The 142,944-nt window shown below is 45.4% G+C and overlaps 7 protein-coding genes and 1 long non-coding RNA gene across 19 annotated transcripts; 6 read left to right on the top strand and 2 right to left on the bottom strand.

Annotated features, from left to right (window-relative positions):
* Positions 1–50,293: 50,293 nt before the first annotated feature.
* On the top strand, positions 50,294–54,892 carry LOC136509931 (flavanone 3-dioxygenase 2-like). The gene is made up of 4 exons (XM_066504522.1): positions 50,294–50,565; positions 50,691–50,938; positions 53,800–54,124; positions 54,245–54,892. The coding sequence occupies exons 1-4, from the start codon at positions 50,371–50,373 to the stop codon at positions 54,485–54,487; spliced, it is 1,011 nt and encodes a 336-aa protein (XP_066360619.1). The 5' UTR covers positions 50,294–50,370; the 3' UTR covers positions 54,488–54,892.
* A 3,732-nt stretch (positions 54,893–58,624) lies between these two features.
* Positions 58,625–62,446, top strand: LOC136509906 (psbP-like protein 1, chloroplastic). Of its 2 annotated transcripts, none has more exons than XM_066504507.1 (7): positions 58,625–58,878; positions 58,991–59,071; positions 59,249–59,325; positions 59,466–59,588; positions 59,690–59,761; positions 61,801–61,897; positions 62,061–62,446. In XM_066504507.1, exons 1-7 carry the CDS (start codon positions 58,713–58,715, stop codon positions 62,165–62,167), a joined length of 723 nt encoding a protein of 240 aa, XP_066360604.1. In that variant the 5' UTR covers positions 58,625–58,712; the 3' UTR covers positions 62,168–62,446. The 2 variants fall into 2 exon arrangements, with proteins under 2 accessions (XP_066360604.1, XP_066360596.1); XM_066504499.1 differs by having other exon boundaries at positions 58,627–58,878; positions 59,243–59,325.
* A 1,449-nt stretch (positions 62,447–63,895) lies between these two features.
* On the top strand, positions 63,896–92,483 carry LOC136451080 (uncharacterized). 10 transcript variants are annotated; one of them, XR_010758526.1, is made up of 16 exons: positions 63,898–64,118; positions 64,403–64,442; positions 65,907–65,978; positions 66,067–66,186; positions 66,343–66,520; positions 83,663–84,619; positions 84,791–84,856; positions 85,268–85,335; positions 85,434–85,577; positions 85,664–85,740; positions 85,812–85,872; positions 86,249–86,328; positions 87,003–87,234; positions 88,072–88,264; positions 89,488–91,618; positions 91,722–92,483. XR_010758526.1 is itself a non-coding variant. In XM_066451827.1 (15 exons), exons 4-12 carry the CDS (start codon positions 66,176–66,178, stop codon positions 87,045–87,047), a joined length of 489 nt encoding a protein of 162 aa, XP_066307924.1. In that variant the 5' UTR covers positions 63,901–64,118; positions 64,403–64,442; positions 65,907–65,978; positions 66,067–66,175; the 3' UTR covers positions 87,048–87,234; positions 88,072–88,264; positions 89,488–91,618; positions 91,722–92,483. The 10 variants fall into 10 exon arrangements, 1 of the variants encoding a protein (XP_066307924.1); XR_010758525.1 differs by having other exon boundaries at positions 63,899–64,118; positions 83,663–84,454; XR_010758527.1 differs by having other exon boundaries at positions 63,896–64,118; positions 83,663–84,856; positions 85,431–85,577.
* A 137-nt stretch (positions 92,484–92,620) lies between these two features.
* LOC136451113 (uncharacterized) lies at positions 92,621–95,050 on the bottom strand. Its single transcript, XR_010758540.1, has 3 exons — positions 94,937–95,050; positions 93,978–94,232; positions 92,621–93,631 (listed from the first exon to the last, which is right to left on the bottom strand). It is a non-coding gene; the product is annotated as an uncharacterized lncRNA (long non-coding RNA).
* Positions 95,051–97,556: 2,506 nt separating this feature from the next.
* On the top strand, positions 97,557–99,158 carry LOC136470436 (DEAD-box ATP-dependent RNA helicase 10-like). Its single transcript, XM_066468288.1, has 8 exons — positions 97,557–97,586; positions 97,711–97,857; positions 98,010–98,022; positions 98,064–98,131; positions 98,247–98,358; positions 98,468–98,556; positions 98,683–98,838; positions 99,141–99,158. The coding sequence occupies exons 1-8, from the start codon at positions 97,557–97,559 to the stop codon at positions 99,156–99,158; spliced, it is 633 nt and encodes a 210-aa protein (XP_066324385.1).
* Positions 99,159–109,621: 10,463 nt separating this feature from the next.
* On the bottom strand, positions 109,622–120,318 carry LOC136451071 (uncharacterized). Of its 2 annotated transcripts, XM_066451811.1 has the most exons (10): positions 120,187–120,318; positions 118,484–118,671; positions 117,308–117,697; positions 116,940–117,135; positions 113,592–113,799; positions 112,765–112,805; positions 112,048–112,243; positions 110,881–111,010; positions 109,899–110,739; positions 109,622–109,797 (listed from the first exon to the last, which is right to left on the bottom strand). In XM_066451811.1, the coding sequence occupies exons 5-9, from the start codon at positions 113,610–113,612 to the stop codon at positions 110,579–110,581; spliced, it is 549 nt and encodes a 182-aa protein (XP_066307908.1). In that variant the 5' UTR covers positions 113,613–113,799; positions 116,940–117,135; positions 117,308–117,697; positions 118,484–118,671; positions 120,187–120,318; the 3' UTR covers positions 109,622–109,797; positions 109,899–110,578. The 2 variants fall into 2 exon arrangements, 1 of the variants encoding a protein (XP_066307908.1); XR_010758515.1 differs by lacking the exons at positions 116,940–117,135; positions 117,308–117,697; positions 118,484–118,671; positions 120,187–120,318 and having other exon boundaries at positions 110,881–112,243; positions 112,416–112,805; positions 113,592–113,868.
* Positions 116,902–120,747, top strand: LOC136470427 (U-box domain-containing protein 7-like). The gene is made up of 5 exons (XM_066468282.1): positions 116,902–116,925; positions 118,329–118,390; positions 118,480–118,512; positions 119,163–119,291; positions 119,817–120,747. The coding sequence occupies exons 1-5, from the start codon at positions 116,902–116,904 to the stop codon at positions 120,745–120,747; spliced, it is 1,179 nt and encodes a 392-aa protein (XP_066324379.1).
* An 8,559-nt stretch (positions 120,748–129,306) lies between these two features.
* LOC136509895 (uncharacterized) lies at positions 129,307–131,457 on the top strand. The gene is made up of 4 exons (XM_066504489.1): positions 129,307–129,613; positions 129,704–129,876; positions 129,988–130,051; positions 131,024–131,457. The coding sequence occupies exons 1-4, from the start codon at positions 129,406–129,408 to the stop codon at positions 131,230–131,232; spliced, it is 654 nt and encodes a 217-aa protein (XP_066360586.1). The 5' UTR covers positions 129,307–129,405; the 3' UTR covers positions 131,233–131,457.
* Positions 131,458–142,944: the final 11,487 nt, after the last annotated feature.

The following is a 142,944-nucleotide window of genomic DNA, read 5'->3' as shown; positions in this document are numbered from 1 at the left end:
GCTGTTACAACTGACCGGACACGCCGGTTCCTCTGGGACCAGCGTCCGGTCACCTTGTGACCAGCGAGACTAACTCCTTTTCACCTTTAACTTCTTCACCCTTGCTCAAATGTGCCAACCACCAAGTGTATCACCTTGTGCACATGTGTTAACATATTTTCACAAACATTTTCAAAGGTGTTAGCACTCCACTAGAACCTAAATGCATATGCAATGAGTTAGAGCATCTAGTGGCACTTTGATAACCGCATTTCGATACGAGTTTCACCCCTCTTAATAGTACGGCTATCAAACTTAAATGTGATCACACTCTCTAAGTGTCTTGATCACTAAAACAAAATAGTTCCTATGGTTTATACCTTTGCCTTGAGCTTTTTGTTTTTCTCTTTCTTCTTTCTAAATCCAAGCACTTTGATCATCACCATGGCATCATCATCATCATGCTATGATCTTCATTTGCTTCACCACTTGGAATGTGCTACCTATCTCATGATTACTTGATAAACTAGGTTAGTACTTAGGGTTTCATCAATTCACCAAAACCAAACTAGAGCTTTTAGTGGTCCATAGGTTGCATGGTGTTGAAAGTGTCCCACCAAGCACTGGCAGATCCTATAAGCTGTTGTGAGGCAAAATGCACCTTCTGCTCGTCAGTCACATTGAGCAGCTAAAACTTTTGCTCTAGAATATGAAGCAAATGCTCCACGCCTAGAAGCTCAGTAGTCAGCGTGAACATGGGTGCGTATGTCCCCAAAAAGTTCTAATAGTAACAAGGCCTCTCAAGACCATGGGCACCACCCTCGTTCCCGCCATTGCCACCGGGGCCTCCATGGGCGAAGCCACCAATAGCTTGTGCCAGCATCTCTAGGGCACAGGCTGACTCATGATGAGCAGCCAACATCTCAGCCATCATCTCAGCATAGGTAATTGGAGGCTGTGGTGGTGGTGGAGGAGGACCAAGGAGTGGGGCCTCATGGCTCTCCACGTTGGCATTGCCATGATCATCACCATAACCATTTTTGCCCTGGTCTTCACCAAGACCACGACCTGTCCTAGCACTACTACTCCCATGACCAGACCTCAGGTTTATCTGTGAATAGATAGGAACCCACCGTTAGGGACCAGGCCTCCATACTTAGAAACAAACGGCTAGAGAGATGATAATGCCCGATAAATGGTTACAAGCAAGAAGTTTTCCTTAAGAGTTTAAGCATTTCTCTTTATTTATTATCCTATTAATTTACTACCCAAAAATTATACATGTGGGGGAGTTTAATTTAAGCAAGATTCTCTTTTCATGATGCATGGACTAACCTATTCGTTCGCTCAAGCCAGAATATAGCAGCATTCGTATATAATTTTTGCACAGCGCACACTCACTTCCCGTACGCTAAATGATTCTTATGCAGCGTAAGTTAGTGTACCTACAGAAGATTGATTAGATAAAACCAGTGACACTATCCTAGATAGACCATATTACTAGAGCTTATACTTATTTACGTAATTTATCGCATCCTACTTTTTGCAAAGCTTTTGTTGGTCAAATTTTAGGTTTTGAAAAGAGTTATTGGCTTTGATACCCATTATTTACTTTGATACCACCTGTGGCAGAACCGCCCGAAATAACACGCTTTCGGAGGCGCTCATCTTCCACTAGACACTAAGCACCTCGAAAGTGAGCTACATCGGACAGTTCCATCGAGCACATCCCAAGGGAGAACTCAAAACAATCCATGTTTTACATCTAGAATCCAATAATGAGTATGAGCTTACAATACTTAGTCCATTTCATACAACAAGAGTTCTCAGAAATTATTTATTACAATACCATAGTTTAGAGTGTGATAATTAAACAACGGAATGAAAATAAACATCTAGCGGAAACGATACAGGGATCCATATGTGCCCACCAGAAGAATCCTCCACACAAGAGTTACTCCTCAAACTGCACCTACAACAAGATAAAATAAACCCTGAGTACACAATGTACTCGTAAGACTTACCCGACTAGTGGAAATAGTTTCCCAACTCTTAAGAACATGATAGGCAATATGGGTTTGTTGTTTTCTTTTTGTTTGTGACAAGCATTACTAGAAGTACATCCTTAAGATCAAGTTTAATTACCAGTCATGATTACTTCATAAGCTAATCATTCTAGGTAAGCACCTGTTCTACTTTAAAGCAAGGGTTAAACAATCAGAACTATTTCACCATCTTTTATCTTCCAGTTCTTACTACGGTGCTAGACCATAGCCAAGTCATACCGTCTCACAGAAATGGTGATTCATGAACCAATATATCCCAGCTGGGTACCCCAAAACACATGTCCCATTTGTACCCTAGGCACAAACAAGACCAACCCATTCCACTCCTGTCACAGGGTCTAGGTCCTCATCTAAACTTGGATTCCAAGCCCCCACACTTGAGACCCAGTCTCAGTATGGTACTTAGACCTCCACCTTTCCCCACCTCTAATCAGTTGGTCTGGAAAGAGCCAGAACCCACAACAAGAGCGTAATGAGCCTTCCCGCTCCCATAAGCAAGTATGTGCTTAGGATAATAAATCTGTGACCTAACTACAATCCATAGCAATGGACGGTCCTTAATCAAAATGAACAAGGAAAACAGGGTAACCAAGCTAAGCCCCGTTGGTCGCTGGACACAACCTATTACACATGCTACTAATGACCTAAGCATAGCATCTACTCAAACCTGCACTAGTAAGACTCTTAGGACAGGTGTATCTATGCATGTGGTTTCCATAAAATTCTTATAATGTAAATGCACAACCCATATATATACGGTGAATTATAAAATAGAGGTTATGCACCGAGGCTTGCCTTGGGCAGGCGCGGTGTTAGCTAAGTTAGTCAATGGCGGCTCTGGGACCCCCTCCTACATGAGAATCTCCTCCTCGTACTCTTCAACGATCTCCTTGAACTCGTGATCGCCGGTGGTCATGATCTCCACCAACTCATTCTCTACATGCATTCGATGATGATGCAACACTTAGCATTCAGGCAAGAACAACTCTTAAACTAAGAATGCGCATACCAAGCTACTAAACTAGCTCTAATGACTAAGATACTAAGCTAACTATGTGGTAGAACCACCTGAAATAACATACTTACGGAGGCGCTTGTCTTCCACTAGACACTAAGCACCCCGAGAGCGAGCTACATCAGGCGGATTCTGTCAAGCACACCCCAAGGGAGAGCCTAAATAATCCACATTTTTTCCTTAGGATCCAATAATGAGAATGAGTTTACATTACTTAGTCTATTTCATACATCTAGAGTTCTTTGAAATACATTATTATAGGACCAAATTCAGAGTGTGGAAATTAAACAGCGGAATAAAAAGAAACATCTATCGATAATATACAAGGATTCGTCTGTGCCCACCAAAAGAATCCTTCACACAATGGCTACTCCTCAAGCTACACCTACAACAGGGGCAAATAAACCCTGAGTACACAATGTACTCGCAAGACTTATCCGACTACTAGGAATAATTTCCCGACTCCAAGGTATATGATAAGCTTTATGGTTTGTTGGATTTCCTTTTTGTGGAAAACAATACTAATAGTGAATCCTTATGTATGTTTATTATTAGCAGTCATAATTAGTTCATTGTCTAACCATTCTATGCAAGCACATGTTCTACTTTTAAGCAAGAGTTGAGCAGGCAGTTCCATTTCTCCACCTTTCATCTTTCAGTTCTTACTATGGTGCTAGAATGTAGACAAGCCGTACTGAATCGCCCGGCGATTCATGAATCAATGTGCCTAGCTGGGTACCCCAAAACACACGCCCCGCTTGTACCCTAGGCACAAGTAGGACCAACCCACCACTCTCCTATCATAGGGTCTAGGTCCCCGTCCAAACTTAGACTCTAAGCCCCCACTCCTGAGTCCCAGATTCGATACAGTGCTTAGACCTCCACCATCCCCGCCTACAATTAGTCAGTTCAGAAAGAGCCAGAACCCACGACAAGAGAGCAATAAGCCTTCCCTACGCCCATACACAAGTATGTGTTCAGGATAATAAGTCTGTGACTTGCCTAGAACCCAATGCAACGGTCAGTCCTTAACCGACATAGATAGGGAAACAGTGTAACCAAGCTATGCCCTATTGGCCATAGGACACAACCTCTTACACCCACCAATACCCAAACCATATCCCTGCCTGGTCTCCATTTTCCTTTCACCATTTTATCATGAGTGATAATAATAATCACCTATGGTGAGTAACGGCAGGTTACTCATGCTACCGAAATCCTAAGCATAGCAACTACTCGACCTATGCTAGTAGGACTCATAGGTAGGTACATCTATGTATGTAGTTTCCATAAAATGCATGTAACATAAATGCACATCATATATATATATATATATATATATATATATATATATATATATATATATATATATATATATATATATATATATCCAGTGATCATTCAAAAATAAAGGTTATGCACCGGGGCTTGCCTTGGGCAGGCGGGGTGTCAGCAAAGTCATCAACTGATGGCTCCAAGGCTCCCTCCTGTACGAGAATCTCCTCCTCGTACTCCTCGATGATCTCCTTATACTCCTGCTCACCCACAGGCACGAACTCTACCAACTTGTTGTCTACATGCATGAAATGATGATGCAACACTTATTAATACGGCAACAGCAACTCGTAAAATAAGAATGCATCTATCAAGCTACTAAGCTAACTCTACCGACTAAGACGCTAAGTTGCCTATTATGACCACTAAATAGGTATGAAGTATTTCATGTATTATCTTAGCAACTAAAGGCATCCCTATTCTTAATATCGATTTACTACATATATGATAAAATAAGGAGTACTAGCTGCCCTATTTATCAACGTATTCTAAGGCTAAAAATTACAATGAGCGCATAATAATTTAATGAACCTACTGTAAAAATTTCATGGCTAGAGCTATTACCAATTTGCCATAAAAATTCCTAAAATTATTAATCTAAATAACATTAACACTTCCAAATGATTTAATGGACCTTAGCATCAGCACAGATATAAATAAACTAACCATACTATCAGATAGACAACATTTTTAAGAACTCAACAGAATTTATTTCACAATTTTTGGATACCTATACGAATTGATATTAATTTCCGAAGTTCAACTTAGAATGTAAAATACAAAACTATTTCTATCTTCTTATAAATTGAAAAGTGAATTCAACCCGCGTGGCCCACAAGCTAGCGATACAGCCCACACGGGGCGTAGCCCAACCGTGCGGCAACGGCCCACGACTGTAACACCCTAAAATTTGCATTCTTTCAAAATAGTTAATTTGATTTGTTTGTGCAATTATGTGAGCATTCAAATGTAGGAAATAATAATTTTTGTGAAATTAAAATCAATAAAAAGGAATAGATACATATTGATGCATTCATACTGCTGCATTTAATTTATTGTGATGTCTGGTTTTGACCCAAATGCCAAAATAATTCAAAAACCCTTTGAAAACGAATTTGGAAAATTGGTTCAAAAATAAAAAGGAATTCCTTCCCCTCTCTCCTCCCTTCCTCGTTCTGGCCTGCTGCCCAATGCCCCTCGCCAGCCCGCTCGCCCCCTTCTCCCCTTTTTCTTCATGGGTCGGCCCAACCCTAGCAACTGCCACCGCCGCACCCTCCCTCCTCTCCCCACTGACGGCCTCTAGGGCCCAATCCACGTGCTCCTAGGAGCTTCACGCCGCTGGCTATGGCCTCCACTGCCTCGGCCTTGACCTCCGGCCGCATTCTTGGCCTAGGCGAGGCCGCCTGCACCCCCTCTCTCCCCCGATGCCCCCGGTTCGTCGAACCATGGCCCGTAGCCCCTGAACCGCATGCGCCAACGAGCTCCTCGTCGCCGGCCATGGTTGTGCCCCCGTGCGGGAGCCCTGTTCTGGCCGTCACCCTTTTCTCTCTCCCTCCCATCTTTTCTTTGTCGTCCATCGCTTGATCAACGGCCCAGGGTGGCCGATACCCCTTCGCGGGTCCTTTTGCTAAAGAGACCCCCAAGTTTTGTTAATTTGAACCCACAGTCCTCGGCCGATTTAAAAAAATCACAGATTTGATTTAAATCCAAAAATAGTTCATACTAATTACAGAAATGTCATTGGATTTGTTTTGCTCATAAAAACTTTGTTTTAACTCCGATTTGACCCATTCCACTTGCGTTAGTTTCATAATCGCATAATCTATGTGTTAATACCACTGTTAACCATGTTTGCGACTTTTAAATTTCATATTTAGGTTTACTTAATTAAATTGCTATAGGAAATCTTGTTTAAATCATAACTTTCGCGTTTTAGCTCCGATTTTCGTGAACTTCGCATTGACGTGGTCGTAGTGAGACATAGATTCTTTTCATAAACATTTTATCCTGTTTTCTATACTGCTAGTGTACTGTTCTAACTATAAGATTGTTTGCTTTACATGAATGTTCCTGAAATGTTGTATGTTGTCGTGTTGGTCGTGTTCAGACGGTGAGGAGAACGTTGGAGACCAAGAGTTCTTTGACGACCAGTAGGACCAGCAGGAGTTTGTTAACCAAGGCAAGTATAGCATGGGATCTACCTTGATGTCCTATTCACCATTTATTAATTACTCATTTGCATGTGTCTAACTTTGATACCCATAAGGACATCCTAGTGGTTGATTATCTTGTTCCCTTGTCTCCTATGGGTTATATGCATATGGGTAGTTTGCAAGCGCTCAGCATAACTGTACATGATCTACATATTGAACAATGATTCTATGGAAAGAAAAGGAAAAAGTTGCTTTTAAACAACTGAATTACATGGCGAAGGAGCAAATGACTTTTGATCATGATGCTCTTGGCCCTCCATAAGGACTTATCTGTCGGCAAAAGCTGAGACTGACAGTGCAACCATGATGGTCACATGGCTCTGACTTTAGCTCAGTAATAGGACCTTTTCTAGCTTGTTAGAGGTTACCTTTATGGTGTAAAAGGGGCTTGCCATGTTGGGTATAGGACTGCCCCTGTTCTTATGTGTATAGTCGCGAAGGATTTGTGCCATTGGAAAGGGGGTTCCTACATCTGCCTACCGAGGAAACCTAGCGGGCCTAACTTGTTAGAAAAACCTATGAAATGGCTTCATAGTGTACCCCGCCCGCTCACCTTGGCAATGATATGGGAGCAATTAACCCGGGCATATGGGAATCATGACTCACAGTGAATGTGCACAACCTTTGTAGAATGTTATAAACTGTTATAACAGCCGCGCTCACAGAATAACTGGTTATTTATTGTTGTTCATTTATGATGTTCTATGATGAAAATATGACACAATTGATTCTGATATCTGATCATGTGACTTTAAATGGGGCTTAAGCATAACTTGATAATAGTTGATGATAAAATCTTGACTTACTAAAAGTGCTAACTGTAGTAAACCAGAGTTATCTTTTTTGAGCTTTCATAACCCCATGTTATCTTGTTAAGTACGGGAAGTACTTACGCTTGTTTACTTTCAATATTTGGATAAAAATCCTGGATGGGTAATAGATGTCAATGAGTATGAGGAATTTCTAGAGGACCTTAAGGCTTGTGGTTAACCAGTTGACCGTCCCCGTGTTGGAGCTTCCACGAGAGAGTTGTCTTTTTTATTTTCAGTTGTGTTGTGTAAGACTATGTTATGGTATTAATCGTGATGTAAGATACACCATGATGATACTTTTGTAATTTGTCAACTTATGTGTGTGACTGATCCCTGGGCACACATGGGTTTAGTGCATTTAATTTTATCCTTAAAATTGGGTGTGACAAATTGGTATCAGAGCCAGGTTGACTGTAGGACGCAAGCCTAGTTAGAGATGGTTGTTTTAGCATCTTTGCTCCACTGATTCCATGCTTACTGTCTCATTCTTGTTATTTTATTAAAATATTTATGTTTTTCATACCTTAATCTATTATATAAAATTGTTGATTCTAATTCTATCTTACTCTAAATCTATAGACGCCTCGTAACCCGAAGACCGCCCGCCTCAGCACTGCAGGCTACCGTGCCCTATTCACCCCCCGTGCTCCACAGGTGGAGAAGGAGATTGTGGTCATCTCTGATGATGAGGTGGAACCCTTGGTTGAGGAAGATGAGGAGTGGATCACTACCCCAACTCTTGCACCAGCACTTGCTCCTACTCTAGCTATTGCACCCGTCTATGCTGTTGCAGCTACACCAACGGAATCATCAGCTACTTCACCAACACCTGTGCCACCCCCAGCTGTCCCTATGGTGGATGAGGAGATGGGCTAGACGTGCAAATACTACTTCAAGCAAGCCTCGGAGATGGCCTACTACCACACCCTCCTTACTCAGGTGCTGGATGACTACTACACTGATCTGCACGCCTCCATCAACTATCACTATGCAGAGTACCAGCACCCTTTGGAGGCAACTTTTTGGAAGGTAGAGCTGGTTGTCACCGCCTAGAATGACATAAAGAATGCACATGAGGTGGAGACTATCCACAGTGCCACTACCAGACAGGCTCATGCATTGGATGGCATGGAAGATGCAGCATAGGACGCCTACATCTACTACCATGGTCGTTGTTTTGAGGCCATGAAGGAGGATCATTTTAGGTTCCTTCCTCGCAATGATCATGAGGGTAATTGGCAGGTTCTAGCACCACCAGAAAGTGATCCAACTCTAGAAGCAACAGTGCAACATGTCCATGCCATGCAGCGGGTAGATGAAGAAGTCAAGGGAGAGCTGCGTGCATCGCAGAGGGCCGTGAGGCGTCTCCAGAAACAAGTTGACAAACTGCGTGCTTAGCTTGGGCTACCACCGATCTACAAGAAGAAGCCCCGGTCGTTCACCATGGTTGACACCGCCCCATAGGTGTTAGGTGTCTTGTTTAAAGCTACGACATTGTTAGTTCGTGTGTCATGTCTAGTCTTGTCTTGTCTTGTGAACTTTAGTGATTAGATGTTTATGATTGTTAACTTGGATGATTTGGAGTTTGTTTGATTGCTGGAGGTTTGTGGGCATGTCCACAAATTCCATAGATTTGAACCTTAAGTTTAGATGAGGTCTTAATGTAGATGGGTTGCTTTATCATATCTCTCTAGTGCTGTTTTCTGGAGCAGCCTGTGTTCTTTATCTTGTATCTCGAAATCTAGGCTGCCAAAAATTCTGAAATTTTTGTGGAGATATCTAGACTTCTGTATCTTTCAAATGTCTCTAGAATCACGTCAATATCTATTCAGGTTTGTGAGATCTAGCTGTCACAAGTTGATGTTTCTGCGCAGACTGGAACCCAAAATAGATTCGGTTTAGCTCTGTTTTTGACCATGTGTATATCAGAATCTGTAAAAGTGTTCTAAATAAAAGTTATATCTGATCTCCTAAGCTTTCTAACCATTCTTGGTACGCCACTATTGGGTCTCTGAAACTCAAGTTATGACAGATTTACCGAACTGTTGTATTTGAATCTTTTCCAGAAAATCCTCAGCGTTGTTCCTTATCTTTTATAAGTTCTCTATAATTTGGAAATCTCTAAAATTTTGCGCATTTGTTTGAAAAACAAATGGCCGCAAGAGGAGGAAGAGGCAGAGGCCGTGGTCATGGTCGTGGTGCTCCCATGAATCCACCACCACCGCCACCAGTGACTATGGAGCAATTGATGGGAATGCAAGCGCAGTTGATGCAAGCCATGATGCAACGTTTGGATAACGAACCTGCAAGAGGACCACCACCTGTTCAGGTCAGAGACAAGCGTGGAGAATTCATGAAGGGTCGCCCTCTGGTGTTCACCCATGCCTTAGACCCCTTGGAGGCAGATGATTGGTTGCGTGCTGTGGAAAAGCAACTTAACATAGCACAATGCAATGATCTAGAGAAGATGTTGTATGCTTCTGGTCAACTCTAGGGAGCAGCTCAGGATTGGTGGGATTCTTTCCAGTATGGACGCCCCAACGGTGCTCCTATTATCACCTGGCAGGAATTCAAGGACAATTTCTGGTCATATCATATCCCCGATGAACTAGTGGAATTGAAGCAGGATGAATTCAGGTCCCTTAAGCAGGGATCCATGTCTGTGGCGGAGTATCATGACAAGTTTGCTCAACTAACACGTTATGCTCCAAATGATGTAGCTGAGGATAAGGAGAAGCAACGCCGCTTCCTCAAGGGACTTTATGATGGCCTGCAGCTCCAGCTTATGTCCAACACGTACCCTAACTTTCAGTCATTGGTAAACTGCGCTATTGTGATTGACGATAAGCGCAAAGAGATGGAAGCTAAGAAGAGGAGGCTTCATGGGCAAGCTTCTAGAAGCAACACCCGCCCGTGTGCCTATCCCCAGCAAGGTTTTTAGCAAAGGAATCAAGGACCATCTAACTAGGGAAACTGTGGTCAGTATCCTCAACGTAATCAGTTCTAGCAACGCCCTCAGTACCAGCAATAGTTTGGTAATCAGTGTCCCCAGCAACAGACTGGCAATCCGACATCATGCCAGGGAATGCCCAACAATGCTCCTATGAAGAGTGGTGCACCCAATAACCCCAACGCATGCTACCGCTGTGGAGAAGTAGGTCACTATGCTCATCAGTGTCCAAAGAAGCAGAACCAGCAAGCTCCACAGAACCAGAATGGCAATCCGAAGTTCAACGCCCGACTCCCTCACACTGCTAAAGTGAACTATGTGTCATCTGATGCAGCTCAGGAGACGCCTGAGGTCATGTTGGGTACGTTCAGTGTCAACTCTATCTCTGCTACAGTACTTTTTGATTCAGGTGCTTCGCGTTCATTTATTTCCCAAGCTTTTGTTAGAATGCATAGCATACCTTTATGTGCCATGAAAAAACCCATATTAGTAAATTCACCAGGAGGTAGCATGATAGCTTCTTATTGGAGTCCCTCAGCTAGTCTTTCCTTAAGGGGGTAGACTTCAAAGTGAAACCTATTGTGTTGAGAACAGTGGGAATTGATCTTATTCTAGGAATGGATTGGATGAAACAACACCGAGCAGTGATTTAGTGTCAGGAGAGATCTATTGTTGTGATAGCACCTAATGGAGATAGAATTTGTGTAGAAGTGGTAGTGCAAGCTTAGCCAACAGCCACTGTGAACCAGCTGGATGGTGATGCTAATAAACAAGATCATGTTGTGGAGAAGTTCCCGGATGTCTTCCCCGATGACTTGCCAGGTATGCCACCTGACCGTGACATTAAATTTATTATTGAATTATTACCTGGAACTGCACCAATAGCTAAATGTCCATATAGAATGGGGGTTAATGAATTAGAAGAGCTTAAGAAACAACTAAAAGAGTTGCAAAAAAAATGTTTCATACGCCCCAGTTCTTCCCCATGGGGGGCACCTGTGATCTTTGTGAATAAGAAGGATGGTACCCAACGGATGTGTGTGGATTACCGTTCACTTAATGAGGTTACTATCAAGAATAAATACCCTTTGCCAAGAATTGATGATTTGTTTGATCAGTTGAGAGGAGCCTATGTGTTCTCCAAGATTGATCTCCGCTCAGGTTATCACCAGCTAAAGATTCGAAACTCAGACATACCCAAGACAACATTCACTACACGGTATGGTTTGTACGAGTATACCGTTGTCTTTTGGATTGACCAATGCACCTACATACTTTATGTATCTGATGAATAAGGTGTTCATGGAGTTTCTTGATAAATTTATGGTGGTATTCATTGATGACATACTGATATTCTCCAAGACTGAAGAAGAGCATGCTGAACATATCAGGTTGGTCTTGCAAAAGCTTAGAGAACATAAGTTGTACACTAAGCGGAGCAAGTGTGAGTTTTGGTTGAAGGAGGTCTCTTTTCTAGGTCATGTTGTCTCCAATGGTGGAATAGCAGTGGATCCAGGCAAAGTGCAAGATGTGTTGAATTGGAAACCACCAACCAATGTAAGTGAGATTCGTAGCTTTTTGGGATTGGCTGGATACTATAGGAGGTCCATTGAAGGTTTTTCCAAGCTTGCTAAGCCTATGATAGCTCTATTGGAAAAGAATGCTAAATTTGTATGGTATGATAAATGCTAGGCAAACTTTGATGAGCTAAAGAAGAGATTGACTATAGCTCCAGTATTGATTTTGCCCAACTTAAGCAAGAACTTCTCTATATATTGGGATGCATCTCGTTTGGGCCTTGGATGTGTGCTTATGCAAGAAGGAAGAGTGGTGGCATATGCATCTAGACAATTGAGGAAACATGAGTTGAACTACCCTACTCATGACTTGGAATTGGCAGCTGTGGTTCATGCTTTGAAAATCTAGAGACATTATCTAATTGGGAATAAGAGTGATATCTATACAGATCACAAGAGTTTGAAGTATATCTTTACCCAGTCAGATCTGAATCTGAAACAATGTTGTTGGTTAGAATTGATCAAAGACTATGATTTGGAAGTGCATTATCATCCGAAAAAAGCAAATGTTGTAGCTGATGCACTTAGTAGAAAGAGTTATGCCAATGTACTTTGGAAGACATTTATGCCAGCAGAGTTGTGTGCTGAAATAGAGTATCTCAACTTGAGCTTCGTCACTAATGCAATGGAATTGGTGATAGAGCCTACCTTGGAGCAAGAGATACGCAAAGGTCAGTTGGAGGATGAAAACTTAAGGAGATAGCGGAGAATATAGTGCTTGGAAAGGCACCAAGATTCAGGATGGATGAGAATGGTACTCTTTGGTTCAGGAAAAGGATATGTGTACCTGAAGTGAAGGCTATCCATGATGCAGTTCTGCAAGAGGCACATGAGTTCGCTTATTCTATACATCCCAGAAGTACCAAGATGTATTTGGATCTCAAAGAGAAGTATTGGTGGTATGATTTGAAGAGAGATGTGGCAGAGTATGTGAAGCGACCTAATTTTCGCGAAGGAAAATCCACAGAGTTGAAGTGTAATAAGACCGTTGTAGATCATATTACCCAAATTTCCAGTCGAATATCACATCCATACATCGTAATATTAGAGTACAAATAGTGCGGAATTACATAAATTATTACATCACCGCATTGGCGGAAGCAAAGTAGCATTGATTCATAACAGCTTGAAGATGAGATCGCCAAACTCGAGCGTAGGAACGAACCCCTCAACCGTCAAACTTCTCGGAGCTATACTCCTCAGTAGAACTTATGTGCCAAAATTTATCAGTACGATTTGTACTGGCCACTCCCACCCTATGAGCATTGCTTTGTGGAAATTGGATGCAAGTTGGATATAATCAAAAGGAACCTATAACACTGGGGTTTCCTTAGCATATCAAGTATATAGTAAAAGTTGGTCAAGTTTTAATACCATTCCCACACACATTCCACCCCATTCCCATCCAGAGCCAGGTTTCGATCCTGGGATCGATATACCACCGTCTCCACACCATCACCACATTTCCACCATACCATCCCACATCATCACCATACCATCACTCAGTCAACAGGCCAACTCCCTCTCGGCACTATCTCAAGGCCCGTAGCCCCTGGCTACGACCGACACTCTCTCCCGGGGGAAGAAGAGAAGGACTCATCTCCTATCTAGTTTAAGCGAAACCCAGGAAAGGTCCATAGCCGTCAAGTCAGCATATGTATCGATCGATCAACCATACACTCTGCAGAGGTTTTACATACCCACAAGATTAGCCATCCTTGGAGTCTAGAATCTCCTAGGTAGAATTCCGGTCGCTTGCTAGCCTAGAACGATGCCACCCTACCTCTCAGCCCTAGAACATCCCAAGTCTAGTCTGGGATGGCTGATACTGTGAGTCGTAGACAGAGCCAGGGCCCTCCAGATGTCAGGAGCTGGGTCCACAAGGCCTCCTAAAGTCTCGGAAGGGTGTGGGGGAAACCGCGCACCCCATACCTCATTGCACACGTTCGCCTAGCAGTAGTGGCACCGCTCTACCAAGTAGTCTGACCGTCCCGCACCATATAGGGCGAGTGGGATGTAAGGCTTTCTAGTGAATCTGAGTACTAGTAAGTCCTTAGGGATGACCAAGCCAGAATGTCTTCATCAGGGTTTCCATTTACCGTGCCACCACAGCACCTCTACCCCAAGCTCCACCTCTCCGAGGTTCACACCCGAGGCCACCTCCAATTACCATTTACCCTCCATAGGTATTCCATATCCAAGTGCCTAGGTAGCACCACATGGCAAGACTCGCCCCAGGCTCGTCGTTATTCCAGCTCGGTCGACACAACCCTCACCCTCCACGCACCCAAGTCACACACGCAGCACTCTCCCCCATAGTCCAGATAACACCAGTTTCCAACCACGCATCAATGTAGTGCAAGCGTAGTAGTAGTGATAAGCAATGAAATATAGCAGCGAGCGTGTGACTAGCCTATCAGCAGGGTGAGCAGGGGTAAGGTTGTGTCAAGGTAAAGGCCATCAAGAAAGCATACTACCATGCAAGTCCTATCATAGTGTGTATATAACAATAAAGTAAAGCAATAGCAGTTCTACATGAGCCATGCATAATGGGTGCTACAAGATTGGGTGGGATGTGGCACCTTCAGTGTAGTCGTCTCCGTACTCCTCACGGTACTCTTGGTCCTCGTCCATCTAGTTCTCCTCCGAGTCTGCAAATGATCGTATTATAGTCACGTTAGCGACGTCTATAGAATGGCACAAAGAAGCAATAAGAATTCGAAAGAGCCAGATGCACTCAAACATGGGTTCATTGCGTAGGGCTCGATGAATTTTGGTCCTGGTCTTGTATTTTTTCTGAGTTCATATGAATTAGTTATGAATTTCCAAAGTTTCAATCATTTTTGTACAATGGGAAAAGGTTGAATTAATCCTGGGCCGACACGTGACACGCGGTGACTTCCCCAGCAAGGTTTTTAGCAAAGGAATCAAGGACCATCTAACTAGGGAAACTGTGGTCAGTATCCTCAACGTAATCAGTTCTAGCAACGCCCTCAGTACCAGCAATAGTTTGGTAATCAGTGTCCCCAGCAACAGACTGGCAATCCGACATCATGCCAGGGAATGCCCAACAATGCTCCTATGAAGAGTGGTGCACCCAATAACCCCAACGCATGCTACCGCTGTGGAGAAGTAGGTCACTATGCTCATCAGTGTCCAAAGAAGCAGAACCAGCAAGCTCCACAGAACCAGAATGGCAATCCGAAGTTCAACGCCCGACTCCCTCACACTGCTAAAGTGAACTATGTGTCATCTGATGCAGCTCAGGAGACGCCTGAGGTCATGTTGGGTACGTTCAGTGTCAACTCTATCTCTGCTACAGTACTTTTTGATTCAGGTGCTTCGCGTTCATTTATTTCCCAAGCTTTTGTTAGAATGCATAGCATACCTTTATGTGCCATGAAAAAACCCATATTAGTAAATTCACCAGGAGGTAGCATGATAGCTTCTTATTGGAGTCCCTCAGCTAGTCTTTCCTTAAGGGGGTAGACTTCAAAGTGAAACCTATTGTGTTGAGAACAGTGGGAATTGATCTTATTCTAGGAATGGATTGGATGAAACAACACCGAGCAGTGATTTAGTGTCAGGAGAGATCTATTGTTGTGATAGCACCTAATGGAGATAGAATTTGTGTAGAAGTGGTAGTGCAAGCTTAGCCAACAGCCACTGTGAACCAGCTGGATGGTGATGCTAATAAACAAGATCATGTTGTGGAGAAGTTCCCGGATGTCTTCCCCGATGACTTGCCAGGTATGCCACCTGACCGTGACATTAAATTTATTATTGAATTATTACCTGGAACTGCACCAATAGCTAAATGTCCATATAGAATGGGGGTTAATGAATTAGAAGAGCTTAAGAAACAACTAAAAGAGTTGCAAAAAAAATGTTTCATACGCCCCAGTTCTTCCCCATGGGGGGCACCTGTGATCTTTGTGAATAAGAAGGATGGTACCCAACGGATGTGTGTGGATTACCGTTCACTTAATGAGGTTACTATCAAGAATAAATACCCTTTGCCAAGAATTGATGATTTGTTTGATCAGTTGAGAGGAGCCTATGTGTTCTCCAAGATTGATCTCCGCTCAGGTTATCACCAGCTAAAGATTCGAAACTCAGACATACCCAAGACAACATTCACTACACGGTATGGTTTGTACGAGTATACCGTTGTCTTTTGGATTGACCAATGCACCTACATACTTTATGTATCTGATGAATAAGGTGTTCATGGAGTTTCTTGATAAATTTATGGTGGTATTCATTGATGACATACTGATATTCTCCAAGACTGAAGAAGAGCATGCTGAACATATCAGGTTGGTCTTGCAAAAGCTTAGAGAACATAAGTTGTACACTAAGCGGAGCAAGTGTGAGTTTTGGTTGAAGGAGGTCTCTTTTCTAGGTCATGTTGTCTCCAATGGTGGAATAGCAGTGGATCCAGGCAAAGTGCAAGATGTGTTGAATTGGAAACCACCAACCAATGTAAGTGAGATTCGTAGCTTTTTGGGATTGGCTGGATACTATAGGAGGTCCATTGAAGGTTTTTCCAAGCTTGCTAAGCCTATGATAGCTCTATTGGAAAAGAATGCTAAATTTGTATGGTATGATAAATGCTAGGCAAACTTTGATGAGCTAAAGAAGAGATTGACTATAGCTCCAGTATTGATTTTGCCCAACTTAAGCAAGAACTTCTCTATATATTGGGATGCATCTCGTTTGGGCCTTGGATGTGTGCTTATGCAAGAAGGAAGAGTGGTGGCATATGCATCTAGACAATTGAGGAAACATGAGTTGAACTACCCTACTCATGACTTGGAATTGGCAGCTGTGGTTCATGCTTTGAAAATCTAGAGACATTATCTAATTGGGAATAAGAGTGATATCTATACAGATCACAAGAGTTTGAAGTATATCTTTACCCAGTCAGATCTGAATCTGAAACAATGTTGTTGGTTAGAATTGATCAAAGACTATGATTTGGAAGTGCATTATCATCCGAAAAAAGCAAATGTTGTAGCTGATGCACTTAGTAGAAAGAGTTATGCCAATGTACTTTGGAAGACATTTATGCCAGCAGAGTTGTGTGCTGAAATAGAGTATCTCAACTTGAGCTTCGTCACTAATGCAATGGAATTGGTGATAGAGCCTACCTTGGAGCAAGAGATACGCAAAGGTCAGTTGGAGGATGAAAACTTAAGGAGATAGCGGAGAATATAGTGCTTGGAAAGGCACCAAGATTCAGGATGGATGAGAATGGTACTCTTTGGTTCAGGAAAAGGATATGTGTACCTGAAGTGAAGGCTATCCATGATGCAGTTCTGCAAGAGGCACATGAGTTCGCTTATTCTATACATCCCAGAAGTACCAAGATGTATTTGGATCTCAAAGAGAAGTATTGGTGGTATGATTTGAAGAGAGATGTGGCAGAGTATGTGAAGCGACCTAATTTTCGCGAAGGAAAATCCACAGAGTTGAAGTGTAATAAGACCGTTGTAGATCATATTACCCAAATTTCCAGTCGAATATCACATCCATACATCGTAATATTAGAGTACAAATAGTGCGGAATTACATAAATTATTACATCACCGCATTGGCGGAAGCAAAGTAGCATTGATTCATAACAGCTTGAAGATGAGATCGCCAAACTCGAGCGTAGGAACGAACCCCTCAACCGTCAAACTTCTCGGAGCTATACTCCTCAGTAGAACTTATGTGCCAAAATTTATCAGTACGATTTGTACTGGCCACTCCCACCCTATGAGCATTGCTTTGTGGAAATTGGATGCAAGTTGGATATAATCAAAAGGAACCTATAACACTGGGGTTTCCTTAGCATATCAAGTATATAGTAAAAGTTGGTCAAGTTTTAATACCATTCCCACACACATTCCACCCCATTCCCATCCAGAGCCAGGTTTCGATCCTGGGATCGATATACCACCGTCTCCACACCATCACCACATTTCCACCATACCATCCCACATCATCACCATACCATCACTCAGTCAACAGGCCAACTCCCTCTCGGCACTATCTCAAGGCCCGTAGCCCCTGGCTACGACCGACACTCTCTCCCGGGGGAAGAAGAGAAGGACTCATCTCCTATCTAGTTTAAGCGAAACCCAGGAAAGGTCCATAGCCGTCAAGTCAGCATATGTATCGATCGATCAACCATACACTCTGCAGAGGTTTTACATACCCACAAGATTAGCCATCCTTGGAGTCTAGAATCTCCTAGGTAGAATTCCGGTCGCTTGCTAGCCTAGAACGATGCCACCCTACCTCTCAGCCCTAGAACATCCCAAGTCTAGTCTGGGATGGCTGATACTGTGAGTCGTAGACAGAGCCAGGGCCCTCCAGATGTCAGGAGCTGGGTCCACAAGGCCTCCTAAAGTCTCGGAAGGGTGTGGGGGAAACCGCGCACCCCATACCTCATTGCACACGTTCGCCTAGCAGTAGTGGCACCGCTCTACCAAGTAGTCTGACCGTCCCGCACCATATAGGGCGAGTGGGATGTAAGGCTTTCTAGTGAATCTGAGTACTAGTAAGTCCTTAGGGATGACCAAGCCAGAATGTCTTCATCAGGGTTTCCATTTACCGTGCCACCACAGCACCTCTACCCCAAGCTCCACCTCTCCGAGGTTCACACCCGAGGCCACCTCCAATTACCATTTACCCTCCATAGGTATTCCATATCCAAGTGCCTAGGTAGCACCACATGGCAAGACTCGCCCCAGGCTCGTCGTTATTCCAGCTCGGTCGACACAACCCTCACCCTCCACGCACCCAAGTCACACACGCAGCACTCTCCCCCATAGTCCAGATAACACCAGTTTCCAACCACGCATCAATGTAGTGCAAGCGTAGTAGTAGTGATAAGCAATGAAATATAGCAGCGAGCGTGTGACTAGCCTATCAGCAGGGTGAGCAGGGGTAAGGTTGTGTCAAGGTAAAGGCCATCAAGAAAGCATACTACCATGCAAGTCCTATCATAGTGTGTATATAACAATAAAGTAAAGCAATAGCAGTTCTACATGAGCCATGCATAATGGGTGCTACAAGATTGGGTGGGATGTGGCACCTTCAGTGTAGTCGTCTCCGTACTCCTCACGGTACTCTTGGTCCTCGTCCATCTAGTTCTCCTCCGAGTCTGCAAATGATCGTATTATAGTCACGTTAGCGACGTCTATAGAATGGCACAAAGAAGCAATAAGAATTCGAAAGAGCCAGATGCACTCAAACATGGGTTCATTGCGTAGGGCTCGATGAATTTTGGTCCTGGTCTTGTATTTTTTCTGAGTTCATATGAATTAGTTATGAATTTCCAAAGTTTCAATCATTTTTGTACAATGGGAAAAGGTTGAATTAATCCTGGGCCGACACGTGACACGCGGTGACTGGTTCACGTAACGTGTGGGGACTTGGAGTGGTGAAACAGTTGGTGAGGTGGTCGGAGAGGTCACCGAAGTGGTCGGAGAGGTCATCGAAGTCCCCGACGCTGGCGTGGTCACATCATCAGCATGACGTCGGCATGGCGTTATCAGAACTAAACCTTGGCTGATAGGTGGGTCCTGCTGACGGTGTCACTGACATGTGGGTCTAGTCTAAGTGAACGTCAAGTCAACCGGTGAGTCAACGTTCAACGAATCACGGTCACTGACATGTGGCCCCGGTCAACGGTCAACATTGACCGGTCAATGGTCAATACAGGTCGGGTCCAAACTGGGCCGGTTGAGCCTGGATATGGGCTGGACCTTGGTCCGCCACGTGGCACGCGCTGGTGCGGCCATGTCATCTTGCTGGGCCACTAACGGGCCGTGGTCCACGGGCGCAGGTGAGGCACGGTTCATGGTGAACCTGCCAGCGTTGGTCCATAGACCGCTGAGCCAGTCTTTGAAGGACTTGGTCCACTTACTCCTTCCCAGGGTTCGGTTCATGTGCACGACGTGGTCATGGTCGGAGCTCGGTGGAGCTGCTCGGGGTGTGGTCGACGTGGTTGTGGTCGGAGTGGTCGGCGTGGTCAATGGGGTCGTGGTCGGAGCTGCTCGGTGAAGCTGCTCGGGGTGGTCGACGTGGTCGTGCTCGACGTGGTCGTGGTCGGAGCTGCTCGGCAAAGCTACTCGGGGTGGTCGATGTGGTCGTGGTCGACGTGGTCAACGTGGGGAAAATCCCCTTCTCTTCCCCGACGGGGCTTCCGCCGGTGGTGAGGTCACCGGTGAGCCTCTCGGGCGGTACTAGTGCACGATTAAGGTAGGCAAAAGCATCACCAAGCCTCGGTGAGTGCAGTGGTGGGGTCAGGGTGGCGGCTGGGGCTTCCTAGGGGCCCGGCCATGGTGAACGGCGACATGGGTCCATTGGCGTGCATGGACAGGGCTGTGGTGGTAATGAGAGTCTAGTTGGAGAAGCATGTGAGCTCCACGGTGCTTCTACGGCCATGGTGGGTGTGTTGAAGGAGCTCCTAGTGCTCCCGGTGGCTCTGGCCATGGTGGTGAGGGCAAAACATAGGTGGTGGCACTCCGACAAGGTGTGGTGCGGCAACGCAGGGCTCCGGTGGGCTTCTTCCCCGGCTAAGGTGAGTGTGGCGTGACTCTCGTCATGGCGGGGCCAGTCGGTGTGTCAACGTCGCCTTTACCATGATGTAGAAGACGCGGTGGTCTCACCATGGTTGTGCTCTCAGCCATGGTGAGCATGCTCGTGCATGTGCACTCCTGCATCGATGTACAATGTCTTGGCTGGGGTCCTCCTTTTGGCTGATGGCAGTGCGCACGACGCGTCCTAGGTCTCGGCAAGCGTGGCCATGGCGGTCTCCCTAGCTAACCAGTTGGGCTAGGCTGGAGCTCAAAGCTTCAGCAAGGTTTCAATCATGGTGGTGCGCGTTCCATTTGGCTAGGGAGGTGGTCTCAGCAAGTTGGCTCATCGTAGGGTTCGTAGCGGTAGGATGGCGATGCAGTGGCGAGGCGAGGCCGTGATGAGGCGAGGCAGTGCCGTGCTGAGCAGCTACATCGCTATAGCTGATCGGGGCGGTGCTCCTGGATCCGGTGAGCTCCTCCCCGCAGTGGCCCCCTTCTCCTCCGTGCTTCTCCCTCCTTCCCCTCTCTCGACTTGACATGGTGTGGTGCTGTGCCACCAACGGCGGTGGCGAACGGGCTAAGGGTTAGGGTTCACGGACGTTGGCTTTTATAGTCAAGCTCCAAGGGCTTCGATGGTGGACGGTGATCGGGCGGTGGTGATGCGTGCGGCGCATCCGACGGCCTACGTGCGGTAGCGTAGGCGCGGCGCAAGGGGAAAACAGGGTCATGTGATTTGCGTGACCCCGGGCCCACGCCTGCTCCACGGTCAGCTCCCGATTGTGTGGTGGAGGGAGCGTGGGGAAGACGATGACGCTGTAGCTCGGTGGCTGACAGAGGGGGCCCGTTTGTCAGCTTGTCCTGATGCGGCGGCGTGCGGTGTGTGACATCTAACGGGTGGGTCTGGCTCATCAGTGGATTGTGTGCGCACGGGCGGTAGGGCGTTGCTGGGTGGGCTTTGTGGGCCACGTGCGCGTGTGGGAGGGCAGGCGGGCTAGTTCGCAAGGCCAAGCAGGCCTGGGCTGCTGCTGCTGCTCCCTATTCTTTCCTTTCTCTTTTATTTATTCTTTTCCTATTTTGTTTTCCTTTCTCTTTTATTTGCACAACAAAAGATCAATAAAAACCAACTCACTTGTTTAGAATTAAAATGCATGCAAGAATGTAGGTGTTAGGGATTTAAAACACACACCTATACAACAAGTGACATGCTATGCTTATGACTAATGCAACACTTAGGGTTAGCTCCTACAAATGTCACTCATCATCACATGGGGTTTTGAAGAAAAAATTTTGTAGTTGGGATTTTTGGTGTGTGGATTTTTGGGTTGTTACAATATGTAGCTTTGTGTGACACTTGTCAAAGAGTGAAAGCTGAGCATCAAAGACCTACAGGGTTGCTACAACCAATGAAGATTCCTAAATGGAAATGGGAAGAAGTTGGTATGGATTTTATCGTAGGTTTGCCCCATACTCAAAGGGGTTATGATTCAATATGGGTAATAGTGGATCGACTCACCAAGGTTGCTCACTTTCTACCAGTCAATACTACCTATACAGGTGCAAGGCTAGCAGAGTTGTACATGGAAAGGATAGTGTGCTTACATGGTGTTCCCAAAAAAATTGTGTCAGATAGAGGCACTCAGTTTACGTCGTAATTCTGGCAGAAAGTACATAGATCTTTGGAGACAAAGTTGAATTTTAGCTCTGCTTACCACCCACAAACTGATGGACAGACTGAAAGGATCAACCAGATTTTGGAAGATATGTTGAGAGCTTGTGCACTGCAATATGGTACAAGCTAGGATAAGAGTCTGCCATATGCTGAGTTTTCGTACAACAACAGTTACTAGAAGAGTCTCAAGATAGCACCTTTTGAGGTGTTGTATGAGCGTAAATGTAGAACGCCTTTGTTCTGGAATCAGACTGGTGAAACTCAAGTGTTTGGACCCGATGTCCTTAGGGACATAGAAGAACAAGTGAGAATGATTAGAGACAACTTGAGAGTGGCTCAGTCTCGATAGAAGAGTTACGCTGATACTCACAGAAGAGAGCTGACTTTCGAAGTTAGAGATTATGTGTACTTGAAGGTGTCACCAATGAGAAGTGTGAAAAGATTCAATATAAAGGGAAAGTTGGCACCGAGATATATTGGACCTTTCAAGATCCTAGAGAGACATGGAGAAGTAGCCTATCAGTTGGAACTGCCTGAGAGTTTGTCAGGTGTGCACGATGTGTTTCATGTTTCCCAATTAAAGAAGTGTTTGTGAGTACCAGAAGAGCAGATTCCTTTAGAAGAACTTGCTGTTAAGAAAGATCTCACATACGAAGAGTATCCGATAAAGATCTTACAGATGGCAGAAAGAGTTATAAGGAGCCAAGTTATAAAAATGTGCAAGGTACAGTGAAATCGGTATACAGAGGATGAGGCTACTTGGGAAAGAGAAGAGGATTTGCGAAAGTCTTATCCACAACTGTTTGAGTAAGCAATCATCCGAATCTCGAGGATGAGATTCATCTTAAGGGGGGTAGAATTGTAACACCCTAAAATTTGCATTCTTTCAAAATAGTTAATTTGATTTATTTGTGCAATTATGTGAGCATTCAAATGTAGGAAATAATATTTTTGTGAAATTAAAATCAATAATAACGAATAGATACATGTTGATGCATTCATACTGCTGCATTTAATTTATTGTGATGTTTGGTTTTGACCCAAATGCCAAAATAATTCAAAAACCCTTTGAAAACAAATTTGGAAAATTGGTTCAAAAAATAAAAAGGAATTCCTTCTCTCTCCTCCCTTCCTCATTTTGGCCTGCTAGCCCAATTCCCCCCGCCGGCCCGCTCGCCCCCTTCTCCTCTTTTTCTTCCTGGGCTGGCCCAACCCGGGCAACTACCACCGCCGTGCGCTCCCTCCTTCTCTCCCCGCTGACAGCCTAGGACCACGTGTCAGTGCCGTCCCCCACCTCCCGCGTGTCCCGCGCCCGGTCAAGCCACAATCGCCGCCGCGGCCACCTCGCGTCGTGGGAGCATCTCCCCCGTGTCCCGGCCTCTATAAAGGGGGTCTAGACCCGTCGCCGCCCTCCCTGCTGCCTTCCCCGCTCCATTTTCACCCTCGCCGAGCACATGGAAGCCGCAACCGCCGCACCAAAGGACGCCAGGATCCGCCGCTCGAAAACCGCCATCCCTGAGCCGCCTCCGTCCTCGTTTTTCCCCATGGTGAGACCCCCTTGCTCAACTCTTTCTCCCTATGCCTTTAATTTCATGTTTCATGGCCTCAAGGGCCCAATCCGCGTGCTCCTGGGAGCTTCACGCTGCCGGCTATGGCCACCACCGCCTCGGCCATGACCTCCGGCCGCATTCTTGGCTTGGGTGAGGCCGTCTGCACCCCCTCTCTCCCCCGGTGCCCTCGATTCGGCGAACCATGGCCCATAGCCCCTGAACCATGCACGCCGGCGAGCTCCTCGTCGCCGGCCATGGCTATGCCGCCGTGCCATAGCCCTGTTCCGGCCGTCACCCTTTTCTCTCTCCCTCCCATCTTTTCTCTGTCGTCCATCTCTTGATCAACGGCCCAGGGTGACCGAAACCCCTTCGTGGGTCCTTTTGCTAAAGAAACCCCCAAGTTTTGTTATTTTGAACCCGCAGTCCTCGACCGATTTAAAAAAAATCACAGATTTGATTTAAATCCGAAAATAGTTCATACTAATTACAGAAATGCCATTGGATTTGTTTTTCTCATAAAAACTTCGTTTTAACTCCGATTTGACCCATTCCACTTGCGTTAGTTTTGTAATCGCATAATCTACATGTTAATACCACTGTTAACCATGTTTGAAACTTTTAAATTTCATAGTTAGGTTTACTTAATTAAATTGCTATAGGAAATCTTGTTTAAATCATAACTTTCGCGTTTTAGCTCTGATTTTCGTGAACTTCGCGTTGACGTGGTTGTAGTGAGACATAGATTCTTTTCATAAACATTTTATCCTATTTTCTATACTGCTGGTGTACTGTTCTAACTATAGGATTGTTTGCTTTGCATTAATGTTTCTGAAATGTTGTATGTTGTCGTGTTGGTCGTGTTCAGACGGTGAGGAGAACGTTGGAGACCAAGAGTTCTTTGATGACCAACAGGACTAGCAGGAGTTTGTTAACCAAGGCAAGTATAGCATGGGATCTACCTTGATGTCCTATTCACCATTTATTAATTACTCATTTGCATGTGTCTAACTTTGATACCCGTAAGGACATCCTAGTGGTTGATTATCCTGTTCCCTTGTCTCCTACGGGTTATATGCATATGGGTAGTTTGCTAGCGCTCAACATAACTATACATGATCTACATATTGAACAATGATCCTATGGAAAGAAAAGGTAAAAGTTGCTTTTAAACAACTGAATTATAGGGCGAAGGAGCAAATTACTTTTGATCATGATGCTCTTGGCCCTCCATAAGGACTTATCTATCGGCAAAAGCTAGGACTGATAGTGCAACCGTGATGGTCACATGGCTCTGACTTTAGCTTAGTAATATGACCTTTTCTAGCTTGTTAGAGGTTACCTTTATGGCACAAAAGGGGCTTGCCACGTTGGGTATAGGATTGCCCCTGTTCTTATGTGTATAGTCGCGAAGGATTTGTGCCATAGGAAAGGGGGGTTCCTACATCTGCCTACCGAGGAAACTTAGTGGCCCTAACTTGTTAGAAAAAACTATGAAATGGCTTCATAGTGTACCCTGCCTGCTCACCTTGGCAGTGATATGGGAGTAATTAACCTGGGCATATAGGAATCACGACTCACGGTGAATGTGCACAACCTCTGCAGAGGGTTACAAACTGTTATAACAACCACGCTCACAGTCACGAGCGGCTCGGAAAACACATAGAATAACTGGTTATTTATTGCTGTTCATTTATGATGTTCTATGATGAAAATATGACACAATTGATTCTGATATCTGATCATGTGGCTTTAAATGGGGCTTAAGCATAACTTGATAATAGTTGATGATAAAATCTTGACTTACTAAAAGTGCTAACTACAGTAAACCAGAGTCATCTTTTTTTAGCTTTCATAACCCCATGTTATCTTGTTAAGTACGGGAAGTACTTACGCTTGTTTACTTTCAATATTTAGATAAAAATCCTAGGTGGGTAACAGATGTCAATGAGTATGAGGAGTTTCTAGAGGACCTTTAGGCTTGTCGTCAACCAGTTGACCATCCCCGTGTTGGAGCTTCCACGAGAGAGCTATCTTTTTATTTTCTGCTGTGTTGTGTAAGACTATGTTATGGTATTAATCGTGATGTAAGATACATCGTGAGGATACTTTTGTAATTTATCAACTTATGTGTGTGACTGATCCCTGGGCACACATGGGTTTAGTGCATTCAATTTTATCCTTAAAATTGGGTGTGACAACGACGGGGAGGCCCACGCGTGTCGGCAACTTCGCAAAAACCCCCTTGACCCACCAATGATTCACCCCAAGGTCCGTGATACTATTCCTACAGTCTGCGCTTATATAGATAAACCCTTCCCAAATTGCTTCTTTACCACGGGTGAGTCCTCCGGCCACACCCGGGCGCACCGGCGCGGCGGTGACGGCACTAGACCACCACACCAGCCATTCTGGCCCCTCCATGCCCCCGCTAGCGAGCCAAACAACAACCTCACCCCTAGTGCCTACCCTAGTCAAAGTTACTGGGGTGGCGGAGCTCACGGAAATGGTGCCCACGGCGCGTGGCCATGCGCAACGATGACGTGACCATGCCAGCCACCCTAAGCCATCGTGGGGAGATATAGCTAACCCTAAAGCACCACTAGCATACCCTAGTTGTTGCTATGGTGATGGTTTGGTCAGGGATCCCCTAAACCGAGCTGGCCACGTGCGACGGTGGGATGCGGCGGCGCACTATGGTGACACTGTCGCATCAGCGACCAAGGCAGGCCAGTAACGGCTAGGCTATGGTGCGTGGGAGTGGAGGGGATCAAGGCGAAGACACGGTGCCACGGAATTGGATGGAGGTGGACGGTGCGAGGCTAATTGGGTGGGCGTCGTCGTTCGACCTTAAGGTGGCCGATGGTGGAGAAGACTCCAAATTGGAGCTCTACATCATACAACTGCGATAGTGAGCAGACTTGGCACATAGCTAGGCTACCCTTCTAGCTCTGGCATACGCACTTACTCTAAATTGGACCAGGCACTGTGGTTTGCCTTGGCGTAGCTCGGTCGGACCGGCATGACAGCATTCAAAGCGACGGTTGGGGAGCACGGCATGGTGCTTGCCACTAAATAGAAGAGGACAAAGGTGCCATGGGGAGCGGCTGCACACGCAGGCATAGCAAGGCAACAAAGGCAGTGGCACAGTGTGTAGAGGGAACATGCTATGCCACCCCAGTGGGACATGGACGATAGGTAGAATAGAGGCACATGGGGGTGTCGTGAGCCTGCGCGTGCAGTGTGCCCGACGTGATGATGCAACGCAGAGGGAGCGTGCGCATGTCAGCAATCGAGACTACGGCTAAGTGATGCCACTGTGTTCGAGTGAGAACGATGACGGCATGCTATGGCGCGACGGTGATAGAGAGAGGCAAGCATCTAGTCAGCAGCTGACCGGCCAGGGCATTGGGCCCATGACGGCAACTACGCCGTGCGACTAGGCCGAATGGCCCGCAGCAACTCGTCAAGCGCGGTGGTGCACGTGTGTGCGTGCGTGCGTGCGTCGGATGGCTGACGCTACGATGTTGAGTGCCAAGGCACGGTGACCACGCCCATTCACTGAAACTGGCCGGAAACATGCCATGCATACTTTTTAAAGCATCCCAAAAATCCAATTTGTTGATTGAATCACCAAACCACCATTTCTATACTCAAGAGGGCATGTTAGGCTACTAAAACAGGCCCTAAAACCACACTACCCCTTAACCAAATTACTCTACAAAATTTGCCAAACATAGCTTTGTCAAACCCTTTTTCTAACTTACGAAATCGACTAAGTCTTGATCGGATTCACGTCAAATTCGACCTCCAAGCTATTAGGTATGCTTGCTAATGAATTCATTTTTTGACCATAGGTATTTCATCATCATATACAAAGTTTGTAATTCTAACTTTATTAAAGTTCCATATATATGTTCTATAGTGTTTTCGTTCAATAAAAATTCGCAAACATCCTTACTTGATAATTTCATAAGCCGCAAACAACCTTTCGTTATGCATTTCCGTTGGTCGTTTTAAGTTACGTAAATTGATTTACACCCTATATTACATACATTAATACATAAATATGATGCACATGCAGTATTTTAGTAAACAATTTACAGTGTAACACCGAGGGTGTTATAAACTATCATCTTCATCAAGCAAGGTGCTGGATTCAACTAACAAACACTTAGTTTTGCAATTTAAGGGTATATCTTTATTTCTACTAATGATTTAATGTATATTGAAATGAAGAGCATTTAACTACCCTAATGCTTAGTCTATTCTAAGTCTATAAAAATTACCATGAGCACATAATAATACAATGAAGCTACTATAAAAATTTCAGGGCCAAAGCTATCACCAATTTACGACAAAAATTCCTATAACAATTAACTTAATATTACCAATTTACCATGTAGTCCCACACGCGTTGGCGATTTTGCAAAAGAGACCTCGAACTCCTCCTAATTTATAACTAAGTACTAACACTATTTTCTCCTCTCTCATACCTTCTCACTTAACCCTCTGGCTTTTCCCTAATTCACCCGCGTGCTCCCCTAGTGACTCAGCGCACGGCGACGCGGTGGACGATGACACGACACGACCGTGCCAGCCACTAGAGGCTCGTGCTGGCCCGATGGTCTGGCCAACCTTCAACTATGGTCCAACCGCCTACACCAAGCAGCAACACATGGTGGCGGGATGCGCTGGAGTGAGCTACAGTGATGCGCGGCCGTCCAAGGCGGCGGCGTAGCTGCCCCGGCGATCCAGAGCACCTAAGAACCTAACTAGATAGCTAGGGAGCATCAGTAGACTACCATGGACCTAGCTGAGGTCACGGTTGGGGTGGAGGAGGTGTGGCCATGTGTGGCCAAGACATGCGGTGGTGCACCATGGTGGCTCGGTCGCGTCAGCGACGACGGAGAGGCGGTAGCGGTTCCATTGGTGTGCGTAAGGTGGAGAGGGAGGCAAGGTGAAACTAGTGGTGCGGGTGAATTGACTTAGGAGGGATGGTAGGAGGGCTGCCCTCGTCCATGGCCGGATGCCTGAGCACCATTCAAGGTGGGGTGTAACACCCTAGGTATTTGGCTTCCACTAATTGCATTTCATTTCATAAACATGTGCATCATCTATCTCATCATGCCTTTGTTACTGAAACATGCATATGCAACATTTTCTAATTATGTATGTTTCATACTTGAGTGTTGTGAATAGTAATGGTGTAACATGTGAATGCAACCTGAGTTTCTTATACCATGAAACATGGCAACATGGTAGAAATGTGACACGTATAAAATAACCACAAGGTCATGAAACATGTGAAACATGGAATTGAAACATATGAATGAATTGCTTGTTTTAATTTCTTTATCACATGTGATCTTTAGAAGTGGTATAACAATTTGGTAAAGTGGTTGATCATGGTCTATTACACCTTAACTATACTTAGGTTACTTGTTGGGACATTGTTCATGTAGATCAAAATGACCAAAATGCCCTCAAGTGGAGGTTTGACTTGAATTGACCCTTGGAGTGTCACTGTTTGACTGATTCAAAAGACCAAATTAGAGATCTTGCATGGCTGTGCACTCTTTACCAAAATTGTAGCCAATTTATCAAAGAACAAAAGTTGTTTTATGACCAACTCATGAAAATGTGTGGAACATGCTCAAACATGGCCCACAAGTCACATGTCCATGCTGATTTCATACTTAGCAAATTTTCTAAGTCCTAAAGTGAAGTACAATTTCGCGTACCAATGTTTGGAGACTTGTATCTCCCTAACAAAGCCAAACCAGCTCGAGGTCCTATGATAAGAGTTGTAGTTCACATATAGATGATCAATTTTGTTAACTATGGCATGATCTTAATCATCACGGTTTAGGAGCAAATCACTGTCAAACTCGCTCTGTCAGTCATCGTCGATGATCTCTGAATCGCGTTTTCAGAAAACGTTTAGTGAACGTGGCCGACCGATTCAGAAAGACGATGCCGCATGGCGCCACCCGTTGCCGCTCGCCTGAGCGCGCAGGCCACGTGCCGTGGATGCCCTGGCACGGCCAGCCGCGTCTTGAGCACCCCACGCGCCTGCCCGACGCACTCGCCCGCTCTAGTTCTCATTTCTTCGCCTCCACCACGCGCTGCAAGCGAGCTCAAGCAGTCCGCCATTGCCGACCGCACGTCGCCATCGTCGTGCGCGCTCGCCACCACGAAAACGCATTGCCCAGTCCGCCTGTAGCCTCGCCGTAGTCTTCTCTACCTTCTCCACCTCACCGTCGGTCCAATCGAGCCTCGGTAAGGGCGAATCGTCGCTGTTCTTCCACCGCTGCCATGGCTGACCTCACCGGCATTGTTGCTCCACATGGACAACTGCCACCGTGACCCTCCCATCCCCTCCTCTGCCTCGCGCTAGGTCTAAGGAGCACTGAGGAAGCTCGTAGGGTCACCGTTAGGGGCCGCGACGCCGTAGCATCGTCGGAGCCGGCCATGCCATGGCCGAGTGCCATCGTGGCCATCGCCACCCCCTCTAGCTGCATCATTAGCTGCAATAGATGGTTCCCCTATGTCCGCTTGGGTGAGGCGAACACGTTGGCACCGTTGCCTTCGCCGGAGGAGCCACCGGCGGCGAGTTGCGCCGTCGTCTTCCTCTGCTCCCCTGTTTCTCTCACTAACACACGGGTCCCTTTGTCAGTCACCGCTGCTGAGGAGGCAGCCAGCCTGGGCCGCGCCGAGTGACTGGGCCGCTTGCGCACGCGTCATGGGCCGCCGTTCCTTCGGGCCGGCCCAACAGTGGCTGTGATTTGTTTCCTTATTTTGTTTTGCTTTATTATTTCACAGATTTGTGTTGATATTCAAAAATATGTATTTCCTAGTATATAGATCCAAATGTTATGGTTCTAATTTTGTTGAGTTCCTAGTATTGTCTAGTATTTAATAAAAATATTATATGAGCACATGTTTTAGAAATTCTGGATGAATTAAATAGGACTTTGAAATGTGTTTTTGGATACATGCAAACTTGTTTGAATTTTATCTTGAGTTTCTATGGTCCAAAAATGATGAAATTTTGTGGGTAATATATTATTGCTTAGTAGAATCTCTGGTTAAAATTTCAGAGCTGTTGCATGTGTAGTTTTTGAGTTATAGAATTTCTTTTTATCAATAGGTGGATCTTGTGTGAATTTTCATAATTTTTCTATAGATCCAGTATAGGTAAAATTTGGTGAGTAAGGTTCTTATGCTAGAATGATGCTAGGAAAAATGTGAAATCTATTGCTTGACACTTTTCATTAGGGTTTCCTAATTATGCTAAAAATAGGCATGCCACTTGTTATTTTGGATATAGCAAGTTTTGCTTGCTCAATGGCTTTGAAATTTTTATGGTAGTCTATGTGAAGCATGAGATAGCTACTGTAATTTTTGTAGATTTTTTTTGAGCAGTTTTACTATATATTGCTTTAATCACTTAATTAACTAAATAAATTTAAAATGATATTAAATAATTTATTTAGAAGTTGGCACTATACTTTCTAGTGTTTCTCTGGTATGTGCAACAAGTTGGTTAACTTGGCTTGGTCAAATTATGCTTTTGCATCATCATTAAATAATTAAGCTAGTAACCCTGTCATTCTGGATAGATTCTAGGTTTACTAGAAATTGATTTGGTTCACGTAAGAATCATGCTTTGCTGTTTACAATTGATTTGTAGAGAATTTCATAAGCTTTCCAGAATGTCCTTATGCAAGCCAATTGGAATTGTAGAACTTTGGTTGTGCTTAAATTAAGGGACTACTCGTGTGCATATGAAACTTTAAATGATAAATTATGTATGCCTTTACTATTTCTAAGTTTGTGGTAATGTTCCTAGGTGTTAGTCCTTTAACTGAAGATGAGCATCTTTATCTTAGGTTATGTAAGTTAGGTAAGTTGATCTTGTTCTTTAAGTTAAGTTAGATACATGCTTAAAGTGATTTGAATAGAGCTATTTTACTCAGTAAACGAGTGTCCAGTGATGCTTTCGTAAAACACTTACTGTGATTCATTCATCATGAGCATCATGTCATTCCTTATGCATCCATGATATTTATCTTGTGCATCGGCATGCAATAGGTGTACCAGAGGGAGTAACACTGCTGGAATTCGAGGAACCGAGCGAGCAGCAGCAGTCGACATCGGAGGTTCAGGAGATGCAGCCTTCAGGAGAAGTGCCAGACGAGGTCGCCATTGAGTGCCCAGACCACCGTCCTTGCAACTTTGTGAAAGGCAAGCCCTGGAGCATATTAAGCCTCCTAATTTTTGAAATGCAGTTACAGTATTATTGTTACATATATATATTATTGCATTAAGTTTAGGTGTTGGATGCAAACAATTGCTGCATTAGTTACCCAATCCTTGTCCAGATATTGTTACCCTAAATCCTATGTAGCTCAGGCTCGTGTAATGCTTAGCCCTGCTTAAACGCGGTAGAAGTCGGGTGATTTCCTGTCACCTGCGAGATATAGGAATATACATGTGGCACGGTTGGCTATATTTGCTATCGTGGAAAAGAACCAGTCTTAATTTGAAATGAAGACCGGATGAAGGCTTGCCGGTTTGCAGTGACTCCATCTATGTTGCTTAAGGACTGATTCTTGGAGCCTTTCCTGTTTATGTTGAACGCATGCCTCTCTCTTAGTTGGCCGTGTCCGATGACCGACCGCGAAGCCGAGTAGCTCACCTCAGGCCGGGAGTCGATAAGTATAAAGTGCGCCTCAGAAGGGAGCCGTAGGCGTGAGTCCAAGGGCAGGTGATTTAAAAGTCCTGATCGTCCTGGCAGAAGGGTAATCCCTGAGAGTGCTGGCGCTGATCGAACCCGCGAATTTGGTTCCTGAGTTGTTCCAAAGGTGACCCATGGCTACCCTTGCTAAGTATGCCAGGGTGAGAGTTAGGAATACCCCCTCAGCTGAGTTGTAATTCGATTCGAGTCACCGTCTCTCCTGGTTAGTGAGAACTTGACGGGCTTATCTCCAAAGTAGATACACTTAATAACATAATGGTTCAGAAATGATGATATGATGATGACAGCCTTATTATACCTGCTATGGTTAATATTGTTTGCTCCTAATAAGTGAGTGCTCTAGTACAGGTGCTAATCTAGTGGATAGGTAAATGATGTTAAGCTTGATGCTAAGTTTAAATTGGTTACTATAATCATAAGCTCTTTTATGCAACTGTGTCAAGCTAGCCCACCTGAAAAGCCTTACATGATCCTTGATGTCTTTTATTTCTGGTTTTGGCGGGTAAGTCTAGCTGAGTACCTTCTCGTACTCAGGGTTTATCTTCCACCTGTTGTAGATGACCAGTTCTACTTTGGTTGCTACAAGTACTGCCTTCTCCCTGCTGGGGATGAAGACTAGACCATTGGGCGCGGTCTCTACTAGTTCTCGTACCTAATAATGCTTTTGTGGGACATGACTCAGACTTGGCAATGTAATTGAAAACTATGATGTTTTGTACCAAACTATGTTGCTTCCGCACACTCAAACTTGGTTTGTAATATTCTATTTAAACTCTGATGGATGTAATCCGAATGCTACTTATAAAATGTTGTAACGGATGATGTGTTGTGTTGAATCACTACGATCTTGGTTTGTATGTCGAGAGTTGGTTGAAATCCTTCGTGATTTCCGGACTACCGGGATTATGGGAGCTTAAGTACAGGAATTTGATCGCTTCGGTGATTGTTTTTGTACTTACGTTCTTATGATTTGGTCGGTTCTGTTACAGTGGGGTCATGCAGCAAGAGGACTAGATGGTGAAGACAAAGGCACATGGAATTGAAAGGAGATGACCACTCATTGGTTAATTGCATGGGGCGCGACTCCGACAGTGGCAGCAGAGAGAGAAAGAGATGGGCCGATAGGTGGCACAGCACGGCCTCGCCTTGGCGAGACATGCTCGGTGTGACTAGGAACGTATGCGCGTAGACACAAAGGACAAGCGTGCGCATCCTAGACCAGCCATGGCCCACGCGGTGCAGCGCCATAAATGTCAAGGTGACGGCAAGCATGGCCACGTGTGTGTGGTAGTGGTGGCCTCGAACAGGGCCAGCAGTAGCGCAGAGGTGCAGAGAGAAGCGCGGACGTGACGGTGTGGAGACAGCACCGGCAGCGACTGCGTCGTGGCACGGGGTGGGTCGGTAGTGAGGCAGCGCGGTGGGACAGCCAACAGCGCCGCATGGCCACGCAAGCAGCGGCGGCGGCTCCATGCGGTAGAGGCCAGTGGCCACCAGGCCAGAGGCAGCCGCAAGCGACTAGCATGGTGACAGCGTGCGCCCGAGCGTGGTGACCGTGTCCACCCGGCCAACCAACCCAAGATCATGTTGTGCACGCATTTTAAAGCACCTATAACAACTAACGGTTGCTTCTGGACCTAAACCATCTTCACCATGCTCAAGATGGCATATGAGGCTACCAAATCGAGCTAAACATAACACCTATTCTTAACCCAATTTCACAAAATAAATTGCCAAACATGGCATTGTCTAGCTGTCTATATACTTAAAAATCTTCTAAGTCTATGAGTTGAGTTTGATTCCAAGTTGCATTTCTAGGCTATTAAAATGTTGGCTAGCAATGTTATTTTCAACAACAAGGATTTCATTGTCATCTATAAAGTCCATACTCCAACTTTATTTAAGTGCCACATATATGTTCTATAGTATTTTTATTCAATAAAAATTAGTTTTAAACCCTACTTGATACATATGAGTTATAGAATAGTTTATCATTTAACATTTTTATTGATCATCTGAAGTTACAAAAATATTATCTACACCTTCCATCACATGCATTATCACATAAACATGATGCTCATGACATGGTTTGGTAATTTATTTAGGACGTAACACCGAGGATGTTACATTACACTCCTAGAAGGATCATGATTACATATCACCACTATGAAATAAAGTATGCATGAAGCTGCTAAATGTCAAGCATAGAAGCCAAGATATGTAAGAATGGGTAATGAATTTTTAAGGTTTCTCTAGAAGAAGAACTTAAAACATGTGCTACTTGTATTGTCTTTAAACTTGTACTATATAGAAGTATTAGTATATAGTAGCGGTGGTGCATTAAGTTTTAATTCCCATTGAATTAAGTGGTTAAAGGTTATTTTATTAGCCTGAAGACTAATATAAAACATTTAATATTCTTAGTTGTAATTCTTACTTGAAGTAATATGTGTTTATTTCTCATGGAATAAATTTGATTTATATGTTTCACATATAAACAATTGCCTATTTTCGCCTATCTAAATAAGTTTTCCATTAATTTTATCTAGAAAGAAGCCTCAATTAACCATGAAAGTTATAGTTCTTCGTGCTATTACCATGTAGGTAGAAGGAAAACTGGATTTTTCTATAAGCACATGAACAATTGGACTATATTGGCATATTAACTGATCTTAGAAGGATCAATTTAGCTAAGAAATTGTATAATCCTAAAACTAAGTATCTAATAATTTAGCCTAGAAACTAGAAGTTTATGCCCTACCCTGAATTTGTTGTTGTACACTGAATAGTATACTGGATATGTGAATTTCATGCCACAATCATTGAATACTAGGAGTATGATTGAATTCTATAGAACATTTGAAATGATTACTCATAGATGCATGAAGCTTATTACTACTTGAAGTAATTATAACATGAAAAGGGGAGGAATTTTGGGTAAAGGCATAAGAAAATATGGGTAATATATATTTAATAGGCATAGTCTTCCTAAATCTATCTTTAAGTGCATGTATCAAAACTTAAAGTCCTAGCCGCGTCCTCTTTGACCGAGTTAACTTTCTCTACATTGCATGAATTGCAACTAAGCTTGTAGCTTTGCATTTTGTTGTTATCTATTACGTTAGATTGAATACCAACATTCCACATTACACATGAATATGTATCACTATGTTGTGCTCTCGTTGAGCTGCAACTTCTCCACTCCTGCATGAGTATTAGCATAGAAGCTATATTCATAGCTTGTAGCTACTATATTTTTCCCTCATAATTAAATTGGCTAGCTAGCACGCTAGTTCTCGTTGAACTAAGAAATATTTTGCTTTCAATGCGTTGCATGCATAAGCAATACATTTGTCTATGACCAAGTAGCCTAAGATTAGGGGAGTCGGTTAATCTGAAATTAGCTAAATGGAGAAGTGACCCAATTGATGGGATGAATAATTGTGGAATTAAGATGGTGGATTACACACTTAGATGATTTGGAATTTTTGAAGAAAAGGCATTTCTGGAATTTTGTATTAATGGCAATTAGAAATTTTTAGAAGAAATTCCATGTGATTTTGAATGTTGCGTATTATATACATTTGAAATATATGGTCCATTTTTTATGTATGAGTAATTAGATCTTTTTTTTGCTAAATAATAAAGAAGCTAGACAATAAAATAGTTTTCTAAACCTTGATATGTGCAAATCAGGGGGAGAACATCCCTGAGTTTGTAGGAATGCTGCATTTAGTGAATAATAACCTCCGTATTAAAATATGTGCGTAAATATTTTCCATAAAACTACATCATAGCATACATGAATGGGCCTCCACTTATAGTTGGAGATGCATGAATTTGAATTATTTTAAGCCCATGATAGGGGATATCTTTTGAAGTATGCTATTAAAGATCTAATATTGGTATTAGGAGGAGAGAAAACCTATGTTGAATGCCAAATATTATTTCCATAGAAGGAAAATGGTCTTCAGAGAAAAATATTCCTTGAAGCTTAAAGCAGGAATAGTATCACGCACTAAATCAAACAATAGTTTGACTAATGCTCTTGTGAAGCATGAAGTGGAGCATATGCCAGATATTTTTGAAAATGAGAGGAGTAACTTGAAGTTATAAACTAGAAGTTGTGTTCACTAGTAGTAAACTAAATGTTGTATACTATCAAGCTAAAATCTATAGGGAAGCCTGTGGATTCTAGTTTAGTGTGTACTTGTTGGATAGAAATAAAATGAAACTCCTCCATACTCATGAAGAGAACACATCATGAAGAAGGTTAAGCACCTCATGAAGACGATCATCATGAAGATGAAATCCAACACACTAAGCACGCGCATCATTAGTGTTGGGTATGCAGAACAAAAAAGCATCTCTTGTTTGGAAAATAACAAAGAAACAGAATAATCTCATATTATGAGAATATTAGGAGAAAATAATAGTTGTCGATAATGTTACCTCTATAATTACAAATGTTTCTCTTATGGGAACCCAGATCCAAAAAATAAAGTCCATGGCAAAGTCACCTGTAGTGATTATATCGGGTCAATGAAGAATGCAATTGAGGTTGAATATTCTACTAAGAAGAAATAAATGTTCTGCTATATCTTTGGTAAATGAAATGAATGAATATAAAATATGTAGTTAATAAATGGATCATGAAGATCCATATAGTTCCTGAAGAATATAAACCGTAACAAATAGAAATTAAATCTTATACAAAGTATTAAGAAGTCTAAAGTATAATATATTCCTAAATGAATATTGAAGTCTCAAGAAGAGCATGTCCTAGAAGGAATAGTCATCGAATGACTTTGTAGTGAATAACACTATCTCATTGTGTATATCACATAATAATCTCTTATGTAGTAGAGAATATATCTCATAGAAGATAAATGTTATTCACTAAGAATGAGAACATCCTTGAATGATTGAATCCATGAAGGATTTACCAGTCGATTCTTGAAAAGCATCATTAATCCCTGAAGTGAATATAGACCCAAAAGAAAGCAAATGAGGAATCATAAACACCATGAAGGTGTCATACAAACACTCAGAAAGTGTATATCGTAAAGCTAGCAATGAAGTTTTGGTATCCTTTAAATATCATAGAAGGTATGAGAATAATGGTCATTTTGGTAATTGAATTATCCCCTAAATACCAAATACAAGATTATATTTATTATTTAGTGGTACAATCAAAATCCTTAAGATTTATAGAAAATATAATTTGGAAATCCACTAAGTAATAATTAGAGAAGTATTCAAACTCTAGTATTAGATTTGATGCACTATCTAGAAGATATTGAATATTGTAACTTATTTACTCTCATAATCCTCTGAAAGGATTTATTATCCTGAAGGATAAATTTTATTTGCTTTGCACAACTAATAAGTGGTTATTTATGCATGAAGCATATTGCTCTTGTTTACTTATATTATAATTCATTGAAGAATGGTAAGCCAACATTTTGAAAGATATAGTATTATGGTACTGCATACCATTATTAAGCACATATTTATAAAAAGTGTGGACTGAACAATAAAATTCAAAGGATGGCTTTACGAGGGGGAGCAATTTGAGTAAATCTACCTGAAGGTAATTAAAACCACTAGAATTACAAAGTTCAAGTAGATCATATTTGCTAAAACATTAAAGTTTATGCATAGATCATGAAGATAAATATCTATTCATGAAGAATAGAATATTCTGAAGAATACATGACCAAGAAGGTTAAATATTATACTCTTTTTTCTATGTGAGTTTTTACTTGAAGGTTTCTCACGTAAGGTTTTTAATAAGACAACATGTGCAATGTAATTAACGAATGTGATGTACTCTTTTCTACAAGAACCGTTTTTTCCACTGGGTTTTTCGGATGGAGTTTTTAATGAGGCATGTGCATATCGTGGTAATCGCTCAAGGGGAGTGTTGTAAAACATACGGACTCTATCCTATAAGTAAAGGAAAAGGAGAAATCATAATCATAGTCCGTTTGTATGTGGGCTCTTACCAAACTCTTAGATATTGGTAGGACTATATATATGTGGGAGCTCTATGTTGTAATCATTGATATTAAGAGAAATAAAGAATAGTCTTCATATCTCTTGTATACATGTGTTCTAATTTCATCTAGTAGATCATGAGAGTATAACATAGCGAAGCTTCTTGTGCACACATTTTTTTAGTGGATTCTGGTGCACACACTTGCATGCATCAGATCGGTGTAGTCGCTCTCACGGGTCACGGCCTCTTTTCCTTCGTAGTAGGTCATGGGCTTATAATCTTTCCTCGGCCTAATACAGGGCTTATAATCATTCTTGGGCCGAAAGAGAACGGCCCACTACTTTCTTTGTAGGTGATGAGCTGTTGTAACAATAGTGCTATGTGTTTCCGGAAAAAAAAAAGTACTATACGGGTCGGAATAGTTTGCAAGAATTACTACTGCACCATGTCATGTCGTGGCGGCCCAGGCCAGATCGAGCTTTTGTGCACGTCATGCTCATGGTTCGGTTTGCACATGTGACACGTTCATTGTCTCTCTTAACTTCACAGCAACTGCACATGAATGTCACGTATTAAAACCGATATGTTAGCGCCCGGACGGTCCGGTGCTCAGCATGCGCCCGGACGCTTCCACTAGCCAATCGTTAAACGATTCCACCGACCTCGTAGGTTGGTGTCACAGCCCACTAATAAGATTCCGATCTCAGGCAGGTCACAATAGCAGAACAACAAAGCGGTATTCCTGCACTGCCTGTGTAACGGAGAAGGAGAGAGCGCACGCTTACGCCCACGCCGCCATCCCCGTGTGCGGCCCCTCCGCAGTCTGAGAAGGATGCAAGGTAGTAGAAGGCGAGGAGGAGACACCAAGACGAGGCAGCAAAAAAACGAGAAGGAAGATGTAACACCCAATCTACTATTCAAATATCCAGATGCAACATACGTATGAAGGCAGTTGAAATACTTATAACATGTGTTTAAAACACTTCCAAAAACACCTAGAAAAAACACTTGAAACCATTGCAAACATACGAAACATCTAGATAAAACACTTGCAACATATGCGTGGAACATATGTAACATCTAGATAAACACTCTTGCAACATATGCGTGAAACATATGCAACATCCAGATAAACACTCTTATAACGTACGTCTGTAAAAACAGATAAAACATTAGGAACAGACGTTTACAATATACATGTACAATCACTACAACATCCTAATCTAATTTTGCAACATGTGTATGAAACACTTAAAATAGACGCTTGCAACATGAGCTTTCAAGCGCAACATCTACTTGTTGCTTACAAAATGGAAGCTCGCCGGCGAATGGAGTTCACCAGAAACAGTCGCGTCGTCGCCACCATCGACCAGTTCGATCGACTCCGCCTACCACGAGGCCGCGTGGGACCCCATCATGGCCACCGGTATCCTAGGCTCCACGCAGGACACGTAGCCCCTCCAACCTCTGCAGATCTCTCACCGCACAGTGGATCTGGTGGAAGGAGCAACGAGACAGAGCGGGGCGGAGGCGTGAGGCGCGCGATGCGGACGAGTGGTGCCACACGATGTGGGCGAGCGGGTTGATCCGTCCGGACAGATAGGAGCCCGGGTCTAATCATTATCGATTTTTAAATTGAGCCAACTTTTAATCAAAATCTCACACATGGCTGAAACTTCAATGCACCCTAACATTTAATAAGCCCTAGAATTTATTTATTTTTTAATTGGATAAAAAGATGTCCAGCTAAATTAAAATCCAACATAACGTACGTGCACGCACGCTCTTTGCTGCAGATCTTATATATTGTCAAAAAGGAAAATAAAAAATGGCTTCCTGATTTGGCTCATATATAGTATAATGTAAGTACAAGATATGTTAACTTCGATCCTGTCATCCATCTCCCGTGAAAGGCTTGTTCACGACGATCACGACCCTAAGCTAAACAACGTGTGACGTCAACGCGTCTTTTGCCAACTGACCACTTTCTTAATTTCATTGGACTTTATGGAGTATCCTAAACACGCAAAGTAGCATATTCGTATTGGGCCACGTCAGCGCACACCAGACAGGGGTGGTTATGTAGTCTTCCGTTGCAATTCTCGCATTTTTAAGGTGTTGTTTCAGGTTCTCTACCAAATTCCACTGATTTGTGCTGCGATTAAGATGGGAGCGGCAAGAGGGCTGCTGACGCACCGCCATGAACAAAGCTGCCGTCCAAACCTGAGAAGGCCGTCAGCGCCATGTTCAACTCTTCAGTCCACGTTGAGCTAGGTGATGGCGCATCTGTGCGTTTCTGGACAGATTGATGGCTGCCGGACTGACCCATAGCCTCCTTCGCGCCGGCATGATTTTGCTTTGATAACTTGCGTACAGAGTCCAACAGAGGAAGACGAAGAGCATCACATCTGAGCTCTGGAGGCTTCGTCATCATCATTCATGCATATAAATAAATAAATAGACATGCCTATCAGAAGACGTCTGCTGCCTATATTATTTAGCCTAATAATAATAACAAAGCTGATCTTTTCTTCTGCCGTATATGGCATCAATTATAATGGCAGTAGGTGTTAACTTATGGCCTAAGCATTGCTAACAATATCGAGAGGGAGTTGAAATGCAGGCCGGTAACGTTAACCGGAAGCTTCGTTCCATCTCAAAGTCGAAGCAGCAGTGACATAAACCTAAGCCATGTTAGTTTTGGCTTGTTTGGCTCATTTTGGCTTGTTTTCATTCAACGAATATTATTTTTCTCTCACATTAAATTAGCCAACCGTATGTTTAGCCATGACTTATAAGCCAAACACGACCAAACGAACAGGCTGCAAACTTCTTCACTATTTGTGGTCTTTATTTCGAAAGATCGATTCTAAGGCCAGTCTCAGTGTATAGATTCATAGCGTGGTTACCAAGACAATGAAACTTGAATGAAATACTCACTCTCAATGCAAAGTTTTATTTTAGAGTTTCATAAACATTTAATTTCATAACTCATAGATAATTGGTAATCGTGTCAAGAGAGTTTTATTTTCTTCTCTCTTCTTAAATACACTGCCACATCATCAAAAATGACTATATAACAACATATTTAATGCATATAAAACTCTCATAAAACCACTGAGACTGGCCTAATAAAGTTTGGAGTTGTTGCTTTCCAAATCCCGATTGTAAACCATGACGACTGGATGCATCCTATTGGCTAGCTGGGTAGCAGCTAGCTATGTCGACGCTGAGTAGACAAAGTGTTTTGAATTCGGCTACTAGCAGACCGTGAGAAATATAGGCTGTGTTTGGCGTAGCTTCTAGGGCTCTGGCTCCTCCGCGAAATCACTGTAGTACTACTGTAGCACGGAGCCGTTTTGATTTTGAGGCAGAAAATGAACTGAAAAGAGGAGCCGGTGGAGCCACTACAGTACTGCTATGGTGTCGGAACCGAAGCTAGGAGAAGCCCCTCCAAACGGGCTCGGGCTCATAGTTTATCCAAGAGAATCCGATACCAAATGCTTATTTGGTGTGGTCATGGCTCACATGATCGTGCCCATGCTTGTTCTAGCGCGATGAGCAGGATGTTTTATTCGGTGGGCTAGTAGCTTTCGTAGTAGAGTTTGAGGTCCTTTATGGTTGGGCTTTGTCCAGCTTCGACTTCGCTACTATTCATACACCATAGCTATTGTAGCATAAAGCCATTTAAAACAGTAAGACACTGGCATCACCGGCTTTATAGTTTATTTTATTGTAAACTTTTTCACCAGCTTCAATCTACAGTAGCTCAGCAGTAACGCTGCAGTGAACTTGCCAGAGAAGATAGAGCTCATTTTTTTTTAGGTATGTCAAAAATGCCCGGCCCCGTCAGCATATCGATGATGATGATGATGATGATGATGATGATGATGATGATGATGATGTTTAAAAAAGTTGGTGTCGCAATGGCATTGATAGTATTCAAGAGTTCGCGACCTACGGTATCGTTCGACCTTTCTTTGACATGTATTGTGGATTTTTTTTTTTTGGGGGAGGGGGTGTCTATTTGTTTTTTCGTGGCGGAGTCACTGATGGTGTCATGGCTAAAAAGGTGCAAACATTGTCGGCTGCCCACTCTCCCTGTCTCATCGATCTATGATGTCACATATTTGTTCATTTGTGCCAAGGCGCAGGCGACGACGGTGCACGGGGCATGGAGTTGCACTGGCAGGATCGCCTCGGTCTCTCTCTCTCTCAGCGATCTGTGATGTTGTTCTAAGTAATCTTTGTTATCTCATTTTGAGGGTAGCCGACACTGGTGGAGATGGTAGACATGCGGTGGGGAAGACGGCCAGTCGTGCCGCACGGAGGCGAGGCGTAGCGGGCAGCGTGCGAGGGAATCAAGGAGCTACAGCGGAGGTGTTCTATGATTTCTTTTCTTTTCTTTTTTGCTTTTTGAAATCCTCGTTACTGCTAGTTGAGAGTCCGACAGTCGCCCTGTTCGCTTGGCTTATAAGTCGTACTTTTTCAGCCAACGAACAATATTTTTCTCTCACAATAAATCAGTCAACAGTACTTTCAGTCATGACTTATCAGCCAAGCGAACAATACTAGCTTCTTATCTCCACTATCGGTTAAAAACCCGAAAGGTGCCTTGAGACCGACACTAATCTCCAATTCTACTGCAGTGGTTGTTTGTCAAGGATAGAGTGTATAGTGATTCAAAGTCTTTGACTCGGCAAGTGGTGGCCGCTGAATGGCTACAAATGGGGATTGGTACCCTTTTTTTTTGTTGTGATGGGGATTGGGACCTAGTGGAGTGGAGCTCTCCAATGTACCGGTTCATCCACTCTGGGTCTGATCTTAATTTGTTTTACTTGGCAATGGTGGTAGTAGTGTGACTTTTGTTGAAGACAATTTGTAGAGTTTGAAAATATTTCTGACCGAAGTGAAAACTCTTATCATGGCATTCAGCGTTGTCTTTCCGAACGTTTGTCCTTGGTGGTGGACTACCAAAATGGTGGAGTTTCCTAGTGTTTAAAGTAGTAGTAAGAACACTCCACCATTTCTAGCACATGAGAATCCCTCTGAGAGGCATTTGGTAGGAAAAAAACTCATACTAAATATGTTAAATGCTAAATAATAGGAGAACTCCCGTCACTCGGAGAACCTGCAGATTCTGGTTGTGGTGAATGGAATTGGACGCTCTGTTGTGTTTTATCGCTCGCCGCGGCATGATATTTGTCTTTTTTTTTTATTTCTTTGGTAAAATTACAGCCTGCATACATCTTAACTAGCTATGCGGACGTATTTGTCATGACCTATTGTCGAAATAAAAATTCTATTATCGAGAGAAGACGATATCGTATTATTCAGCAATCAGCAAAGACTAACCTGGGAGTATGTGTGTGCATAGATTGGGTAGGCTGAAAGCAAGCAGTCAAAGGTTGGCAGTCGGCCGAGTTCAGTCGCCCGCGACCGCGAGCTAAACAACGAAAGTGTGGCCATCAAGATCGCCAGTCATTTTGACGTGTCTCGTAGTAGGGTCTTGGCATCGACCACGATGGCACCACGATGAAGAATTCCACGCGGAAATGCCGACTTGCGGCTAGCTAGTAAGAGCCGGTGCCGACTCATGCACACGTGGAAGCTACGCATCGATATGTATATCCAAACGCTACCGCAGCCAAACCAGCTCTACGTACGTGCTCAGTCGAGGAGAAATACGTACTAATACTGATAGATGTGCTAGCTCGCCACGCATGCGTGTATATCCAAATGTGTTCTGTAATCTGAGAAGGTCAGTAGTCAGCAGTCATCCACGTACAGTCCATGAAACATGGCATCATGTCCGCTGCTGAATGGTGACAAGCCTGTGAGTGACCGTTCGAACCATCGATCTATGATCTATCCTGTCAAACTAAGGACATGTTTCATAAAGCTCCAGAAAAATAGCTCTAGCTATTACTTTTGGATAAAAAAAAATTAGCTTCAGGTTTAAAGGTTAGAAAAACGTTCGGTAGCTTTTTCTAATGGTTAAAAAGGATAAATTTTCATAATACTCTATTTTCTCTCTTCTCTCTTTTTTTCTTCTCTATCCGTCTTATCCTGTCCCACAACACCACCGCACAACACGTCTTCTCTACTCTTTCTTTTTCCTCCTCCCGAGCTCCCAACGTATGGGCCGCCACCCACGTCGACCCTCCCTTCCCCAGCCCACCTCCCCTTGCACCGCCGCTCCACCTCCCATGGCCGCCCCTCTATGTGCGCCATACCTCTTTGTCGTCTTCTGTGCCGCCAGGCACGCATGGTTGCGTGCCGGTGTGGTCCGTGCCAGCAGCCGATGGCACGCGAGGGGCATCAACATCCAATTAATCAAGCGAAGGAGTCGGTCGAAGCTAGATTTTTCAACTCTTCCACCTTTCTACGGTGATATTTTTGTCGTGCCTTATTTGGTAGCGTCGTGCGTGAAGCTAGTACTATAGGTGCCGAAGAAGCGCTACCAAACATGCCTTAACCTGTGTTTGCCATTGGAGATTGGCTACTATTATTTGTAGTAGATATATACTATTTACACTACAGGGAAGAGCATGCTACTACAGTGTGTTTCTATTGTTTGGCTATAGCTGTTTAGAAGATCTATCACTAGATCGTTCCCACCTATCTCATCGCTGCCGCTAATGGTAGCCACGAAATGTTTTGGCATCAATAATCTTAATCGAGTAAAATATTTGTATCCTAGTACGTACCTTAGGCCCAGTTTGGATCCCCTGTGCTAAACTTTAGCCCATTTATCTCAAGAGCTAATCTTTAGCCTTGGACTAAACTTTAGTCCTTTGGCCTGTTTGGATACATGACTAAAAGGTGGTTAAAGGTGAAAGAGAGAGGAGAGAGAAAGAGAGTAAAGTCTCATATTAGCACTTTTAGCCATCTTTAGCCTACCTTGCAAGGGGGGGCTAATGGAGGGCTAAAGATTAGCCCCTCCTTTTAGCCCTCCTGTTTAAATCCCCAAGGGCTAAAAGATGGCTAAAAGTGAAGGGTTAATCTTTAGCCCCTTGGATTCAAACAGGGCCTTAACTCTAGATGACCACAATTTAAACCTCTCCATTATGTTGTTTACGTACGAAGTAAATAATGTATTCCGCCCTCAAATAATTGTTGAATTGTTAAATATTAAATGTTAAATGAATATAAAAACACGAATCGTAGCATTGAATATGTTGATTGGTTTATTCAATGTAAGTAATGAATCTAGATATATGTTCTCCTTAAGCTATGTATACAAGTATGTATTTATATTCATATAATTATCTTGTTTACAAGTTTTTGCATAATTAATTAAAAAATTATACTATTTATAAATTCGCTAAATAAAATATAGTTTTCTATAGTTTTTCATGGCTATTAGAAGACGCCACCGCTAAATGTATTAGCCCGCGGTTTAAAACCTCGACGCACGGGATTAACAAAACATATCTTGCTGTCGAATAGTCTGTCGTAGTCGCTGAGCGCCTGAGCTTAGTGGAAGGCGAAGCATTCGGTCTGTTCGTTGGTCGATTTCTGGACTGATAAGCCTGGCTGATGCTAGTTTGCTGTGAGAGGAAAACACTGTTAACATTGCCGACGGGACGGCCGCCCGTCGTCGTCCATTGCACCTCGACGACGCTAGTCGGAGATCGCAGGATCTTCCCTCGTCGGTTGTCCTGTCGGGCTGTCCCATCCGGCTGCCGCATGGGCGAAGCTCAGGGCAGGTCGCCGCGGCCGGCGGTGCCCGGACGTACGACAGGACCAGCCAGGTTCGATGCATGCACTCGACGGTTGCCTTCATTCCGTTCCGCGAAGCTCCCTCCCACGGTCCCACGAATCTTTCTTGATAACCTTTGTTTCTGCCGTTGGGTGCGTGTGTCGGTAGCCGGGTGCGTTTGCGATGCCCGCATTGGCCATTGGGACGCCCCCCCTCCAACTGTCTGCTTCTGCTCTGCTCCCAGTCAGTCTCAGAGCGACAAAGAGAACACTCTGCCACTGTCGTGTCTGCTGTCCTTGGTCGGTAAATAAAAACGCACGCTGTTTTTGGGAGCATTGGTTGCTCCTGCTCCGTGGCATTATCTAGCCTCCGTTTGTACAGTGAGGCTCGTGAATCCAGCCGAAAGGTAGAAACGGATACAAAGGCGCTGTCATCTTTTCTTTTTTACTAGGAGAGGAAGCCTTTCGCCAGCCTACTCCTGTCGATTAGCTTAATGCGTTTGCAACGACGGCGACTGGGGCCGCGGCGCCGCAGTTCCGCTGGTGCGTTCACTCGACGCGCTAAATCTAGCGCTTCTTTTTCTCCCAATCGCTTGCATGCGTCTCCTTCGATTCTTCTGTTCCGGTGCTTGCTTCTGACCAAATTCATACGTGTTCCGAAGTCCGAACGACAAATAGTGGATCTCCAAAGTACTAGTAGTTGTTAAAATCTGCAATTTTGCCATATGATTTTACGTCTTTACAATCTTAATTAACTAAGAGGTCTAATTCTTCTATGCTAACCCTTTTAACACTCCTGCCATTGTGTAAAAAAAATAGCCTTCGTGTGGATTTCAAGTGATTTTTTATTAAAAAAAATCAACTTTGATCGATGCAGGTTGTTTCTTTTCCGCTAATATTTATTCTAGGGTGATCTTTGTTGCCGGCTCTAGAAGAAAACGACACCTACTGGATCGAGCAAAAGCAAGAACATTCAAAGTTCCTTGATCCGTTCAGCAATCTCTGTGCTCTCTCACTGCCTTAAGTCCGCCGTTTTCCCCTAGGATTTGGACAATTCAGCCGGTAAACCTTAGCGTAAATAACTTCAGTTAGTTGACGTAGTATCTGAATTCAATAGTATAATGACGCATTATTTGTACCTTATTAAGGGGCTGTTCGCATGAATTTATTAGTCGGCTTATCAGCTAGTATCTACAGTTTTTTTCTCTCATAACAAAACAGCTTCAGTCGACTTATCAGCCGACTTTAATACCAGTCGAACAGACGCTATATGTCAGTATTACTGAACCCTGAAGGCTGAAGGCAACACGTTTCCTGCTTCGTCCAGATGGTCAAATGTGCAGCCAACTTGAGCACTATGGATTGGGACGAAGGAAGGTTCCAGCCAGTGAGCCAGCAGGTAAGGGCATGAGCAATGTATAGAACCGTGCCTGCTCCTATACTGTGATGTGACCTGGCCTGATGAGGTGATCAAAATTTGCCACAATCGGCCTGTTCGTTGGTTGGTTTCTGGGCTGGTTTGGGCTGGCTGGTGCTGGTTTATTGTGAGAGGAAAACACTGTTGGCTGGCTGAAACCAACAAGCGAACAGGCTGAATGTATAGTAACGTACCTGGCTCCATAAGTGGGGCCCACACCATAAGTGGGGCAGCAACGACAAGAGACGGTGAGAGAGAGTGCATGATTTTTTATTTCTCGGAGCCGGGTTCGATAGATGGGAGCAGCTCCTTCGTCGAGTCGACCTCACAGTGTGAAGGAGCGGGTCCGATCCTTGCATTAAATGTATTGGAGCGGCGTCGAACTACACACTGCGGACGCTAATTGATTTGAATTCAAACCAGCAGAGCCGCAGCCGCCTTGACAGAAGAACAATAGGCTAGTGTATGTAGATAGGAATGGACAAATAGTTTTTTTTATTTCAATTGTAGATAGGAATAGTTGACCCATGGATCAAGCCATCAAGGCTAGGCCAGAGAACAGTAGTGTATGTGCTGGTGAAACATAGTACCTAGATATATGAGTTGTACATGACTATGACTTGTAATTGTAACTCGAGCTGTATTGGCTATATATCAAAACCTAGGTTTGTGTGTGGTATCTCTCTCTCTGCCTATAGTACTGATACACAAGTATACCTTACCTATGTGAACAAATCAAAAAGATCAATTCCTCATTATTGAGATTGACTAAGAGCCCATTTGGCATGGCTCTTAGAAGAGCTTTTGCTCCCACTCTACCAAGAGCCGTCCCAGACACTGAAATAGCTCTGGCCAGGGAGCTAGCATAAGCCGCTGGAAAGGAAAATGAACTGCGTGCAAGTAACCAGAAATTGTGGCTTCCAAGCTCTTTTTATTTCTCTACTTCACACGGCACAAATTTTGAGACTTTCAAAGCATTTTTCTTCTCAAATATGTACCCAGTTTTTGATATGTTGTTTGCAATTAATTCAATACAAGAAGATCAAACCTGAATATATTTTAAACTTTTGAAGAAAAAATCTCTACTTTAAAATTAGAACATTGGATTTTTGTTTTCTTTTGCTCGGAATATCCTAGACATTATATAAATGTTGCGCAAAGTAGCAGGACATCTTGGACGTATACAACTATCTTCCACTCCCAGAAGATATAGATGAAGTCGTTTTGTCAAATATTTTCTAAAAAAGCTCCAACTCCATCAGAGAAGCTATCTCTATGAAGGAGCCTGAGTTGTTTTAGGATGAACCGGAGCCTACCAAATTATCACTAAGTCACTACAGACATCTTGATATTGACAGATACGTCGTCTAATACTAAATGAAATATTTAGACGTAAATGTGAGCACAGATGCTAATCCGAAGACCTGAATCGGAGGTGGCCAGGCCCCACCTAATTTGGCTGCATTCAAGTTTCTATTGATAGACTATACTAATACAACTGTAATGATTATGTGTACATATATGATCATAGCTTTGATAAGATTTTCAAATGATAGTCTATAACTTTATATATATATATATGTGTGTGTGTGTGTGTGTGTGTGTGGACTTGTACATATCCCGTGTGTGTGTGTGTGGACTTGTACATATCCCCTACCTTTAGGCTTGAACAAACTATGTTAGACTTGTTTGGGTCTAAGGGGCTAAAGATCCTCCACTTTTAGCCCTTGGGGATCCCAATAGGGGCTAATCTTTAGCCCTCTATTAGCCCATTAGCCCTTGCAAGGTTGGCTAAAGGGGGTTAAAAGTGCTAACATATAACTTTACTCTCTTTCTCTCTTTCACCTTTTAATCATCTTTTAGTCATGTATCCAAACAGCCTAAAGGACTAAACTTTAGCACCTTCATTTCAAAGGCTAATTTTTAGTCCTGAGCTAAACTTTAGCCAAGAACGCCTTACTAGGACTAAGGAAAAAGGAAAAGAAGGACCACAGTGAAGCATCCCACGCTTGACATTTTTGTATGTACGCTTGACATTTCTGTATGTCTCTGACTCCCTGTCGGTCCGTTTGTACACTGCAATCCCACAGATCATTCACGGGAACGAAAACCGGCGAAGAAAACAGTGTGCCGTCCAACTAACCTTTGCAACCACCCAGCACAAAACTTGAAGCCGTTTTTCTACTGACTACTCGTATATGCTACCGTGACCATGAGAAGACACGCTGGGTTCCCTCAACTCTGCACGAGTTCCTGCCACGAGGCCACGCCAACGCCTGAATCGCGTTTCGCACGCCCTCGCGCTCGGTGGGTGATCCGCCATGCTCGGCAGGTTGACAGGTAGCTTCAGCTCGGCACGCGGCGAACGCTGAAGCTGTAGGCGTGGGACGCTCATATCACGCGACGCGCAGTGGACAAAGAACCGGCCAAATCCCGCTGCTGCCGTCAGTGCCCTGACGTTGCCCTGCGCCGTGTCGCTGACGATCGCTCAGCGGCCTCAGCCCGGTCAACTGGGAGCCGAGCGGAGCACGGATCTCGAGGTCTCGCCGGCCCCACGTGTCATCTCGATCGGAAGCTTGTGCCGCTGCTAGCTGCTAGCTGGTTCTGCTCGTCTCGTCGTCGGTCGATCACGTTGCGTGTCTATTTATTATTAAGACACGGGCATGGAGCACGCGGCCTAGCTGCGGCAGATCAGACGCCGGGAGCTCGCTCGGAGGCGCTAGAGTCTGGAGCAGCGTACCAGCGGGCATGGCGGAGCAGCTCATCTCCACGGCCGAGTACGACAGGCTGCCGGACAGCTACGTCCGGCCAGAGACGCAGCGGCCGCGCCTGCGCGAGGTCGTCCCCGACGCGGAGATCCCCGTGGTCGACCTCGCCGACCCCGACCGCGCCGCCGTCGTCGCCAGGGTCGCCGAGGCGTGCCGCACCCACGGCTTCTTCCAGGTGGGTACTGGGTACGGCTCGGTAGTCTTGGTCGTCGGCTCGCCGCTGGCCGTGCGCTCGATCGTAGTACTGATTTGGTGAATATAAATAAATAATTCCGATCCCTGTTGTCGCCCACCGGCCAGGTGCTCAACCACGGGGTGCCGGAGGAGCTGACGGCGGCGATGATGTCCGTGGCGTACGAATTCTTCCGGCTCCCCGCGGAGGAGAAGGCGAAGCTCTACTCCGACGACCCGGGCAAGAAGATGCGGCTGTCCACCAGCTTCAACGTGCGCAAGGAGACGGTGCACAACTGGCGGGACTACCTCCGCCTGCACTGCCACCCGCTGGAGCACTACGTCCCCGACTGGCCGGACAACCCGCCATCATTCAGGTGCCACTACCTGCCTGCCTCCTACCCAGCTTCGAAAGCTCAGTACTCTGCTCCAGTACTATAGTAGCTGCCCATTTGTTGCTTGTGTTGTATTCTCGCTCTGCTCCGCTGCTCGTCCAATCCGGTGAGACGGGAAGACGACGACGGACCCTAACAAATCCTTAAAAATAAGAGTGCAGAGAGAGATGACCCATTGACTCTTTTTTCTTTATCGCCTAGACTAGACCAGATTATAAGGACCAAAAGAGTAGCTTTGCTATAATTTTAATATTAAATTAAAAAATAATCTTCTTTTAAGAAAAAAAATGCATCTGAAAATTGATTATGGTTTGTTCGGTCCTGTATTCAACTCCATCCGTGTGTGTTAGATGGGTTGATACATCAACACACATAGATTAAGATAGATTCATGAGCATTAGACAGGGCCTTACTGGAAACCGGCAATACCCTCGGCTGGAGGAACACCATGTAACGGGGAAAAGAATTATGCACTCGAGGTGTACAGCTCCACGTGTCGTCTGTCGTGTGCAGTACCACTCTGCCTGTCGACGTGTCCGTAGTGCTGGGCTGAGCGGAAAATCTTTCCGAGGCCATGGGTTCCGCACTGCACAGAAGAACCAGGAAGGTCGATCAGAGTTCATGACACGTCAGTAGTAGCAGCAGCCAAGTGGTGTTGCACTGGCATCGCTAGACATCACGAGTGCACAATTCTGTTTGTGTGAAAAAAAAACCGGTAAAAATCTACACTCAAAAGAGAAGCCAAGGACTTACATTAATATCGGTGATTCGTGAGTTATTGTTGCCGAGCTTTCATCAAATATAGGGTTATTTGGTTACGTGGCTAGACAAGGCTGCCTGCCAAGCACCAGCCCCCAGGTCGTTGATTCTAATCACCTGTAGGCTAGGATGTGTTGCCTGGCAGGCAACGCGAGACCATCAATCAAACACGCCAATAATGCAAGTAGCGTCTCCAGCTTCCTCGGTTCCTCAGCTAACTTACAGATCCAATATTTAATAATCTATATGATAATACGCCACATGACCAGCGTGTTGTATCAGCGATAAATTAACGTTGATTATGAAGGTTTAGACCTCTACTAATATAGTACCCTCAACGTACAAGTTCAGATGCAATTACCTACCAGCTGAACACCAATACCCCCATCTCAAACGTACACTGTTCGGCTGTTCTTGTCTTAGCTTGTTTCAGCTTATTCTCTCTCACACAGCACTATTAAATCATCCGAAACCATCCGATACACAGTGCTCTTACCTACCAGCCGAACACCAATACCCCCATCTCAAAAAAGATGCAATTTTTAGGTTTAGATTGATACTACCCCCATCTAAAAAAAAGATGCAATTTTTAGGTTTAGATTGAATCAGGCTTACTTAACTTAAGAAAATTTGTGTTTTTTTTTTAGAACGTGTCCTTCACTCTTTTTTGGATGGTGGCTCTGAGAAAGATGACAAGCCTGTCCTTCACTCTTTTGTTAACTGCAGACAGATAGGAATCATTCTCGTCTCCTGCTGCTTTCCTCACGAGACCCGTGACTGAAGCGCTGGACAGTGCTTCAAGGGAGGGGGAATTCGAAAGTGACTAACCACCGTCACCGTGTACCTTGGACGTCTCTACCATGTGCTGGCGGCCAGTTTTAAAGCTGTTTCTAGGACAGGCAGACCTCCCTGCCGTCAGAGAAGATAAGCCGACCGAGCCTCCAAGGAAATACTATACGTATAGAGTAGCAGTTACTAGGAATGGCAGTATAGAACGAACGCGCGCGAGCGGTGGTCCATCACTCCATCCAAACCGAGACGCCACTTGCCCGGTGCTCCTCCACTCAACTTGCTTAGCTTTGCTCAGTCCGTGCTACAGGTAGCTAGTAGCGTTGTCGATGCAGCGATCGCACCTGACGAACAGCACAGCTGGTGGCACGGTGATGGTGGAGTGTATTTGAGACGACAGTGAGACAGACCAACTCACTGCCTTCTCTGTTTTCTTAAGGGTCTGTTTGGCAGGACTCTCTCTCACACACACTTTGGCTCTGCGTCCGTGCTATATTATATTAACTAAGGAGCCGGAGTTGGATCGGAGGACCCATAAAATGATGGCCTCATCGACCTCCTAGTGTATTTCATAATAAGGGAGCCGGAAGGATCGGAGCTATAAGAAGAAACAAACCCTTAGTTCCCCTTTGTTAGGCTCGATCCGACTCATGTAGATTACGATAGTTAGTGAATCTAGCTGCGACAAAAAACAATAGAGACAAACAGAAATAGTACCGAAGCCAAGATTTTGAGGCTCCACGACGATATATTATTGCTATAGTGCCACAACGCAATGAGAGCCACACAACGCAAATAGAATAGCACATGTGATCTTGTCCCCGGTCACATGAAAGAAAATGACCGTATGCGTACCTTCGTCTTGTTCGTTTGGGCTTGTTTGGCTGACCATGGCTGAAAGTACTGTTGGTTGAATTGGTGTGAGAGAAAAATATTGTTCATTGACTGAAAAAATACAGCTTATAAATCAAACAAGCCCAAGCGAACAGGGCGAGTAACGACGATGCGTTAGAGTAAGTGTCCGCCGTCCAACAGACGACGACAACGCCTGCTCACTTGCTACCATCGATCTTGCAGCTTGCATGGGATTTACTTATGCTTAAACTTAAACTTAAACTTAAACAGTGGCTTGTCTATTGTACTGTCAGTAGTGACTTACATAGTACTCCATAGAATCATCTCACAAACAAACAAAGGTTGTCTGGACCACTGTACGTACATGTTCTAATTAACAGTTTGTTTGTTGTTTGGTGGTGGCCGGCCGGCACTGGCAACGTCCACGTACGCACGTACAGGGAGACCGTGAGCGCGTACTGCAGGGAGGTCCGGGAGCTGGGGTTCAGGATATACGGCGCCATCTCCGAGGGCCTGGGCCTGGACGGAGGGTACATCAAGGAGACGCTGGGCGAGCAGGAGCAGCACATGGCGGTGAACTTCTACCCGCGGTGCCCGGCGCCGGAGCTCACGTACGGGCTCCCCGCGCACACGGACCCCAACGCGCTCACCATCCTGCTCATGGACCAGCAGGTGGCCGGCCTCCAGGTGCTCAAGGGCGGCCGCTGGATCGCCGTCAACCCGCGGCCCAGCGCGCTCGTCGTCAACATCGGGGACCAGCTGCAGGTAGTGACGAGATCGACTGCTCGATCGATCGTCTGCCACCCACCTAGTAGTACACGTTCTGGCACTGGCAGCAGCTCAACTACTGAACCCGTGTCCTCTCTCTCTCTCTCGATCCTGCAGGCGCTGAGCAACGGCAGGTACAAGAGCGTGTGGCACCGCGCCGTCGTCAACTCCGACAGGCCCAGGATGTCGGTGGCGTCGTTCCTCTGCCCCTGCAACGACGTGCGCATCGGCCCCGCCGCCAAGCTCGTCACCGGCGACACGCCGGCCGTCTACAGGGACTACACCTACGCCGAGTACTACGCCAAGTTCTGGAGCAGGAACCTGGAGCAGGAGCACTGCCTCGAGCTCTTCAGGACCTAGCAGCACCTGCGTACACGGTAGTAGCAGAGGAGGAACAGCAACAGAGTAGACGCTTCTCTTTCATTTAGCTTTTCGGTTTTGCGCATCCCGTGCATGTAGTAGTATGTATACGCAACACCTCTACTCTAGTAGTTTGTTCGTTAGAATTGAACTTGCCGAATCAATAAAAAACTGTGTGTACCCCTCATCAGCTTCCCCTCCAACTCGGCTTTGCTTGTTCTCCTAGGACTAGGAGCACAAGAATCCACGGCGGGGTCTGTAAAATTGCTTCTAGGCTCCTGATAGTGTTAATTTCTAGGGATCGTTTTGGGCCGAGTTGGAGGGGAATGGGCCAACTCTCACTGTCTTCCTTTCACTAGAGTAGCAGTAGCAGTAGCAGCAGCAGCAATGGCGAATGGGTTCAGAGAAGAAGAACAGATAGCGAGAATGGATTCAGTTTTCTGTTCAGCACATGCACGGTCTTTATACCCCTTCGGCCACCAGCCATACGTCACAATTACATCATTATTACGTCACTAAGCCGTTACATCCGCTAAGCGCCAGCTAAACCCAAACAGACAAGGAAATTTTTGGAATAAACTAGACTAGTTCAGTACAGAGTCAAGCAAAGCCTCCAAACGAACTTTGAATCATGGATCCTCAGCCTAAATTCCGATGTTTAAGCAGCTTTTCAGCCTGTTCACTTGTTGGTTTCATCCAGCCAACAGTATTTCTTTCTCACAACAAACCAGCACCAGTCAGTCTAAATCAGTCCATAAACCAACCAGCGAATATGCCGTTCTTTTCATTTTCTTTGTTTCTTTCCTCGTTCCCTAGAGCTTTCTGCTTTGTTGAGAAATTTTACAATGGTTGAAAAAAAAAATATGGACCATTTATTGGACAAGATCGGATGGTGAAAAAATATGAGGTACCAAACTGAAAGTACTTAGAGGTACCAAATAGGCGGGGATAGTAACTAATTAGGTGGGGTAGTACCAAAATAGGTGGGACAACATCTATTTTTTATTTTTTATTTTATTTTCCAATAAGGATAAATAAGTCATTTTAGTATTGTTATTCAAGGACACCCACCAGCCCTGCAGCCGCCGTCGCCGTCCGCCCGCAGAGTCCTACCTCCGCGGCCTCGCCGAGTTCGGAACCGGCCTGCGCCGCGAGACCAACGTGCTCTGGAGGCCACCGCCCGGGCCGCGTACACGGAGCCGTAGCTGCAGCACCCCGGCGGGCTCATAGGTTTCGAGGCGCCGCGGACAGAGCTCGCGCCCGTGCCGGCGCAGTCGCGCAGCTGGACGGTGCCTGGACGCCCGCTGGACACCTCGGCGTGCTGCTTCCCAAACATGGCCGAGATATGGGCGCCGCTGCCGTCGCCTCGCCCCGACGGCAAGCCGCCAGGTCTCTGCAACACCCTGACATAGGAGACGCCTTCGAGCCAGGACGGAGACCGTAGAGTTCACGGGATTGTTGCGCGGAGACAACGATTTGGTACGCTTGCGTGCTCCAGCCTCCATCCATTCGTCATTCATGGACGACGACGACTGCAAGCTAGAATAGTTGTTCTTCCTCTTCTCCCCTTGTACTCTTGTCTGTTCTTGTTTTCCTTTTCCCTTCGCGTGGACATATAAGACGATGTAGCTGGTATTTTGCTGTGTATTAATACATGTAAATTACTACAGAGGCAGATTGGTACGCTTGCTCCAGTCTACTCTGAAAACCACCATCAGACACCTAATGGATGATACGCTTGTCCGTATACGTACCGCGTCGATGCCACGGACAAGTAGAAGTCCGTGCAAACGATGCCTCTCTGTCAGCGTCGCAGCTCTTGCGCGTGTCCTGTCCCGGCCGGTCTCGCTTGGCAGTCGGAAGCGCTGCGGTGACCTCGTCGGGGCATTATTTAGAAAATAGAAAAAGATGAAAGTACTCGAAGGTAGGAAGGTACTTTTTCAACCATCCTAAAAGATTTCTTCTTTGTTTTGTAATTTTGGCACCTTTTTATTTGTAATAAAATCTCTGTAGGGGCTAAGGCCCCTCCAGTTTCTAAAAAAAAATCCCAAACAGACAGCTAACAACTAACCGTCGCCCTTCAGCCACTTGGTCAACCATAAGCCCCTTGCTTATACAAGAGGCTTATGTCCGGGTCTGAGCGGAGAAGGGGAGTCTCTCTCTCTCTCTCCTCTGTAAAATTGTACTGAGTGTCACATGACCATGTGGGCTGGTTTGACCTTTTTTGTTGGGCTTCTAGGCTCCTAGCACTACAGCCCATGTACTACATTTCTTTTATTAATTTCTAAGGAAGGATTTTGTTCTGGACTTCTGGCCTTCCAGGAAGACGACCAACTGTCCGGTCTTCCTTTCAGTAGAGTAGCAGCGACAGGGAATGGGTTCAGATAGCGAGATGGACTTTGAGAGAATGGATTCAACTATCATAATTCAGTTTCCTGTTCAGCACATAAACGGTCTTTATACCCCTTCGGTCACCAGCCATACGTAACAATTACATCACTAACGTCACTAAGCCGTTACATCAGCTAAGCGCCAGCTAATCCCAAATGGCCAGCTAACGGCCAACCGTCGCCCTTCAGCCACTTGGTCAAGCATGGCCCTTTGCTTATACAAGAATTCAACGGCGTGTTTGGATAGGACCCTGGTACCAGGCACGTCGGCCAGGCAACGCATCGGACCCAACCGTCCAAAATCGGACGTCGAGGGACGATGCCTCAGAGCCTGGCATGACTTAAAAAAATAAGTCAAAATACTGTTCTGGCTGATTGTTATGAGGGAAAAATATTGTTTTACACGTGAACCGTGCTTTTGTGAGTTGGCTGGCTGGCCAGCCAGCCGAACGGCGTGTCAGCCAGGCTTCCCAGCACGTCGGCAAGAAGGGGAGTTTTTTTTTTCTCTTCTCTGTAAAATTGTACAAGTGTCAGATGGCCATGTGGGCTGGTTTGACCTTTTTTGTTGGGCTTTTAGGCTCTTGGCAGTACAGCCCATGTACCACATTTTTTTGTAGTTAATTTATAGGAATCGTTGTGGCCTTCCGGGAAGACAACCTGCCTGCTTGTCGCTGCAGCTTCTTTGGTTGTGGCTGTGGCTGGCTGATGTGGTCAACATTTTCACAGGCTATTCTCTTCGTCTGCACCCTTATATCTATTAATTTGTATGGGCTATGAGTGTTTTTTTACATAGGTAATGTAGTTTCAAGCTAGGTAATGTATGTTTATTTGTTTCAACTGCATTTATATCCTCTCTTTTCTCATTTTAAGCCTTTTTATATTGTAAATTTATTATATTTCATCATTTTCTTTGCTGCTTATAGTATATTTTATAGCTTCCTTGCAAAAAAAATATTTTGTAGCTATTTTTACTTCAAATTCTGCGACAAGAACGACAACTTGTTCGCACAACATAATTTGATTCTCTGCAAAGATTTTTTATATATGTTTACTAATGGAAACATAGGGGGACTTTGGTTATTTCTACAACTTAGCATGGATATTTTGAATATAATGCCAAAAAATTTTATTTATTGAAACATTGTTCCTGCAAAGCTAGAATTTTTTTGCTATGAAGCTAGAATGATTTCCTCATAATGATAGAACATTTTCTCGTGAAACTATAACATTTTCTCAAAAAGCCAAAATATTTTTATCAGAACTTACCTTTTCTGAACAAATCACTTATGTTTACAAAAAAAGTACTTTTGTTCAAGCCTGGGTATTTTTTATTTAAGCTAGAGCATGTTTCTTGGAAGGCCGATAGAGCATTATTTCATTGAGGTATATCATTTATTCAGAAACAATCAGGGTGCCTTTTGAAAATTTTGATTTGCATGAATAACCACTGATACAGATACTACGAGATATGTATAGACGGAATAAATATAAATAAAGTACTCACAAGAAATACAAGAAACCGAGAAAGAAAATAGAAAATAGAAAACAGAAAACGAGCTGATGTTTTTTTTTCTCCAAAAAATGGGTTTCTCCGGTCCCGCCTCCCGCATTGGGCCAGGCCGGGGTGGCTGCTGGACCAGGCGGAGCCGATCAGGGCCCCGCGCCGCTGTCCAGGCCCAACTCGCGCATGGCTCGGCTCCGGCTTGGCGGCACGCGTCGTGTGGACCAGAAAGGGAGCGAAATCCTACTCGGCGCACGGAGTCCGCAAGCTGCTTTTCGTCGCTTCGCTTTCGCTCCCCTCCCCCACCCTCCTCGTCGACGCCACGACGCCTCCCATGGCCACGGCCGTGCCCGCCGCCTCCCTCCGCGCGCCATCGTCCTCTCCAGCGGCCGCCGCACGCCGTCTTGGGGCCGGAGCCCCGTCGCTGCGCAAGCGGCATTGCGCCGTCGCGCCCGTCGCCGCCGCCTGCGGCCCCGCGCCGCCGCGGCAGCTCGACAACGGTTGGTACCCCCACCGCCGCTTCTCCTGAGCAGGATTGCGTCTCCTTCCCTGCCCCCGTACCTTTATGGCGTCTCGCTTTACCGACGTTGCTGTGTGACCTGCCTGACGCAGAGGAGGCGGCTAGCTCCGGACGGCGGCGGGTGCTTGTGGCCGGTGCCGCCGCGTTCCTCTCCCGGCCTAATCCGGCGGCATGTGAGTTGCTTCTTCGAATTTACTTCACTCTCGCCTTAGACTGCTTCGCCCTCTGCAGCGTTGCGTGCTTTGATTGATGTACACTGACCGCTCAGTGGGAGACGAGCTTGCACTGTGAATGGTTTATTTGATCAAAACTGCGCCTCTGAGTGCGATTCTGATCTGGTATAGTCGCAGCAGAGGCTAAGAAAGGGTTCCTGCCTGTCGTCGACAAGAAGGCTGGTTACTCCTTCCTCTACCCGTTCGGATGGGAGGTGACAAACACTTCTTGTATTAATTATTGTCCTTGATTGATTGAAGAGAAAGAAACACAATTTGGCTTAGTTTTTATTTTTTGGCTGCACGATGTATTTTATCATGATGTGTGTGAGGCTAATCACATTATCCTATCCAGGAAGTGGCTGTGCAAGGGCAAGACAAGGTGTACAAAGATGTGATAGAGCCTCTGGAGAGTGTGAGCGTCAACTCTATTCCCACTAGCAAGGAGGATATTCGTGATCTTGGTCCTCCGGATAAGGTTTACTATTCTCTTTTCCATAATCCATAAATAAACTAGGATAGTCCGTAGTTATCCAGCGTAAAGGGTCCAACTTCGATTTATTAACTCCTATTTTCCAGGTTGCCGAGGCTTTGATAAAAAAAGTTTTGGCACCACCAACACAAAAGACAAAGTTAATTGAGGCGAAAGAGGTGTGCCTTCCTTCCAATTTGCTGTGCTTCATCTAACTATTCCTGTTAATATTCATGGACACCAGTGCATGTCAAATCTTTGAGGATTAGGGAATGATGATTTATGACATATCATGGTTCTTTAAAAAAAAATCATTCAGCCATGCTAATTGGTTATGTGGACAGAACTATAAAAGACTGAATGAACTTGGTGCTGATTGACGAATCTTTCTGAGTTCATTTTATTATTAGGTCGAGCATTAAGCTGAACAGCTACTCTCTGAAAATAAGATATGTACTAGTGATGGTTTCCACCTGCAGCATTTATTGAAATTTGTTGCCTGGTTTCCATGTTTCAGCTGGTATGCTGAGCTAATAAAAGATTTGGTAGTCAGTTACCAACTTGAAAGTACAGGTGACAATATGACAGATAAAACGTATCAGCACCACCGTAAACTAGCTAGTACTTCTCCCATTTGTATTAGGGGGTGTTTGGTTTCTACAGGGACGTCTAAAATTCCTGTCACATCGAATGTTTGGACACATACATGGAGTATTAAATATAGACTAATTACGAAACTAATTGCATAACTTGCGACTAATTTGCGAGACGAATTTTTAAGCCTAATTAGTCCATGATTTGACAACGTAGTGCTACAGTAAACATGTGCTAATGATAGATTAATTAGGCTTAAAAAATTCGTCTCGGAAATTAGCCTCCATCTATGTAATTGGTTTTGTAATTAATCTATATTTAATGCTCCTTATTAGTATCTAAACATTCGATGTGACATGAATTTTAGGAGCGACTAAAGAACCAAACACCCCCTTAGAATCAATTTGTTATTTGTGGAACATCATGTTCTTCACATTGACCATGCTATTCTGTTCTTGAAAGATATATTTTGGTACTTTGCTTATGACAAGATACCAAGGAATGTTATGTGGTGGGTGTTAACAAACATAAAGTTCCAACAAAGTATGTTACCCTCATCAAGGACATGTACAACAATGCCATGACTAGTGTACGAACAAATGATGGCAGCATAGATTACTTCCCGATTAAAATAGGACTTCATCAAGGGTCAGCCTTGAGCCCGCATCTCTTTGCTTTGGTAATGGATGAAGTGACTAGGGACATTCAAGGGGATATCCCTTGGTGTATGCTGTTTGCAGATGATGTAGTGCTAGTTGATGAAAGCCAGGCATGAGTTAATAGAAAACTGAAGTTGTGACGGCAGACCCTTGAGTCCAAAGGTTTTAGAGTAAGTCGAAGTAAAACAGAATACATGAGATGTGACTTTGGCAACGCTACACATGAGTAGGGAGACGTGAGTTTGGAAGGACAAGTGGTGCCTAGGAAAGATACCTTCCGTTATTTAGGATTGATGCTGCAGAAGGATGGAGATATTGATGCAGACGTTTGCCATAGGATTAAAGCAGGGTGGATGAAGTGGCGCCAAGCATCTGGCATTCTCTGTGACAAGAGGGTACCACAAAAGCTGAAAGGCAAGTTTTATATAACGGCGATTAGACCTGCTATGTTGTATGGCGCTGAATGTTGGCCTACAAAAAGACGACATGTCCAACAACTGAGTGTCGCGGAAATACGTATGTTGCGTTGGATTTGTGGTCACACAAGGATGGATCGAGTTCGGAACGATGATATACGTGACCGTTTAGTGGTAGCACCAATTGAAGAAAAGCTTGTCCAACATCGATTGAGGTGGTTTGGCCATGTCCAAAGGAGACCTTCAGAAGCACCAGTGCGTTGTGGAGTTCTAAGTCGAGATATCAATGTGAGAAGAGGTAGAGGAAGACCGAAGCTGACATGGGAGGAGGCAATTAAAAGAGATTTAAAGGGTTGGGATATACCTAGAGATCTTTGTTTGGATATGAGTGCTTGGAAAACAGCTTTTGACGTGCCTGAACCATGACTAGGGGCTCATGTTAGGTTTCAACTCTAGCCTACCCCAACTTGCTTGGGACTAAAAGACTTTATTGTTGTTGTTGTTGTTGTTGTATGTTGTTAAATTTACGAGAAGTGTTTTGACATGCAGAATGACGTTGATGGGAGAGCTTACTACACTTTTGAGTTCACAGCTCAGGCTCCAAACTACACCAGACATGCACTTGGTGCTATTGTAATTGCAAATGGTATGACCTTCCACCTGCGATCTTCTCTGTCAATAAGATATTCTATTAGTAGTTAATATTTGTGATATATTGTACTCTCGACCTTGTAGTAACTGGAAAACTGTATGAATGGCGTAGCTTTTCACTGCCATCTACTGTTTTCTAATTGAGTGGGATACTGCAGGTAAATTTTTCACATTGACTACTGGAGCAAACGAGAGAAGATGGGAAAAGATGAAGGATAGGCTGCATACAGTGGTGGATTCCTTCAAAATCGAAAATAGAATATGAGGAATGCCTTAGTTGCTGTGCTGTTTTTCCTTTGTTGATTTGCTTTCTTTCGGAGCTGCAATGGTGAGATTTCAGTAGTAAATGTCGGGAATGTGGATTACACTGTTCTGTGTCATTCCGGAATGTTTGTTACAGAGATTTGAGCAACATTTGTTTGTACTTTATGTATAATATCTTTTCACCTTCGGTACTGTGATCCTTGAAGTTAGGAGGTCCAGACCTCTGCTGTGTAAATCTGTGGAAAATAAGCAATAGAAAGGCTTCACTCGTGGAAGATTATATGTGTGGCTAATCTATCATGTTCAATTCCCTGATTTAGGTTTGTAGAAGGAAATCAACGGTGTTGAATTTGACATGCAATTTACATGTAACTCGCGCGGATTATTCCGGTGCAGCCATATCATTCATCAGAATAGCGCAGTCTTCAGTTCGGTATCCCTGTTTGGTGATAAAAAATGCTCAAGATTTTCCACTTTTGAGAAAGGTGAGTGAATATTCAAGTGTGAGAATCAAACTACCTGGCATCAAAATTGGACAGGAGATTTCTGAATGAAATGACACGAGAGAGAAGCAGAGGCAGGAGCCGTCTTGCTGATTCTCTGATTACCCGCTTCTCCTGTCCATTTTTTTTTTTCTTATCATCGTTAGGGAAAAATATGGCAAAATTCCTTAAATAAGTTGGTTGTTTCACTATTTGCGTGTAAACGAGTCTGTGCATCATCAATTTTCTCAAGAGGAGACAGGTGAGGTGACCTTGGTAAATCTTGTTATTCCTGAAGTACGTGTTCCAATACAAACGAGTCTGATGTCTTCGCCACAAAAGACGTTTCCCTTGTGAGAAGGCGTATCCAAGAGGGGAGTGCCCTGTCCCCTCCTACGGATTAGATAGGACTATAGGAGGCAGGGAGAAGAACACCTCACCGCTGCACTGCTCCTTCGCGGCGCTGCTTAGGCCTTCTGTAGTGTGCAAGTGATGCCCAAATAAAATGGATCCTACAGCAAGAAAAGCTAGCATCACTAGTACAAAGCTACAGTGTGTGAAAGTATAGACATCGCTGCTATCTTACATGTTGGGGGCCCAAGGGAATAGAAAAGTACTATCCTATCCAGTCTTCCACCCTGTGCTACAGTGAAACAATGCTAGTTTATTATTTGGGCAGCGGTGCCTATACATGCTTCGCTCCCGATTTTTGTAGCATCACTGATGAATGGCACCACTGGCTGCAATATTGAAAGTGATGTCCAAATATTCTTTTTCCGTTTCAGGCATCACTTTAGCTCAACACTGCAGAAGGCCTTAGAGCAAGTATAATAACAGACTGTAAGTCGACTAAATACTGAGATGGAGAAGAGAGGGGAGGAGAGAGAGGAGAAGCGGACTGTAAGCTTACAGCCGGCTTGGGTACAAGAATCAAGAAAATCTGTGAGAAAGACAAGTGGGCCATGTATTAACTGTAAAAAGCTAACTACTGTATAAGTGAGCTAAGAGAAGGCAAGCCGACTGTATTATTAGCCTTGGCCCGCTCCGGGACCCGGAAATTTTGCCCTTAAGGGCGCATACTCCTACACGTGCAACCGTTGATGCTGCTTTGAGATGTGTGCCACTTTTCACAGTACAGTTTGTATAAGCCTCGTATTTCTTCCTGGAGCATTTTTTTTACACGCCGTATATGAGTCTGACAGCACCTGACAACTTTCTCGCGACCCACCCGTCTTCCACTTTTTGCTTCGCTGCTTCTTTTCCCAAACCCACGACGCCGCGTGCCGCCGCCGCTCCATCTCGCCGCGCAGCCCCGCTCCACCTCGCCGCGCCGCCGCTCCACCTCGACGGCCGCCGCTCCACCTCGCCGCGACGTCCCGCTCCACCTCGACACGCCGCCGCTCCACCGCGCCTACACCGGCGCGCTGCAGTGACCAAGACAGGCCCTGCGCCGCTACGGCGAAAGGAGAGGCAAGTACGACGGAGCAAACATGCAGCTAGGCTCTTGCTTTTGGCTATAACAGCCCAGGTTTTCTCTTGGTCACAATCCCCTACCTTTTAATTTCTAATTTTCTTGCAGCATTGGTATTTTCGAACTTTTTATGTGAAATGCTAGATCTGGTTCGTGAGAAAGCAAAATTTGTGGTTTTCTTTACAGTGGCCAAGACATCAATCTGGTTTTCAGTAGCTTTAGTACTCATATATGTTTCCAGATCTTGTCCCTCCAATAATATTTGGTATTCCTACTGTTCTAGGTTCTATGGAGCCATCTGGTGTTTTCAGTTTTATGGAAGGGTATATGTCTCCTCTCATCGTTTTATATTTTTCAGAAATGCAGATGTGTATATTTTTTATTTTTAGGACTGTTGTATCTACATTTCTAATTGAAGCAATGTCTAATAGCCTGTTGCCTTTTTGGCAGCCCCATGAGGTAGCCCAAGCTCACACCTGCATCTATATATTGCAATCGAACTAGCATTTTGAAGTGCCATTAACCTCCCAAACACAGCCACACTTTTATTTTTCAATTAAATGATGACGACCATACATTACAATTTGAGCATATCACAGTTTACCATGTGTAAGTATATTAGGACATACAGGTTAGTTTACTTCAAACATACTTAGGCCACATGTGTCTTTTATTTTTCTATTTCATTTCACTGTAGATATACTTTCAAACCATTAGAATGATCAGTTCATATATAGGACTGAGGTTTTGTCCAGAGTGTACTAGTCACAATAATTTCAAGGTGAAAAGTTTTTAATATTATATCTAAACATATGGGGCTGACTCCAAATAATTTTATGTAGGCAGGTCACCATGTAATCAAAACGAGTATAATAATGCTAGGTGATTTGATTTTCCTATCTCAGCATCTGTTTGAAATTAACACAATGCATAGGTTCAAGTGTTTCATGCCCAAATTTAACACTTTTTAAGACTTTGGTACAACTTCTTCCTGCAGCTTTTGAAAAAATTACTTTTGGGTTCTTTTGATGACACAATATAAGCCTTTGGTAGTCCTGATTGTAAAAGTAATCAATCAGGTAAAGAAAGCTTTTTTACAATTACTAAATGATTCTTCTTTCTTCCTGCAGCTTATGAAAAAATTGCTTTCGAGTTCTTTGATGACACAATATAAGCCTTTGTTAGGGGGTGCTTGGTTCAGCTAGGAGCTCCTAAATCTAGTCTTATTTAGTCCCATTTAGTCACTTTTTACCCAAACACTATGACTAAATGGGACTAAATGGGCTTTAGTCCTCTCTAGTAACTCTGGAGTGACTAAATGGGACTAAACAATTTAGGAGGGACTAAAGTTTAGCAGCCCAAACCAAACACCCCCTTAGTCCTGATTGCAAATGTAATCAATTGGATAGTAATTCTGTGCATCCAGCTTTGAAATAATTAGTACTTATCTGGCTGTGTGCTAACAATTCAATCATTTGCTTCCTTAATTTCATGAAGATGGTACTTTTTCTTTGCAGCAGATGGTCATAGTTCTAAAGATTTTGAGTATGCACTGTAGGTGAACATATGTATAATCAGCACTTTTATAGTCTTATCTTTCCTCTGGTACTATCTATTTCGTGGTACTGCTAGAACTCAAATTTTGGTGTTCGAGCTCTCATTGCATAATTACACGCCAATTTGAGCTTTGTTTAGCTATACACAGCTATATAACTTCAATTGTCCTATAGCCTTATAAGACATCTTTTCTCTTGCCTAATTTGTTTGCTTAAATCTCCATTTTTCAGATGACCTAGCATAGTATGGACGACTCCACTCTCTGCTAGCTATCCTGGCATCTGGATTGAGGTGTTTGGAAGGTAGGATCTCATCACTGCTAGATGCTACTTTTTTTGGGCTTCCTGCCTTGTGCCATGTGATTCCATTTATTTTTGCATTTTCTTTTAGCAACAACAATTGGCTGCCATCACCAAGCGGCAAAAAGGCAGGCACTCCGGCTAGATGGCGGCAGGAGAGGCAAGCTCGGCGGAGCAGACATGCTCGTCTGCTCTCACTCATGAAACACAGGTACCTTTTTTCTTATAAGGCACACTAGTGGTTTGCTTCTTCCGCTCCGGCTAGAATCCAAATTCAATCGGATTTTCAGTCCTTGGACTCATCTATTTCTTTGCATGGATTTCTAGTACTAAATTTGTCAAATTATTGGTACCTACATTTTTCTAGTCCATATGATGGTGCATGGATGAAGGGCGGGCCTGGTGCAAGCGGTAGAGTCTTATCGCCTGTGACCGGAAGGTCCCAGGTTCGAGTCGCGGTCTCCTCACATTGCACAGGCGAGGGTAAGGCTTGCCACTGACACCCTTCCCCAGACCCCGCACAGAGCGGGAGCTCTCTGCACTGGGTACGCCCTTTTATATGATGGTGCATGGATGCAGATTTATGCAAGCACATTCATTAATTACATTTTTTTTCTTAATTTACCTTGTTCCTTTTCTTTTACTTTGTTCCTTTTTTTATATCTATGCATCTCAGTGTCATTTGAATACATCTGGTCAACGAAAATCACAGGATGTTAAATTTTATATTTATGTTCACGTTGTATCTTTTAATGTAACAATAAAAATGAAAAACAGATTTACTTTAGTTAAATTCACCTCTCATAGGAATGCACAATGATTTTGAACTTGTAGTTTATCCATGTCTTATCCTAATTAAAACATTATTTAATCGTACTTATTAACATTATGGTATAATTTTCCTTGTAGTTCTCTTCCACGTTTTGCTAGCCATTTAAGTTTCTCTACATAGATTGGTACATGTACACCTGTAATTGTCCCTCGTATCAGTTTTATTAGTACTTGGCCGTTTATAGTACCACATGTTAGGGCTTCTTTTGTTCTTAGTAGTACATTTTTACATCCCACCTAATTATCTCACAGATTTTTGCTTGAATTTTATCTGTAGCTCTTATGAAGATAGTTATTGTTAAGACCGTTGCTACTTCCTCTGAGGTTGTAGTCGTGTGACGTGGGAGGGCGAGGCTTGCTCTCTCCTCGGCGGCGAGCGTGCGACGCCGTGCTGACGGCCGACGTCGAACACAAGAACAGAGGAGGAAGTTGAGGCTAACAGAGCGGGAGAGATTGATATCAATCTCCAGCTAACTTCTTATTAAACAAATGTTTAGGCTATATAGCCAAGTATTCCACAATTCACTAACTAACTAACAAACTTTAGCTGACTTAACAAACGCAAATATGAGATCCTAGACTTTAAGGAACTGAAGCCGCTCTGGCCGTGGTCACCATGCAGCCGCATGCATGTCACGCGCGTCGCACGCCGCTCCGCTGCATCCTTAGCCACAGCTCCACTTGCGGCGCTGGTAGACGCGGCCCACCATAACATCACTCCCGTCGTCGACAAACAGCTCGTCCTCGAGCTGAAAGTCGGGGTAGGCCGCGCGGAAAGTCGTCGACTGGTTCCCAGGTGACGTCGGTCTCCGGCAGGCCGGCCCACTGGATGAGCACGTGCCAGACCCCACGGCGCAGCTGCGAGCTCAGGGCGCGTTCGGGTGCTTCCAGCAGACGACCGTGGCGCATGGGTGGCAATGCCGGAGTAGCTGTCGGAGGGGCTCCATGGAAGGGCTTCAGAACACCAACGTGGAAGATGTCGTGGATGCGCGCGCCGTCTGGCAGTCGAAGGCGGTAGGCGACGTCGCCCACGCGCTCCATCACCTGAAAGGGTCCCGCGTAGCGCGGGCTGAGCTTACTGCGGGCGTCGGGGACCAACGACTGGGCGGGGCGGTGCAGGAGACGGAGCCAGACCCAATCGCCGATGTTGAACTCCAGAGGGCGGTGATGAGCGTCGTAGTGGCGCTTGGCGTAGTGCTGGGCTTGCCGCAGCCGGTCGCGTACGTCGGCGAGGAAAGCGTCGCGGTCCATGAGCATGGTGTCGACCGTAGCAGTGCGCGCTGTCGCTGGTTCATAGGGCACCATCGGCGGAGGAGGGCGACCGTACACCACCTGAAACGGGGTGGTACGCAAGGCGGAGTGGAAGCTGGTGTTGTAGCAGTATTCGGCCCACGGGAGCCACTCCAGCCACGCCCGAGGCCTGTCGCTGGTGATGCATCTCAGGTACATGGCGATCGTCTTGTTGACAGCCTCGGATTGTCCGTCCGCCTGAGGGTGAAATGTGGTGCTCATGCGTAGCTGCACACCTGCCATCTTGAACAAATCCTTCCAGACGTGGCCGGTGAAGACGGGGTCTCGATCGCTGACGATCTGACGCCGGAAAGCCATGGAGCCTGACGATGTCGGTGAAGAAGGCGCGGGCGACCGACGATGCCGTGTACTGGGTGGCCGAGCGCTATGAAGTGAGCGTACTTCGAAAAACGGTCGACCACCGTGAGTATGACGCTCTTGCCGTGCACCTTGGGTAGCCCTTCGACGAACTCCAATGAAATGTCAGCCCAAACCTGCGAGGGGACGTCGAGCGGCTGGAGGAGGCCGGCGGGGTGGAGAGCCTCAGTTTTGTTCCGCTAGGCAGGTGGAGCAGGAGCGGATGAAATCCCGCACGAGCGTGCGGTCACGATCGACGGCGAAGTCGAGGCAGAGGCGCTGCAAGGTCTTCTGGACCCCTTCATGGCCCGCTGTGTGCGCCAGCTGGAGCACCGCCGGGAAGCACACGCGACGTCGCGGGTATGTAGACGCGCGAGCCGTAGAGGATGAGGCCAGTCGGCGACACTCCATGGCATGCCACGATCCGCGACAATGGTGTCACGGAGCTGGCGCAGAGCGGCGTCCGCGGCGAGCTCGGCGCGTAGGTCGTCGTAGAGGCTGAAGGTTGGCGCCGAGACAGCCGCCACGCGCGGATCCTCCTGTTCGCGACGCGAGAGCGCGTCCGCCGCAGTGTTCAAGCGGCCAGGGCGGAACTCAACTGTGAAATCGAACCCAAACAACTTACTTATCCATTGGTGCTGCGGAACCGTGGAGAGGCGCTGGTCGAGTATGTATTTCAGCGCGTAATGGTCCATGCGGATGATGAAGCGACGGCCCCAGAGGTAGGGTCGCCAATGGCGCACTGCCTGTACGAGGCCGATGAGCTCACGCTCATAAGCCGCCACCTTCAGGTGTCTGGCGGCGAAGGGCTTGCTGTAGAACGCGAGAGGTCCCGCGCCTTGGTGCAGCACAGCGCCGAAGCCAGTCCCAGAGGCGTCGCAGTCGACGACGAAAGGCTTGGTGAAGTCCGGCAGGTGAAGTACGGGAGCAGTCGAGAGCGCATCCTTGAGCGCTGTGAAGGCGGCCGTCGCTTCCTCCATCCAGTGGAAACCTTCCTTGCGCAGCAGCTTGGTCAGGGGAGCCGCCACCGTGCCGAAGTCCTTTATGAATCGCCGGTAGTACCCGGTGAGTCCGAGGAAGCCACGGAGACCCCTGTGCCGAGGCAGGCTGCGGCCAGGATGGCCATGGCCTCTACTTTGTCGCCGTCCATGGCTATGCCCGAGGTCGAGATCACATGGCCCAGGTATGCCACCGAGGTGGTGCCAAAGGCGCACTTCGAGCGCTTAACGCGCAACTGGTGCGCACGGAGGACGTCGAAGACGGCGCGGAGGTGTTGCAGGTGCTCGGACCAAGAGGCGCTGTAGATCAATATGTTGTCAAAAAATACAAGGACGCACTTACGAAGGAATTGGCGAAGCATGGCGTTCATCAGACTTTGGAACGTGGCTGGCGCGTTGGTGAGGCCGAACGGCATCACGAGGAACTCAAAGTGCCCGTGATGCGTTCGGAACGCGGTCTTCTCGACGTCGTCCGGGGTGGACGCGGACTTGGTGATAGCCCGCACGTAGGTCCAACTTCGTGAAGAAGCGTGCGCCATGAAGCTCGTCGATGAGCTCTTCCACCACCGGGATCGGAAATTTATCTTTCACCGTGTTGTCGTTGAGCGCCCTGTAGTCGACGCAGAAGCGCCATGTCGCGTCCGCCTTCTTGACGAGGAGTACGGGCGCGGAGAAGGGCGAGGTGCTGGGCCGGATGATGCCCTGCTCAAGCATCGCCGCGCACTGAGTCTCCAGCTCGTCCTTCTGGAGTTGCGGATAGCGGTACGGGCGGACTGCCACCGGCGCGGTGTTCGGAAGTAGATGGATCCGGTGATCGCAGGCGCGGGGCAGGCGGTAGCCCTGTCGGCGCGGCGAAAACGTCGTTGTAGGAATCCAGGAGGCGATCGAGGAGGGCCGTTTCGGAGTTGCGCAGGGCGTGGAGGCGGCTGGTGGAGGGAATGTCCCAGCGCGTCGAGCCGATGCCTTTCCAGAGAATGCGCCGGCCGTGGCGCCAGAACGCCATGCAGAGGTCGTCGAAGTCCCATAGTATGGGACCAAGGGTGCGCAGGTACGTGGTGCCCAAGACGACGTCGTAGCAGTCGAGCGGAATCGCGTAGCAGTCAACGGTGAAGTGCTCCTCGGCGATGCGGACAGGCGACGTCGCGCGCGAGGCCGCGGCACGCGACGCGGTCACCGGTTGGCGACCACCACGCTGGGTGCCCTGGCTGTCGTGGAAGTGGAGGCCGACGCGGCGAGCAGCCTCCGTGCTGATGAAGTTGTGCGTGGACCCGGAATCGACGAGGGCGGTAAGCTCGTGGTTGCCAATGGCGATGCGGAGCTGCATCGTATCTGCAGTGCGGATACCCGCGATCGCGTACAAGGAGATGAGTGGGGGCAGATCATCCGCCTGGCCGCCCTGGACCGACGACTCCGGGGCCGGTGGCTCCTCTGGAAGCTGCGGCTCGGACTCGTGGAAGTCGGTGACCTCCAGGTAGAAGAGGCGCTGGCACTTGTGCCCCCGGATGTACGGTTCGTCGCAGTTGTAGCATAAGCCTTGGCGACGGCGTTCCGCCATCTCGGTGGGAGACAGACGACGGAACGGCCGTGGTGGCGCCGGTAGGGCCGCCTGAGCAGGGCCCGCAGGTGCTGTCGTCGTTGTCACGGCTGGCGCGGCCGGCAGAGGCAGCGGCGGGTTGCGCGCCGACGGGTGCGGTGGGCGAACCGCGGGCGCCGGTGGCAGGACGGCCAGCGCGGCGTTCGTAGGCGCGAGCTAAGCCCATCGCACGCTGCAGGTCCAGTGGGCCCTTGGAGTTTCGACATCGGTGCGGATCGGTTCCGGCAGGCCGCCGGTGAAGAGTTGAACTTGCTGGAGCGGAGACAATGGGCCGGCGTGCGCCATCCGGGCCTGGAACGCCTCCTGGTACTCCACCACGGTGCCCCGGAATGGCAGGACGCGCCAAGTCGGAGAGGTGGTTGGTGGCGAGCGGGGGCCCGAAGCGCTGGTGGCAGAGCGCCTTGAAGAGGGGCCAGGAGATGTTGCTGACGCCGCCCGCGTCGCGCTCCAGCATGTAGTACCAGTGCTGGGCGACGCCGTTCATGTGAAACGACGCGAGCCAGACCTTGTCCACCTCCGGCGTGCGCTGCGCCCGGAAGAAGTGCTCACATTTGTTCATCCACGCCAGGGGATCGTCCGTCCCGTCGAACGTCGGAAAGGACAGCTTCTGGAAACGGGCCACACCGCGGGCGTCTGCGTGGCCCTCGTAGTGTCCCGGGGCGCCGCGGCCTTCAGAGTGGCCGTCGTAGTGGCTCGGCGGCGGTGGAGGTGGCGCGCTGAAGGTAGGGGGTGGCGAAGGAGAATGGGGAAATGGGATCTGGGTGATGGGCAAGCGGCGCTGAAGGTACCTGGGGTTCAGCCGACGCCGCCGAGTGAATCACGACGGAGCCGGATTGTTTGCGCCGCGGGAATGCCGCCGTAACCCGGCATGCCATACGAAAACGAGGCCGGGGGTGGACTGCTCGCAGGACGGACCGCTGGCGGACGACGAGGCCCGCCCCTCCAGGGCGGACAGGCGCGTGGCGAACTGCCCCATCTGGCGTTGCAGTCCAAGTATGGCGGCGGTGAGGGGGTCTGGGGAGGAGGAATCGCCCGGTATGGGAGGCGCAGGTGGTTTGCGGGAAGCGGGGCGGTGGTGGTGGGTGCGGCGGTGGTCGTTGGGTGGATGGGTAGGAATGGCGGCGGAGGAAAGGGCGGTGGTGGGAACGCCAGTCATCGGACCTGACATGGCCGATACCAGATTGTTAGGTACTGCTGCTACTTCCTCTGAGGTTGTAGTCGTGTGACGTGGGAGGGCGAGGCTTGCTCTCCTCGGCGGCGAGTGTGCGACGCCGTGCTGACGGCCGGCGTCGACACAAGAACAGAGGAGGAAGTTGAGGCTAACAGAGCGGGAGAGATTGATATCAATCTCCAGCTAACTTCTATTAAACAAATGTTTAGGCTATATAGCCAAGTGTTCCACAATTCACTAACTAACTAACAAACTTTAGCTGACTAACAAACGCAAATCTGAGATCCTAGATTTAAGGAACTGAAGCCGCTCCTGGCCGTGGTCACCATGCAGCCGCATGCATGTCGCGCGCGTCGCACGCCGCTCCGCTGCATCCTTAGCCACGGCTCCGCTTGCGGCGCTGGTAGACGCGGCCCACCATAACAGTTATGCAAGGCCAGTCATCTAACACTAGGTACCAGATAACTCTGGGTTAGTACTAGTATCAATATTTCATTCATCACTCTGGTTTATGCCTCAAAAAGTCATGTACCTTTCAATGTTTTCAGATCGTATTATCGAGGCTAGTCGTATGACCACCGATAAGTCGATAAGGGACGATTAGTTGTCGATAAGGGACGATTAGTCGGTCCTAATCGGTCTAATCGGCTAGTCGGACATTTAGTCTTCCTTGTGCCTAGATGGCCTGATCGACCATGTATATACTATATATATTATGATGTAAATATATGTAAACATGGCAGATGAGGCAGAGTGGTGGCTCATCTTGATGCTGCGGACGCCGGCGAGAGGCGTGGACGGAGCTGCAGACTAGAAGGCCGGAGGAGGAGGAGGTGGTGAGCTGGTTCAGGCCGTGGAGTGCCCTCTGTGTGGCAGAACCACCCGGAATAGCGTACTTACGGAGGCGCTCGTCTTTCACCAGACACTAAGCACCTCAAAAGCCACTACCACGAGCGGTATCCGTCGGACACACCCAGAGGGAGAGCCCGAAAGATCCACATTTTTCCCCAAGGATCCAATAATGAAAATGAGTTACAACACAAGTCCATCTCATACATTAGAGTTTCTGAAAAGTACATTATTACAATACCAAATACAGAGTGCGGAATGATAAACAGCGCAATATTAAAAGATAACATCTAGCGATAAGATAACGAGGAGTCCGTCTGAGCCCACCAGATGGATCCTCCACACAAGACACTCCTCAAGCGTCACCTGCAACAGGGGTAAATAAACCCTGAGTACACAATATACTCGCAAGACTTATCCGATCAGTGGGAATACTTTCCCGACTCCAAGGAATATGCTAGGCTTTATGGTTGCTGGTTCTCTTTAGCCAAAAGCAGAACTAATAGTGGGTCCTTATTGATACATTATTATCATCAGCCGTATTAAGTTTTTATCTAGTCAATCTATATAAGCACCTGCGCTACTTTCAAGCAAGAGTTGAGCAATCGTTACTGTTCCTTCTCCTTTTCCACTTCCAGTTCTTACTACGGTGCTAAACCGCAGACAAGCCGTACCGGATAACCCGGCGATTCGCAAATCAATGTACCCAGCTGGGTGCCCTGAAGACACATGCCCCGCTTGTACCCCAGGCACAAGCAGGACTAACCCACCACTCTCCTGTCCCGGGTGTCCAGGTCCCCGTCCAAACTTGGACTCCAAGCCCTCGCCTCTGAATCCCGGACTCAGTGCGGCGCAAGGACCTCCACCACCTCCTCTTCCCATCAGTCGGTCCGGAAAGAGCCGGATCCGCGACAAGAGAGCAGCAAGTCTTCCCTGCGCCCATACCCAAGTATGTGCTCGGGACAATAGTCTGTGACTTGCCTAGAGTCATATGCAACGACCGGTCCTTAATCGACACAGACAGGGAAAAAGTATAACCGAGCTATGCCCTGTTGGCCGCAGGACACAACCCCTCACACCCACCAGTACCAAATCCACATCCCTGTCCGGTCACCATTTTTCCTTTCCATTATTTCATCATGATATCATAGTGTAATCACCTATTTGCGAGTAACGGCAGGTTACTCACGCTACCGACATCCTGAGCATGGCAGCTACTCGACCTGCACTAGTAGGACTCATGGTGGATATATCTATGCATATAGTTTCCATAAAATGCCTGTAACGTAAATGCATATCATATAAATATATTCAGTGATCATTTCAAAATAGGGGTTATGCACCGGGGCTTGCCTTGAGCAGGTGCCGGGTCAGCAAGGTCAGCACCAACAGGCTCCTGGGCTTCCTCCTGTGCGAAGATCTCCTCCCCGTACTCCTCGATCACCTCGTCGTACTCCGGCTCGACGACGGGCACGAAGTCTACCAGCTCGTGATCTACATGCATGAAATGATGATGCAATGCTTAGGAATATAACAACAGCAGCTCTTAAAATAAAAGTACATTGATTTAGCTACTAAGCTATGGATATCGACCACGGTACTAGGCTACCTATTGTCACCGATAACCATTTCGAAGTATCATTATTGTTATAGCAACTATAGCTATTCTTATCCCTAATGCTAGTTTACGCTATATACAATAAAGCAAAGGCAATAGCTACTCTATCTAACAACTCGTTCTAAGGCTATAAAATTTACAGCAAGTACACGATATCCTAGTGAACCTACTGTAAAATTTTCACAGATAAAACTATTACCGATTTGCCACAATAATTCCTACAATTATTAATCTATATAATGCTAAGCTCGCTAATTAAAATTTATGAACCTATCATCATAATAGCTAACTGCAATCTAACTGTACTAATAAGTAGATTGTATTTTTACGAACCTAACGAACCTGGTTTCGCTATTTTTGGACAACCATGCAATTTACTACTAATTATCGAAGTTTAGCTTGAAACTAAATTGAATAATCATTTCTATGCTTCTGGATCTTAAGAAAATGAATTCTAATTCGCGGCCCACAGCGGCTCGGCGCAGCCCAGCAGCGCCAGCGCGGGCGCGGCCCAGCAGCGCGCGGCGCAGGCAGCAGGCGCGAGCGCGGGCGCGGCCTAGCCAGCGGCAGCGGGCGCGCGTGGCGCGGGCAAGACGCGAGCGGGCGGGCACGCGGGCGCGGCAGCGGCGACAGCGGGAGGCCGGCCCACGGCGGGGGCGCGGCACCAGCGTGAGCAGGCCCAGCTGCAGGCGCGCGGCAACGGCAGCGGGCGCGTGTGGCGCGGCCCAGCCAGCGGCAGCGGCAGGCAGGCCGGCCCAGCGCGGCTGCAAGCGCGGGAAACTGGCCCAGAGTATTTCTAATGTATTCCAAGCTTTATTTTCCTACATGAAAAGCGGCCACAAACACGTGTGACGTAGGGGTGACGTCATGATGATGTCAGCAAGCTAAGATGAACAGTAACGCACCGCCGGCTGCTGTAAGCTTGCTCTGCTCGGGCGATCTTCCGCCGGCCACGAAGAAGACGCAAAACGGCGGTGGAGCTTTGAATGAAGTGGGCAGTGCGATGAGCAGCTGGAGGAGAAGCTAGCAGTGCGGTGGATTGAAAAATGGCAAGCTATGGTTGTGCGGCATGTCGTCTATGCAGACCACCTCGGTCTTATGGAGCAGGCGAAGCGACGAATCCAAAATTGGAGCACAGTGAGACGCTACGATCGGCGAGGTGGTGTCAATCGAGCAGCTGGCTGTCTAGCGGAGCCACGGACGCGACGAATTTCATTAACACGCTACGGTCATGGCGAATTTAAAACGAGAGGTCCCGTCGGTCATGGCGACAGCGGAGACAGTGGCGTTGGCACATCCACGGTCATTAACGCAAGGTACACGTGCACATGACGACGGGAAACATTGAGACGTGCCCAGGCGACTGTCCGCGCGGTCGACCCACGCGAGTGCAGAGCTGATAGGACTCGTGCGTAGTGCACAAGCGTGCGGTGGCAGGCAACCGAGGCAACAGAAGTGACCGCGGCCAGTCCAACATAGTTCGACATAGGTGACGTGCACGGTTACGCGTCGAATTAAATTCTGAGCTACCTGTTTCATTGTCGACTACTGAGTACGTACTACAAATTTTATTAAAGTTCACATACACGCTCTACATCATTTTTATTTGATAACAATTCGTTTAGAATACTAGACAATATAAAGCGACATGAAACTTAACATTTATTTCCCGTTTCGGATAAACGTTTCAAATGTCGTATATTGATTTATACTCCAATTTACACACATATGCACATATACATGATGCTCCTGCGATGTTTTAGCAAAACATTACAATGTAACACCGGGGTGTTACAAATCTACCCCCCTAAAAGAAAATCTCGACCCGAGATTTATGTGCCTAGTGTGAGAAAGAGACAGGGAAATATATTTGGCGCAACACTAACTATCCGACCCAGGGAGGAGATGGGGGTAATGCTTTGTTAAGTAGCTCTCTTGCTCCCAGGTGGCTTCGTCCTCTGAATGGTTTTGCCATTGCACCTTGTAAAACTTTATCACCCTGTTCCTGGTCACTCTCTCCTTCTCATCCAAGATTTTTATAGGATGCTCCACATAAGACAGATCAGGTTGGAGCGGAAGTCCTTTTATTTCCACAGATTCTTCAGGAACTCGTAGGCATTTCTTCAGTTGCGAGACGTGAAATACATTGTGAACTGCCGAGAGAATTTCTGGGAGTTGGAGACGATAAGCAACGGGACCACACTGCTGCAACACCTTGTATGGACCCACATACCGAGGGGCTAACTTGCCATGGACACCAAACCGATGTACCCCTCTCATAGGAGATACCTTGAGATACACAAAATCTCCAGCTGCAAATTCCAAAGGTCTTCTTCGCTTGTCTGCGTAAGCCTTCTGTCGACTCTGAGCTGCCTTCAAGTGTTCACGAATTATATTTACTTTCTCTCGGGCCTCCTTTATGAAATCAGGCCTGAAGTACCCACGGTCTCCTACTTCAACCCAGTTTAGTGGCGTCCTACACTTTTGTCCATATAAAGCTTCAAATGGCGCCATGCGAATACTCTCCTGATAACTGTTATTATAAGAAAATTCTGCCAGCTTTAAACAATGATCCCACTTCTCAGGAAAAGAGATGGTACAAGCCCGCAGCATATCCTCGAGCACCTGGTTCACCCTTTCAGTTTGACCATCAGTCTGTGGGTGGTATGCCGAGCTTCTGAGAAGACGAGTACCCAAACACTCCTGGAGTTTCTCCCAGAAACGAGAGACAAAAACTGACCCTCTATCAGAGATGATGGTGAGAGGAACTCCATGTAGGGTCACAATCCGATCAAAGTATAACTCCGCATACTTCTTTGCATTGTATCTAGTGTCCACTGGAAGGAAGTGGGCAGACTTGGTGAGACGGTCCACAATGACCCAAATAGAATCAAAGCCAGAGGAGGTGCGGGGTAAACCCACAATGAAATCTAGGGAAATATCCTCCCATTTCCAAACAGGAATGGGCAAGGGCTGCAGATATCCAGGAGTACGCATATGATCTGCCTTGATTCTACCACAAGTGTCACACTCTGCAACGAACTGGGTGATATCTTGCTTCATGTAAGACCACCAGTACAGTTGACGTAGATCATGGTACATCTTGTTGCTACCAGGGTGGATAGATAGCTTGGAATGATGGGCTTCTTTTAGAATCTTCCTTTTCAGCTCCTCATTAGACGGAACCACCAGTCTATTCTTGTATCTCATGACTCCCATCTCATCAATGCTAAAATGAGGTCCACGTCCTTCAGCTAGCAACTTCTTGATGTGAGGAATCTCTTCGGGGTCTTCCTTCTGCTCCCGAATAATTTGCTCCAGCAATTCTGATGTCAATGCAATATGAGCTAGCACCTCTGTGTGCTGAAATGACAAGGGTATTTCCTCAACCTGATGCGACTTACAACTTAAGGCATCAGCTACCACATTGGCTTTTCCTGGATGGTAGTGGACTTCCAAATTATAGTCATTGATCAACTCTAACCATCTCCTTTGTCTCATGTTCAACTCAGACTGAGTGAAAATATACTTAAGGCTCTTGTGGTCAGTGAAGATGTGCACTTTGTTGCCCAACAAATAGTACCTCCAAATCTTCAGAGAGTGAACTACAGCAGCTAGCTCTAAATCATGGGTAGGGTAGTTCACCTCGTGCTTCTTCAGTTGGCGCGAAGCATAAGCTATCACACGCCCCTCTTGCATAAGCACACACCCCAAACTCGTCTTCGAGGCATCACAGTAAACATCAAAGGGCCCCTCAATATCAGGTTGAGCCAATACAGGAGCAGTGGTCAGAAAAGTCTTCAGGGACTGAAAAGCTTCTTCACAAGCTGGACTCCAAACAAACTTAGCTTCTTTCTGGAGCAGCTTAGTCATGGGCTGGGCTATCTTGGAGAAATCAGGGATGAACGTCGATAGTATCCAGCTAGCCCAAGGAACTGACAGATCTGGTGTACAGACCTAGGAGACTTCCAATCTAATACATCTTGCACCTTACTGGGATCTACAGAAATGCCTTCAGGTGTCAACACATGTCCCAAAAACTGCACTCGATCTAACCAAAACTCGCACTTGCTGAACTTAGCATATAGCTGGTGCTCCCTTAGCCGAGTCAATATTATGCGGAGGTGACGGGCATGCTCTTCCTCATTCTTGGAATAGATTAAGATGTCATCAATGAAAACTACCACAAACTTATCCAGCTTCGGCATGAAAACTGAGTTCATCAGGTACATGAAGAAAGCCGGGGCATTGGTGAGACCGAAAGACATCACTAGGTACTCATACAACCCATACCTAGTAGAGAAAGCTGTCCTTGGTATATCCTGTGGCCTGATCTTGATCTGATGGTAGCCCGATCGGAGATCTATCTTCGAGAACACCATGGCACCAGCTAACTGATCAAACAAAGTATCTATGCGGGGCAAGGGATACTTGTTCTTAACTGTTACCGCATTGAGAGGGCGGTAATCCACACACATCCGCAGAGTACCATCCTTCTTCACGAAAATTGCAGGGCAACCCCAAGGTGAAGAACTTGGGCGGATGAAACCCTTGTCCATCAACTCCTCCAGTTGTTTCTTCATTTCTGCCAGTTCTCTCGGAGCCATGCGGTACGGACGCCTAGAAATAGGAGCAGTACCAGGCTCAAGCTCAATGGAGAATTCTACCTCACGGTCCGGTGGCAATACAGGAAGATCTTCAGGAAAAACATCTGGGAACTCACATACTACTGGAATGGAGGTAAGATCAGGAACGGCTTCAGCATGGGCAGCAACAGGTAAGACCGGTTCTGAGGGTATGATGAGAGACATCCTATCCTCAGAAGACGGAAGCCGTAACTCTACACTTCTTCTCTTCATATCCAATACTACCCCATACGCCCGCAACCAGCTCATTCCAATAATAACATCAATGCCTTGCCCAGGCATTATCATGAACTGTAGACGGTAAGTGTGGGTGGCTAATACCAAACTTACTGTATTCGTGCGGGTATTGATGAACATCTGAGAACCCGCAGTACGGATCTTATAGGCATACGGTATAGCCACAAGTGATAAGTTGTGCCGCTCTACAAACCCCATGCTCATAAAGGAATGCGATGCACTAGAATCAAACAACACCAAAGCTGGATGGGATTCGATGGTAAACATACCAGCCATAACTGTTTCCTGATGCACAACCTGCTGAGCATCCGTGAAGTGCACTTGACCAGATCTGCTAGGCACCTTCCTCTTGATGAAAGTCCTCTTAATCAGCCTGGAATTTGCAGATGGCTGAGACGGCTGAGCTGTCTGCTGCTGAGGACACTCCCTGGCATAGTGGCCCTCCTTGCCACACTTGAAACAAGCACTAGGCTTGTTCCCGAATCCCTGACGAGGTGGGACCTGCTGTCCCTGAGTCTGCTGGGGCTGCACCTGCTGCTGAGGTGCCTTGTACTGAGTAGCAGAAGTATGCGATGTCTGCGGGGGTGACCGGAACGGAGGCCCGCCGGATGGTTGATAGGGCCCCCGCCTAACAATTTGCACCTTCTGAGTATGAGGGTGGCTGGAGGATCCAGCTGCCACCCTCCTCCGCTTCCAATCCGCCTGAGATGCCTGCTGAAAACCCTCAAGAGCAATGGCGGCGTTCATCAGAGCCCCAAAGGTCTGATAGTTCCCCAGGTACAGTTTCTCCTGAAGAGCAGGAGTGAGACCGCGAAAGAAGCGATCCTTCTTTTTGTCATCCGTGTCCACCTGACTACCAGCATACTGAGCCAAGTGGTTAAACTGGGTCACATACTCCATTACCGTCCTGCTCCCCTGACGCAGCTCCATGAACTCGGTCACCTTCTGGTGGATAACACCAGCAGGTATGAAGAACTCGCGGAAGGCGGTGGAGAACTCCTGCCATGTTGCCGGGTGATCTGGCAGCTCCGCGGCCTGGAAAGTCTCCCACCAGGCACCTGCGGACCCCAAAAGCTGCTGGGACGCAAAGTGCACCTTCTGCTCGTTGGCCACTCCAAGCAGCCGAAACTTCTGCTCCAGTGTGCGAAGCCAGTGCTCCGCCTCCAACGGATCATCCGACGGTGTGAACGTGGGCGGGTGGGTCTTGAGGAAGTCCTGGTAAGAGGACTGTCCCTCAGGACGGCGAGCACCACCCCCATTCCCACCGTTGCCTCCGGGGCCTCCACGGGCGAGACCCGCGACGACCTGTGCCATAATCTCCATGGCACGAGCTGTCTCCTGACGAGCAGCCAACAACTCCACCATGACCTCCGCGGCGGACAACGGCGGAGGCGGTGGCGGTGGCGGGAAAGGATGAGGAACCAAAGGTGGAACCTCCCGAGCTCCCTCATCGTCACGCTCAAAGGCCCGAGCACTGTCACCATGGCCCTCGTTGGCCGCTCCCGAACTGGTGCTCCCACGTACGGACCTCAGATTCATCTGTAAGAGAGACGAACCAACCATTAGGACACCTTCCTGATCAGGATCCAGAGATTAAAGAAATGGCAGCACATTTATTAAAGCATTCATTAAGTTAGTTCTACCAATTTACTACTTTCATTATACGTGAAGGGGGATTCCTAGTTCAAGTAAGATGCTATTATATGATGCATGCTTCGACCTATACGTTCACTCAAGCCGGAATATAGCGGCGTTCGTAACATTTTCGGCACATCGCCCACTCACTTTCCGTATACTAAGCGATTTCTTACGCAACGTAAGTCAGTGTACCTGCAGAAAACTGATTAGATAAAACCAGTGCCGCTATCCTAGATACACCATATAGCTAGGGCTTATACTTATATGACTTATCTTAATCGCATCCTACTTTTCGCAAAACTTTTGTTGGTCAAACTTTTAGTTTTGTAAAAGAGTGAGGAACTCATGACCATTATTGGCTCTGGTACCAACTGTGGTAGAACCACCCGGAATAGCGTACTTACGGAGGCGCTCGTCTTCCACCAAACACTAAGCACCTCAAAAGCCACTACCACGAGCGGTATCCGTCGGACACACCCAGAGGGAGAGCCCGAAAGATCCACATTTTTCCCCAAGGATCCAATAATGAAAACGAGTTACAACACAAGTCCATCTCATACATTAGAGTTTCTGAAAAGTACATTATTACAATACCAAATACAGAGTGCGGAATGATAAACAGCGGAATATTAAAAGATAACATCTAGCGATAAGATAACGAGGAGTCCGTCTGAGCCCACCAGATGGATCCTCCACACAAGACACTCCTCAAGCGTCACCTGCAACAGGGGTAAATAAACTCTGAGTACACAATGTACTCGCAAGACTTATCCGATCAGTGGGAATACTTTCCCGACTCCAAGGAATATGCTAGGCTTTATGGTTGCTGGTTCTCTTTAGCCAAAAGCAGAACTAATAGTGGGTCCTTATTGATACATTATTATCATCAGCCGTATTAAGTTTTTATCTAGTCAATCTATATAAGCACCTGCGCTACTTTCAAGCAAGAGTTGAGCAATCGTTACTGTTCCTTCTCCTTTTCCACTTCCAGTTCTTACTACGGTGCTAAACCGCAGACAAGCCGTACCGGATAACCCGGCGATTCGCGAATCAATGTACCCAGCTGGGTGCCCCGAAGACACACGCCCCGCTTGTACCCCAGGCACAAGCAGGACTAACCCACCACTCTCCTGTCCCGGGTGTCCAGGTCCCCGTCCAAACTTGGACTCCAAGCCCCCGCCTCTGAATCCCGGACTCAGTGCGGCGCAAGGACCTCCACCACATCCTCTTCCCATCAGTCGGTCCGGAAAGAGCCGGATCCGCGACAAGAGAGCAGCAAGTCTTCCCTGCGCCCATACCCAAGTATGTGCTCGGGACAATAGTCTGTGACTTGCCTAGAGTCATATGCAACGACCGGTCCTTAATCGACACAGACAGGGAAAAAGTGTAACCGAGCTATGCCCTGTTGGCCGCAGGACACAACCCCTCACACCCACCAGTACCAAATCCACATCCCTGTCCGGTCACCATTTTTCCTTTCCATTATTTCATCATGATATCATAGTGTAATCACCTATTTGCGAGTAACGGTAGGTTACTCACGCTACCGACATCCTGAGCATGGCAGCTACTCGACCTGCACTAGTAGGACTCATGGTGGATATATCTATGCATATAGTTTCCATAAAATGCCTGTAACGTAAATGCATATCATATAAATATATTCAGTGATCATTTCAAAATAGGGGTTATGCACCGGGGCTTGCCTTGAGCAGGTGCCGGGTCAGCAAGGTCAGCACCAACAGGCTCCTGGGCTTCCTCCTGTGCGAAGATCTCCTCGTACTCCTCGATCACCTCGTCGTACTCTGGCTCGACGACGGGCACGAAGTCTACCAGCTCGTGATCTATATGCATGAAATGATGATGCAATGCTTAGGAATATAACAACAGCAGCTCTTAAAATAAAAGTACATTAATTTAGCTACTAAGCTATGGATATCGACCACGGTACTAGGCTACCTATTGTCACCGATAACCATTTCGAAGTATCATTATTGTTATAGCAACTACAGCTATTCTTACCCCTAATGCTAGTTTACGCTATATACGATAAAGCAAAGGCAATAGCTACTCTATCTAACAACTCGTTCTAAGGCTATAAAATTTACAGCAAGTACACGATATCCTAGTGAACCTACTGTAAAATTTTCACAGATAAAACTATTACCGATTTGCCACAATAATTCCTACAATTATTAATCTATATAATGCTAAGCTCGCTAATTAAAATTTATGAACCTATCATCATAATAGCTAAATACAATCTAACTGTACTAATAAGTAGATTGTATTTTTACGAACCTAACGAACCTGGTTTCGCTATTTTTGGACAACCATGCAATTTACTACTAATTATCGAAGTTTAGCTTGAAACTAAATTGAATAATCATTTCTATGCTTCTGGATCTTAAGAAAACGAATTCTAATTCGCGGCCCACAGCGGCTCGGCGCAGCCCAGCAGCGCCAGCGCGGGCGCGGCCCAGCCAGCGGCAGCGGGCGCGCGTGGCGCGGGTAGACGCGAGCGGGCGGGCACGCGGGCGCGGCAGCGGCGACAGCAGCGACAGCGGGCCGAGCGCGCGCGGGAGGCCGGCCCACGGCGGGGGCGCGGCACCAGCGCGAGCAGGCCCAGCTGCAGGCGTGCGGCAACGGCAGCGGGCGCGCGTGGCGCGGGCCAGCCAGCGGCAGCGGCAGCGGGCGCGCGTAGCGCGGCCCAGCCAGCGGCAGCGGTAGGCAGGCCGGCCCAGCGCGGCTGCAAGCGCGGGAAACTGGCCCAGAGTATTTCTAATGTATTACAAGCTTTATTTTCCTACATGAAAAGCGGCCACAAACACGTGTGACGTAGGGGTGACGTCATGATGATGTCAGCAAGCTAAGATGAACAGTAACGCGCCGCCGGCTGCTGTAAGCTTGCTCTGCTCGGGCGATCTTCCGCCGGCCACGAAGAAGACGCAAAACGGCGGTGGAGCTTTGAATGAAGTGGGCAGTGCGATGAGCAGCTGGAGGAGAAGCTAGCAGTGCGGTGGATTGAAAAATGGCAAGCTATGGTTGTGCGGCATGTCGTCTATGCAGACCACCTCGGTCTTATGGAGCAGGCGGAGCGACGAATCCAAAATTAGAGCACACCTCCCTCTTCCCCGCCTCTCGCGGCTCGACGCTGTGTCGCAACGCCACGGGAGCCCTGGCGTGGCCATACCCTAGCGGCGCAGCCCGGGTGCCTGTGCGCGCGACGCCTCCGGCGCCAGCCCTCCAGGTATTGACAATCTCTCCCTTCCTCGGACATCCGTCCCCGCGATACATTTGCAGTGCTATCCAATTTGCAGATGCTTGCTAACCCATAGCAGTGCTGCACAATGCGACCATTGTTACTATTGCCACTGAAAGAAAAGTTTGTTGCAACACTCAATACCCCTTTGAGGTAAAGACTTCTTCCACATGAGCTCCAGAAGTCACCGCTTGCAGGACCTACCTTTAGATCCTTTTTTTTTTTTTTTGCTTTGATGTGTATTTTCCTTCATGTGGACAATCTCACCTACTACCATTATCCCACCCAAGGTGGCATGCTCATCGTAACTATCTGTTCACCAAGGTATACATAGAAGAGATGGCAGTTAGGGTGAAGTGCGATCATCTAACGACGTTGCAAAGCGCCAAGGTAGATTATCGACAATGTCCTGCTTTCAAATTTCATGGCTTCCATTAGGTTATGCTTAGGGCTATGCTTACTTCGAATTTCAGCTTGGGTATATGCATGTTCTTATTTATGGACCCATCGAATTTAACAAAAAAATTGTCCAGCTATTAGCATAGTTAGCATTACAATTTGTTCCTCACGCTTTGTGCTTACATGTTTACTAATTTTTTTTTATTTACATGTGCTAATTTCTATGTTTACTACTGTCATATATAATATATTATCACTACAGATGAAAGCCCTTACATATTTGTATGATAGTTTCAGTTGAATGGCTCTGAATCAGTAGTAATGGCCAGTGCTAAAAAAAATGAAGCTTTTCCCTATAGCTAGATATTAAGAAACTAACATGATTTTTTTATCGAATTCAAGTAGGTAAATGCAGAACCGGAGGAACAGGGAAAACTCAGAAACACCACAAATGCGGCTCAACGAATGATGTAAGTTTTTTACAGCCTACAGTCCTCACTGCCCCTCTCAAAAATATTTTTAATAGCGGTGGCCCTAAATATGTGCTCCATGCTTACACTGATAGCAGATCCAACACTCAATACTTTAGTGAGACTTTTCCAAATTTGAGGAAAAGACTACTTCCACATGATCTCTACCTGATGAATGATAACTGCATGAATGATATAGTCATATATGCATTACTGCTTTGCTCAGACTGATTGTGTTTCAGGTATGCTCTCTAGATTATTGCTTTACAATCTAATAAGCATTTTCCCCTTGAAAATAAAATGTATCATTCAATGTCATATCATGCAGCTATCCAATTTACAGCGGACCAGGGGAATGTGCACGGATGTGGTTGCGTCTATTCTGATTGGTGCTTGAATTCTGAGGTCCAGTTCCATTAGTTCTCCATATCTGTGTTACAGTCAATTTCTATAGCTTTTCGATTCGTTGTGTGCAGGTTCAGGATTTTTGGTGATGCGAATGTTCTTTCCAAAATGTGTAAATTACTACTGCATCTGGTACGATTCTTTGCCAACATATGCTCCCATTTTTACAATTTTATATTACAAATTTATGCACCCTTAGATTTTCTTCAACAGTCATCTGATCTAGGCTTTTGGTTTCCTTTTCTACCAACAGTCAACAATAGCTCTTGCATAATGCTTTTTGTGTATTAGGTCCCTTGCTTCGTCCTTCCACATATTCTAATATGGCCTATAAGAAATTTATGCAGCCTGACCTTGCACCGACAACTTCAAAATTACAAAAATTTATGCGGCCTGAGCTTTCACTGACAACTCCACATTTACACCCACTCAAGTTACTGCCATAATTTCTGAGTTGTACACAATTTCGGCTACTCTGCTTACAGCTCACCCTTTTTATAAAAACAAGACCAGGCTGCAGTCAGGAGTTCCAGGTCTGGCATCACAAGGGATATGTTTCCTACTTCAACTGATGGGAAAAACAGCATGGTACGACTTCTACATCCTGCCTATGATTTTTACCACTGATACTGTCATACTGTCAAATAGTTGCTCCATTATCAAATCTTCATGTGTTCTGTATTTGAGCACGATGTAAGACATGCACGTATATATTTAAGTCTAAATAAGCTGTGAACATGAGCACAGTTTATTACAATCTCACACAATGATCATATTTCAAGGTACCCTTCATGATTTCTTAATGGTATGTCCTTAAATCATGAAATTGTGGGGAAAAAAAAACCTGCCGAGGTACATGCGAACCATGGCTATGCATGTGTCTTACTTCTAAATTTCCAATTTCATGCCACTAGGTCTCTATCGGTTGTATAATTACCGCAATGGCATCCAAAAGACTATTGGGGCCTTGGTTGAAATAATGCATGATTTAGAATTCTAATATTTGTTATTGTTATTATATATACACCACATCAAGAGTTCCTGACAATAATGTACACAAAGATTGCAGCAAAGAAGGTAAATGATAGGCTGATTTTCTGATCTTCATTTTACCCTTCTATGCAGTTCAACTGTTGGCATTAAATCTTTGCCTTCTCATATGCTTGGTATAGTAGACTTGATATGTCTCTTTTCAAGACAAAAAATCTCTCCTAATACATGTTCCTGTTCATTAATGCAATCATATTCTTCTAAATGAGCAGGACTGGTGTCTCCTCCGCTTATTCCTGAATCTGGATCACTTATAGATTCAGTGTACTTGGGTATTGCACTATTTAGACTGCATGTACTGCTATTTTAGCAAATGGAAGTACCTTAATCTGCCAAGCTTTCGGAAGACTCGAAGTGGATGTCCCAGTTGCTAGGACACTGAATACTCAGAGTGATCGTCTTTGTATTGTCTGTAGCAGGCCAGTCTATCCATCTCTGCCTAAGGTGTGCTTAATACCTGTTTGCTATATGCTTATCTTTACACGTTTGCCATCCCTTAAAATGACAACACTTCCGAGTGAGATCTATTTTCCTTCTATGAAACTTGCAAAAATTACAATTGAATTATACAAGATGAGAAGGTCTTATCATGACAACATTGTACAATGTGATCGAATCTCACAGGTGCCAGTATTCATACAGCCACCAGTTCTTTTTAGCACCCATTTGCCGTCTAACCTTTCTTATTTATGTACTTATTATAACAGGTACTTACCCTAACGTCTGCATATATATTTTTATAGTGTCTCAAACATCAAATATGTACAACAAGACCATGTACTGAACCAAACAATGTATTTGCTTGACCCGCGGCAACGCGTGGGGTATTGGCTAGTAACTTTCTTATTTCTGTCTGAGTCTAATCACTTTTTCCATCAACCTTTTACTTAAATATGTCACCTTTCTTCACATAGCACTTATAGTTATATAATATGTTTTTTCTGTATGTTACTTTAACTAGATTCAAAATGTGTCCTTTGTGTTGGAATTGATTTACACACATGGAAAAAACAGTTTTCCATACTTTTTTATAGTTCTGGTTATTTTTGCTTTTACTTATGCTACACTATATTATCTTTTAAAATTTTCCAGATATGAAGGTGCACATCAACTTGTTACCTTTGTTAGAAAATATGATTCAAGGAATTTGATGTCGTGCACCCTGCATCATTTTGAAATAGACATACACTCTGAAGAACACAGTTTTCATTTCATTTTATGGAACGAACATGCCTTTTCCAGTCATAGCTGGCGTCCCTAAGACTGATATTCTTTTTTCAGTGAAGATCCTCACAGTCCTACACTAGCTGAACACAAAGCATTAATGTCATTGTTGAAGCATCTTCAGAAGATTTATGTTGTTGAAATCCAAAGAGCCAACGACGCCTAGATGTCAGACGCAATGGAGCTTGTCAGTAAGGATGGACAAGAAGAGCATCTCGGCGTTTCATGTCCCCAAGATATGCTTGCTCAGGTAAGAGAGTGGAGTTGGTACCATGAAGTGGATATACGTTAAATCAGTTTTGCTCCCTTTTCAGCTCATTGGTTTTAGAACTATTAGTAGGCTTTGGTTTTCTCATCTACTAGATCTGGAGGATACTGTAAACAACAAAAATATACTCTGTTCTCACTTATCCAAAGTTGTGTGAAACATCATTAAGGCATCCCTTAGCAGGTGGATTACTCTATTCTCACTTGTCCTCTAGCTCATTCTATTCCCAACTCATGAATCGGCATTCCTCCGGCTTTGTCGCCTTTCCCTCTGCTCTCGTACCAGTTTAATTTTATTTATTCCCTTGCTCATTCCCTTGCTTTCTTTTGAGACCCCGTCGCCGTTGCTGATCCAAACCAGTCATCCACTTCGAATGTTATACATTTGGTTTCCAAACCCATCAATTCTTCTTTGCTGATGAACCACGTTTTTACTGTTCTTCAAAATTGTATTTGAAGTTTTTTCTCTCCTTTCTTTAGCTTTCTCCTTTGTCAGAACATACCATTAGTATAATCTGATCCAACCCTGCCGCTCATCAGTTTTGTAGCAGAAATCATCAGCTTCGCCACTGATCCCCCACATTTCCCCCTAATCTTTTTATAAATTTATTACTTTTCCCCCTAATCTGTCTCCTAGTGCTCTGTAGATCTTTCCTTTCGGGGTTTGCTACGACTAATGGAGCTTGGGGACAGCTGCTGCTATGTCCTGACAAAGCATCAGCTGTCCCCAAGCTCCATTCGTCGCCACCTAAGTAACCTGAGTGTTCATCTATAGCATAACAACTCCACTTTTCCCCTCATGCTGCTGCTGCATTCCCAGCTTCCCCTTCCTATTCACATCTGACTCATTCCATTCCCATCCATGGATTACCTTCTTCACCCTTATCATCCAAAAAGTCCCTTCATCTGCCTTCTGCCTGGCTTCCACTGCCATCGTCGTCGTTCGTACCAAGTAAAATATTTCTTTCATTTGTTGTGAAAACATAACAGTGCAAGTTGCTTTTGTTCCCATAATCTGACATATATATGGACAATGTTAAAATGACATCAAGGTTTTCCTTCCTGATCAATTAATATGTATATGCATTTTCTTATGGTTTTCTTTTTGTTTTGTCCATTCTACATTATGATTTAAGTTGATGTAGCGTCCCTTCTGGAAGCTAACTAGTTTTAATGTCTACATCGCTGGTTTGGACCAATTGGCAGGTAATAGAGATCCCTCCTAGGACAGTGTTGTTGAAGCTCATGGAAGCTATTGGTGCAAAAGGATCACCTATTTTCACGTCTATTCCTTGTGGAAGTTTACGTTTCAAGGTGTTTGTTGAAATTGATATGTCAATTTTTCTATTTTCTTGTATATTGGTACCGATCTACAAGAATAAAGGGGATATTCAAAGTTGTACTAATTACCGGGGAATTAAGTTGATGAGCCATACTATGAAGCTATGGGAGAGAGTTATCGAGCATCGCTTGAGAGCAATAACGCGGGTCTCTATGAACCAATTTGGTTTCATGTCCGGAAGGTCAACAATGGAAGCCATTTTCTTAATAAGACAAGTTATGGAGTGGTATAGGGAGAAGAAGGATCTACATATGGTTTTTATTAACTTCGAGAAGGCTTATGATAAAATACCAAGGAATGTTATGTGGTGGGCTTTGGACAAACATAAAGTCCCAACGAAGTACATCGGGCTTATTAAGGACATGTACAACAATGTTGTGACTAGAGTTCGAACAAGTGATGGAGACACGGATGACTTTCTGATTAAGATAGGACTACATCAGGGGTCAGCTTTGAGTCATTATTTGCTTGCCTTAGTGATGGATGAGGTCACAAGGGATATACAAGGGGACATCCTTTGGTGTATGCTTTTCGCGGACGATGTAGTGCTAGTTGATGAAAGCTGGACAGAAGTGAATCAGAAACTGGAGTTATGGCGGGAGACTTGGAGTCCAAAGGTTTTAGATTTAGTAGAACTAAAACTGAGTATATGAGGTGTGACTTCGGCACTACTATTCGGGTGGAGGAATATATTAGTTTGGAAGGTCAAGTAGTGCCTAGGAAGGATACCTTTCGATATTTAGGATCAATGCTACAGAGAGACGGGGATATTGATGAAGATGTTAGCCATAGAATCAAAGCAGAGGCAGCAAGCATCTGGTGTCCTATGTGATAAAAGAGTACCACAGAAGCTGAAAGACAAGTTTTATAGGACGACGATTAGACCTGCTATGTTGTATGGTGTAGAATGTTGGCCTACGAAAAGACGACATATTCAATAGAGAAGTGTCGTGGAAATGCGTATGTTGCGTTGGATTTACGGTCATACAAGAAGGGATCGAGTTCGGAACGATGATATACGTGATAGATTAAGGGTAGCATCAATTGAAGAAAAAAGCTTGTCCAACACCGGTTGAGATGGTTTGGACATGTCCAACGAAGACCTCCAGAGGCAGAGCAAGACCGAAGTTGACTTGGGTAGAGGCAATAAAAGGAGACTTGAAATGATGGAATATATCTAAAGACTTAGCCTTAGATAGGAATGCTTTGAAAACAACTATTCACGTGCCTGAACCTTGATTGCTTCTGCTGGGTTTCAACTCTAGCTTATCCCAACTTGTTTAGGACTTAAAGACTTTTTGTTGTTGTTGTTGTGATTTAAATTGATGAGGTATCTCTTGTAGAAGTTTGCCAGTTAAATATACACTAATGAGCAGGTAATAGAGATCCCTCCAAGGACAGTGTTGTTGAAGGTCGTGGAAGCAATTGGTGCAAAAGCAGGACCAATTTTCACGTGCACACCATGTGGAAGTATACATTTCAAGGTCTGTGTTGAGCTTGATGTATCAGGCGCTAGATTCTCAGTTGGTAAGCCACCTCCAGTTGCTAAGGTGGAGGGTGAAATATGTGATTCTCCAGCACTAGCAGAAACCAGCGCTATCATTAATGCTTTCAAGTATTTAGGTGAGAAGCATTCCATTCAAGTTCTGGACTACAGTAGCAGCATAATTAAGATGTTTGGGGTTAAGTTATGATTGGCGTGATGTCGATGATTTAAACTATTTAACTAAGAAGTTGATTGAGCAATGGGACTTGTCACTCAAACAATGTGAGCAGTTGTCACAACATTTAGACTACAAAGTGATTATGGATGATAATTATGTTGCGATTACTGAAGCTAGTCAAGTCTATACAACCTTGGATGATTTTATAATCTATATCATCAAGAGGTATAGGGGCATGCCTGTTTATGCACGTTCAGAACTAGAGAAGATTCAGGATGAACGCCTGAAATACAATGAAAATTCAACTAAGAAGCACAAGCTCCTAAGGAAGGTTAGTGCACTTCCTGTGTATCTCTGAAAATGGTTATGCACAATCCATATGTCCTTGAGTTGCTAGTTTTTCTAATGTAGAATATAAAATTGTACTGCTGCAGGTACATTATTTGCCGTCGGTTTGTTTTTCTGTAAAGGATGTGTTGGATTATGTCCTTTCTTATCTAGGTATAGGCAAAGCTGAGTACAACAGTGTTCCAAGCGACGGTGGTAAGATGAAGGGCGAGGCAAAGTTTTCATTTCCTTGTATGGTAGAAGGGAGATGTCACAAACTGGAAGTTCATAGCCAGGCTCTAGCATCTTCTAGGGCAGAGGAAGTTGCTGCACGTGCAGCGTTGCTATTCATGGAATCAAATTTCAATTTGAAGATTGTTGATCTGAATTATGCTGGTCGTCAGGCTGCTGAGAAGGAACATAAATCCGTGGAATTTATAATATATAGGTTGCTTGAGGTGGCTCATCAGATGAAGACTCAATTGGGTAACATGGTGGAGTGCATTGCAGGTGGATGTGCGGCATACAGTGGTGATCCAAGATTAGTGTTTGGAGGTCCTCCGTATCAAGAGCAAATGATGGCTGTTGAGTTCTGCTTCAAAAATGTAGAAGCTGTTCGAGCTGCTTGTGCCACGTGCTATGAGAGTGCTGCATCCATATTCCAGGAAATGGAAAAGCTAAGCTATAGGTTAGAGTGACCGTAAGGATTAACCATAGCTCGCCCTGGCTGCACCTAGCACTATGTAATATGTAGGATAATTTCTAGTTGATCATATTGTATCACGTAAATGCAGTACTAGTCATTATTTGTACTAGTAGAAATGTAGAATATGTTGTGACTATTATTTATCTCCCAACAGATCTTTGTATGGTTGGCATCTGAAGTGCGTTATTTTGTTCATCTGGACTTATACTCTAGTGCCGCGATGTGTTTGGTTGCATGTGGTTCACCACCTTGTCCCTTCGTATATTTTTGAGCCGGAGTTTTTTTTAGTTTTTTTCCGGTAGAGTTTTTTTTTCTCCAGTCCGAATGTCCGATCAAGTAATTCCCAGAATCTTACGAGTCCGATCATATTTTTTTATCGGAGATTTTATTTAGTTTTTTTTCTTCCAATTTATATATTTTTAGATTTTTTTTCTTCCGATTTTTTTCTTGGAAGTGGCTAATGCATGGCCGGCCATAATATAGTGCTTCCGCACGGCCTTGCCGTTTTTGGTAAAAGTGCAATTATTAGACACCTTTTTTGGCAAGATGCTAATTAACGCTGGCTTGTTGGCATGCCCGGAGGAAAAAATTTCCCACCCTCGAGGCTTGCGCGGCCTGTGCCCAGATACGACCACGGTTTTTGGGAAAAAGGCGAATCAGCCCCAGACATGCTTTAATGTACTACATGTATATGTTCATAAAAAGGACAATGTATTCATAAAAAACACATTTTGTATCTGCAGTTTTCTAGATCACAACACTATATATCTAGTCCCTTGGAAAAAGCACACATTTACGCATCTTCTCTGTACATGGCCTGCATCTTGCTTCTCAGTATATGACCTGTATCCTGCATGTTAAAAAAGGATAACATGTGTCATAATTTTGTTGCTGGATGGAGATAAATATGTTGCCTATTTGAGAAGACATTATTGTTCCTAGTGATGAGCAGGTTGCTGCTGGTAAATGCTGTAGTGGATTGTATTTTCTTGGGCAATTTAAGTGTCATTCGTTAGGCAACAATGTCTTCCTAAACAGGAAATTTATGTATTCTGAAAAAGCAAGTATAGTGTCTATGTTCATTTGCAACCCACAGCCCCACCCCCACCCCCATCCCCGATTTATTTGCAAAAAAATAGAGATTCGATTAAAAGACGCAAGTGCCTAACTGACACGGATCTAAAATCTAATCCAATCATCCTCCAATATAATTTCCTCTCTCACCACATATGTACTTATTTACATATATTGCACACATCATACCTGCTTTGTGCTTTGTACTTGATCTCCCCCTGCTAGATAACTTAGAACCTGCAATGTAAAAACAGAAAAAAACAAAGAGAGATTAGAGAAGAATGATATAAAAATTGCCTAATGATTTGCATCATTTTGCCTTGATCTTGCCACAATATTGCCTGGTCAGAGTACATTTAGTTGCCTATTCCCAATGAAGTTTAGTAACTAATCAATGCATATGTGACATGTAGTCAATTAGTGGTATCTCAACTAGAATCCATGATACCCCCAACCGATCCAGCTGTCATTTGTCCTACTGCTACATCGCAAAACATAAAAGAACCTAGCAAAAGACCAAAAGTGATAGGCCCATTGCTTGTCACTAGATATGGAAAAATGCTTGTACTGTTGGTTGGAATACCTGTGCATTGTCACTTGGTCTAGGGACCATGTTCAAAGAGTTCCCTGCCATCGATCTCTGGATTACTTGAGCATTGTCAGTGGGCCTTGCCACTTTATTCAAAGCACTCCCTGCCATTGAACCATTTTTGAGGTGCTCCATTAAACTGGTCTGCTCTCATGGAATAAGAATCTCCAGAATCAGGAGGTAGTGCTGGATTTCCAATAATATCACATTCTGCAGCAAGAACCTCCATGTTCAGAATAACAAATAACCCTGTGATAACAATCAGCTTATCAGAAAGAGCAAATAGAAACCTGAAAATCCGTGCATAACCACAGCAGTAAAAGTGCAACGATCAAATCCCATCACATGATACGGTAATGCTGTAGTGGATTGCACTTTCTTAGGCAATTTAAGTGTCGTTCATTAGGCAACAATCTCTTCTTAAAATGGGCAATTTATGTATTCTGAAAAGCAAGTATAGTGTCTGTGTTCATCTGCAACCCACAGCCCCACCCCCACCCCCGGTTTAAAAATAAGCAGAGACATATGACTGTATGAACCATCACGATTAGCATTGCTATAGAAAATGACCCGTAGTACATATTTGGCATGCAGATCTCCCGTGAATGTAGAACTGTTAAACCTAGGACCGACCGTGGCCTCAATGCCATCAGGCCGGCCAGAGCTGTCTAGGCAGGCTGATCCTTTGGCACAGGAGTTCGCCATGCAGGAAAATCTCAGATTAGCAGCACAAAAAGATTGGAAGCAAGGGGCACTAGTTCGTTTGTCTGATGGTACCATGATGGTCTACCAGATAGATGGGTTGGTTAACGACAATTCAATCCAGCAACATGTGTCTAAGTCACCAGCTAATTCTAAAAAACCCATTATCTAGTGAAAAAGATATGGGTATTGCCACCGAAAGCATTGACTGGAAAACAACGAACATGAACAAAGAGTAAGCATTGACTTGCCACTGAAACTCCATTATCTAGTGATCAAGACATGCTGGTCCCTTCGTCGAAACTTATTGTAGCCGTTCTTTCACAATGCATCAAAAAATATTGAGTAATGGGAAGCAAACTACTACTACTAGAAGTTGCTAGACTAGAAGCAAAGGACCCCTGATCTATCTATCAGTAAATCATACATTTATCAATCTCTCTAAAATCTAAATCAGTCTACTGCTGCTTGCGGTTGTGGTGCAATTCAGTAATAGGCCAGTTAGTTCAATTCAATAGCAGCTACGCTAGTTCAACAAACTAGATTCAGCACCATCTAATAAATTTGTATATAAAAACAACAATCAAAGCGGCAGTTCTGGTGTCTGCTAAAAACAAGTTTAAATCAGCTGAAGATCTTACTCAGTACATATCTGCCACAATTTTTAATTCCTAACAAGATTGTAGTATGTCAACAGAAGTTATAAAGTGATTCTTTCTGCAGGGTTTTCCACCTTTAGAAAGTTTCAGACTTGTAGTATGCAGATTAGTATTTTTAGCATGTTGCTGATGACTGGAAACAGAGAAAACAGGATAGAGCTAAAATATTTATATACGTAATCTGATGACTGAAAAAGAAAGAACCACAGGCTGTGTGTAACATCATTTTGGAAAATATATCCCAGCCATCCAGCAAAGGCAGAGGCACACACCAGTGACAGACACCCTGACTCAGCCTTTCAGCAAGGTTCCAAGTAAAAGTCAAAAACAGTACAAGATGATCATTTAACAGCAACGGCAAGCAGGCTCATTTGAAAGTTTCAAACAAAGAGATGATCACTATTCTGGAGTTCTTCACTAGTATAGTTTCAGACAAAGAGATGATCACTATGCTTTCTCCATGCTCGCTACTACTACTACTGATGTGCCGTGCAAGTTGCTACTACTATACTGTATCAAAGGACCAAGTGCCTCAGGGAGCAGAATATAGAACTACGTCATGCAACTGAGGAAAAGGGGCAAGTGGCCAGCCTCCTCGATATCCATGTCAGTAAGGATGCTATATTTCTGATCCAGCATTCAAACTTGTGAGATTTAAACAGCAAGACAAACAAATTAAAGGGGTACTTTGCTGTAAGCACTCTAAAATATTTCTTACTTGAACTACTTCCTATAGGATCCATATAAAATTTCTGAAATACAACTCTTACTTACAATAACACTGACAATCAAGCTTGGCAATCTAGGCAGAGACACTATATACTTTATATACTACACATATCCAGAATCCAATCCATGAAAGAAAAGGAGGAGGTTATGCTCAGTACTACATGGTAATCTAGGCATGGCAAGAAAAGAAAAGGCACGAACAGATCACAGCCACGGTCAATCTTTCAATCTGCTAAGCAATCAGGCAAAAAAAAGCAATTGTTTAGAGGACTCACCGACGACGGTCGACGGACAGCGACTGCAGGTGGGCGGGAGATGGTAATGTACTGATGTGCGTAGGGATAATAGCTACTGCACAGAAATACACATATGAGAAATAAATCTAGGCACATCATTACATGATTTTTGAAAAAGATTTCAGGTGTACATATTACAGTTAAATGCCTACAATATGACAATACAGTAAGGGCAACTAGCTCAATCATGTACGACATCAGGTATTTCCATGTATGCTTAGAAACCAGAAACTCACATGAAGAAAATATGGTAATCAGCCTGCTCGGCTGCAATTATTTGGCTGTGGCTGCAGCTATACTTACATTAGTTTACTTTTGCAGCCAAAATAGCAGCAGCCGGCTGCAAGAAGCTGCATTTTCTTAGGCAATTTAAGTGTCATTCATTAGGCAACAATGTCTTCTTAAATAGACAATTTTTGTATTCTGAAAAAGCAAGTATAGCATCTGTGTTCATTTGCAACCCACAGCCCCCAGATGACTCACTCATTGATGGCGTGCAAAAAAAAGTACACCAATAATGTAGATGGCTCACTCATGATGAGCACAGAGGAAAGGTTAATGCAACGGGAGCCAATAACATCCTAGTAATACCAAGGTCTATTACCTGAACAGTATTTTCTCCTCTCCCCCCAAGCATACACCTAGAGTGACCAAACAGCAACAAAGCCTTTTAGTTCTAAGAAAGTTGGTGCAGGTTAAGAGAATAAAAAACAAAATATGTGTTCAAGTAGAAAATGATGAGTACCAAAAAAGAAGATTTTACAATGCATCGGGATTGGATCAGGTCGTTTTGTGCAACTCATGGGACCTGCTCAGCTGTGCTTTTGAAGCAGCTACAGCATTTGCTGCTGCTTATTTTCTACTACAAAAAATAGTAAATGTAGGCAGGCTTGCTGCAGCAGCAGCCGCAACGCTTGCTGCAGCGAAGCAGTTCCGATAAGTCTGACATATACATATCAACGCAATGCTTGATGGGGAAGCCCGTTGTCTTTGAGGCTGAGAATAGGAGATGGATTGCAAAAAGTTAGAAATAGCGGCAACTAAAAATTGAGTGCACGAAACAGGTGAATACAAAAAAACAGAGCTAACAGATTGGTGATTGGAACCAATTTGACGTTTCGATTCTTCTTGTGTTGCATGTCTCTGTTAACTGTCTGGACAATCCCCAATTCATTTAATAAGCAGTTATGGAAAATCATGGCTGCAATGAAGTTACTGTATTGAATGTCGTTGACCTAATTCAACATGTGTTATGGGCGGAATAATTGAATTCTATATTGGTTAGCATTAGGCCATCACAGCAGAGTACCCTTTTCCTACCTTTTTTTATGTGAATTTCAGGATTGCTACCTTCTTCATGTTCTGAATGAGAGGCAAGACAGCATGATCATGATCTTTGTGCGCACATGTGAATCTACTAGGCTCCTTGCTCTTATGCTGAGGAATCTTGGTTTGAAAGCTATGTCTATCAGTGGCCAGATGAGTCAGGTTTACTTTCTTTGACTTAAAATGTCAGACATATAAATAATTATATGACTATTCCATTCAGTAGGTTAATCCTTCTGTTCTGTGAAGTGGATTTGTTTTGTTTATGTCTTCCCTTTAATAATACTTTTCCGTTTATTTTTCTTTATTACCAGGACAAGAGATTAGGTGCTTTGAAGATTGCAATATCCTTATTTGCACTGATGTAGCAAGTCGTGGCCTTGACATTCAAGGAGTTGATATGGTGATCGATTATGATACTCCAATGAATTCTAAGGTCTCTTTCTGTCTGTTTGAGTACTGGGCCATTGTGATTTTGTTTTAACTGCTTACAATTAGATGTTCAAATTGGATTCGTTATGGTCTCAAATTTTATGCTGCGCGACATGTAGGATTATGTTCATCGGGTGGGTAGGACCGCACGTGCAGGGCGGTCAGGTTATGCTGTATCTTTGGTGAATCAATATGAAGCCCAGTGGTTTGTGCTGATCGAGAAGCTCCTTGGTAATTACAGTTTTTCTTTTCACCTCCTTTTTTTTCTTGGCAATTGACAGCCATAGCTGGAGATGCCATCTTTCCAGAGCCTGCCTCTCTTATCAACTATGATTTGCAGGCAAGCAAATTGACCTGCGTAAGGTGGACAGAGATAAAGTCATGATACTTAAAGGGTCCATATCCGATGCAAAGAGAATTGCACTTACGGTACGTCCTCCTTTGACATCAGTATCGATTCTGTAATTTTTGCGCCTTTCTTGCTGGTAGCAAATCTATGCAAAAGTATGGCTATCTGCTGGCTCTTACAGTCATGCTACTTATCTTGCCTTGTAGAAATTGAAGGATTCCGGCGGCCACAACAAGCGGAGAAAGGTGGGAGATGATGTCGAAGAGGTGGAAGATCATTCTCATTCTAAGAGACCGAAATCCTTCAAGAAAAATTCTGACATTACAAGAGAGCTTTTCATATGCAGATACTATCCTCAAATTGTAAGTCTGCGAATAAGAGGATACATAGGTAAGCAGTGTCAAAAATTTTAGGGTCCATTTGTAGTTTAGAAAAACTATATTTTCTCAAACATTATTATCCAACACATGGTTACAGCATTGGTGGCATTCACTTCGGAAATGAACAATTAAAAAGAAGCAAATCATATTGGGATGAAAATGTACGCCTAGAATGATTTCTTAAAAGTGGGTTTGAACCATCCTTTCATCAATATTCCAGTGCAAATGCATGAGCGAGATAGCCATACTAACATCTTTTATTTTATTTCTATTTTCATTTTTAGATTGTCACCGACACCTGAGAATAAGCATTGCAGTGCTCTAACTGGTATTGATTTGCCACGCTCCTATTTTTGATTGATGCTCATATTATTTTGAGTCTGAGTTTAGGTTCATAACTTCATATACAAATTGTGACTCAGGCAATTCAACTCTGAATTTTCATATAGAAATCTGGTGCAGTAGAGTAGTACCTCCAACCTCAGTTTCATCATTCTGTCTAATGTCTCATATTCCCCATTATCATTGCATTGTACTCTTTATACAAAATAGCCTAACAGCACAAAGAAATATTGAAAATCACTGTTCTTGTTGCAAGGAAGGGCATGGCCGCGTCATCTCAGCACACTGAATGTCAACACATTGGTAGATTCAATTTGTTTATGTTTGTTTTGAGGTGGGTGGTATGTATAGCAGATAGCACGAACCCACTCCCCACTGGTGTCATCATTAGAAGTGTATATAGAGTATGATGATAAGTGTATATAGTCAATTATTTATTATAAATTTGTTGATTTTATTTTTATATGTAGGTACTGTTATCATTGTGCATGGTTGAATACCTATCTGGTGCTGACTCATATGGATTGCTCTAATTAATGATGTTACTGATCTTAGAGCTGATGCAAGTGGCAAGGGAAGAGCAGGCTATGTTACAGAACCATTATTATGGTGGAACATCTGAGTATATCACGAAATTTCTTAGCCTACTCATCTAAGGCCTTGTATAATTGATAATTCAATCAGTTGAAATTTTGAAGCGTACCATAAGGGAAATGACCGTTGTTGTGAAAGAAAGTTATCCTTTTAGCTGTGGGTTGAATTTTGATATGAATTCAAACATGGTGTTGGTGCTTACCAACCAACTCTTGTTATAAATACATTGTTTATTTTCCTTTCGGTATATAAATTGAGCAGCAAACTCCTGCGGCAAATACATATTCTTATTTCTATTTGGATTCTTATTATCTATTATATGAATCCTCTTGAATGTGTATTATTATTTCTCGAAATTTTCACTGTAATTCCTCCATTAAGAATGAACCTTTTTATGAACACGTGCATGCCGTATATGTAGGAATTCAATTATTAAATATTTTTTTGTACTTGCGCGTGCATATGTACTGTGCATATCTACTAGTAAATAGGAAAAATCACCTAAGAAGAGTCCCGTAGGATAATAAAAGAAATGTACAAACTCCGCCTTGGATACAAGTGCATGTGTAGAGCAAAATGTTACGTACGTGTATACATTAGATTACATGCATTATTATACTTTCCGGTCGATTACTAAGCGCAACGGCTAGTTTTTGGATCTGTCGATCGGTGGAACCGCCTTACCGCTGCACAACCGTAAGCTATATATATATTAGCCCGATCGAGCGATCGCCGTAACCCTAGCTTTCGCAAAACATCATGTCAAGCCGTATTACATCGCGTGACCGGAGCGGGCGGAGAGGAGGGCAGACCTAGCGGAGCCATCGCGCCCCCGGCCCCTTTCTGTCCGGCCTCCGACGGTGCACCGGCGACCAGTGGCGGATCCAGGAAAATTTTTAGGGGGGCTGAACAAAAGTGCGACAGCAACATACCTTCGACTAATGCTCGATCTTAAGTCTCAGCCCCACCTACACGATAGAACTTTGCCTAAAAATTCATGGGAGCTCCAGGGGCGCTCCAGGGCTCCAGTATCGATATGGGGGGCTCAAGCCCCCCCCCCCCCCCCCCGCCCCACCATTGAATCCGCCGCTGCCGGCAACCGCCATGGACTGGTACCGCCATCTTCTGGTGCTGCGGCACTTGGACGCGCCATCCAGGGCGGCGGCGATGAACATGATTCCTACCGAGAAGCAGCCGGACGCGGAGGTCGACGTAGCGGAGGAGTACGTCACGATGGCGGAGTTCGCCCACGGAGAGAAGGCGGTTATCACCACTGAGAAGCCGGTGGGCTACTTGCGCGCCGCTGCTCCTCATCTCCAGGTCGAGGATAGGTCACTTGCGCCACGCGTGCAGGTACAACACCGGTTGATTCGTTTGATTTCATTTATTTCCGTTTTTCATTTATTTCTGTATGTTTTGCATGGTGGCCGTGACACCTAGGGTTTCTTGCATGGATTTGGAGTATTTCGATTTATTTCCGTATGTATTGCACGCTGGCCGCGCCGCCTAGGGTTTCTTGTATGGATTTGGAGGGTTCGAAATGGATCTGGGTGATATGTTAGCCGTAATTATTCCAAGTCTACAGGTGGCCATGTTTCTAGCACTACAAGCGCTGAATGACCTGTTCATGACGGGCTGGTGCCCCAGAAACCTGACCGCGGCCAACATCACCCTAAACAGGGCATCCATGATGCCAAAGCTTGTGGGTCTGGAACTTGTGATGGTCAGCTCGGAAGGAGTCCAAGACTGTATGACCAGGCTTGCTACGGTCTTCCGCGAGGACTTGCTGCTTAGCCTTTTAGCTGTGGGTTGAATTTTGATATGAATTCAAACATGGTGTTGGTGCTTACTAACCAACTCTTGTTGTAAATACACTGTTTATTTTCATTCGGTATATAAATTGAGCAGCAAACTCCTGCGGCAAATATATATTCTTATTTCTATTTGGATTCTTGTTATCTATTATATGAATCATCTTGAATGTGTATTATCATTTCTCGAAATTTTCACTGTAATTCCTCCAATAAGAATGAACATTTTTATGAACACGTGCGCACCATATATGTAGGAATTCAATTATTAATTATTTTTTTGTACTCATCCATCTTGATATTTTTTATAGACATGTGCGTGTCGCACGTGCATATGTTCTGTGCATATCTACTAGTAAATAGGAAAAATCACGTAAGAAGAATCCCCTAGGATAATAAAAGAAATGTACAAACTCCGCCTTGGATACAAGTGCATGTGTAGAGCAAAATGTTACGTGCGTGTATACATTAGATTACATGCATTATTATAATTTCTGGTCGATTACTAAGCGCAACGGCTAGTTTTTAGATTTGTCGATCGGTGGAACCACCTTACCGCTGCACAACCGTAAGCTATATATATATTAGCCCAATCGAGTGGCCGCCGTAACACTAGCTTTCGCAAAAACACCGTGTCAAGCCGTATTACATCGCGTGGCCGGAGCGGGAGGAGTGGAGGGCAGACCCAGCGGAGCCATCGCTCCCCCGACCCCTTTCTGTCTGGTCTCCGATGGTGCACCGGCGATCAGTGGTGGATCTAGAAAAAAATTTAGGAGGGGGCTGAACAAAAGTGCGACAGCAACATACCTCTGACTGCTGCTCGATCTTAAGTCTCAGCCCTACCTACACGATAGAACTTTGCCTAAAAATTCATGGGGGCTCTAGGGGCGCTCCAGGGCTCCGGTATCGATAGGGGGGCTCAAGCCCCCCTGCCCCACCGTTGAATCCGTCGCTGCCGGCGGCCGCCATGGACCGGTACCGCCATCTTCTGGTGCTGCGGCACTTGGACGCGCCATCCAGGGCGGCGGCGATGAACATGATTCCTGTCGAGAAGCAGCGTACGCGGAGGTCGACGTAGCGGAGGAGTACGTCACGATGGCGAAGTTCACCCACGGAGAGAAGCGGTTATCACCACCGAGAAGCCGGTGGGCTACTCGCGTGCCGCTGCTCCTCATCTCTAGGCCGAGGATAGGTCACTTGTGCCACGCGTGCAGCTACGGCACCGGTTGATTCGTTTGATTTCATTTATTTCCGTTTTTCATTTATTTCCGTATGTTTTACATGTTGGCCGCGCCGCCTAGGGTTTCTTGTATGGATTTGGAGTATTTCGATTTATTTCCGTATGTATTGCATGCTGGTCGTGCCGCCTAGGGTTTCTTGTATGGATTCGGAGGGTTCGAAATGGATCTGGGTGATATGTTAACCGTAATTATTCCACGTCTACATGTGGCCATGTTTCTAGCACTACAAGCGCTGAATGTCCTGTTCATGGCGGGCTGGTGCCCCAGGAACCTGACCGCGGCCAACATCACCCTAAGCAGGGCATCCATGACGCCGAAGTTGTGGGTCTAGAACTTGTGAAAGTCAGCCCGGAAGGAGTCCAAGGCTGTATGACTAGGCTCGCTACGGTCTTCCGCGAGGACTTGCTGCTCAGCCTTTTAGCTGCGGGTTGAATTTTGATATCAATTCAAATATGATGTTGGTGCTTACCGACCAACTCTTGTTGTAAATACACTGTTTATTTTCATTCGGTATATAAATTGAGCAGCAAACTCCTACGGCAAATACATTTTCTTATTTCTATTTGTATTCTTGTTATCTATTATATGAATCCTCTTGAACGTGTATTATTATTTCTTGAAATTTTCACTGTAATTCCTCCAATAAGAATGAACCTTTTTATGAACACGTGCATGTCGTATATGTAGGAATTCAATTATTAAATATTTTTTTTGTAGTCATCCATCTTGATATTTTTATAGACATGTGCGTGTCGCACGTGTATATGTGCTGCGCATATCTACTAGTAAATAGGAAAAATCACGTAAGAAGAGTCCGGAAGGATAATAAAAGAAATGTACAAACTCCACCTTGGATACAAGTGCATGTGTAGAGCAAAATGTTACATGCGTGTATACATTACATTACATGCATTATTATACTTTCCGGTAGATTACTAAGCGCAACGGTTGTTTTTGGATTTGTCGATCGGTGGAACCGCCTTACCGCTACACAACCATAAGCTATATATATATATATATATATATATATATATATATATATATATATATATATATATATATATATATATATATATATAAGCCCAATCGAGCAGCCACCGTAACCCTAGCTTTCGCAAGAAATTGTGTTAAGTCGTATTACATTGCGTGACCGGAGCGGGAGGAGAGGAGGGTAGACCCAGCGGAGCCATCACGCCCCCGGCCCGTTTCTGTCCGGCCTCCGACAGTGTACCAACAGCCAGTGGTAGATCCATAAAAATTTTTAGGGGGGCCAGAACAAAAGTGCGACAACAACATACCTCCGACTGCTGCTCGATCTTAAGTCTCAGCCCCACCTACACGATAGAACTTTGCCTAAAAATTCATGGGGGCTCCAGGGGCGCTCCAGGGATCTGGTATCGGTAGGGGGCTCAAGCCCCCCCCCCCCCCCCCCCCCCCACCGTTGAATCCACCGCTGCCGGTGGCCGCCATGGACCGGTACCGCCATCTTCTGATGCTGCGGCACTTGGACGCGCCATCCAGGGCAGCGGCGATGAACATGATTCTTGCCAAGAAGCAACCGGACGTGGAGGTCGACGTAGCGGAGGAGTACGTCACGATGGCGGAGTTCGCCCACGAAGAGAAGGCGGTTATCACCACCGAGAAGTCGGTGGGCTACTCGCGCGCCGCTGCTCCTCATCTCTAGGTCGAGGATAGGTCACTTGCACCACGCGTGCAGGTACGGCACCGGTTGATTCATTTGATTTCATTTATTTCCGTTTTTTATTTATTTCCGTATGTTTTGCATGCTGGCCGCGCCGCCTAGGGTTTCTTGTATGGATTTGTGTATTTCGATTTATTTCCATATGTATTGCATGCTGGCCGTGCCGCCTAGGGTTTCTTGTATGGATTTGGAGGGTTCGAAATGGATCTGGGTGATATGTTAACCGTAATTATTCCACGTCTACAGGTGGCCATGTTTCTAGCACTACAAGTGTTGAATGGTCTGTTCATGGCGGGCTGGTGCCTCAGGAACCTGACCGCGGCCAACATCACCCTAAGCAGGGCATCCATGACGCTGAAGCTTGTGGGTGTGGAACTTGAGAAGTTCAGCCCGGAAGGAGTCCAAGACTGTATGACCAGGCTCGCTACGGTCTTCCGCGAGGACTTGATGCTCAGCCTTTTAGCTGTGGGTTGATTTTTTTATATAAATTCAAACATGGTGTTGGTACTTACCAACCAACTCTTGTTGTAAATACACTGTTTATTTTCATTCGGTATATAAATTGAGCCGCAAACTCCTACGGCAAATACATATTCTTATTTCTATTTGGATTCTTGTTATCTATTATATGAATCCTCTTGAACGTGTATTATTATTTCTCAAAATTTTCACTGTAATTCCTCCAATAAGAATGAACCTTTTTATGAACACGTGCGTGCCGTATATGTAGGAATTAAATTATTAAATATTTTTTTGTACTCATCCATTTTGATATTTTTATAGACACGTGTGTGTCGCACGTGCATATATACTGTGCATATCTACTAGTAAATAGGAAAAATCGCGTAAGAAGAGTGCCGAAGGATAATAAAAGAAATGTACAAACTCCGCCTTGGATACAAGTGCATGTGTAGAGCAAAATGTTACGTGCGTGTATACATTAGATTACATGCATTAGTATACTTTCCGGTCGATTACTAAGCGCAACGGCTTGTTTTTGGATTTGTCGATCGATGGAACCGCCTTACCACTGCACAACCGTAAGTTATATATATATTAGCCCAATCGAGCGGCCGCCGTAACCCTAACTTTCGCAAAAAATCGTGTCAAGCCATATTACATCACGTGGCCGGAGCGGGCGGAGAGGAGAGCAGACCCAGCGGAGCCCTCGCGCCCCCCGGCCCCTTTCTGTCCGGCCTCCGACGGTGCACCGGCAGCTAGTGGCGGATCCAAGGAAAATTTCAGGGGGGGTGAACTAAAGTGCAAGAGCAACATACCTCCGACTGCTGCTCGATCTTTAGTCTCAGCCCCACCTACACGATAGAACTTTGCCTAAAAATTCATCGCGGCTCCAGGGCGTCGGTATCGGTAGGGGGGGCTCAAGCCCCCCCCCCCCCCCCCCCCCTCCCACCGTTGAATCTGCCGCTGCCGGCGGCCGCCATGGACCGGTACCGCCATCTTCTGGTGCTGCGGCACTTGGACACGCCATCTAGGGCAGCGGTGATGAACATGATTCCTGCTGAGAAGCAACCGGACCCGGAGGTCGACGTAGCGGAGGAGTACGTCATGATGGTGGAGTTCGCCCACGGAGAGAAGGCGGTTATCACCACCGAGAAACCGGTGGGCTACTCGCGCGCTGCTGCTCCTTATCTCCAGGTCGAGGATAGGTCACTTGCGCCACGCGTTCAGGTACGGCACCGGTTGATTCGTTTGATTTCATTTATTTCCATATGTTTTGCATGCTGGCCGCGCCGCCTAGGGTTTCTTATATGGATTTGGAGTATTTCGATTTATTTCTATATGTATTGCATGTTGGCCGTGCCGCCTAGGGTTTCTTGTATGGATTTGGAGGGTTCGAAATGGATCTGGGTGATATGTTAACCGTAATTATTCCACGTCTACAGGTGGCCATGTTTCGAGCACTACAAGCGCTGAATGACCTGTTCATGGCGGGCTGGTGCCCCAGGAACCTGACCGCGGCCAACATCACCCTAAGCAGGGCATCCATGACGCCGAAGTTGTGGGTCTGGAACTTGTGAAGGTCAGCCCGGAAGGAGTCCAAGACTGTATGACCAGGCTCGCTACGGTCTTCCGCGAGGACTTGCTGCTCAGCCGTTTAGCCGTGGGTTGAATTTTGATATGAATTCAAACATGATGTTGGTGCTTACCAACCAACTCTTGTTGTAAATACACTGTTTATTTTCATTCTGTATATAAATTGAGCAGCAAACTACTGCAGCAAATACATATTCTTATTTCTATTTGGATTCTTGTTATCTATTATATGAACCCTCTTGAACGTGTATTATTATTTCTCTAAATTTTCACTGTAATTCCTCCAATAAGAATGGACCTTTTTATGAACACGTGCGTGCCGTATATGTAGGAATTCAATTATTAAATTTTTTTTTGTACTCATCCATCTTGATATTTTTATAGACATGTGCGTGTGGCACGTTCATATGTACTGTGCATATCTACTAGTAAATAGGCAAAATCACGTCAGAAGTGTACTGAAGGGTAATAAAAGAAATGTACAAACTCCGCCTTGATACAAGTGCATGTGTAGCAAAATGTTACGTGCGTGTATACATTAGATTACATGCATTATTATACTTTCCGATCGATTACTAAGCGCAATGGCTAGTTTTTGGATTTGTCGATCGGTGGAACTGCCTTACCGCTGCACAACCGTAAGCTCTCTCTCTCTCTCTATATATATATATATATATATATATGTGTGTGTGGAACTACTATCCTGTAGCTGGCTGTAGAATAACTTATTCTGTAGCCACCTTGAGTTATGATAATTACTATGTTAATTTACAAGATTATAGTAACTCCTTACTAAATTATTTAATATAACGTTATGGTAAATATCCCCATGTGTTATAGTAACCCAACTATCGTAAATATGTATTGACATTATCATAAATTAGTATATAAAATTATAGTAAATAGAGGTGGCTACAGAATAACTTATTTTGTAGCCGGCTACTGAATAGCCTCTCCCTGTATATATATATATATATATATATATATATATATATATATATATATATATATATATATATATATATATATTAGCCCGATCGAGCGGCCGCCGTAACCCTAGCTTTCGCAAAAAAATCGTGTCAAGCCGTATTACATCGCGTGGCCGGAGCGGGAGGAGAGGAGGGCAGACCCAGCGGAGCCATCGCGCACCCGGCCCCTTTTTGTCCGGCCTTCGACGGTGCACCGACAGCCAATGGCAGATCCAGGAAAATTTTTAGGGGGGGGGGGGGCTGAACAAAAGTGCGACAGCAACATACCTCCGACTGCTGCTCGATCTTAAGTCTCAGCCCCACCTACACGATAGAACTTTGCCTAAAAATTCATGGGGGCTCTAGGGTCACTCCAGGGCTCCGGTATCGGTAGGGGGGCTCAAGCCCCCCCCCCCCCACTGTTGAATCCGCCGCTGCCGGCGGCCGCCATGGACCGGTACCGCCATCTTCTGGTGTTGCGGCACTTGGACGCGCCATCCAGGGCGGTGGCGATGAACATGATTCCTGCCGAGAAGCAGCCGGACGCGGAGGTCGACGTAGCGGAGGAGTACGTCACGATGGCGGAGTTTGCCCCCGGAGAGAAGGCGGTTATCACCACCGAGAAGCCGGTGGGCTACTCGCGCGCCGCTGCTCCACATCTCCAGGTCGAGGATAGGTCACTTGCGCCACGCGTGCAGGTACGTCAACGGTTGATTCGTTTGATTTCATTTATTTCCATTTGTCATTTATTTCCGTATGTTTTGCATGCTGGCCGCGCCACCTAGGGTTTCTTGTATTGATTTGGAGTATTTCAATTTATTTCTGTATGTATTGCATGCTAGCCGCGCCGCCTAGGGTTTCTTGTATGGATTTGGAGGGTTCGAAATGGATCTGGGTGATATGTTAACCGTAATTATTCCACGTCTACAGGTGGCCATGTTTTTAGCACTACAAGCACTGAATGACCTGTTCATGGCGGGCTGGTGCCCCAAGAACCTGGCCGCGGCCAACATCACCCTAAGGAGGGCATCCATGATGCTGAAGCTTGTGGGTGTGCAACTTGTGAAGGTAAGCCCGGAAGGAGCCCAAGGCTGTATGACCAGGCTCGCTACGGTCTTCCGCGATGACTTGCTGCTCAGACTTCCTCTGCACCTCGAAGTGAAGCACTTGCTCGCAGTGATGACGAACGACGCCGCCGACCTCCTCCCGCTGGTGCTCTACCACCCGTCGCTCGCACCTATGCAGAATAGGTGCGAGTACTTCGGGCGCATGTATGGTTATCTTCGGTATGTTCTCCATCCGAACCTGGGCAACGTCATCTTCCCCGAGGAGTGGGACCCACAGCTGAAGAGCAACATGTATCTGCACCGCTTCTACAGTTCCGCACCGGCTTCGGCCAAGTACTTTCCTCAGGGCAAGGGAACGCCTGCTGCCGGGAGTCAGGCCCACGCCCAGCTGACCGATGCCCAGAAGTCCGCCGCCAAAAAGGAGGAAGCGAAGGAAGTCTTGCGATACCACCGCGATCTCCCAGCGCACGGCCTGCGGGAGGCGGCCCACGATCACAGCCCAGACGGTATGATATTCAACCGCACTGGCATGGCCAGGATGTTATACTCCGTACTCGATGGCGTTATGGTGTCCTCGGCCGAGTGCCTGGCCCGTGTTGGGCATTTTGGGTGTTTAGACCTCGAATCACTCTTCCCGGCAGAGTTGTGAGCAAGAAGCCCAGATCATGAAAAGGCATCGCAGTTGGTTCAGATGTAGAATGCCCTAGATCATGAAAGGGCATCGCAGTTAGTTGAGATGCATGTAACTAAGATAGGACTCTTATGTTATCTCCTTGTGTACATCTATATCAATCCGTTGAGTATTATTCATCTATAGCATTTGCCCGTGTGTTGCTACGAGAGTTTCAAAATTCTAAGTTGCCATTATATCATCGATGCTCAAATTCACCCATACATCTCAGTGATCATTCATAGAACAAACAGAAAATGTTAAACCGAGCATGAAGCAAATTTGAAAGACTACTTAAATATAGAACCTCCAACAAATCAAAAGAATTAATTATATGCTAGAATACCATTGTTTCACACCAAAGGTTAAAATACTACACAAATAAGTTACAGGGAAATGCTCAAGTACAACACCCTTCATCTGCTCGAAGTTCAGGTTATCACTCATGTTTGTGGCTGCCGAGTCCAGGTTTTAAAGTGGCACAAGAATTCCTGTTGGAAAAAAAAGGGGATTGAATCAATGTAATTGGACCAAGACATATCTCCTATATCAGTTGTAGCCATGATTAAATCAATGATCAACGCATTTTTACCTTTTTAGTACTAATGCAATACCAACATGAGTGGGTGAGGGAGGGGTCGGGTTCTTTCAGATGCAAACTATATTTGGTGGTAGTAAAGGGATGGTTGGTAGGAAACGAAGCAAGAGCTCACTCATTCTGGTGCCTCACAGGCAGGCACCTGCATTTTTAGGAGACGTGGGCACATAGATGACATACATTAGCTTGTCCTAAATGTCATATAATTACAAACAGAGGGACTTACACCTGAAGAACCCAATAGTTATTGATATTGCTTGCTGCTTATGTTCATACAATTACCAGATATAAATACCATTCAAAATTTATTTGCAATAGGCATACCGTGTTTAGCCATCTGTGTATTTAACTTACGAAAGTTTAATCGAAGATCCTTGAAATTTGTTGCTTCATACACGATAAAGTTTCTGCACAAAAAATGGTTATACTTGGTATAAGCCTGGATCAGGAGAAAGAGAATCTATACGCCTCCAGGTTATTGTCAGTTATGAGGTTAGCATCATCTTGAAACATAAGATGGTTTAGGTCAAAGCAAGAAACAAATAAAGAATACTCGTCTCCGTATGCTGAAACATTCAGCATGCTGATCTCAGTAGTAACAGTACTTCAACACAACAAATTATATGTTAAGACTAAGGACAGCAATTTTCATATTTAGATTCCAGAGTTTTTCACTAAAAATATTTAGAGATCAGACAAAAGGTTATTAGTTGACAGGCACAGTAAGAAACAAGCAGTTCGATACCAGCAGAAAAATTGCCCTCACAGCAATTTCTTACACTTGCAGCCTGTCTTGGATGAAAGGAAACTTGCACCAATTTCTTCCGCTTGCAAACTACCTCACAGGAAACCAGAGTATTAAGGTTCATACAAGTTAAGCCTTTCAAGAGAGTAAGCAGAGGACACCTAAACTTTCTAGGCTATAGTTCAACCAAAGAACGGGATTGATAAATATGAACTTGCATATAGATATTACCTTGACACTTGACACGTTGTCCTGAAGGTTTAAGGATCTCTGTCCATTGATGTATTGACATCATATGCTTTATTCTTTTCTTAATGTCTAATGAATGATTTTTCTTAGGATCCCCATCACCAACAGAATTCTGAAGTCAACAGGTCAACCAAGCTACATCAGAAAACAGTTAGTGGAGTGCACATCGTTATTTTTGGAAAAGTTCATGCTGAAACACACATTTGATTATCAACTGCTACATGACACTATGAAAGGGTAAAAAAGTATTAAACATGCCATAATTTTCAAATGACAAAAAACACAGGTCCATTGCACTTCCAAAAATTTCTGGGAAACTAATTTTACGCTTAGACCTTAGGTATGTAGGAGGGGTACATATAAACGTAAAAATTTGACAATTCAAGCCTGAAGCCTAGATATTTTTACCAGACACGCAGGAGAGATACATATCTTTATATTATGCTTGATATGAGCAGCGTTAATTCTATCAGCATCTCAGCAATATGTCGCCAAGTTTCGGTGTTATTGGTGAGGTCCTATAAACTATACATACCAATATATCAGACATATATTTAAAATATTTTATGTCAGACTTTTTTTTTGCACATTTTCAGTGAAATTTCATCCATAAATTTGAATTTAACAGCTGATAAAATACCAAATATCAGCTATAATGAGACTTATCGGATCTATCAGCTGGCAACCATGTTTATGCATAGATCGAAGGACATGTTCTAATACACAATAACTGAACTACTGAAGCCCTGGTATACCTGCAGAATCATTGCTACTGTGACAGACTGACAGTCTAGCTGAACCATGATTGGAGATAATACTGTCGCCGGGAATATTACACATATGCTAGACATAGCATTAAAGCAGTAGAATGGAGATATACAGAACATGATGAAATGAACTTTGGATTAGACAATACAACATCAAAGGTCTCCATAAAGGGCGTACCCAGTGCAGAGAGCTCCCGCTCTATGCGGGGTATGGGGAAGGGTGTCAGTGGCAAGCCTTACCCTCGTCTGTGCAATGCGAGGAGACCGCGACTCGAACCCGGGACCTTCCGGTCACAGGCGGTAAGACTCTACCGCTTGCACCAGGCCCGCCATCAAAGGTCTCCATGCAGGAACAAAATGAAATGAAGGTTATGATTCTTACTTCTTTTAGTAGGGCAGACTCAAAATCAGAATCATCAAGCTTAACTTTATAGCTGGCTTTGTCTGGAGGAGTACCGCAGAAATCATCCATGAATCCATGATGGCATCTTTCTTGCCTTGTGTACGGGAACAAGCCGGCAGCCCTGGAACTGGCCCTGCTTCTGCACCACTGTGTACTACGCCGAAATGAAGGCTTTCTGAGAAAGTAGCCAACAATTTTACAGATTAAAATAGTATCTGTGATGTCTAGTAGAAATGATTGAGACGTACTGCAGGATCATGGTTCAGCTAGACTCTTTTACAGTAGAATGTAGAAATCAACCAAATAAAAATCGATGCCCAGCCAGCAAGCGATGTGTAGTGGCGTACCAGGTGGAGGATGGACCAGGTTCACGAGCCTGTGTCGCTCGTCGCCGTGGTAGCCACTCACCGTCGCGACTACGGACCCCATCCCGTGGAAATCAGAGGGAGAGTGAGAGAAGGGCAGAGATGCCGAGTTAGAGGAGCCAGATTCAGTAACTTTACAGAGCAAAGTTACAACCTAACTTTCCCTCAATCTCCACCCTCCGCTTACCATCTGACGGCAACAGTGGTTTTCAAACCAGCACTTACCTTTTCACCAGCCCACGCCAACAAACGAGGAAGGCCAACATTTCGAAGAAATTTACTTGATGGCAAAACATGAGCAACAACTTCAGCAGGAGTCTTTGGTTGTTACCCTTCTGGTGTAGGCTGAGCCATCATGGTATCCATTTGGTCCTAACACGATAAGAAAAATAGTTTGCATTAGAATTAGTATACAAATGTGGAAAAAAAATCAAGCAATAACTGACTGAATAGAAAAACATACTACATTTGATGACAAAACAAGCTAGAACCAGTACGGATAATTTTATTGTTGCCACTTAAAAGTAGTGAATTCAGATTTCAGACTATGAAGCTAAAAAGAGTTGTTTGTTTCACTCCAGGACATTGCTTCAATGGCACATTGAAACTACTAGAAACCTGTGGACCTGCTGCTAGCTGCTAGCTGCTACAAACCTGCAGACCTGCTGCTTCAAGGACACTACTAAAAGTATGCAAAGTTTTGTAGGTTGCAGACCTGCTGCTGCTATAAACCTGTGGCCACTTCAATTACAGTAGATAAATTGTACTCTGGTCCTTCAAATAATTAAACTCAGTTGCTACCCCCAACTTCCCAATTTCAGTTTTGGCAAATTAGTCTTGGCATAGATGAGTAACAGTTTTGGCACACATGGAACAATTTTAGTTCACATTTTCCAGCTGGACTTGTTTATCATGAATGTCAAAGGAACTTTCACTAACATTTTTGGAATAGAAATATTACCAGCCGTAGAAAAATATTAAATGAACTTTTGCAAACTTGCAGCACTACAAGCAGGAATATGCTAGGCTAAGGCAGCAGATCATTAACTTACAGAACTCCAGCAGGTTCAGTTTTTATATGAAGTCCCAATGATAGAAACCACAGTAAGTTTGTATGGCTATTAATTTATGAATTCTAAGTAATTTGATTGCAGATACCTCATCTCCAGTTTCCTCCATATCTTCAGGTTCATACAGAGGATCAGATTCTTCTCGAGCCCTGCCCTTGCTCTTTGTAGTTGAACTGTTGACAATTGAAGCCAATGTGGGGATACCAAGGCTACGCAATACTTATTGTTCCTCATTATCGTTTGAGCCCTCTCTCTTTCAATATCTGTTATCTCCTCTTTCAATACATGGTTGCCAGCTGATAGATCCAATAAGTCTCATTATATCTGATATTTTATCAGCCGTTAAATTCAAAATTTTGGATGAAATTTCACAGAAAATGTGCAAAAAAAAAAAGTCTGACATAAAATGTGTAACCCTAGCTTTCGCAAAAAATCGTGTCAAGCCATATTACATCGCGTGGCCGGAGCGGGAGGAGAGGAGGGCAGACCCAGTGGAGACATCGCGCCCCCGCCCCCTTTCTGTCCGGCCTAAGACGGTGCACCGGCGGCCGCCATGGACCGGTACCGCCATCTTCTAGTGCTGCGGCACTTGGATGCGCCATCCAGGGCGGCGGCGATGAACATGATTACTGCCGAGAAGCAGTCGGACGCGGAGGTCGACGTAGCGGAGGAGTACGTCACGATGGCGGAGTTCGCCCGCGGAAAGAAGGCGGTTATCACCACCGAGAAGTCGGTGGGCTACGACTCGCGCGCCACTGCTCCTCATCTCCAGGTCGAGGATAGGTCACTTGCGCCACGCGTGCAGGTACGGCGCCGGTTGATTCGTTTGATTTCATTTATTTCCGTTTTTCATTTATTTCCGTATGTTTTGCATGCTGGCCGCGCCGCCTAGGGTTTCTTGTATGGATTTGGAGTATTTCGATTTATTTCCGTATGTATTGCATGCTGGTCGCGCCGCCTAGGGTTTCTTGTATGGATTTGGAGGGTTTGAAATGGATCTGGGTGATATGTTAACCGTAATTATTCCACGCCTACAGGTGGCCATGTTTCTAGCACTACAAGCGTTGAATGACCTGCTCATGGCGGACTGGTGCCCCAGGAACCTAACCACGGCCAACATCACCCTAAGCAGGGCATCCATGACGCCGAAGCTTATGAGTATGGAACTTGTGAAGGTCAGCCCGAAAGGAGTCCAAGACTGTATGACCAGGCTCGCTACGGTCTTCCGCGAGGACTTGCTGCTCAGCCTTCCCCTGCACCTCGAAGTGAAGCACCTGCTCGTGAACGACGCCGCCGACCTCCTCCCGCTGGTGCTCTACCACCCATCGCTCGCACCTATGGAGAATAGGTGCGAGTACTTCGGGCGCATGTATGGTTATCTTCGATATGTTCTCCATCCGAACCATAAGGTAGCGTACGAGTTCGTTCTGGGCAACGTCATCTTCCCCGAGGACTGGGACGCACAGCTGAAGAGCAACATGTATCTGCACCGCTTCTGAACCAACTGCGATGCCCTTTCATGATCTAGGGCTTCTTGCTCACAACTCTGCCGAGGAAGACTGATTCGAGGTCTAAACACCCAAAATGCCCAACACGGGCCAGGCACTCGGCCAAGGACACCATAACGCCATCGAGTACGGAGTATAACATAGGCACTCGGCCAAGGACACCATAACGCCATCGAGTACGGAGTATAACATCCTGGCCATGCCAGTGCGGTTGAATATCATACCGTCTGGGCTGTGAGCGTGGGCCGCCTCCCGCAGGCCGTGCGCTGGGAGATCGCGGTGGTACCGCAAGACTTCCTTCGCTGCCTCCTTTTTGGCGACAGACTTTTGGGCATCGGTCAGCTGGGCGTGGGCCTGACTCCCGGCAGCAGGCGTTCCCTTGCCCTAAGGAAAGTACTTGGCCGATGCGGGTGCGGAACTGTAGAAGTGGTGCAGATACATGTTGCTCTTCAGCTGTGCGTCCCAGTCCTCGGGGAAGATGACATTGCCCAGAACAAACTCGTACGCTACCTTATGGTTCAGATGGAGAACATACCGAAGATAACCATACATGCGCCCGAAGTACTCGCACCTATTCTCCATAGGTGCGAGCGACGGGTGGTAGAGTACCAGCGGGAGGAGGTCGGCGGCGTCGTTCGTCATCACTTCGAGCATGTGCTTCACTTTGAGTTGCAGGGGAAGGCTGAGCAGCAAGTCCTCGCGGAAGACCGTAGCGAGCCTGGTCATACAGTCTTGGACTCCTAGGCTGACCTTCACAAGTTCCAGACCCACAAGCTTCCACGTCATGGATGCCCTGCTTAGGGTGATGTTGGCCGCGGTCAGGTTCCTGAGGCACCAGCCCGCCATGAACAGGTCATTCAGCACTTGTAGTGCTAGAAACATGGCCACCTGTAGACGTGGAATAATTACGGTTAACATATCACCCAGATCCATTTCGAACCCTCCAAATCCATACAAGAAACCTTAGGCGGCGCGGCCAACATGCAATACATACGGAAATAAATCGAAATACTCCAAATCGATACAAGAAACCCTAGGCGGCGCGGCCAGCATGCAAAACATACGGAAATAAATGAAAAACAGAAATAAATGAAATAAAACGAATCAATCGGCGCCGTACCTACACACGTGGCGCAAGTGACCTATCCACGACCTGGAGATGAGGAGCAGCGAAGCGCGAGTCGTAGCCCACCGGCTTCTCGGTGGTGATAACCGCCTTCTCTCCGCGGGCGAACTCCGCCATCATGACGTACTCCTCCGCTACGTCGACCTCCGCGTCCGGCTGCTTCTCGGCAGGAATCATGTTCATCGCCGCCGCCCTGGATGGCGCGTCCAAGTGCCGCAGCACCAGAAGATGGTGGTACTGGTCCATGGCGGCCGCCGGTGCACCGTCGGAGGCCGGACAGAAAGGGGTCGGGGGCGCGATGGCTCCGCTGGGTCTGCCCTCCTCTCCTCCCGCTCCGGCCACGCGATGTAATACGGCTTGACACGATTTTTTTGCGAAAGCTAGGGTTACACATTTTATGTCAGACTTTTTTTTTTGCACATTTTCAGTGAAATTTCATCCATAAATTTGAATTTAACGGCTGATAAAATACTAAATATCAGATATAATGAGACTTATCGGATCTATCAGCTGGCAACCATGTTTATGCATAGATCGAAGGACATGTTCTAATACACAATAACTGAACTACTGAAGCCCTGGTATACCTACAGAATCATTGCTACTGTGACAGACTGACAGTCTAGCTGAACCATGATTGGAGATAATACTGTCGCCGGGAATATTACACATATGCTAGACATAGCATTAAAGCAGAAGAATGGAGATATACAGAACATGATGAAATGAACTGTGGATTAGACAATACAACATCAAAGGTCTCCATGCAGGAACAAAATGAAATGAAGGTTATGATTCTTACTTCTTTTAGTAGGGCAGACTCAAAATCAGAATCATCAAGCTTAACTTTATAGCTGGCTTTGTCTGGAGGAGTACCGCAGAAATCATCCATGAATCCATGATGGCATCTTTCTTGCCTTGTGTACGGGAACAAGCCGGCAGCCCTGGAACTGGCCCTGCTTCTGCACCACTGTGTACTACGCCGAAATGAAGGCTTTCTGAGAAAGTAGCCAACAATTTTACAGATTAAAATAGTATCTGTGATGTCTAGTAGAAATGATTGAGACGTACTGCAGGATCATGGTTCAGCTAGACTCTTTTACAGTAGAATGTAGAAATCAACCAAATAAAAATCGATGCCCAGCCAGCAAGCGATGTGTAGTGGCGTACCAGGTGGAGGATGGACCAGGTTCACGAGCCTGTGTCGCTCGTCGCCGTGGTAGCCACTCACCGTCGCGACTACGGACCCCATCCCGTGGAAATCAGAGGGAGAGTGAGAGAAGGGCAGAGATGCTGAGTTAGAGGAGCCAGATTCAGTAACTTTACAGAGCAAAGTTACAACCTAACTTTCCCTCAATCTCCACCCTCCGCTTACCATCTGACGGCAACAGTGGTTTTCAAACCAGCACTTACCTTTTCACCAGCCCACGCCAACAAACAAGGAAGGCCAACATTTCGAAGAAATTTACTTGATGGCAAAACATGAGCAACAACTTCAGCAGGAGTCTTTGGTTGTTACCCTTCTGGTGTAGGCTGAGCCATCATGGTATCCATTTGGTCCTAACACGATAAGAAAAATAGTTTGCATTAGAATTAGTATACAAATGTGGAAAAAAAATCAAGCAATAACTGACTGAATAGAAAAACATACTACATTTGATGACAAAACAAGCTAGAACCAGTACGGATAATTTTATTGTTGCCACTTAAAAGTAGTGAATTCAGATTTCAGACTATGAAGCTAAAAAGAGTTGTTTGTTTCACTCCAGGACATTGCTTCAATGGCACATTGAAACTACTAGAAACCTGTGGACCTGCTGCTAGCTGCTAGCTGCTACAAACCTGCAGACCTGCTGCTTCAAGGACACTACTAAAAGTATGCAAAGTTTTGTAGGTTGCAGACCTGCTGCTGCTATAAACCTGTGGCCACTTCAATTACAGTAGATAAATTGTACTCTGGTCCTTCAAATAATTAAACTCAGTTGCTACCCCCAACTTCCCAATTTCAGTTTTGGCAAATTAGTCTTGGCATAGATGAGTAACAGTTTTGGCACACATGGAACAATTTTAGTTCACATTTTCCAGCTGGACTTGTTTATCATGAATGTCAAAGGAACTTTCACTAACATTTTTGGAATAGAAATATTACCAGCCGTAGAAAAATATTAAATGAACTTTTGCAAACTTGCAGCACTACAAGCAGGAATATGCTAGGCTAAGGCAGCAGATCATTAACTTACAGAACTCCAACAGGTTCAGTTTTTATATGAAGTCCCAATGATAGAAACCACAGTAAGTTTGTATGGCTATTAATTTATGAATTCTAAGTAATTTGATTGCAGATACCTCATCTCCAGTTTCCTCCATATCTTCAGGTTCATACAGAGGATCAGATTCTTCTCGAGCCCTGCCCTTGCTCTTTGTAGTTGAACTGTTGACAATTGAAGCCAATGTGGGGACACCAAAGCTACACAATACTTGATTGTTCCTCATTATCATTTGAGCCCTCTCTCTTTCCATATCTGTTATCTCCTCTGTAGGTGCATAGAAGAGACCATAAGCTTGTATAGTTGAGGTCAAGCAGCAGAAGCAAGGCAAATGAATTGAAAGCATAGGCCCAATGTATAAAGGGGCTCTTGCATTCTTGCCCCTGTTTTGTATTGAAATTGTGGTTTTGCCCCAACTTTTTTAACTTTGTAAATTTACCCCTGTGTTTTCAAAACGAAGCACCAATTTGCCCATATTCCGTCATCCTTCTCTAAGGGTGTTAACTTTTATAAAAAGGACAAATATGCCCTTGTGAATTTACAGCATGTTTTTAGCCCATCTCTTGTCATTCTGTTCTGCAATTTTAGGCGATTGAAAAAAAGTAGTGCTCTATTAGCACTGCAACTTTAGGTAATTGAGAAAAGGGCAAAATTGTTCTCTGAACTCCACATTGCAGTATGTTTTCTGTCCATCTGAAATCTGTTGCCATTTTGGTTATCTGCTGAAGTGCTGATGAGCTTCTGCTCTTGGTTTTCAGAAATAAGGTGCACATCGTCAAGGCCGGTCTGCTCAAGAAGCTGCCGCAGCTCACGGACGAGAAGGACTTGTCGAGAAGCCAGGAGCTGGCGCTGCTGCTGGTCCTTACCATCCTCAACACACAAAAATAAAAAAGAAAAAAAAAAAACACAAAAAAAAGAAAAAAAAAAAAATAAAACACAAAAAAAACAAAAAAAAAAAAAACACACAAAAAACAAAAACACAAAAAAAACCAAAGAAAAAAAAACCACAAAACCCACCACACACCAACACCCCCCCCACACACACCCCCCACACCAAACACACACCCCACCCCCCCCCCACCCACCCCCCCCCCCCCCACCCCCCCCCCCCCCCAACCCCCCCCCCCCCCCCCCCCCCCCCCCCCCCCCCCCCCCCCCCCCCCCCCCCCCCCCCCCCTCTCCACCACCGAGCTCCTGCCGTTCCTCGTCGCCACCCTCAGCGCCGCCGACGTCCGGTCCGACACGAAGCTGCCGTGCCTGGCTGCCCTCGCAACCTGTCGAAGAAGCTCGAGCACGCGCGCGACGTGGTCTCCAGCGGTGCCGTGCGCGCGCTGCTGTCCCTGTCCCTGTCCCTGTCCCTGTCGCTGGATCGTCACTGGCCAACACCGACCCCCCCCCCCCCCCCCCCCCCCCCCCCTCTCCACCACCGAGCTCCTGCCGTTCCTCGTCGCCACCCTCAGCGCCGCCGACGTCCGGTCCGACACGAAGCTGCCGTGCCTGGCTGCCCTCCGCAACCTGTCGAAGAAGCTCGAGCACGCGCGCGACGTGGTCTCCAGCGGTGCCGTGCGCGCGCTGCTGTCCCTGTCCCTGTCCCTGTCCCTGTCGCTGGACCGGAAGACGTCCGAGGCGGTGCCGTGCATCCTCGGTGAGCTGGCGGCGGCGAGCGAGGCGGCGAGGAAGGCGATGGAGGAGGAGGAGGAGGAGGGCGAGGCGGCGGCGCGGGTGGTCCTGGAGGCCATGACGCGGCACGAGAGCGCGTGGTGCCAGGAGCACGCGACGTACCTGGCCATGGTGCTCGCGCACGGCAGCCGCGCGCTGCGGCGCAGGATGCGCCAGCTCGGCGTCGTGCAGGCGCTCCTGGAGGTCTCGCTGCTCGGCAGCCCGCTGGCGCAGAGGCGGGCGGCCAAGATCCTGCAGTGGTTCAAGGAGGAAGGGCCGCAGGGCAGCAGGATCAGGGCGCACTCGTCGGTTCGTGCACCTCGTCGTCGCGGAGACTCCCGGATCCGCTTCTTCCTCCTTCGTCGGCCGCCGGAGCAGTACGCCGTGACCTCGACGAACCACGCGCGCCCGCTGGAACTCGTGCCCGCGACCGAGCTCGCGTCTGCGGCGGCGCTGGCACCCACGGTGGCCCTCGTGCCCGCATCGCCGGCCGGCGAGGAGGCCGCGCGCTCGCACTGCACACGGCCGCCGCGGCCTGCCGCCTTGCACCCCGGCCGTGCGGCCGCCGCGCCCGCCCACCCTGCCGCCCAACCGCGCGTCAGGGCGCTGCCGCCGGAGAGCCGCCGCCGCCCGCTCCCGGTCCCGCACCCCGGAGCAGCAGTCGCGCGCCGTGTTGACAAATAAGGCATTTTCATATTTATTTTAATCCATAAAAATAACGCAACAAAAAGGAGAGGAAAGTCATGAATAAGAAGACAGAAACAATTCATGGCAAATGTTAACATGATGATAATACAAACTATAGAGCCAAAACATATGTGAAACATTGTTTTACATAGCTGAAGCATCACAGACATGATTATAAATATAAAAGATGTGTTCTCAAATATCAAGATCACGATGATCACAAAAATAAAAGGAACCAGAAAACCAGTACTAACATAATCATCCAAATCAACCAAACAGAGCATGTTGAATATGAAAGCAGTATTGCCTAGAAACATCATGATATTGATAATGAAACTCAGAAGATGGTGAAGAAGATTATACCCTGCGGCGGAGCCGCTCGCACCAGGAAAGGCCATGGTGGTGCTTTGTTGTTGTAGTCGTCCCGCTCGATGCAGTGCAGACAAGGACGCCGTGAAGAAGCACCGCTACTGGTTCACCAGCGAGTAGTCGTGCCACCACTGACATTCCCCAAAAACGTAATCGCCCATCTTCACCCGAGCAGGTGAAGCCCACGACGGAGACGCGTTCCAGAGGCCTACTCTTCCATCTCTGGTGCTCGCCGGAGGTGGAACGGGAAGAACTTGCGCTGCTGGAAAGTGGTGTACTTCGCCAATAGAGCTTAACCGAGAGGGGAGGATTTGTTTTATAGGCAGAGGCCAGAAGACGAGAAGCCGACGGCACCGAGGGGTCACACCTCCCTTCTGCGGTGGGAGAGACGGAGACGGAGAGCCAGGAGTCACGGGAGTTACCAGAAACTCCTCCAATCAATTCCAATCAATTCGTCAGTTTCAAAAATAAAGGCCTCGCCCGTCCGCTCGCCGCCGCCTGCCTGCCTCGCCTCGCCACGCCACGCCACGCCCACGCCCACGCCCACGCGCATGGGCACGGGCTCAGGCCGGGCCGGGCGGCGGCGGCGGCGGCGCGCGCGCGCACGTGTGGTATCCAGGTGATCCACTTTTACTTCTCAAATAGATCGGCCAATGACCAAGTATTTAAGTAGAGTCGCCTCTCGATTAAATTCCCATATGGTATAAAACCATTAACGCACATGTACGGACCATAGAGTTTAATAGAGTTATTAAATAAATGGGCTAAGCCCATAATATCTAACAATCCCCACCAAACTCTAGGGTACGCAGTTTGGAGTTCTCAGAACCACATTCCTTTTATATACCAGTGTTTCGATGGAGACTATTAAGTTGAACATCCATCTAGAAAGCTAGCTACACTCATCCACAACTGAACAATGGACAGAATCTTGAATTGACAGTTTTGTGCGAGATGAGTTTCACATAGCCTCTTAACTGATACTAGGCTGCCAAGTGCCTTCCCTCTGTTTGAAGCATATAAGTCACACTTCGAGGCCTTTTCATGAGCATCTAGAGATTACCCACATCTCATAGATTGTGACTAGCAATCGAGCTCATATAGGTGTGTTCCTTATAGGATGTTCTGTAGGACAACATCCCCGCTATACCAAGCCGCTCGGATCACATTAAGAACTTAATCATCCTGCCTAACAGTATTGGAGAGATGGTGCATCTCCAACAAACTGAGCTATAATCTAAGGGGTCTCTCCCTCAGTCAATCAACAGCTTGTTTCGCCATCCTAATTCACGGGATCTCCGATCACATAGGATAGGTTACCACTGTTGATGGCTCTATGTGGGTCTCAAACCCAGTTCCCTCGACGCACCTTCTATCACATTGCGTGACAGACCCTTAGTGAATTGATCTGCCAGATTATTTGATGTATGGACATAGTCCAATGCAATTACTCCGGAGTTTCTCAGTTTTCTGACAGTCTTCAAACGTCTCTTCACATGCTTTGTGGACTTCATGTTATTCTTAGAACTATTTACCTTAGTGATCACAGTTTAATTATCACAGTTCATGGAAATTGCCGGGATTGGTTTCTCAACAATCGGCAAATCCATCAGGAGATCACGAAGCCACTCTGCCTCAGCACTAGCGGTATCCAATGCAGTCAGTTCTGCTTCCATTGTAGACTTCGTTAAGATAGTCTGCTTGCAAGACTTCCAAGAAACAGCACCACCTCCAAGTAGGAACACGTATCCACTCGTGGCATACAACTGATCCGCATCAGAAATCCAATTAGCATCACAATAACCCTCTAGTACCCTCGGATACCCGGAAAAGTGAATGCCGTAACTCATTGTCCCTTTCAAATAGCGTAGCACTCTCTCAAGAGCATTCCAGTGAGTATCTCCCGGATTTGACACAAACCGGCTCAGTTTGCTTACAGCGAACGAGATATCAGGCCTGGTTGCGCTAGCTAGGTACATAAGAGAACCAATTATCTGTGAATATCTCAATTGGTCTCTTGCAATTCTGTGATTTTTCCTCAAATGAACACTTGGATCGTACGGAGTAGGAGCAGGCGTACACTCACTATACCCAAATCGGTTCAAGACCTTTTCCACATAGTGAGATTGCATAAGAGTTACCCCACCATTTTCTTCCTCCCTTGAAAGCTTAATGTTGAGAATAACATCAGCCTCTCCCAAGTCTTTCATCTCAAAGTTACTCGACAAAAATTCTTTTACTTCTTTAATCACATTTAGATTGTTGCCAAATATTAATATATCATCCACATATAGGCATAGTATCACACCATCACCACCACCAAACCGATAATATACACATTTATCAGCTTCATTCACAACAAAGCCGGCTGATGTTAAAGTTTTATCAAACTTCTCATGCCACTGCTTGGGTGCTTGCTTTAGGCCGTACAGGGACTTCAATAACTTACAAACTTTACCCTCTTGACCATTTACAATAAACCCATCAGGCTGATCCATGTAGATCTCTTCCTCAAGCTCTCCATTTAGGAAGGCTGTCTTAACATCCATCTGATGAATGATAAAACCATGTGAGGCAGCCAGGGATATCAACACACGAATGGTCGTCAATCGAGCAACAGGTGAGTAAGTATCAAAGTAATCTTCACCTTCTTTCTGTGTATAACCCTTAGCAACAAGCCTAGTTTTGTACTTCTCAATTGTACCATCAGGCCTCAGCTTCTTTTTAAACACCCATTTGCAGCCCACAGGTTTGCAACCAAATGGATGGTCAACCACTTCCCACGTCCCATTGGACATAATGGAGTCCATCTCACTTTGCACTGCCTCCTTCCACATGTCAAAATCAGAAGAGGAATATGCCTCAGAAACGGTTGTGGGAGTGTCATCCACGAGATATATAATAAAGTCTTCTCCAAAGGATTTTGCAACTCTTTGCCTCTTACTCCTTCGAGTGACAGTATTATCATCCTCCTCAGGATTTTGCTCAAGCTCATGGGTGTTATCATCAGCGTGTATATTCGATTCATGAAATTCAGGAACAGGATCATGACTAGACACGCTAGATGCACCTATTTTCATTGGAAATTCATTCTCAAAGAACGTGGCATCTCTAGACTCCATGACCGTTCCAACAGCCATATCAGGAGCACTAGAATTTATTATTAAAAACCGATAGCCCACACTATGAATGGCATAGCCTAGGAAAACACAATCTACAGTTTTTGGTCCAAGCTTTCGCTTTTTGTTTATTGGCACGTTCACTTTGGCCAAACAACCCCAAACGCAAAGATAAGAAATATTTAACCTCTTTTTCTCCCATTCTTCAAATGGAGTGATTTCTTTGTTCTTTGTGGGCACTCTATTTAGGACATGATTCGCAGTTAAAATTGCCTCACCCCACCATTCCTTAGATAAACCAGCTGTTTCCAACATGGCATTCACCAAGTCAGTTAGAGTGCGGTTCTTTCTCTCAGCAATCCCATTGGATTGTGGTGAGTATGGAGGTGTCCTCTCATGAATTATACCGTGCACCGCGCAAAACTCAGAAAATTCATTAGAGAAATATTCTCCCCCGCGATCGGACCGCAACCGTTTGATGTGCTTTTCAAGTTGATTCTCAGCCTCAGCTTTAAAGGTTTTAAAATAATGTAAAGCCTCATCTTTTGTTTTAATTAGGTACACATAGCAATATCGAGTGCAATCATCTATAAATGTTATGAAGTATCTCTTACCACCTTTTGTCAAAATTCCGTTCATTTCACAAATATCGGAATGGATGAGTTCAAGTGGTGCCAACTCTCGCCACAGCTGCCTTGTGAGGCTTGCGAGGTTGTTTTGCCTCAACGCATGTATGACATTTGGAGCTTTTGTCAACGTCAAATTTAGGAATTAAATTCAAACCAGCTAAGCGGGACATGCAACCAAGATTAACATGACATAACCGAGAATGCCAAACATTCATCTCAACATTAACGTTATTAACGAAATTATTCACTGCAAGAGGTAAAGTATCAACCAAAGACAAGCGGAACAAGCCTCCGCTCTCGTAGCCTTTTCCAACAAAGGTTCCATACTTTGACATAACACATTTATTCGACTCAAACACAAGTTTAAAACCATCTCGACATAGCAGAGAGCCACTAATAAGATTTTTCCTTATTGAGGGGACATGATGCACGTTCTTGAGTTGCACGATCTTCCCCGAAGTAAGCTTCAGATCCACCGTACCAACACCATGAACACCAGCACGTGCGCCATTCCCCATCAGCAAGGCTCCACTCCTCTCGGCCTGGTAAAAAGAAAACAAGGACTTATCACCACACACATGTATATTTGCACCTGTATCAACCCAACAATCAGGTGAGGAACAAACTGTAAATGCAGATAAATTACCGTACCCAGAAGCATCTGCATCAGTCTCAATGGTGTTGACTGTCTTCGCCTTTGGTGGGGGCTTCCACTTAGCCTCAGGACACTCTCTAGAGAAGTGCCCAGTGTTCCCACAAGTGAAGCAGTTCATCTTTGCCTTGTCTAATCCCATCTTCTTATTATTACCTTTCTTGAAGAAGGTAGTGGATTTCTGCTTAAGCTCCTGTTGGGGCTTCTTCTTTTGTGGCTTAGGATGAAACTTTTGCACCACATGTGCACTAGTAGTCGCCTCACCATTCCCGCCCTTGCTCTTTCCCTTAACATCCTTTGCTCTTGCCTTGTCCTCAACATCAAGAGTGCCAACAAGTTCAGCAATGCTAAACTGCTGCCTCTTGTGTTTCAAGGTAGTAGCAAAATCAGTCCAGGAAGGTGGCAGCTTAGCAATAATGCACCATGCCACGAACCTGTCAGGGAGAGGACAGCCGTACAGCTCCAATTCCTTCACCAGTCCCTGTATCTCATGAGCCTGTTCAACTACAGGACGGTTATCAACCATCTTGTAGTCATGGAACTGCTGCATGATGTACAGCTCAGAACCAGCGTCGGACAGACCGTACCGGGCCTCAAGGGCTTCCCACACAGCTCTGCCAGTCGAGAGTGGTATGTAGGCATCAACCAGAGAATCATTGATGATGCTCAACAGTGCAGCCTTGCACATGGTCTCAGCATGTCCCCAAGCCTGCTCATCCTCATCGGATCTCACAGTAGCAGGCTGCTCATTGAGCACATGACCACAGCGCATGGCCGACAACCACAGAAGGGCTTTCTCACGCCACCTCTTGTAGTGAGTGCCCTCAAACGGCGTAGGCTTTAGCATGCCCGCAAAGCCAATAGATGAAAATGGCCTGAAATTACGTTTTTGGAATGTTGACAAATAAGGCATTTTCATATTTATTTTAATCCATAAAAATAACGCAACAAAAAGGAGAGTAAAGTCATGAATAAGAAGACAGAAACAATTCATGGCAAATGTTAACATGATGATAATACAAACTATAGAGCCAAAACATATGTGAAACATTGTTTTACATAGCTGAAGCATCACAGACATGATTATAAATATAAAAGATGTGTTCTCAAATATCAAGATCATGATGATCACAAAAATAAAAGGAACCAGAAAACCAGTACTAGCATAATCATCCAAATCAACCAAACAGAGCATGTTGAATATGAAAGCAGTATTGCCTAGGAACATCATGATATTGATAATGAAACTCAGAAGAGGGTGAAGAAGATTATACCCTGCGGCGGAGCCGCTCGCACCAGGAAAGGCCATGGTGGTGCTTTGTTGTTGTAGTCGTCCCGCTCGATGCAGTGCAGACAAGGACGCCGTGAAGAAGCACCGCTACTGGTTCACCAGCGAGTAGTCGTGCCACCACTGACACTCCCCAAAAACGTAATCGCCCGTCTTCACCCGAGCAGGTGAAGCCCACGACAGAGACGTGTTCCGGAGGCCTACTCTTCCATCTCTGGTGCTCGCCGAAGGTGGAATGGGAAGAACTTGCGCTGCTGGAAAGTGGTGTACTTCGCCAAGAGAGCTTAACCGAGAGGGGATGATTTGTTTTATAGGTAGAGGCCAGAAGACGAGAAGCCGACGGCACCGAGGGGTCACACCTCCCTTCTGCGGTGGGAGAGACGGAGACGGAGAGCCAGGAGTCACGGGAGTTACCAGAAACTCCTCCAATCAATTCGTCAGTTTCAAAAATAAAGGCCTCGCCCGCCCGTCCGCTCGCCGCCGCCTGCCTGCCACGCGCACGGGCACGGGCTCGGGCCGGGCGGCGGCGACGGCGGCGCGCGCGCGCGCGTGTGGCATCCAGGTGATCCACTTTTACTTCTCAAATAGATCGGCCAATGACCAAGTATTTAAGTAGAGTCGCCTCTCGATTAAATTCCCATATGGTATAAAACCATTAATGCACATGTACGGACCATAGAGTTTAATAGAGTTATTAAATAAATGGGCCAAGCCCATAATATCTAACACGTCGCACGCCCGCTCCGCGCCGCCGCACGCCCGCACCGCCCGCGCCGCCCGCTCCCTCTCCGATGTGTTTTGGAGGAGTCGAGGAACAGCCTGGAAGGCACATAGCGTAGGTATTTGGTCTTTTCTTTTCAGGTTTGAAATTTTTTTTAATTTATTTATTCACTGGGCATTAGACGGACATTCAAAGTGATACTTAAAAAAACAGGAGTAAAATCACAATTGAAGTACTCGCTCCGATTCTCTAAAACAAGTCGTTTTGAGGTTGTCTTAAGTCAAACATTTTAAACTTTGACTACAAATAACTTCTTTTGGGTTGAGTTTAAAAATATAAAAGTGATGTAAGTAGATTCATCTCGAAATGTACTTTCATAAAAGTATATATTGACTATATTTTATAAATATTTTATAGCAAAAAGTTACAGTCAAAGTCGTTTCTTAAAGACCGTGTCAATGTCCAAAACGACTTGTTTTAGAGAACCGGAGGGAGTACTGGACAAGGACAAGGACAAGAACGTAATTTTCCCATATATAAATGTATGCTTAGGCTATTGAATGAAAGATTAAAAAAGTGATCCCAAAATTTATCTAATCCTAAATTAGGACAATATTAACATGAGATCTATCTGTTAGATTCAGAATACAAGCCACATAAGTGATATATGAAAATATGATACAGACCAAGATGCACAAACCAGGAATTAGCTAAAAATAGAACAAACTGTGATTATTTTTAATCATTGTAAAAATAGACGAATCAGCAGATACTCATTACTTCCATACACTGACACAAAACACAGTAATTCTAGGAACAGAAGTAGAGCAATCTATGGCATGCCTGTATGCATATCTAAATAAACACAACGATCTCACTTGAAGACATCTCGGCACAGGTAAACCCCTTCACGGCCTTTCTACACGACCAAACTGCTAACAGTAACTCAAATTCCAGATTTCAGGAGTTTACCTGTTGGTTGCTGCCTGCTTGCTCCCACCTTCCGACCAGGAGCCATGGTGCTCCCACCTTTCGAAGTGGCGCATGGAGTGGGGGGAGGGGGATCGTGGCTTCTTGCGGGGGAGCGAGGGAGCTCGCAGCTCCTGACGACAGCGACTGCTGCGTGAGTCGGCGTGAGGAGGGCGGAGTGAGGAGCCAGGGCCCGCGGGAGCGACGCCTGGTAGTCGCCGTCGGTCGGAGTCGGCGTCCTGGGAGTCGGCGCCTGCTGCGTCGCCGCGTCGAGTGGGGCGGAGTGAGGGGCGGCGATTTGGAATTGGGAGAAATAGCAAGCGTGCGGCGTCGGCGGGAGAGAAAAAGATGGCGGCAGGTGAAAATTTTGGGTATAGTTTTCATCGGGAGAAGAAGCTGAGTGTGGTGGCGGCGGATGATTTTTTTTTTTTTTTTGCGCATGGTGTCGGCGGGAGAAGGGAGAGTGGTGGTGGTCGATGGAGGGCAGAAATCTTGTTAGTGCCAAAGTACGTGTTCCAAACAAGAAGGCGTATCCACGAGGGGAGTGACCTGCCTAGCCACACTTGCGGATGGGATTTTTAACTTTTTGCCATTCTTACCGACGGCACTTCTTCGTTTGCCATATTTATACGCGTCTCTACATATTCGCCATTGTAAACAGTAACATTCCTATGTTTTTGTCTTTATACGCGCCTCTACGGTGGAAAAAACGTGAGAGTTACTGTTTGCCATAGCAAATGTGTCTACGTATAAAGATGGCAAACTGACAAAAAGTTAAAAATCCCCCTGCGGATTAGATAGGACAGGAGGCAGGGAGTAGAGAGAACACCTCACCGCTGCACTGCTCCTTCGCGGCGCTGCTTATCTCCCGCTCCCGGCTCCCGGCTCCCCTCCTCCCCCGCGCCGCGATGAACACAGCCATGGCCACCACTTCCTTATCCCTCCAAGGCCGCCCTTCCCATGCCCCCACCAGGAAGCTCTCCTCCCCGTTCCTCGGCGCCCCCGCGTCCTTCCTCCGGCCGCTGGCGCCCGCGCCCGCCGCCGGCCCCTCCTCGCGGCGGACGCTCGCTGTCAGGGCCATGGCGCCGCCCAAGCCGGGAGGCAAGGCCAAGAAAGGTCCGTGCACCCTCTCTAGGCCGGCGTCGTCAGCATTCCTGCCGCATGAGGGATGACATTCTTGCGCCTAACCCCTTTGTTGTCCTGCAGTGGTAGGCCTTATAAAGCTGGCCCTCGAAGCCGGCAAGGCGACGCCGGCGCCGCCCGTCGGCCCGGCGCTTGGTGCCAAGGGTGTCAACATCATGGCGTTCTGCAAGGAGTACAATGCCAAGACGGCCGACAAGCCTGGCTACATCATCCCCGTCGAGATCACCGTGTTTGATGTGGGTGAGACTAACGCTGTCCGTCCTACTTTGGGCGCTTGTCTGAGAATCGATTACTAATGTGGAGTTATGGTTCTCGTAATACTGGTTCATTTGCTTCGCATTTTGCAGGATAAGAGCTTTACCTTCGTCTTAAAGACCCCTCCGGCTTCAGTCCTGCTACTCAAGGCTGCAGGTGCACACCCTGTACTTTAGCTTGAATCTATTCTTCAGAGTTTTCTGGTGCATTCATCAAATTGCCCAAATTTTGTAGCCGAGTTTTGCCATGCCAATGATTTGGCAAGCCAAAGTTAGGTAAAAAATTTGCCATAGATTTGACAAGCTAAATGTGAGAAGTTGGCACATTTTGGTAGCCAATCAAATAATAGCCAAAATCATGGCTTAGCCAAATCTTTGGTTTGGCATATTTTGGAAGCTAACCAATCATGCCCTATAAGACTATAAAAGCAATACGACATGAAGGAAAAGGAATGGTATTTATGGTTTGTGCAAGTGTACCACATTGGATTAGGCATTAGCGATCCGGTGTGTAACTCTTTTAGATATTATTAAGTTCAGTCAGCTCCTGATCTCTCAAAAATAAAAGTTCAGACATTCCACATTGTTTTTTTTTTCACATGTTTGTATAACGGCGAATGCAACTGCAATTCAATTTAGTTTGAGCAGTCGACAGTTGTTCAATGATTCAGTGTTGGGTGTTGGTAACAGTAACTTGGTATTTTTTATTTGCTGTCTTTGAACCCTAGCTTTCCATTTCCAATTCCCATGAACTCATGCAACAATTCATTGTTTTGGATGTTCAGCCTAGATAAATAAGATTCTTCTAGAAAGAGGAGTTTTATTCCGTTCTAAGTACCTTCACTCACAAGTCACTACACATAAATACATAATATATATGTTTGCATGTTAATTAAGGTATAGCCATGAACTATGGGCTGCAGAGAATGAATGTCGCAGCATCAGTACCTGCAAATGCATATGCTGGTGTCAGACAGCCAGCTTTCTATGTTAGAGCATATGTTCTCTTTTCCATTTGGTCCCTTATATGTTCTCGTGATAACGAATCCTCATTCTTAGGACAGAAAATGGTTCGTAAGAGCCACAATGGTTCCTTACATTATTATTGTCTGAATCTTGGTTCTTATAGGTGTCGAAAAAGGTTCGAAAGAGCCACAGCGAGCGAAGGTGGGAAAAGTAACAGCGGATCAAGTGCGTGCAATAGCTCAAGAGAAGTTACCGGACTTGAACTGCAAGAGCATCGACTCTGCTATGAGGATCATCGCTGGCACTGCCACTAACATGGGCATCGATATCGATCCTCCAATCCTTGTGAAGAAGGAAAAGGTCCTCTTATAGTATGTTTTGCTGGCACACGCAGATCATCCCACCAATGGCCATTTGTAGATTATGCTTTCCTTTTTTGCTCATCAATTCGTTGTGCCTACTTGAAGTTTTCTTCAGTTCCAATGACCTTGTTCCACAGTCTTATCATCTGGTGTAGAGCTTCAACTTTTCCTTGCAAAATCATTGTAAAAGGGGGTATCCCAAGCCTAGGGCCCTCGGGCCATGGCCATGCACCAAAATTATCTGGGGGGCTCAGGGGTAGGCGCGCCTTCCTAGGCCTGCGCGGCCCACCAAGCATGCCTCCTCTTGGAGTGAGAGAATCCATGGACTAATGAAGATGTTAACTTATAGTACAAGCAAGAGAACTCTTAAAAAAAGAAATCTACTGCTCTATCATTGACAAATATCTTTTAGTCTATAGCCCTACCTAGGGGGGACTCACACTCGCTAGAAGGCAAAAGTACGTCTCCCACATCTCTCTCTCAAAAAATATCTACCCACTTGGTCGCCTGTTGCACGCTTCACGGCCTCGTGCGACCGGTTCATCCGCCGCACTTAGCATTTGCCGCCGTAGCCATCTCCTCGTCGTGCATGCCCATTCGTGCCTCTCGCTCCTTGCTCCCGTAGTCCCAACCGCTGCGCGCCCACCCGCGCTGCTCGCTCCCGTGCCGTTGGGCGCGTCGCTCGCCTTTGCTTGTGCTCGTGGTGCCGTTGCGCGCCTCAGGTCCATCCCCGACCTTGCGAAGGGCACCCATGAGCGCGACCTGTGCTGGTGGTGCTCGCACCCCGAGGCCGGAATCAACCAGCCCTAACCTCCCCTCCCATATGTTGCAATATATGTTTCAAGTGTTCCAGATGTTTCAAAGGTATGTTGTAGGTGTTTTCGTATGGATGTTGCAAAAGTAGATCGGGATGCTGCATATGTTGCAAGTGTTTTAGAGGCATGTTGCAAGTGTTTCAGAGGCATGTTACAAGCGTATGTTCAAAATGTTTCATCTGTTTCAGACGTATGTTGTAAGCGTTTTTTATCCGGAAGTTGCACATGTTTCACACCTATGTTGCAAGAGTATGTTCGAAATGTTTCAACTGTTTCAGTCTTATGTTGCAATAAGTGTTTTCATGTTGCAATTTGTAAGTGTTTTATCTGGATGTTGCATATATTTCACACACATATTGCAATTGTATGTTCCAAATGTTTCATCTGCTTCAGTTGTATGTTGCATCCAAGTGTTTCATATTTCAAAGGTAGAGAGTCATGGGGGCACGGCCTGGACGTCGGGGGATGGGGCGCGGTGAGCCGTGGGCCGATGGTCATGGCGCACAGCGCACCTAGGATCCTACGGATGGAGCGTGCCCTCATGCCGGCTCTCGGGTCCTGCCCACCTAGAGATAGAGGAGGGGGTCAGGGGGAAGGAGCGGCGGGCGCGCGGGCGTCCAGACTCGTAGTCGCGGACAGAGAGGAGGGGCTAAGGGGAAAGGAGTGGTAGGCACGGCCTTTTTCGCGGGCGCACATAACGAAGGAGGTGCGAGCGTTCCGACACACGCTTTTGCCTAGAAGTTCAGGCCCTAGTATCTAGATCCTCTCTGCACATCACGTCAGAAATGGGCCCTAGGCCTTGGGCCATGGCCTTTTGTGCCATTACAATTGCGTATCACAATTGGTCCGAAGAGAGCAGGGTGTTACATTTTGAGAATACGTCAAGACTAAGGGCGCCCACAAGCCACAAGGCCACAATTGCAATAATGACATAACTATCGTGTCATTTTTGTATAACTTTTTTTAACAAGTTTGCACTTTATTATAACTAGGGAGGAACATTTACATCATGAGACACAAGACTTTGTGCAAACTCTGGGAGGGGATCAATCCAAACATGCGATCGATCCGGGTTCCAGTTCAAACCAATCCAAGCAAGTTCGTGTGCACACCTATTGCTAGAGCGTGGCACATGAACAACATCGACTCAAAAAAATTCATGGACATCAGAAACTTTGCTTCTCTAAACAACACACCAGAAGCTGAAAAATCATAAGAGCAGGACTATAGAGCATCAACCAAGATTGTTGAATTGGTCTCCAAAATGATCTAGGACAAACCATGATCCATTGCTGCATACAAGGCTGCAAGGCATGCCTGGGACTCAGCACTTAACGCATCATGCGCTACATTGATTCTACCTACACCAGCCAGCACCGTATCCCCTTTGTGACCCCTCACAATAAAACCCCAAGCACCTTTTTTCTTTCTGTACAAAGGCTCCATCAATATTAATCTTTAGGATGTCGGCTGATGGGGGAACCATGCAAGAAAACCCACTTTGTCTCTTATTTGGTTTCGGTGTATGAAGAGCATCAATATATTTCATAGAATGTACCTTGTAAACCATCTCCTCAGTAGACAAGAGCTTATCCCCAGCGTTCGCCTTATTACAAGCATCCCACCATAGCCAAAGAAAGGTAATCACTAATAATTTCTTATCCTCCTCTAGAGAAAGAATTTTGGTGGCTACCTGTTTTTGCAGAATTAAGGCCAATTAAAGTAAGGCGAAGATCCTCCAAGTTCAAAGCTCTCCAACATTTCTTGACAATTTTGCATCTAAGAAAACAATGCCCACCATCCTCATTTAGCCTCCAACAAATAGGGCATCGGGTGTCAATGTCCATTCCTCAACGAAAGATATTCATGCATAGGGGCAAGCTATTATGTGTGAACCTCTAGAAGAAAAGTTTCACCTTCGGTGGACATTGGAGCTTCCAATTTTTTTCCAAATGATGTTTCTGTTATCTGAGCTGGCACAGCCGGCACTTGCTTCACCTATCTACCTTCTTTTTGATAGCTCTTTCTTGTCTGTTAAAACGTGATATGCAGACTTGACAGAAAAGTCTCCTTTTGGATCAAAATGCCAAGCCAAAGTATCCTCCATTCCATTTTTCAATGGTATGGAAAGAATGTTTTTTGTATCTGCTTCCTAGAAAATTTCAGTTATCAGAGTTATGTCCCAGTCACCAGAGGTCGGGTCAATTAATTCGGAGACCTTGTTTAAAATTATTTGCCCCTTAGTGGTACAAGGTCTTCTAGTGATGCCCTGTGGGATCCAGGGGTCAGCCCAAATATTGATCTGAGTGCTGTCGCCAACCCTCCAAATCAAGCCATCTTTTAGAGCATGAACACCTCGAACAATACTTCTCCATGAATAAGAAATTACAGGCTTCTTGTGGCAGAACCGCCTGAAGTAACACACTCACGGAGGCGCTCGTCTTCCGCTAGACACTAAGCGCCCCGAAAGGGAGTTACATCGGCAGTTCTGTCGGGCACACCCCAAGGGAGAACCCGAATAATCAATATTTTTCATCCAGAATCCAATAATGAGAATGAGCTTACAATACTTAGTCCATTTCATACAACAAGAGTTCTTGGAAATAAATTATTACAATACCAGAGTTCAGAGTGCGGAAATTAAACAGCGGAATTAAAATAAACATCTAGCGATAAGATACAAGGATCCATCTGTGCCCACCAGAAAAATCCTCCACTCAAAAACCATCCTTAAGCTGCACCTACAACAGGGGTAAATAAACCCTGAGTACACAATGTACTCGCAAGCCTTACCCGACTAGTGAGAATAGTTTCCCGGCTCCAAAGGATATGATAGGCTTTATGGCTTGCTGGTTTTCTTTTAGCAGAAAGCATTACTAATCGTGAATCCTTATATGTTCATTTTATTAGCAGTCATGATCGGTTCATTAGCTAGCCATTCTAGATAAGCACCTATTCTACTTTCAAGCATGGGTTGAGCAATCAGATCGTTTCATCATACTTCATCTTATAGTTCTTACTATGGTGCTAGATCATAGTCATGCCGTACCGCATCATGCGGCGATTCGTGAACCAATGTATCCTAGCTGGATACCCCAAAACATATGCCTCGCTTGTACCCCAGACACAAGTAAGACCAACCTACCACTCTCCTAGCACAGGGTCAAGGTTCCCGTCTAAACTTGGACTCCAAGCCCCTGCTCCTTAGTCCCAGACTTAGTGTGGTGCTTAGACCTCCACCATCCCCATCTCCAATCAATTGGTCCAGAAAGAGCCGGAACCCATGACAAGAAAGTGACAAGCCTTCCTGCTCCCATAAGCAAGTATGTGCTCAGGATAATAAGTCTGTGACCTGACTACCATCCAAAGCAAAGGACGGTCCTTAACCGACATGGACAGGGAAAATAGTGTAACTAAGCTATGCCTGTTGACCGCGGGATACAACCTATTACACCCACCAATACCCATACCATATCCCTGTCTGGTCTCTATTTTCCTTTCGCCATTTTATTATGAGAGCAGTAATAATAATAATCTACTGTGAGTAACGGCAGGTTACTCACGCTACCAAAAAACCTAAGCATAGCAGCTACTCGACCTAAGCTAGTAGAACTCATAGGTAGGTATATCTATGCATGTAGTTTCAACAATAAGCCTGTAACGTAAATGCACATCACGTATATATATATCCAATGATTATTCAAAATAAGGGTTATGCACCGGGGCTTGCATTGGGCAGGCAGGTGGTCAGCTATATCAGACGTCGGTGGCTTCGAGGCTTCCTCCTATACGAAGACCTCCTCCTCATACTCCTACTCGCCCGCGGTCACGAACTCTACCAACTCGTTATCTACATGCATGAAATGATGATACACTGAAAGCATCTAGGCCCTAGTTGGGTTTCGGTGATTAATGACAATACATGATTACTGTGACTAACGTGTGTTTTGTAGAGGCAATTAAGTTAGGTCATGGTAATGGAGATCGATTGGGCAATCATGGTGGTCATGCCCCTATGATGGAAATCATTTCGGTTTTCAAAGGATGGACGACAAGGTTAAGGATAGACTAGTTCTAAGTGTCATTTGGTGTTGAAGAGACACTTAGAGTAGTTTAGGACTTTGTTTTTTCCTTTGGCTATACTATTAAGGGGGGTATGGATGGGTAGCTTGACCTAGGTGAGTCTAGTGAGTTAGGTGTGGTGCACACTTGCTAAATCTAGCACTAGGTAGCTTCAAAATAGCCCTTAGATCCATTGGAGCAAACTTTATTCACGCATGATTGAGAGTTGGAAGTGAATGGAGGGTCAAATACTGACCGGACACTGGCTTCGGTGTGACTGGACACTGGCGCAGAGTCTGGTCAGTTTATTTGATCAAGGTGAAGTCGTCTGGAAGTGACCGGATGCTGAGGGCCAGCGTCCGGTCGACTCCACTAAGGTTCTAGAGAGGGAAAATCATGATCGGACACGTCCGATCAGTGCTGACCGGACGCTGCCACTTGATCACTGGAGTTCGGGGTGAACTGACCGGAGCGTCCGGTCACCCCGTAGAGGCATATAACGGTTCATTTTTCAACCGGTGTTATAAATACTTCCTTCATTCGTGTGTGGGGGGTACTTTTGCTCATTCCAACAACTGAGAAACACCTTTCAGAGTGCCAAGAAGAGCATGGTCCTAGTGAGGTGATTGAGATTTGAGAATCCCAAAGAGAGCCCTCATTAGTGAGATCAAGAGTAGCAAAGTGTGCATCCACCCTTCTCATTAGACTTGTCGTGGTCAAGTGAGAGTTCATGCTTGTTACTCTTGGTGATCGCCATCACCTAGACGGCTTGGTGGTGATTGGGAGCTTGGTGATTATCCAGCGGAGCTTGTGGATGACCCAACTCAAGTTGTGAGCTAATGTAGACGGAGATCCCGATCTTCCGTCAGGTTCAAGATAAACAACGATTTATTCGGAGAGCGACACACTGATCCGGCTTTAGATCACAAAGACCCAAACTCTGCAACCTTAGCACCATATCTCCTCTGGTTATCAACCGTGTCACAATCCGGTTGACCTCGCCAAGAAGGCTAATCCCTGCTGCGAATCGAAGAACACAAGCAAAAACAAGATAAAACGCAACTCAATTGAAGTGACAATTGCAGATGAATGATTAAGCACTCGAAGTTGGGGTCTTACAAATCGATAATGGTGACTGTTCAATGACAGATTGATCTAAAACAAAACCCAAAACCTAAAGTAGGTGGTGGCTACTGATTATATAGCCTAAGGGATGTCCAAGGATCCCTCTTCACGTCCTAAAGGTGTCCCAACACATTACAAGGCCCAACGGCCCAAAAGACGACGACGCAGCACCGTGATAGATTCTGGATGTCAACTTGTTTTGACGATTCCCATTGATTCTGATGGAATTTTGATGTGGGACCACTTCCATTGGTTTCCTTATGAAATTATCTTTCCATCCATATGTGGATCATCAAAAATGGAGTTCGTATGCGACCTGGACGTCTATTTTACTACACGCTGGTCCTAGAGCCCGAGATGGACTCGAACTCAAGTTGGACTGGACCTCCGGCTTGGCTTGGACGTCCTTGCTGGCCTCCTAAGGTGGTGGCCAAGGAGGAGGACGTCCAAGGGCTTTCTTGGTGGGTTCTCCAAGTCCTTGGGGTGTGCTCCCACTTGGGCCAGGGTCCTAAGGATGAATAACAAGCCCATAACGACAGTGTAGCTCCCAGCAGAAACAGCGACAGAATATCTTAATGGTTTGGAGGCCTTGCTGATGTGATATTGAGATGAGATTAGATCTATTTGAAATCTTATCAAACAAGCTTTCCATCAAGTGCTCATTGACCTCGATCGCACTCTAGATGGCTGAGTTATGGCCTTCCCAATGAAGCACTGTCGAGCTGCCGATCAACCGAAAATTCAACTTTGATAAACTTACACGTTGAGACATATTTGTACCTACATTCAAATAACGATATGTACATGTGGAACCAAGTGAATTGTACCAAAAATCACTATGCAAATGTAGGAACGAGCTCACCTTATAAACAATGGTCGTATCTGATGGTGTCATGTGATTCACCGCGACGGAGAGTCAAAGAATCAACCCATAGAGAGCACTTGATCCTTGCATGGATCAAGGGGGAGCTACACCCTTGCGCGGGTGCTCCAATGAGGACTAGTGGGGAGTGGCAACTCTCCGATACCTCAGCAAAACATCGCTGTGTTCCTCTTTCTCTCTTTACTTTGAGCATTTACTTTAAACAATTCAATTCTTGTCATTTACATTCATAGAGTTGCCATGCTAGAGTAGGATTAGAACTTAGGTTGCAAGACTCTTTGTGCGATAGATCAATAGAAACACTTTCTAGGCACAAGGGGTTAATTGGGCTAACCGTAGGATTTAATTATTGCAAAGAAATTTAGAATTAGCCCAATTCACCCCCTCTCTTGGGTATCTTGATCCTTTCAATTGGTATCGGAGCCTCGTGCTCACGTATTTAGTCTTAACCGCCTAGAGAAAGATGTCTCACGGGGATGGACCTCCTCCTATCTTTGAGGGGTATGATTTTTCTTATTGGAAAATCTACATGGAGGCGTACTTAGAAGCTCTAGATGTTAGAATACTTAGAGCCGCCTCACAAGGCTTCCCAAAACCTCAGGATGCTACACACCTACAAGGCGATGAGGTGAATTATGAGAAATGGAATGCAAAGGCTCGAAACATCATCTTTAGAGGCCTTTGCAAAGATGTGTTCAATCGGGTGAGGAACCACAAAGACGCCTATGCACTATGGTCGAATGTTTGTGCGCTCCATGAGGAAACAAAGAGTGAGCATGAGGAACGTTATCATCTTATCATGAAAAAGATTAAGTCTTTTGAGATGCTTCCTAAAGAATGTGCTAATGAGATGTACTCACATTTGAATGTTCTTATAGAGGAAGTTAATGGGCTTGGACTCACTCAAATGCAACCATCCAATGTTGTAAGAAAGATTTTGAGTGTCCTCCCTATTGACAAATATAGGCATATTGTGACCATGCTTCATCAAGGTAATCTTTTCACCGCTACACCGACATAAATCTTGGGAAAGATCAATGCTCATGAGATGTACATGCACATCACACCACAAGATGGCTCATCCTCTACTAAGAAGAAAGACAAGGACTTAGCATTCAAAGCTAGTCAAGAGAAGGGCAAAGCAAGGCTTGAGTATGAGAGCTCAAGTGATGATGAAGTTGATGATGCAAGTCTTGCTCTCATGGTGAAAAGAATCGCTAAGATACTAAAGAAGCTCAACAAGAGTGGCATCAAGTTCGATGGCAAGAAGAAGAAGTTCTTCACAAGCTCTAGAAGGAAGCCAATCTCGGAGATGGATTGCTACAATTATGGAAAACTTAGTCATCTAGCATATCAATGCACAAAGCCCAAGAAAGACAAGTATAAGAACAAGCACAAGGGCAAGAAAGATGACTCAAGCAATGAAGAAGAAGATGAGAAGAAGAAAAACAAGCCATACAAGAAGAGAGATGGCAAGAAGGACTTCCACAAGAAGAAAAAAAGTAGAAAGGCATACATCGTCGGTGATTGGCTCATGAACATTGATTCATCAAGTTGCTCATCCGATGATGATAGTGATAATAAGAAGGTGGCCGCCATTATGATTGACTCCTCATCATCTTAACCAACACCACCGCTATCATCCTCTACACACCTATATCTTATGGCCAAGGGTGAACGAAAGGTGTCAAATGATGATGATAGTAGTAGTGATGATCATGCTAACAATGATGATTGTGATAGTGATAGTGATGACGATGAATTTGAATCACATTCATATGATGAACTTGTCAAATTGCTAAATAAATATACTAGGATCATTAGAAAGACTAGAGCTAAGAATGATAAGCTAGAAGTGAAGAATGATTCTCTTTTAGCAAAATGTGATATAGCTGAAAAGTTTAGTGTTGAGCTTAGAGAAGCAAATGATTCTATATCATCCAAACTCAAGGAACTCAAATCTTCTAAGAAAGAGCTTAAAGATAAACATGATAAACTTGAGAGGATATATAATGAGCGCATCACTAGCCACAACAAGCTAAAAAAAGAATATACTACTCTTAAGATTAATCACGATAATCTTGTTATTGCTTAAGAATTTCTATCCAATGAGTCACATGATGCTACTAACAATGTTGTTAAGATTGATATAGCTACATCATGTGATGATTTGATCATTAAGAGCATTGAGCAAAGTTCTAGTAGCAAGGGCAAGCAAGTGGTTGAGGCCAATGATTATGATGAGTTTGTCAAGCTCAAGAATAACAATGAAAAGCTCAAGAAAGATCTTGAAGAGATCAAAAGCCACAACACTATTGTGCTAGAAACTCTTGATCATGATAGTGATTTGATTCTTAAGAATGAGAAGCTCAAAGAAGAGAACAAGAAGCTCAAGGAAGAGAAAAATAATGATGCACTCAAGGAAGAGAACAAGAAGCTCAAGTTGGAGAAAGAGCGCCTCAAGATTAGATTGAGCAAGTTCACTAGAGGCAAGCATCTTCGAAGTGAGCTACTTATGAATACCGTCATGAAGATGGATAGAAGTAACATTGGGTACTTGGCAAACCAAGAGAAGAAGGCTCAAGCTCAACAACAATATAAATCAAAGCCAAAGCCAAATAGGTGTTTTGAGTGTGGACAAGAAGGTCACTTTGCCCATGAGTGCCAAACTTCACCACCACAACCCTTGCCCAAACATGCTAGACCTTTTACCTTCAATGCTCATTACATGCTTAGAAAGGATTCTAGTGGGAAGATGAAAGTCATGTTCTTAGGACCTCCCAACAAGAATAGGCCTAAAAAATTTGGGTAGCAAAGTCACTTGTTGAGAAGGTGAAGGGCCATCAACAAGTTTAGGTTCCTAAAGCTTGATCTCTTGTGTGTAGATGAACTACAAGACCGGTGGAAGTTATTGGATTATTGATAGTGGTTACATACAACACATGACCGGTGATCCTCGTATGTTCACCTCACTAGATGAAGAAGTAGATGGATAAGAAAGAAACATATTTGGAGATAATTCAAAGGGCAAGGTTAAAGGATTGGGCAAAGTGACAATATCAAATGATCATTCTCAAATGTGCTATATGTTGCTTCATTGAGCTTTAACTTGCTATCCATTGGACAATTGTGTGATCTTGGCTTTCAATGCTTGTTTACCGAGAAGGAAGTTGTTGTATCCAAGAAGGACAATGATCAAGTGATATTCAAAGTATTTAGATACAACAACCTATATCTAGTGGACTTCACCTTTGAAGATGCTAACTTGAAGACATGCCTATTCACCAAAATAATACTTGGGTGGCTATGGCATAAAAGACTTGCTCATGTTAGGATGAGCTCACTCAAGAAGCTAATGAAGAATGATTTGGTGAGAGGGTTGAAGGATGTAAAGTTTGAGAAGAATAAGCTTTGTAGTGCATGTCAAGCCGGCAAGCAAGTAGCAAATACTCATCCAACCAAAGCTTTCATGTCAACCACAAGAGTGCTAGAACTCCTTCACATGGACTTATTTGGACCAACAACATACAAAAGTTTGGGAGAAAATCTTTATTGTCTTGTGATTGTTGATGACTATTCAAGGTATACATGGGTATTCTTCCTTCATGACAAATCCAAAGTTGCATCTTGCTTCAAGAAGTTTGCCAAGAGAGCATAAAATGAATTTGAAATGAAGCTCAAAAATATTAGAAGTGATAATGGGAAGAAATTTGACAACACAAACATTGAAGCCTATTGTGATGAAGTTGGGATCAAGCATGAGGTCTCCGCAACATATACTCCTCAATAAAATGGTGTAGTTGAGAGAAAGAACCGGACATTGATCACTCTTGCAAGAACAATGCTAGATGAGTACAACACCCCCGAAGCTCTATGGGCGGAAGCTATCAACACCACATGTTATGCATCAAACTGCCTATTCCTTCAAAAGTTTCTTAGCAAAACACCTTATGAGTTGCTCAATGGGAAGAAGCCGGACGTCTCCTTCTTTAGGGTGTTTGGCTGCAAATGCTACATCTACAAGAAGTTTCAAAGACGTTATGATATTGGTTTTCTTGTTGGTTACTCATCAAAGTCCAAAGCATATAGAGTATTTAATCATGCCACCGGCTTGGTTGAGGAAACATATGATGTGGAATTTGATGAATCTAACGGCTCCCAAGGAGCACATAAAAATCTTGATGATGTAAGTGATGAACCATTGAGGGAGGCTATGAAGAACATTCTGGTTAGAGACATCAAGCCTAAAGATGATGAAGATGATGTACAAGTGATTGATCCACCTTCATCAAGTGTGTCGTAAGATGGTGATAAAGATGGGAGAGTAGAAAATGAAGATACTCATATATCCTATGATCAAATGGTGGTACAAGCATAAGATGTTGATGCTCCACAACCTCCTCCTCAAGTGGTCAATAGAAGAAATATACCTCTACTATAAGATCATCCATAAGATCTCATCATAGGGATTCCATCAAAGGGTGTAATGACTCGTTCATAAAAACTTGCTTCATTTATTGCACATCACTCTTTTGTCTCTTGTTTTGAGCCTACTAAGGTAGAAGAAGCTCTTCAAGATCCGGATTGGATAAATGCCATGCATGAAGAGTTGAACAACTTCACCTGCAATGAAGTTTGGACTCTTGAAGAGCGACCAAAAGATGCAAGAGTCATTGGAACAAAGTGGGTGTTCCACAATAAGTAAGATGATCAAGGCGTAGTTGTGAGGAACAAGGCAAGACTAGTTGTAAAGGGGTTCTCTCAAGTTGAAGGTTTGGATTTTGGAGAGACCTTTGCACCGGTTGCAAGACTAGAAGCCATTCGTATCCTTCTTGCA

This window comes from Miscanthus floridulus, chromosome 1, assembly GCF_019320115.1.
Source record: "Miscanthus floridulus cultivar M001 chromosome 1, ASM1932011v1, whole genome shotgun sequence".
Lineage (NCBI taxonomy): Eukaryota > Viridiplantae > Streptophyta > Magnoliopsida > Poales > Poaceae > Miscanthus > Miscanthus floridulus.
The sequence above is the reverse complement of the archived record's forward strand: the minus strand, read 5'-3'. Positions and strand labels throughout refer to the sequence as shown.

Bases quoted from the DNA above. Each gene is read 5' to 3' on its own strand.
- LOC136509906 (XM_066504499.1), top strand. From the start codon at position 58,713: ATGGCCACGGCCGTGCCCGCCGCCTCCCTCCGCGCGCCATCGTCCTCT. The intron at 59,072-59,242 runs GTGAGTTGCTTC...GATCTGGTATAG, and splicing joins CCGGCCTAATCCGGCGGCAT to TCGCAGCAGAGGCTAAGAAA. The intron at 59,326-59,465 runs GTGACAAACACT...TATCCTATCCAG, and splicing joins TCTACCCGTTCGGATGGGAG to GAAGTGGCTGTGCAAGGGCA.
- LOC136451080 (XM_066451827.1), top strand. The intron at 72,688-84,800 runs GTTAGTACTAGT...AGGTATACATAG, and splicing joins TAGGTACCAGATAACTCTGG to AAGAGATGGCAGTTAGGGTG. The intron at 85,336-85,811 runs GTAAGTTTTTTA...CGTTGTGTGCAG, and splicing joins AATGCGGCTCAACGAATGAT to GTTCAGGATTTTTGGTGATG.
- LOC136470436 (XM_066468288.1), top strand. From the start codon at position 97,557: ATGGAAAATCATGGCTGCAATGAAGTTACT. The intron at 98,132-98,246 runs GTCTCTTTCTGT...CGCGACATGTAG, and splicing joins ATACTCCAATGAATTCTAAG to GATTATGTTCATCGGGTGGG. The intron at 98,359-98,467 runs GTAATTACAGTT...TATGATTTGCAG, and splicing joins GCTGATCGAGAAGCTCCTTG to GCAAGCAAATTGACCTGCGT.
- LOC136509895 (XM_066504489.1), top strand. From the start codon at position 129,406: ATGAACACAGCCATGGCCACCACTTCCTTATCCCTCCAAGGCCGCCCT. The intron at 129,614-129,703 runs GTCCGTGCACCC...GTTGTCCTGCAG, and splicing joins GGGAGGCAAGGCCAAGAAAG to TGGTAGGCCTTATAAAGCTG. The intron at 130,052-131,023 runs GTGCACACCCTG...TGGTTCTTATAG, and splicing joins CCTGCTACTCAAGGCTGCAG to GTGTCGAAAAAGGTTCGAAA.
- LOC136509931 (XM_066504522.1), top strand. From the start codon at position 50,371: ATGGCGGAGCAGCTCATCTCCACGGCCGAGTACGACAGGCTGCCGGAC. The intron at 50,566-50,690 runs GTGGGTACTGGG...CCCACCGGCCAG, and splicing joins GCACCCACGGCTTCTTCCAG to GTGCTCAACCACGGGGTGCC. The intron at 54,125-54,244 runs GTAGTGACGAGA...TCGATCCTGCAG, and splicing joins ACATCGGGGACCAGCTGCAG to GCGCTGAGCAACGGCAGGTA.
- LOC136470427 (XM_066468282.1), top strand. From the start codon at position 116,902: ATGCAGGAACAAAATGAAATGAAG. The intron at 116,926-118,328 runs GTTATGATTCTT...GCAAACTTGCAG, and splicing joins AGGAACAAAATGAAATGAAG to CACTACAAGCAGGAATATGC. The intron at 119,292-119,816 runs AAAAAGAAAAAA...CCCCCCCCCCCC, and splicing joins ATCCTCAACACACAAAAATA to CCCCCTCTCCACCACCGAGC.
- LOC136451071 (XM_066451811.1), bottom strand. From the start codon at position 113,612: ATGGAGGAAACTGGAGATGAG. The intron at 112,806-113,591 runs GTATCTGCAATC...TTATCGTGTTAG, and splicing joins TGGAGGAAACTGGAGATGAG to GACCAAATGGATACCATGAT. The intron at 110,740-110,880 runs GTAATATCTATA...CCTGTGAGGTAG, and splicing joins ACAACGTGTCAAGTGTCAAG to TTTGCAAGCGGAAGAAATTG.